Genomic DNA, 141,564 nt, shown 5'->3' with positions numbered 1-141,564 from the left:
TTTTTTATTAAATTTATTATTTATATAATTATATAATAAATATAAAATTATATAATTTAGATAAATTGTTTATTAAAGCTTTTTATTTTCAGCACTGACCCTTGCAAAAGCCTGTGTTCCAGTTTTCCCCTCCTTTCCCCCTCCCCTTCCCCTAGATGGCAAGTAGTTCCATACATGTTAAACATGGGGAAAATATACATTAAATCCAACATATGCGTACATATTTATACAGTTATCGCGCCGCCCAAGAAAAATCAAATTAAAAGGGAAAAATGAGGAAGAAAACAAAATGCAGCAAACAACAGAAAGAGTTTAAATGCTAAGTTGTGGCCCACACTCAGTCCCCACCGGCCTCCCTCTGGGTCAGATGGTTCTCATCGTCACAAGATCATTGGAACTGGCCCGGATCACCTCTCTGCTGAGGAGAGCCGCGTCATTTGGGGTTTTCTTGGTGGAGATACTGGGGCGGCTTGCCATTTCCATGTCTAGCTCATTTTACAGATGGGTAAACTGAGGTAAACAGGGTCTCATGGCTAGTGACTGACTCTAGGCACCACCTAGCCACAACAGGGGGCACTAAGGAGAGCCTTCGATGGGAAACGACAGCTACCTGAGCCTGTCTAATGCTTCGCGCCCACCCCCTCCTCCCATCAGTGAGGGGGGTGAGGAAGAGCTGGGGATCAAAGCGGAGTCATTTTCCCTGGTGATGAAACTGAGTTGTGGGCAAACGGGAGGGAGATGGGTATTAAATCGGCAAATCGGTATTAAAAAAATTGATGACAAACTTTAACTCTCCTGGCACCAAGCTTGTTCCCTTGGGCATTTCTTTCACATCTAGGGCAGTTTCACTTTTGCAGTTGTTCTGTCTAATCTCCATTTCATGTCTCTTCACTTGGGTATTTTATATTTAAGTAATCCTAGTTCACCGTTACAATTCAATACAAAAACTTTTTGAGTATAACTTTAAGAAGAGAATGGAGGCAGAGGGCTGGACCGGATGACCTTTCAAGATCCCTCAACTTCCAGGCCACTGTGCACCCTGGGATCCAGATCACCTTGGTTCTCAGGGGAAACCAGCCCTCAGTTCCATTCTCTTCAAAACAACCCAGCCTGACCTCCACGTAGTGTAAGCCTATTAGAATCACTGGGGCGCAAGCATAAAAACCAACAGAGATGGAACTTGAATGCTTAAAGGTGACTCTGGAGCTGCCGTGGTTCTAATCCGGATAGCTTTAGAGAGAAGGGAAACTGAGGCCCTCAGTGTTAATATCAAAAAAAGAGCAATTTTCAAAAAGGAAGCATTGTTAATAAGCTCTGGGAAGGAAATGTTCCAACTAAAGAGATAAAAATTAAAACAACCTGGGGTTACTACCTCACAGTCATCAAATTGCTTTAAAAAATTATTATTATTATTATTATTATAATTAAAAATAACACTCCCCCAATTTGGGAAAAAGTGTGGCAAAACAGGTCCGCTCATTCATTGCTGGTGGAATTGCAAGCCTGTAGAATTTTTATAGAGAGCAATCTGGCAGTACATAGTAAAAGCTGCCCCCAAAATCATACTCTTTGACATAATAATTTCATTGCTCAGAATATACTTAAAGTGTCTATCCATTCAAAAAATTTTATAGCATCGTTATTTGTAAATGAAAAGAACTGAAAGTAATGTCCAACCGTAGGGGAATTGTTAAATAAAATGTGGTTCGATTAATGGAATGGAACACTATCCAGGCCGTTAATATGAACAAGCGTGAGGGCCACAAAGAAATCTGGAAGTTCCTTTATGAAATCAGGAAAAGTGTAAAAAAATAATAAAAGCAAAATGAGAAAACTGGAATACACAGTAGCTGCCACCTTAGGACAGGAAAATGAAGGAGAACGAATGAACAAAGAAAGAATTCTGGGAGACACTTAGGGAGGGCGACAAAAGAGCTGTTAGGAAATTTTATGTGTTGGAATGAATTAGTTTAAATGCAAGGAAAATTGAATTAGCTGTGGTGAGCTTGAAGGTTTTTGTGATATAAGAGCCAATAAGCAACTATTAGACAAGCAGAAAATAAGCACAGAAAAAGAAGGAAGAAAGAAAAGGAAGGAAGAAAGGGAAAAGGGAAGGAGGGAGGGAAGGAAAGGAGGAAGAAAGGGAGGAAGGGAGGAAGGGAGGGAAGGAGGAAGGGAGGAAGGGAGGAAGGGAGGAAGGGAGGGAAGGAGGAAGGGAGGAAGGGAGGGAGGAAAAATCTATATAATTAGAGAAGAAAGAGAAAAAATGAAAAAAATTGATCAATATATTTAAAATCTGACTCTTTGAAAAAACTAACAATCAATAAATCTGTAGCTAATATGATCAAAAAGAAGCCAGAAGGAATAAAATTACTGAAATAAACAAAAAACAAACAAGCTAAAACAAAATTGCAAAAAAGAGAAGAAATAAAAAAGGAAAACCAGAACGCAGTATACAGTACACAACTATAGAATTGTAACGGTGAACTAGGATTACTTAAATATAAAATACCCAAGTGAAGAGACATGAAATGGAGATTAGACAGAACAACTGCAAAAGTGAAACTGCCCTAGATGTGAAAGAAATGCCCAAGGGAACAAGCTTGGTGCCAGGAGAGTTAAAGTTTGTCATCAATTTTTTTAATACCGATTATTATTTTTGTTACACAAAGTATCCTAAAAATTAAGTAAGGAATCATCTACCAATCTCTTTTTATGAGAAAAACATAATCCTAATGCTTAACTTAGGGAACAAAAAGCAAAGAAATATTACTCTAGACCAATATCACTAGTGAATAATGATGCAAGAATTTTAAGTTAAATTTTAACAACACTCTAGCTATATATCAAAAAAAAGAAAAATATTCATTATAACCAAGAGGATTTATAACAGAAACACAAGGATGGTTCTCTGTGTTAAATAAAATAAAAAATAAGCAGAAAAAGAGAAGTAAATAAATTTAAATGGCAGATAAAATGTTTTCTCTATTAGGAACATAGCTACCACAGAGGAAAGGAGAGTGAGGAATAAATAAGCACCTATTAAACATGTATATACCAGACTCCTCTATACTTCACAAATATCATCTCATTTGACCTTCACAACAACAATGCCATAATTATCCCCATCTAACAGATGAGAAAACTGAGGCAGACTGAAGTTAACTGACTTGCCCAGAGCTAGTAAGTGTTTAAGGCTGGATTTGAAGTTAGGACTTCCAGAATCCAGGCCCAGCATTCTATCCATTGTGTCAATCTAGCTGCCTCATAATTAATTATATGAATAAAAAAACCAGACAAGTTTATATCAATAGATGAAGAAATCACCATTGACAATGTCCAATATTCTTTTGTAAATACCAAGAGCCCTAAAAAGTATAGACAGAAAGGGCATTTTTTCATACGATTAAAATCATATGTCAACGACCAAGAGCTAGGATCAGCTGAAGTGGAGAATCACTAGAAGCTTTGCCAATAAATCCAGGATTAAAGCAAGAAGACCCTGTTCCCAATAATGATTTCACATAGTTTTAGAAATGTGAGTGAAAGCAGCAAGAGTATGAAATGAAAAGCACAAAAACTGGCAAAGGAGATGAAATTATCCCAATTTGCTGACAAAATTATTGCTTACTTAGAAAACCCTAGAGAATGAGCTAAGAAATGGAAATAATTAATAGCTTTAGTTAAGTAAGCAGGACACCAAATAAATCCACAAAGATCAATAAATTTCTGTAGAACAATAACAGAATCCAGGAGGAAATAACAGAAAGTGAAGTATTATTCAAAACAACTATAAAATATCTGAGACAACTTTCAAAGGCACAGTCGAGACACAGATACAGTTCGTGCACGCTCTTAAAAGAAATATCAATTAAAATATTTGGAGTAATAGGCATTAAATCAGCCAACAACAAAGTCAAGTTGAGTAGCATTTATTAGACACCTACTGTGTACCTAACATGAAATTCAAAACAATCCCTACTCTCGGGGGGTTCCCAGTTCAAATGAGGAGGCAATACTCTAAGAGCTGTGTACAAATGAGACAAATCTGAGATAATGTCAGAGGGATGATTCCAAATGAAGGAGGGCCAGGAAAGGATTTTTGTAGATAGTGAGATTTTAGCTGAAATCTGAAGAAAACCAGGAGACACGGGTGAAAAGGGAGAAGCTTTTGGGGGGGGGGGGGCATTGAAAATGCTCAGAGCCAATCGACAAATATTGATTACCTCCCTTCTAGGTAACAGGTGTCGTGCTGAGGATGCAGACAAAAGGGAAGGAAGGTGTACAGAACAGAGGGGAGGAATGGTCACTTTAGGAAGGTCACCTGGACGGGTGGGGGAAGGCGGACTGAGCAGTGGTAAAGGAGGCATATGTGAGAGATGGGATGAGAATAAAATTGACAGCTCTGGTAACGGATGGGGAGGGGAGGGGGTGAAAGAGTGAAAAGTCAAGAATAACATCAGTTCTGAGCAGGAAGGATGCTGGTGTCCTCAAGAGCAAATGGGAAGTTAGAAAAGGGAGAAGATTTGGGACAGCTGGGTGGCGCAGTGGGTAGAGCCCCAGTCCTGAAGTCAGGAGGACCCGAGTTCTTATCTGGTCTCAGATACTTAGCACATCCTGGCTGTGTGACTCCGGGCAAGTCCCTTAACCCCAACTGCCTCATCAATAACAAATAAATAAATAAACAACTGAAAAGGGGGGAGGTTTGGTGAGAGAGGAGCTCTCTTTGGGGATGTTTAGCCAGTTCGAGAACCATGGCTTCAGTTAAGACCCAGCAAAGGAGACCAAGATCCCCAAGTGAAGGTGGGAGAACAGGAGAGAGAGAGCAGTATCCACAGGCCTGGAGAGATCAGCAGGGTCAGAAAGCAGGAAAGGGGAGCAGTGGATGTGGCCAGAAGTCAGAGAAGGGGGAAGAGGGAGGGGAGCACCCTGCTGCACCTGGTGGTCTTGAGGAGCTCAGCCACTACAGGCAGGAGACAGAGGGGCCGGGACAAGCTGTCAGGGACGGGCAGAACCAAGGAGGGGGCTCTGAGCATGGGATTGCTGTGGGCAAGTTCTGGGGAGTGAGAAGCGGGCGGTAATCAAGATGGAAGGTTAATGGGAGCGTGGCGCTAACAGGGGGCACCCAGGAACAGTTAGTTATCTCGGTGACATTCTGTCCTCCCACGGAGTCACATGTGGACAAGGGGGCCTGGTCCTAGGGGCAAGAGGCACTCAGTGGGGAAGGAGAGTCCGGCAGCTGCACTTCCACTTTCGATGGCCCCGGGCGCCCGGCAGCCATTCCCGCGGCCGAGCTGTTTAAAGTGGGTGATGGCAATCTGGGCTGGCCCAGGCCCAGGACACAGAGAACACATAATGGTCAGTAGATCGGGGATAAGAGCGAGAGCTAAGTCACGCGAGGAAGGCCCGGGACAGAGGGGCGCCCGGCCCGGGGGATTTACTGCCACTGCCCTTCCCACCACGAGGCCCTTCCTCCTGGGGGCCACAGACCTGGGCCAGGAGAACCGGTCCAGTCCCACCTGGGTCTGGGCAGTCCAGGGGATGCCGGTGGTTCCAGAGGGCCTTCCACAAGTCCTGGGCAACCCCGGAGGCAGCATGGCGGAGCAAGAACAGGGGACAGACCCAGGCGGCCCTCAGGTCCTCAGCTCTGACAGGAGGGCAGGGCCGGGCCCGGGTCACGGTGGGCCTAGGGACAGAGCCGACTCAACCACACTCTCCCCCGCACCCCCCAGGCCTCTCACCTCCACAAAGCCCCTGCCCCCAGCCCCTTCTCCCACCGTTGGGATCCTCCACTGAAGAGGAGTCCAAAACAGTCAGCCATTGGACTCTGCTCCCGACCCAAGGCCTTGGGCAACAGGCCCCAGAACAGGCACCTTCCCCCCTTTTTATGGTGTCTTCCCCCATTAAAATCCAAGCTGATCAAAAGCAGGGATTCTTTCTTTTTGTTTATCCTTGTACCCTCCCCAACAGACATGGCGCCTGGCCGACAAGGGCTGATACATATAGACTTGACTCCCTCCCAGCCCTGACACCCCCTGTTCTAAGGTCTCCTCCAGCTCTGACATTCATATCGTACTATGGTAAAATAATAATAATAATAAATAAGACTCCTCTTGGAGTCAGAAAGCCTGGATCTAAGTTCTTGTTTCCAGAACTGTATTCAAGGGTTCTCCCATCCTTGGGCCTCAGTTTCCCTGCCTGACCTGCTATTGTTGGTGGTCTCCCTCCAGAATAACCTTATGTTCAGTTATGGTTATTTCTTTTTTGTGCTTTTCTTACTTGTTCTCTTTTTGTACTTTTCTTTTGTACTTGTTCTCTTTTTACCTCCAGTGCCTAGAAAAGTGCCTGGCTCACAGTTGATGCTTAATAAATGCTTGGTGATTACCAGGCAAATGAATACTTGTGCTGGCTGCCTCTCCTGAGAACTTTGGAAGCCTCCTTAGCACTGAGGAAGTCTGTCAGAGGTTCTCCCTGGCCCCCAACCACACGACCATATAAACAGGAACTGGGCCCTTCCTTGGCCAGGGAGCCGCTGGCTGCCATCCCCAAGGGACAGAGGAATTCTCTTCTATCACGGCCCCTCCCTGGAGGAGGGAGACCCTTCTGGCCAAGGGCCCCCCACTCGTCTTGCCGCAACAAACACAGCGAGTCTTGGGCTTGGAGAGCTGGAAGGGTCGCCATTTTGTCAGACCTCCAGGGAATTCCACTCTAACATCCCTGACAAGTCACTGCCTGAAGACCCAGGGGATGCCGCCCCCTCCCCAAGAAATGCACCCCTGGGCCAGCTCTCATTTTTGCCCCTCCCTCCCGTCCTCCCAATCCCCCTCCCTGGGCTTTCAGTCGTGTCCACTGTGGCCAAATGAAACTATATCCGCCCATTTGAATTCGTAAAGATAAAATGTATAACCTTGCCCTTGCCCACAAAAAACCAGTTTTAGTAGCCGGAGACACGGACGGCGTGATTCCACGGAAATTATTCTGGAAGTCATTGGAGGCCTTCTCTTTTCCGGGCTGCCCTCTGCCAGCCTCTTGCCCCCTGGCCCTCCCCGGCTGGGCTCCAGCTCACTGACGTCCAGCTCTGAACAGAGAATCCCACGGGATCGGGGCCGAGGCCAGAGCCCATCGATTATCCCGGTGGGCCTGGAGTGCCCGGGGCTTTTCTGCCACCACGGGATGGCAAGGAGGGAATCCAACCTTTTCCTCAAAGGAAGCCCTTAACCTCTTACTAACTATCGAAGGCATCTGTTCTCAGTCATTTTTATGTGGCCATTTCTACTCTCCTTTTCATAGAAAAAAATAAAAATAATAACAATGGAGAAGCCCAGTAATTTCTCTATTATCAGTCACCACCGACCCATCCATCTACTGGGGGATCTCACCAAATGTCCCTTCCTTAAGCCTACCCTTTTTCCTCCCAGTCCATCTTCAGGGAGGAATACTGTTCTTGGCTTCCCTCACCCTTCTGAACCCTGACATCCCGGAAAGTTCTTTTCCAAGACAATGGTAGACTTCCATGTTCATTTGGTGGTAAGGGCCCTTCTCAGAACCTCTACAAACAGATTCTGAAGTTGGATTGTGAGTTCACCATCCATCCACATCCTTCTGTTCCGATAAACGGCGATTCCCCCTCCTTGATGGAAATTTCCCGCTAGGTCATCAAAATTCCATCCTTGGGCAATTCACCGGAGTTTCCCGGGCCCATCTCCCTCGCAGTCATCCACACCATGGAACCCAGGCCGTCTTTTCTCTGAGATTTGCTTTCTCAAAAGCCATGGTCCATGATAGACAAAGCCCAGATGTTCTTTCCTCCATCCCAAGCCTTAGGACAGAGTGGTCACTTTCCCTCCAGTTCCAAGGTTTCCTTACATGACTGTCCATGTTTAATGTATCCCCCCCTACTCTATTTCTTTCAGAAAGGGTATAGGTCTGTCCAGAATCTAGGCTGTCTGCGGTTTCCTCCCACTAATTTTCAGTGACATTTATGAGGTCCAGTTTCTCTCATTGCTCGGGGATGTCTAGTTTCTTTGGTTTGTTACCTAAATTTTGGGTATGAATGTGTGTAGGTGCTTGAGACCACAAATTTATCATTGGATCTTTTATTCTCCCGTGATTTGGGGGCATCTCAGCCGCTGGTTTTCCTCCTGCTCATTTGGACAGTTCTCTGTGTGATCCAATTTGGGGGCCGTCCATGGGAAGCCTTTTCTTTCCTCTATCCCATTTACTTTAAAGCCCTTTTGATAAGACCTGGCAAATGCCCCTCAGCAGTCTCCGTCGGGCACGCTCCGTCTCTGGTGAGGGACCTGCTACCCTCCAGTGTGAGCTGCCGCCAGAAATCCAGACTCTCTTCTCAGACGCCGCCTTCAAAGGCAGCCGGGCACCTGTCAAACCCACTTCTCGCTTCTGCATCCGCTTTCTGCAACCGTGAGAAAAGCACAACTGGGGACCCCCAGGGCCCTCAGGATCCTCCCAACTCGTCACGACTGTTGAGTTACATTTTAGGTATGATAGAACAACGTAACTGTTGTAGAGTTAAGATGCTTCTCAGACTCCTTTTCCAAAGTAAGAAGCTCCTGTCCATTTCCATGAATGTTAGGGGGCTCTCTGCTGTCTTGGACGCCCAGCCAGGGAAGACCGCAGCTACCCCTCTTGTGACTCAGTGGACAAAGAGCAGCCTCAGAATCCTGAGCGGGGAATAGCCAAGGTCTAAGTTTCTTCGCTCCTCGCCTGCCCTTTAACGAGTGATCTGAGAGGACGTGTGCAATTCTATCCACCTGGGGAGGACAAGCAGCTACATCCCAGAGACACCCGACTTTCTGCTCTTCAGGGAGACACTCAAATATGTCTGTCCTCCAACAGAGGACACTCTCTACTACACTTACATCCAGTCTTGCCTTCCCTCCTCCATCTCCAATCTCATTTTTAACCACCCAAGTATTGTTTGTATTTCCTTTGGAACACTTTATTCTTTATCCAGAATAGAAGGGCATTATTTTTATCTCCGCATTCCCCTCTTGTAGGGATGATCAGGCGGGATAGTCCCTTTCCTCCCTCCCAGCTCTGACATGCCCTGTTCTAAGTCCCTCCCATGTTCTAAGCTCCCTTTCAGTTCTGCCATTCCTGATCTAAGCTCCCTTCCAGCTTTGACATATTCTATACTAAGGTATCTCCCAGCTCTGACACTCCGTGTTCTAAGTCCCTTCCACGTTCTAAACTGTCTCCCACTTTGACATCCTCAACAATGAGGTTCCTCCCAAAAGCTCTGACATCCTACGTGTGGCCTTCTGTCCCGTTCCCACCAGTGATGACTCCAGAGGCTCAGGGGCTTCCAGCAGGACTGGTTTCTCCATGTGCTGTTCTCCTTGGAGCTCCCCGTTTCCTTCTATTTCCAGGCTGAGCTCAAATGCCAAAAAGCCTTCAGAAAGTCTCCCCAGCCTGCTCAAACACCCCTGATTTCTCCCCCTTCTGTCTACGACCCTGATCCTCAGGCTGGATGGATTTAATTACATTCTTCTTTTCCACATCTCAGGCCTCCCGGATCGGGCCGGCCCCTCTTCTTGACGGATATCCACAAGGGCCTAGAGTTGCTTGCTTGCTTCCCTGTGTCACAACTGGGAGCTTCCACGGACCATCTTGTTAAGGACTTTTAACTTGGGGTCTCTGAGCTTTTCCCAAAAGAATCTTGATAGTGTCCTTTATTTATAATAATTATTTATTTTGTGTATTTAAAAACATGACTCTGAGAAGGGACTCATGGACTCTCGACTCATGGACTCTCACAGACCACCAAGGGGTCCGTGACAAAAAAGAGAAAAGAAGTCTCAGAGTCCAACCTGATCATTTCTCAGGAGAGGAAAAGGGGCTGCAAGTGGGGGGGAAGACTTGTTGTCTGATGCCCCATAGGCAGATGGAGGAGAACCAGAGAGGGCCCCTAACTGGGGCAGGAAAATGGCATCCCTGCCGGAGTGGTCCTCTCTACCTGTGCAAGATGGGACCCCCCCAAAAAGGCCCCTCTGTGCCAAACTCCCTCTTAGCCCAGGACTGGAAGAAAGAGCAACGGCTGTAAGGGCCAAGCCCTTCGGGTCAGGATCCTGCCTATCCAGGAGACCTCCCTGGGCCTAAAAGAACCAAGGGGCTGCAAGAGAAGGCCTCTCAGCCCCCTCCAGAACCCTCAGATCTTTCCCTGCCCTGGGCCCAGCTTGCCTTGAGCAGGCTCCCGATGGCCAGTTCACTCCTGGGTCAAAACTCTGATTCCTGAGTTGGCAAGGACACCGTGTTCTCCCTCCTCGGGCGCCTCTAACGGCCTGAGAGGCGCCAGCCGCCATGGAAGGCTTCTCTCCCAGTCTGGGTCCCCAGCCCTCCTGCCGTCCCGGGGCCCATAACTCACTCCCGGGGCCCGAACACCGTCTCCTTGACCTTTCTAGCCAAACCGTCCCCACAGAACATTTTTGATGGCAATCTTCAAGAACTCTTGGATTCCCAGGCCGGGCCCGCCTCCATGCTGGGGACCCCAAGCCCCGGGCCTGCTGAGGGTGGTTCTCCAACGTTACAATGGATGAAAAACCCACCTCCCTGCGTCCCACCTAGGCCAGTCGTCATCAGCGAGATCCTGGGGACTTTTATTCAGACATTATCCCACACGGCCCCCCAACCCCTGTGAAACAGCTGACATCCTTAACCCGATGCAGGATTCTGCTGAAAAACAATGAAAAAAACCGCAATGACTTAAGAAGCGCCAGGAGCAAGGAGGGTCTCTGGCTCAGAGCTAGACTGATAGGGAGGCCTGGAGGCTACCGGGTCCTAACTCAGCATTTCACCCAGGAGGAAGCTCCGAGAGGAGAGAGGTGAGGGGCCTTCCTCGGAGCAGCGAGGTGGCAAAGGGCAGGGCACAAAGCAGTGCATCCTGGGTCGGGGAGACCTGAGTTCCAGTACTGTCTCAAGTAATGACTATCAATTTGTGATTGGCAAGCCTCAATTTCCCTATCTGAAAAATGGGGACAATAACAGCCCCACCTCGCAGAGTCGTTGTGACCATCGAGATCATATTTATAAATCATCTTATACAACGTAAATGGGGTTAATAACAGCTGTAACTTGCAGAGTCATTGTGACCAATGAGATCATATTCGTAAATCTTTTTGTACATCTTAAACGGGGATGATAACAGCCGTACCTTGCAGAGTCACTGGGAGCATGGAGATCAGATCTGTAATCACTCTGTACATCTTAAATGGGGATAATAACAGCCGTACCTTGCAGAGTCATGGCAAGATCTTATTTGTAAATCACTCTGTACATCTTAAACGGGGTTAACAGCCGTAACTGGCCGTCACTGGGAGCATCGAGATCATATTTGTAAATCGCCCTGTACATCTTAAATGGGGGTAATAACAGCCGTAACTTGCAGAGTCATTGTGATCATCAAGATCGTATTTATAAATCGTCTTAAAGCACCCTATAACACCAGCTCCTCCTAATGCTGCCATGCTATGGTAAGATCAGAGAATCACGAATGTGGAGCCGAGAAACCCCATCATTCTGTTCAAAGGTTAACCTTTGGGGGGGGGGGCTTAAAATGCTTGGTGGGTCTCCTCAAACCCAACAACAACAACAACACTGGGGTGGTTTGATGCATATATTGATAATTGAAAAATTCTAAATTTGAGTTACAAATGAGTGAAAATAAAGATAAATTTTTCCCATTTAACTTTCTAGATCCCCCCCAAAAAATCTATCCAAGGACCCCCTGGAGTTCAAAGATGCCTACTCCAAGCCCCTTGTTTCACAGAGAAGTAAACTGAGGCCCAGTGAGGGATGAGATGTGGTTTACTATAGGTTGCCAGGTAGGTCACTGACTACCTGGGGCCTCAGTTTACTCATCTGTAAGTGAATGTGTGGGATGAGAAGTACTTTCTGGTTCCAGTTCTATGGGCTAACATGATTTTGCCCCAGGTAATCACCATAGGCAATTTTTTCTGACCAATTACAAGTCATCAACAACAAAAGAGCTGTTCCTGAGTCAGTCAACCAGTTGATGGACATTTATTAAACACCTACTATGTGTTAATATAAACCCTGGAGATAAAAAGAAAGGTAGAAAGAAGATGGTCCCTCCCCAGAAGCTCACAGTCTGACAAGGTGACATGAAAATAACTAGCGAGAGGAGGAGAAATTGGAAATAATCGGAAGAGGGAAGGGAACAGAATGAAGCGGGATGAGGAAAATGAGATTTCAGGTGGGTGGGGAGGGAGAGGGAGTTTTCTTGTTAAAAATGTTTAATTTCATAATTTTTACCAATTTAATTTTAATAAAACAACTCACTGTTTAGTTTAATATTTTAATTTAATAATTAATATATAAGATCTAATCATTTTAAATGTAATGAAAATTTAATAATTTGATATTTGATTTAATAATTTTTAATAACAATAATCAATTTTCTCATTAATACAATGAAAGGGTTAGACTAGGCGACCTCTTGGGTTCTCTCTAGATCTACTTCAATGAATCTAAGATTTGACACACAATCTATCTAAAGAAGAAAAAGGTCTTTGAAGGGAAACTGTCTGACCTTAGCCTAATGACTTGCCCCTCAAACCTCAATTTCCCCATCTGCTACATAAAGGAGTTGAACCAGAGCAATGGTTCTGGGACTTTTTTTTTTATCTCAACTCCCCTTCCTCCCCCCTCCCCGACTTAAAAGTTATTATGGCGGATCTTCCACAGAACTTGCTGTTTGTCATTGATGTTGCTCAGTCACGTCTGGCTCTGTGTGACCCCATTTGGGATTTTCTTGGCAAAGATATTAGAGTGGTGTGCCATTTCCATCTCCAATTCATTTCACAGATGAGGAAACTGAGGCAAACAGTGAAGTGACTTTCCCTGGATCACGCAGCTTCTAAGTGTCTGAGACCAGATTTGAACTCAGGTTTTCCTGCCTCCGGATCTGATGCTACCCACTATGGCCCTAGCTGCCCCCATTGATGTCTGCTGTATTAAAAATTAAAATGTTGCTCTAAATCACTGTTGATTAGAGAAATGCAAATTAAGGTGAGTTTCCGGTACCACTTCAGCCCCCTCAGACTGACTAAGATGGCAAACCAAGAGAACATTACACTCGGCAGCAACACAATTATGTGATGATCGATTCGGAGGGACGGGGCTCTTTTCAACAATGAGGGCAACTCCAAGAGACTTGGGATGGGGAGAGCCATCTGCACCCAGAGAGAGAGGACTGTGGGAGCTGAGTGTGGACCACAACAGAGCATTTTCACCTTTTTATCATTGTTGTTATCGTTGTTTGCTCTTTTTTTTTTCTTTCTCATTTTTTTTTTCATTTTTGTTCTGATTTTTTTGCACGGCCTGCCAAATCTGAAAATATGTTTAGAACATGTTTTACCTATATCAGATTGCATTGGGGGAGAGAAATTTGGAACACAAGGTTTGCAAAGGTGAATGAATGCAACTATCTTTGCATGTCTTTGCAAAAATAAAATACTATAAAGAAAGGATTAAAAATTAAAATGTCTCAGGATTAACACAAAAATGGTTTTGACCTCGAGGAATCCCAGAAACCAACCTTCAGGGTTCCTCAGACAAAACTGGTCCTAAGGGCCCATCACAGTTCTAAATTCTATGAACTTGGGATGAGTGGGGGTGGAGGGAGAGAGAAACCGGAGGAGAGAAGGCTCAGGAAGAACACACAGCTGTGCTGGACCATCCAGTGGAGGCGACTGCCCAGGGCCAGGCGATTGCCAAGGGGCCAGTCTGGGGGCCAGGAAAGGCCCCAAGGACCCTGGTCACTGGGAAGCTGGGGGACGACTCCTTCTCAGGTATGGGATGGGACGGGGTGGGAACTCTCACTCCAGGATGGGCCAATGCCCTTTGAGATCCTCCCACTGCCCTGACACTCCGAAAAAGACACCAGACGGGAACAATCAGCACATCCAATCATTGTCCAGCCTGCAGAGCAGGGCTTTTTATTTATATGTTTGTGTCCTGTCCATCACCAAACACAAACCCCCTCCCTCCCACAATGCTCCCAAGCCCCCAGCTCAGGGGTGACCCCAGCACCGTTTCCTGAGCCCAGCTGTCCCAGAGCCGGGCCTGCTCTGGCCCCAGGAACCCCACCCTGGGGCCCATTTCTGACCCCTCCATCAGACTGCCCCTCTCTGTCCCTCCCATCTGTCCTCTCCTGCCTGGCCATCCTTCCTGACCACTGCCCCCCGGCCTCTCCCACTAGTGCCAGTCTCAGCCTGTAGAAGGGCTTAGACTAACTTGCTCAATTTCCGAGTGTAAGTCCATCCCTCCTTTTGACAGAAGGGGAAACTGAGGCCGGGGAGTGGCCCGCGAGGAGGGCGCCAGGCCTCCCCCACACAGAAGGGCCTCTGTTTCGGCCACAGGCCCGGGCCCAGTTCTCCATAAACTAGGGGGCCAAAGGCTCGGCATCTCCCTGGCCCGTCTCCCTCCTACATGAAACCCGAGGAGGCGACATCATCGTCCGCTCAACGGCACCTCAGAGCTTTTCCAGAAATGCCTCCCGGCCCAGGGAAAAAAAGTGTTGTTTGGAAGGCAGGAGAAATGTGTTTTTCTTCACTAAACAAATTAGTTTACATCTGGTGGCAAGAAAATAAACAGACGGGGCCTCCTCGCAGCTTCGCCCCTCCCAGGCCGGCCCTCCCCCAGGGTCTGGAAGCCTGTTCCCCGCCCTCAGCTCCCTCTGGCCAGGGCTCGGCCTCTCACGGCACCTCGGGGGGAGCGAGGACCCCCAGAGACCCGGGGCGCTCTCCAGGGCTGAGCCAGCCTTCCCCCGGGGAGATTGCGGCCCAGTGGGGGAGAGCTGCCGTCTCAGAAGCTCAGGAAGCACCCACCCTTCTCAGCGCCCGCTCCACGATTCTCAACAATCCTGGCAGAGAGGGGGCTCCGGCCACAGCATCAGGGAGACTCCCGGCCCTGAACAACAGCTCTAGTACCCTGGGGGCTCGGGGCAGCCTATCGGGGCAAGCGGACGGAGAGCTGAGCCTGGAGTCAGGCAGGACAGGATCCACCCTGTCTGCCTCAGTCTCCTCATCTGTAAGATGGGTTGGAGAAGGAAGCGGCCCACCGTGCCAGTGTCTGTGCCCCCAAACGGGGTCACAGAGAGCAGGACGGGACTGAAAACTGAACCAGAACAATAAAGCGAACTCACACTTCGGGCCTGCTCCGTGTCGGCTGATGGGGGTCACTGCTCCCGGCTCCTCGGCCACGGCCTTCTTCCCTTTTTTTTTAACTGAAGCTTTTTATTTTCAGAACATGCGCAAGGAAAATTTTTCACCACTGACCCTGGCAAAACCTCGTGTTCCAGATTTCCCATCTCCCTCCACGCCCTGCCCTGGATGACAAGTAGTCCAATAGACGTCAAACATGGTAGAAAGCTGCGTTAAATCCAAAATAAAGCCTTCGTTCCTGACGAATCTGCTGAATTGTGAACACGTGGGCCCTGGTTCCTGACGCCCCCTCCTCATTCCCCACTAACCCCGCAAAGACTTTCCGCCAAAGCTGGGGCTGGAGTCAACCTCAGGGGGTCCCTCCCCCCCTCCCCCCACCACGTCCTGGACCCCTTGCAGGACGGCGAACACCACGGACTCCTTCAGAGTAACCGCAGGGAAGGCTCAATTTCAGGTAGAAGCAAGTGAAATGAACACTAACTTTTTTGTCCCATCTAAGATCACTGACCCCTTGAAATCTATCCAGGGACCTTTTTGGAGGGACCCGGATTATAACCTCTGACCTGCCTCCCCTCAGGACCTGATTCTCCTTCATAAGGAATTTTTTATATTTTAATTTTAAATATATTTATATATTATATAATGATTTTTATATTTTTATATTATATACATCTAAATATATATTTTCTTAAATATAAATTAATTATTTGTAGTTTACATTTTATATTCTATAATCTAAATATATATATATATATTACTAAATATAAATTCAAACAGAAGATTCATTATTTCTATTTTATATTTTTATATTATATACATCTAAATATATATTTTCCTAAATATAAATTCAAACAAGAGAGTCATTATTTGTATTTTATGTTTTATATTCTATACATCTAAATATATATTTACATTTTCCTAAATATAAATTCAAACAACAGAGTCATTATTTGTATTTTAGATTTTTATATTCTATACATCTAAATATATATATTTCCTAAATATAAATTCAAACAGGAGATTCATTATTTGTATTTTATATTTTTTATATTCTATGCATCTAAATATATATATATATATATATATATCTTTTCCTAACTGTAAATTTAAACAGAAGAGTCATTATTTGTATTTTAGATTTTTATATTCTATACATCTAAATATATATTTATATTTTCCTAAATATAAATTCAAACAAGAGCGTCATCATTTGTATTTTATATTTTATACTCTATACATCTAAATATACATTTATATTTAGCTAAATATAAATTCAAACAGGAGATTCATTATTTGTATTTTATATTTTTTATATTCTATGCATCTAAATATATATATATATCTTTCCCTAAATATAAATTCAAACAGGAGATTCATTATTTGTATTTTATATTTTTATATTCTATACATCTAAATATATACATATATATTTCCTAAATATAAATTCAAACAGAAGATTCATTATTTGTATTTTATATTTTTTTATATTCTATGCATCTATATATATATATATATATATCTTTCCCTAAATATAAATTTAAACAGGAGAGTCATTATTTGTATTTTATATTTTTATTTTCTATACATCTAAATTTATCTCAGCAGATGTGCAATCCCTCTAGCTCTTGCCCCTTTAGAATCTAGGTTGTGCTATCTATCCGTTGTGCTAGAATTCCTGTCATGGAATAAATTCTTAATAAAAGCTCATGGAATTCACTCGAATTTCCCAATTCCCCGAGTCCTTACTGCCTGCTTCTTCCTCAAATTAACCATTCGGATGAGAGATTCCTCCTTTTCCCCTTTACTCCCCAAAGCTCTTCTCACACTCACAGTTCCGACTCTCTTCGCCGCTTTTAGAAGTGCAAACAGTACTTCATTATTTAGTTTTAGAAAGTAAGTTGGAAACAGATTTTGAAGAGTCTTGGACGCCCCAATCAGAAGTTGATATTGTTTCTGTGGACAGTGGGGGACCTTTAAAGGGTTTTTTTAATAGTTCAGAGTCTGTGGGATTTCAGAACAGAAACTGTCTTTTGCCTTTCTTTGTATCCCCAACATCCACCACGGTGCTTAGCATGGATCAGGAGTTTAATAATTCCAGTTGACGGGCTGATTTTACAAAATAACAAAATTCATTTTGAAAAACAAAAGATCTAGAATATCAAGGGAAATGATGAAAAGAAATAGGGACAGAAGGGGAAGAGCACTTCCAGACCTCAAACTATATTATAAAGTAGCAGTCATTGAAACCATATGGTACTGGTTAAAAAAGAGAGAGGTAGATGGATGGGAGAAACTAGCCGACGGAGAATCAGAAATATGGACTGCACTGAGCCAATATTTGATACATTAGAAAACATAAATTATCTAGGAAAAAAACTTCCTATCTCACAAAAAGACGTGCAAAACCTGGAAAGATGTTGGCAGAAAACAGACTTAGACCAGCAACTTACACCACATTGCATCAATACATTCTAAATAAACTTTAACATTAAGGATCACACTATGGGAAAAAAATCAGAAAAGAAGGAAATTATATACTGTCATAAGTATGGGTAAGAGATGTAAATAAACTTTAATATTAAGGATCACACTATGGGGGAAAAAAACAGAAAAGAAGGAAATTATAGACTGTCCCAGGTATGGGTAGGAGATGTAAATAAATTTTAATATTAAAGATCACACTATGGAAAAAAAAAAAAACAGAAAAGAAGGAAATCATAGACTGTCCCAGGTATGGGTAGGAGATGTTCCAAAAAAGGTAGAAGACAATTTAAAAAAAGAAAATGGACAACTTGAAACTAAAAAGCTGCTGCACAAGTAAAATTAAAATACCCAGAATAAGATAGGAAGCAGTTGAATAGGAAAAATAACAAGCATGGAATAAATAGTCAATGAATTTCTGAGTCAATGAAGAGTGAATATATGATTGAATGAATCCAAGCATAATGTTTTGGAGCTATAGAAGCCAGGGATTCATCCCTGGCCAGACCATGAATCTAAGGGGCAAGAGAGAAAGTCTTGATAAGGCTACAGCCAATTATCAACCAATCAATCAGTAATTTATTAAGTTATTCCTTTTCCTTTCAAAGACTCTTGGGAAGACTTGTATGAACTGACGGAGAGTGAAGGAAGTAGCCCCCAGAGACCAGCTGATATGATAATGACAACATTGTAAGGATAAATTGCTCTGAAAGCCCAGGATTGCAAAGGCTCATGGGAAGTGATGCTAGACAGACTCGGACAGAGGCGGAGATGGGCACTCTGGGAGGCGACCAAGGTGGGACCCTGTTCTGCTTTGCCAGTCCCACTGGTTACAGGGTTTGGGGTCGTTTTCCTTTTAAAATTCAGAGACGGGGAAGGGAGGGAAAGGAATAGGTTTTCCTTTACTGGAAAATGAGAGGACAGCACAAAGATCAGGTTGGTAAGAAAACACCGAGGAGTCAAGAATGACCAACTGTCAATGGGACGTCCCTTCATCCAACCGCTTTATCCCCAGCACCCAAATATTACAGAAATATCTGCCAGACAAGGCCCATTTACAGTCCCGCCTCCCAATATGGGAATGGGCCGGTTCTTTTAGGTGGCTGCCTCCCAAAGGGCAGGGAGAGGCAGTTTTCCTGGTGGGGCAAGAGACCTGAACACAACAGGGACTAATGCTCAGATCACTCAGCAACTTTCCGCATTAAAAGGGGACAGATTGAAGAAATGATGGGCCCTTGGAAGAGATAATCAGAGCTGAGAGGGGCCTGAGAACAGGGGATGTCAGGGCTGGGAGGGGCCTGAGAACAGGGGGTGTCAGGACCAAAAAAGGCCTAAGGACTCAGGCTATCAGACAGAAGGGCCACTGGGGGGACTTCTAGCCCTGCTATCACAATTCACAGAAGCCCAGGCCCAGAGGCAATGGCTTACTCAAGATCACTGGGCCTCTGCAGCCTCTGGATCTCCAAGAACGTGACCTTCCCACCAAGCCCCTGCAGGAGCCTCTCTTCACCGGTCAAACATTAACCCCCCTAGTCCAGACAATGCCCCTGATTCTAAGCTTTGGCCACGTCCAGCCTGCAGAACGGACGGGCCCGGCCCCTCCATGTCCCCCACCTCCTTGTGACACAGTAGGCCCCGTGGGAGAAGGCCCCAGCCCAGGGAACAGCCACCGCCCAGTAGGAGAGGGAGCTCAGCTTGCAATTAAAACAAACTCTCAAACAAGCCTAAAATAACGATATTGCCTTTTAAGACGGTCATACTGTTGAATTTACTATTTGTTTACAGGGAAAATCCAGCTCTCATTGGAGATGAAAGCAAAAGGAAAACCAGATGTTCAGACAACTGTCTGACTCAGAGAACATGGGGGGGGGGGGGGGGGGGGCTGGAGGAAGAAGGGAAGAACCTCTCCCACCAAATCTGCATTTCTGGTCCGCCATTAACCAACAGCAGGACCTCGGCCCAGTCACCAAAATGATGAAGGTCCATCTAGAGTCAGTTTAAGGTTCCTTTCCTTTTGGCGTTCACATGAGACAGAATGTCCTTCTGCAAACTCGGTCTCTTTTCTCTTTCTGTAATGGAGTTTCACTGAGGCCTTTGGTGCTTCTGCATCTGTCATTTCTGAAAATGATTCCACTTGCCCAGAAAATCTGTGCTTAAGGGAACCAAAACTGCTCAGGGAAACCGCTCAATGCCGCAACTACCCGGCAGAGAAGGAGCCACTCTGCAGCTCCAAAGACAGGAAAGAGGCAAATGTCTTCTCTACCCAGGAGCCAAGAACGGTTGCTTCTATAACATTATTGCTCAGATGGTGATATTCCTTGTATTAAGCTCCCTCCCAGCTCTGACATCCCCTGTTCTAAGCTCCCTCCCAGCCCTGACATTCCCTGTTCTAAGGTTCTCTCATCTCTGATATTCATCTTTTTTTTAATGTTTTAAAATACATCTTACGGATTTATTTTGTTTTTATAGCATAATTACTTCTGGAAAATGTTAAAAAAAAATCTCCCCCCCACACTCCAGATTGAATATTCTTTTTTAACAAATCAGTGAATCCACAAGTATTTCTCAAGCAGCCCCAATGTGGGGCTCTTTCCTGGCTCTGAGAACACAAATATAAATTCCAACTCATCTCGACTCCAAAGGAAGTGACATTCTCCTGAGGATGTGGAAGGTAGATGTGAAGCATGTAGAGCATAAATGTTGCTTGTCCTTCGTTCTTGAAGAGGACCATGAGGGAAGTGGTGCTATGACATGCAAGTGAACTGGGTTGGAGGGAGGGGGGGCTGGGCGAGGTCCCCTGCCTCGCTTTCTCCCCCAGAGTCATCCGGGTCCAGCAGCCAGAGAGAGCAGGATGATCGGAAGGGGTCCCACACGCAATGGGAGGCTCTGGCCTTTTCAAGCTACTGTTTTCAATAGGTTTCAGTTGATTGAGGTAACACCCATTCAGTGATTTAGGCTACATAGCAATTGAGGGAGGGAGGGAAGGGAGGGAGGAAGGAAGGGAAGGGAAGGAAGGGAAGGAAGGGAAGGAAGGGAAGAAAGGGAAGGAAGGGAAGAAAGGGAAGGAAGGGAAGGAAGGGAAGGAAGGGAAGAAAGGGAAGGAAGGAAGGAAGCTAGCTAGCTGACAGGGGGAAGACCTCAGGGTTTCTGGCCAAAGCAGAAAGGCTTGCTATTTATATTCAGAGTCATCAGGACTTGCAGCTAAAGACATACACAGCCGGGAGCCCCATGGATGGAGCGCAAGGGCTAGAGTCAGGAACCCCTGAGGCCAAATCCCATCTCAAAACTTACTAGAGAGGCCGTTAACTGCTGCCTGCCTCAGTTTCCCCCTCTATACAGAATAATAACCCAGGGATTTCCCAGGGTGATTATGAAGGTAGCACGATATCATCTCTGTCCCTCCAAGGAGTCCCCACTCTACTTCAAGCCATAAGACAATTACAGGGGTTCGAAAGGCCCAAAGATGAAGAATTCCAATGAGAAGGGGGCCCCTGCATCCCTGCTTGGGCTGAGGGACCTCCTCTTCCAGAAGCCCTTCTGGCTTGAGCTCTTCCTCCTCCTGGATTCCCCAAGGACATTCTCACTCAGGAGCATTTTGAGATCTTGGGGGTCTTGGGGGCCCACAGAGAGCATTCGGCCAGCCCTGCCCTTCTCCAGAGAAGGAAGCCAAGGGGCCAAACAGGTGCCTGGGAGCCAGGTAAGGAAGGTCTCCTGAAGGGCTGGCAGCAGCAGGAGCTTCCGAGCAGGGAAAGCCTGAGGGCTCAGCCCTTTGTAGCATAGTGGGGGCTGGGGAGCTCTTATCTGCGATGTGGGCAGAAGAAGGAGAAAGGGGGGGTCAGAGGCTGCTCTCTGCAGTAGGGGACCCAGGCTTTTTGCCTCCGTTTCCTCATCTGTGAAATGGGGCCATTGCATTCGGCGTCCTCCAGTTGTAGGGCTGGAGTCTTGATGCTTCCCTCTGTCTCCTCTGCCACTGACCAATGAGAGACTTTGGGTGAAAGGGCCATTTCTGGGGGTCCCGTCCTTCATCTCAGGAAGGTAGGCTTACCTCTCAGCTCACTCCAGCCAGGACATTCTAGTCACAGGGAGTCACTGACATGGGCCGGGCTGGATCCAGGGCCCAGACTCCCTGGGACCCTGAGCCCCTGTCCTGATTCATCCCAGAAATCCTTTCACAAATAGCTCCCTTTCTAAGGTCAAGCTGAGATCGCTGAGTATTTATCAAGGACCTACTATGTGCCGGGTGTTGTGCTGAGAATTAGAGATCCCAAAGGAGGCAAAAGCCCCAGAGCCGGCAATAACCTCCGCATGTTCCCAACAGTCCAGCCCTAGTAGGGCTGTATCGACACTCGGGACAGAGGTTTGTAAAGCACCTATTGTGTGTCAAGCCCTGGTCCTGGGGTGGGGAGGGGCAGATGAGGAGAATTCTCAGGTGGGTCTGGGCACGGGGAGTGGGGGCAGGGCAAGGAGGCTGAAGGGGGGTGCAGGGCAGGGAGGCTAAAGTGGGGCAGGGAACTGCAGACCCATCCAGGTGGGAGGCGCCCTTCCTCCTGTGCTCCCATCCTGTTTGCACACTGACAACACTTAATAATTGGTTGTTAAACTGTGTCTAATTGGATGCAGGGACAGCAACAAGCATGTAAAATAATTAACCCAAAGAAATAATTAACTGGCCGATTCCCCAGAACCACCAGCCCCAGGCTCTGGAGGAGAGGCAGGGGCAGAGCACTCCACAGTTCCAGGCCGGGCAGAGCTTCCCGTCCGGCAGGCTTTGGGCACGTGGCAGTCGATCCCCTGAGCCCGCTGGAAAGGGTCGGGTTAGCACAAGGTGACAGGAGGGCAAGGGAGCCCGGGCTGCACCCACCGCAAGGGTGAGGGAGAGGAGCCTGGAGCCAAGGGAGAGCCACGTTCTAACCCTGCCTCGGCCGCCTGCGGGATGGGACCACAGACAGCCAGGTGAGGAGGGGGTTCGGACCCCCGGGGCCCCAACAGTCAGGAGCAGTTATAGGGGGCAAGTGCTGGGAAACAGTGAGAAGCAGCGATAACTGGCGCTTATAGAGCAGGCCGAGATTTATTGGACATTTAGCAAATATTCCTTCTGTCTTTCCTCACACAACGCCGGGGGGGGGTGTCTTCATGATCCCCACTTTATAGAGGAGGAAGTGGGGGCTCCCTGGGGTCACAAGTCCTATGTCCAGTCCTGAGGATCAGGTGTGGGGGAGGACACTGGCCAGCGGGAGTGGGCTAGGAGCCTTCCAGGGGAGCTCCCAATCTCCCCTCCCCCAGCTAACTGTCCCCCAACAAGAACCTTTCATTTATTTCCTATATTTCTATAGGTAACTATACGGCTGGGTATAACTGATGTCAGATTGTCTGCCTTCTCAAGAAGGGGGGGAGATAATGTTATAAAGTGGTTGTTAATTTTCAGATGATGAAATTGAAACTATCTGTAGTCATACAAAAAGGTCCAAATCACTATTGATCAGAGAAATGCAAATTAAGACAACTCTGAGGTCCCACTACACACCTGTCAGACTGGCTAAGATGACAGGAAAAGACAAGGAGGAATGTTGGGGGAATGTGGGAAAACTGGGACACTGATGCATTGTTGGTGGAGTTGTGAACACATCCAGCCATTCTGGAGAACAATTTGGAACTCTGACCAAAGAGCTATTAAACTGCATACCCTTTAATCCAGCGGTGCTACTACTGGGCTTGTATCCCAAAGAGATCATAAAGAAGGGAAAGGGACCTGGATGTGCATGAATGTTTGTGGCAGAAACTGGAAACTGAGGGGATGCCCATCAATTGGAGAATGGTTGGGTAAATTGTGACATATGAATATGTTATGGAATATTATTGTTCTGTAAGAAACGACCAGCAGCAGGATTTCAGAGAGGCCTGGAGAGACTGACAGGACCTGATGCTGAGGGAAATGAGCAAGACCAGGAGATCATTGCACACGAGAACAACAAGACTATACAATGATCAATTCTGATGGACGTGGCTCTTTTCAACAATGAGGTGATGAGAGCCATCTACACCGCGAGAGAGAAGCATGGGAACAGAGTGTGGATCACAACTTGGCATTCTCACTCTCTCTGTTGTTTGCTTGCTTTTTGTTTTCTTTCTTGTTTCTTTTTCCTTTTTGATCTGATCTTTCTTGTGCAGCAAGAGAACTGTATAAATACCTTTGTCTATATTGGATTTACATTTATTTTTACCATGTTTAACCTATTGGATTACTTGCCATCTAGGGGAGGGAGTGAGGGGAAGGAAGGGAAAATTTGGAACACAAGATTTTGCAAGGATCAAATTATCTTTGCATATGTCTTGAAAATAAAAATCTTCAATAAAAAATAAAATAAAATAAAAAGCTCACCTGGAATGATCACAAAACAAAACAAAAGTGACTGTTACAAATTCTTACATGTGATTGGGAAACCTTAAGGAAATAAATAAAAAGAATGCTCCACATCCACACTGTTTCTCCAGACCAAATGGAAGCTCCCTGAGGGCAGGAACTTATTCATCCTTGTCTGTGTGCCCAGGACCTTGGACAGTGCCAAGGATAAATACTAATTAATGGATGGAGAGCACAAAGGGGAAGGCAGAAGAGGAAGAGCTGGCTCCCTAGGGACACTTAGCCAGGAGAAAAGGGAGTAGGGAGGGCAGAGGCTCATGGGAGTGGTCTTCAAGCTGAACACTGGGGGAGGGGATCCAAGTGTTCTTGGCCTCAGAAGGTAAAACCAGGAGGGGAATTGAGGGTTGATGTACAGAAGAGCCATCTACAATGGAAGGAACGGCCCATGAGCAACCACTTGTCCACAATATGGCAGAAGAGGGTTTCTGGGGGGCCCCCAAGCCTCGGGGCCAGGCCGCAGAGCGGGGGGACGTCCTCGACCCCAGTACCATCTACCTTGGCTCCCGGCGGGCGCTGTCTGTCGGCAGCCAAGGTCTCCCAGCGCCACCGTGTCTGTGGGCTGGGTAGAGATCCGTCATTATCCTCCTCCCGAGTGCCCAGCCTGTATACATTCCCCCATAATGACTTGCAGCTCTCCACGCTTGTGTTTAATCAGGCTCTAATTGGCTTCCATCTCGACACACACCCTGTACCTGACATTTATGATCTGGTCACCCGGGCTGGCCTGGTGGTCAGCGGCCTCAGAGGCTGCCCTCCCGCCGTGCTCAGGCCGGGGAACGCGGGACAAGGAGGCCCTGCCCTGGAAGGGAGGGAGTCAGAGTCAAATTCTGTCCCAGAGGAAAGGAGCACAGACTTAGGGAGCACTGAGGCCAGGGGAGAGACTAAGGCCCCAGGAAGGAAAAGACACATTCCACCATCACTGAGCCAGGAGGTATCTAAGGCATAATTTGAACCCAGGCCCTCCTGATTCCAAGCTCAGCCCCCATTGGGTCCTCCATGCGGCTTCCTGAGCACTGAAGGACGACCTGAGGAAACTTCCCTGGGCCTGTTTCCTCTCCCTGTAAAGTGAAGCTTCAGCCCGGATGCCTCTAAGATCCCACCCAGCTCTAGGTCTGGAAGCTGATGGCCCTGCCTCCTGTTCTAAGTTCTCTCCCAACTTTGATACCCCCGTTCTCAGGTCCCCCAACCCTGACATCCCCTGTTCTCAGGCCCCTCCCACCTCTGACATCCCCTGCTTTAAGCTCCCTCCTACCTCTGACACCCCCTGTTCTAAGCTCCCTCCCAGCCCAGTCCCTCCCAAGGCTGATGGTCTGGCACCTCCCAGCTCTAAGGTCCATCCAGCTCGGACACCCCGAGTTCCTCCGATATCTTTCTTCTCTTTTCTGTCACTCCTGCCAGACATAACGGGACAAGCCCCCTGAGTCCATCCTGGCACCTCTACATGGCAATCATGGTCCCTTTTTGCCTTTCCAGGGGGCACATGCCCGGGGCTGTGGGCTGCCGGGCCCAGCTACTGGAAGCTAACCTAAACACAGCCAGATCACCTCGGGCTTGCCGAGCATCTTAGAGCCCAGAACGGAGCAGAAGCCAGAGGAAGCAGGGGAGGCCAATCCCCAAACACGCTGTGGGTAGCTCAGCCTTTGCAGGCTGCTCCCCGCCGGGGGCTCATCCTCCCCTCCGGCTGCTCCTAGAGGCACTGGGCTAATTGTCACCGGTCTCTGAGGGGTTCTGGCAACGCGGCCGGGGCCGCCTGCCAAGAGCACGCACCAAGAGTGGCGCGAGAGTAACACATTCTGGGACTTGTTACATTACCCATGAAAGAGGAAATGATTTAAAAATCACCGGGAGAGTGGAGTGGGCTGAGGAGGATGGGGAGGGGGAATGGAGCACCACAGAGTCCTCCCAGCAGAGCCCAAGGCAGAGGCAGCGAGAGGGTCCCAAAGGAAGGGGGCCCAGAGAGGGAGAACCGGGGTACCAAGGGCAGCAGACACGGACCGTCAGTGATAAAGCTGGGAGAGTCCTGGGAGCCAGGTCACCATAGCCAGAAGGGAAGTTTCAATGAGGAATATCAGGAGTGGGGGGGAGTCCCAGAGAGACTCCCCAGAGAGAAGGCAAGAAATGGGAGGGACCTGAGAGCAGGCAGGGTCAGAGCCAGGAAGCGGAACCTTAGAACAGGGGATGTCGGAGCTGGGAGAGGAACCTTAGAACGGGGGAAGGGGGTCAGAGCCAGAAGAGGAATCTTAGAACAGGGGATGTGAGAAACAGGAAGCACAAGATACAAAGTGTTAAAAACACAAGGGAAGTGTGGGAAAGAACTTCAGGAACGATCTAGTGCAACTCTCTGACTTTACAGATGGGGAAACTGAGGCACAGGCTCCCCAAGGTCACCACCAGTCAGAGCCAGGACCAACCACAGGTGGATGAGCACTACCATGAACTGTGACCCCGAGGGCGGGTGTCCTGGGCTGGGCTCTCCTCCTACCTGACCTACACTGCCCAGAGACCAACCAGGAGTTCTGCATACAGCAGGCACTTATTAATGCTGGCAGAAATGGATCCCTCAGAATTCTGCTCCAGGGAAATGCAGCCGGCAAAGTGGGAGAAACCGGGGGCCAGAAGAGCAAGGGCAGTGAGCAGGAGAGCACGGGGCTGGAGGCCCGGGAGAAAGCCTCCAAGGGTGGAGGTCCAGGTTCAAGTCCTCCTCCACCAGATCAAGAAAGAGAGAAAGAAAGAAAGAAAAAAGGAAGAAAGGAAGGAAGAAGGGAAGAAAAAAGAAAGAAATGCCCTATGCCTAAGATAATCCCAATTTATCCTCTATCTAGTTTTTACCTAATTGTTCGTGTTCTCTGTCTGTGAGCTCACTGAGAGTAGTTATTGTCTTTCTTGGTCTTCCTTTGCACGTGCTGTTGTTCTTAGCAGGGCGCCTGCACAAAGCAGGTGCTTGAGAAATACCGACGCCGTTACTCACTTACCAGGACGAGCCTCTGAGCTCTGACCTACGGCTGGGAAGATCGTTCCTGCCCTGGTCATCCTCGGTGGCCCGTGAAACAGACAAAAACAAGATGTAACATGCAAAAAAAATCACTTTACAATCCTTCCACACACTGGGGCCAACTAACCACAAAGTTCTTTTCCTATAAAAGAATGATGTCTCCTTGGGTAAATGGTGAGGAAATGGGACCAAGTAGCAAAGGCCCAGGACTGAAGCTCCCTTCAAGGATTGGGCTCTAACCCATCCTAACTGAGAGTCGTCCATGAGTCTCTCACCCATCTGTATGCTGGGCCCCTCCCACAGTGTCAGTCCAGTTCCAGAAACTATGGGGAAGAAAGGAGAAGACAAAGTCTCCTCCCTTAGGAGAAATGGCAGATTGAAAAGCCCTCCTGCAGATTTGCCCAAAGCCAACCCACACCGCTAACAGCCACTGACATTTATAAGGGAAGCAAAGCCCTTTACATCCAGTCATTCTCTCACAATCAATCTGACATTTTAAGCCATAATCATTTCCATTTTAAGGATGAGAACACTGTACTTCAGAGGCCACAAAACTATCGCCAAAGGAAGGATCCGAACCCCCATTTTCCTGATCTGCAGTCCGCAAGAATATGGAGGAGAAAGGCAGCGAGCCATCAAGAAAGTAAAGCCTACAGATGGAGAAACGATGACAGAGTGCCCCGAAGGCCCCGAGTTCCAGCTCTGCTGCTTAGTACTGTAGGACCGAAATCCCTCCTTGTTCTAAATCTATGACTATAATTACAGAAGAAAGATTCTTGGTTACAGATTCTAAGAAGCCCTGGATCCAGCTCTTGTCTCTGTGTGACTTTGGGGAAGAGCCAGAATTCCCTCAGCCTCGGTTTCTGCTTCTGAACAATGAGAGGATCAAACTAGAGAAGCTCCGAGGTCCCTTCCTACCGTAGGAAGAACAATGGGTGAGGAATCAAGGGGCAGTGAACTTTTAAACAAATCACTTTCCTTCCCTCAGCCTCAGTTTCCTCACCTGTACATGAGCTGGTTGGGCCAGATAACCTCTGAGGTTCTTCCCAGCTCTAGATACATGATTTGAGAGCCTGTGGCCTGGATTTTTCATTTCAGTTTTCTGACTTCCAATTGGATTCAACCCAGGAAGAACTGATTAAGTGCTTCCATATATTCCAGGCCCTGTGCTTGGTGACAAAAACAAACACGCCCCGGTCCCCTTCCTTAAAGGGCTCTCCCCTTGCTAAGAGCACCCACAAGCAAGGGCAGCCCCCCATCTGCAGCCAAGGGTCTCAGGAGCCTCTCCAAGTGGCCTGGGCTGCTCTCAGACCTTGACCGGCTTTACTAGGTGGGACAATCTTCCCCGGGCTGCCCCCCGCCCCCCACCCCCCCGGAGAGCACGCACACTGCAAGATGTGGAACGTTCCACCAGGGACATCCAGAAGGTTAGAAGCAGCTAATGGCTAACAATAAAAAATAATATTTTCCCTTTCAGCCATTAACTTGTAATATGGGGCTCTCTAATTCTTTCCTGTTCCTTCCCACGGGGCTCAGGATCAAGGAACTTGGGAAATAAATAACTCCCTGCTATTGCCTACCCTCAAACCCAGATTTCAAAGTCTATCGGAGAAATATGGTCCCCACCATTAAGGCTGAAATCTCCCTCTCTCTCTCTTTCCTTTTTTTAAGAGTTTCATGTATTAAGTTACCACTCTCCGTGAAGTATTTTTATTTTTCCCATTTGGACACCGGGTCGGCAGCATCTCAGTTCCAACTGGGAATTGTTTTAATGAATCGCTGCTATAAAAGAGAGTCTGACCCACAGGGGATAATGGGGAGGTCACTCAGGTTTGTAATCTGAGGATCTGGCCTCAAACCCCGGTTCTGGATTTCGGCCCAGACAAGTCCATTCTCTCGGTCTCGGTTTCCTCATCTGTAAAAATGAGTCTGAGATAATCTCTGCTACCCCACTTCTGAGATCTGCCCTAAAAGAAAAAGTGCCCTCTTCTAGCTCTGAAATGCTTACCTAGCACCTCATTTGGTTCTCAGCTGTGAAGTAGGTAATACTGTTGTACCCATTTTATGAGTAAGGAAATGAGGGGGAGAGAAGCTTGTCTGAGGCACAATTAGAACTCAGGCCACAAAGCCACTCTATTACCTAGCTGCTCTATCACCCAACCTTCATCACATCCCACTGGCCCCAGAGGCAGATCTGGGTAAAGAGGGTAAAAGGCATTTAGGCATGAAAAAGGAAATTCCCAATCCCGCCTTCTCTTTGTGGTCAAAATTTCAGCAGAGAACGAGGGGGTCAAAATGCTAATTAAGTAGAACCGACCACCACTCACCTTTGCTGCCCAGTTAGGCTCACCATGTCAGAGTTCAAAGGTCATCTTGTCCAACCTGGACAATTCTTCCCCCTACAATTCTGATGCTGCCCATTTACCCCCAAGAAGGTCAATGATTTAAAATCAACCTATTAAGGACATCGCTTTTGGGGATGGCAAAGAACTGGAAAGCAAGCCCATCAGCTGGGGAATGGCCAAACCATGATCCATGAATGTAAAGAACCATCATTCACACACAAAAGTAAGAATGGGCAGAATTCAAGAAATAGGGGAAGGCTTCTAGGAACTGACGCAAAAAGAAACAACCAGAGGCAGGAAAACGATGCACACGGTGATGGCGACCGCAAAACGGGCCCCAACAGCAGCAACTGAAATGGGATACATGAAATGATAACGGTTAAACTTGGGCCCAAGAAGAAAAGTCAGAAAGTGAGTGCCAAGAGGGACCCAGGGGTATAAAATACTCAATCTAATGCCCGACTCAGTGGATATTGATAGTGGGAGAGAGCAAAATGCTGAACTAATGTCTTTTGCTCTTTTTTTATTTCCTTTTTTCAAGGGAAAGGACTGGAGAAGGAATCTCTGGAATTGTAAATCAAGTCAAAAGATATCCATTTAATTTTATTTTTAAAATACTACTTATTTTTATGTATTATCTCCAATATCCTGGCTCTCAGTGACCCTTCCTGAAGTTTTTCTGGAAAAGATGCTGGAGGGGTTTACCATGTCCTTCTCCACCTCATTTTACAGATGAGGAAACTGAGGCAAATAGGATTAAGTGACTTGCCTGCAGTCACAAAACTAGGAAGATCTGAACTCAGGAAGACTAGTTTTCCTGACTCCAGGCCTGGTTCTCCACTGGCTCCTCCCTTATAATCCTTTAGATTCATTTCAGCCTCCTCTATGAGGCAGGAAGTACTTTCCTCACAACAGAAAACACTGCTCCTGTATAATGTCCCTGTTTTTTTTTTTTTTTTAATCCCTTTTCCAGGATCTTTTCTAGAGCACCGAAACTCTCTCCTCTGGACAAGCCGCGACCAGGGCCACGAGAGAAAAATCAAGGGGCTGCTTTGGGAAGGCTTCCTGCCCCAGGCCTGCCCAGCCGCACCAGACAAGACAGCAAACAAACAGAAAGATTAAAGGCCTAAAAACTCCCATCATCTTTCAGATGAACAGTAAAAAACAAAAACGCCAGCGGGTTTCTAAATCTGGCTGAGAACAAGGAAGAAAACCACATGAGCCACCTCGGGACAACTGCGGCCCCACAAAGGAAAGCCAAGGCCCTCGGACAAGCAGCGAACTCCCCCCGACTGGGAAACACTGACCCATTTATCTGACACAGCCTTCACAGGACAAGGCCGAGGGGAAGCATGTGGGTGTCGACCTCAAAGCCTAGCTTTCTTGTGATGATCACGGACAAGTCCCATGGCTTCGATCCTCAGTTTCCCCAACTGTAAAATGAGAATAAAAATGTCCATGATATAGAATTCACTCTATTGTGGTGAGTACTAAGGGATGTCATCCCCATGAAGCCTTTTGCAAAGGATAAATATCATAGGATTGTTTGTTCCTCCTTACGTCTGACCGATGGAATGAGGAGAGAGGGAAGGCAAAGGAGCTGCCATTATTCCAGATTCTCCCTCATCACTTCCTGCACACGGATCACAGAGAAGTTTTATTTTACTAAAGTTGGGAGCGGTTTTTCCTCCCTTGTCCCACCCCCACGGAGACTAGCAGGTCTCTGAGGACAGGCCCTGGGCGGCTTCACCTTTGGCTTCCACTGCATCCCAGTGACCTTTGAACAACGGCCCCCTCCTGAGTCATCTTCTCCGGCTGCCGGGAGGGTCTTGTTCCCCTCCCTAAACACCAGGGCCCAGCTCTGCTAATGAGGAACAATTGGATAAGCACGAAAACTGATTTGTCTGGGGACCGAAAGGGCAGATGAGCTTGGCTGGACTTTCCGAGCTGGCTGAAAAGTCAGAAAAAGAAGGCCGATTTCTCAACCAGTCTGTGGAAAACGCGTAGCCTGACCTCACTGGTTCCTGACCCAAGGAAGAGAGTGAGAAGCTTTCCGATACAGATTACAGGGCGGGCCCAGAGCTTAAGGATGCAATCGTTAGCATCCTGGAGCATGCCTTCATTAAGGAGAATCATCATTGTGATACTAACATTATTCTTATGGTCATTCAGGAAGAAAAGGCTATAGACTATATATGAGAAATAGCTAGAAATAAATAGAAAGATGAGGAAACGTCTTTCCTCGCCTGGAAAAGAGAGGGGGAGAGGTTGCCAAGGTCGTCTGCACTATCAGACATGATCACCGGAGGAGATGTTTTTTTTAGCCAATCTACTCTGTAACCAGGAAGGGTATTTCCAACAATGACCCTGATACAAAAACATTTTAATCAACAAAATTTGATTTAAAAAATAATAATAATAATACAATTCCCAAAAAAAATACTGACTTTGGAATTAGGGAATCAATAGCTAAATAGATAGACACAGAGAGATAAGAGATAGTGAGTGACAGAGTCAATGATAAAGAGAAAGAGAGGAAAAGAGATCAATAAATAAACGAATGAATGAAGAGATACCTCTTTTTAAAATTAAAAAAAAGAAAAAAGAGAGAGAAGAAGGGAGGAAGGGATGGCAAAATATGAAAGAAAAAAAGAGAAAATATGAACTAAGGAAAAAAGAGGGAATTTGATAGAGAGAAAATTTGAAAGAGAGAAACAGGGAGGGAGAGAATAAGAGAAAGGGAAGAAGAGTTATGAAAGAGAAAAAGGAGAGGAAAGAAGAAGACAGAGGGAGAAAGAGATGGAGGGAGACAAAGAACAGACAGAGATGAGAGAGAGAGACAAAGGAAGAGACAGAGAGAGAAGTGGAGTTAGCATTTTGGGAGATTTTAGCATTAGCCAAGTGCTAGAGCTAAGAGCACAAGCAAGCCAGACAGGACTTGCCCTCAAGAAGCTTATATTCTAATAAGGGAAGACAAGACAGAAAGGGGAGCCCAAAGAGAGGGAGACACCAGCTGGCATGGTGGGGCATCCCAGAAAGTCGCAAGGAGAAGGGGCCAGCTTAATTTCCCAATTGGACTTGGAAATCCAGACTCTGGGTTCCTCCCCGGACTCTGCTGCTCAGGATTGTATCTTCAGGCAACCCTCTTCTCTCTGGGAAAGAGGAAGATGAAAGGGTTGGAACCAGCTTGCTCATTCACCTTTCTGGGTCAGTTGCCCTCTTTGAGGAGTCTGCCTGAAGACCCCAGGGGCTCAGCCCCATCCCTGTTCTGCCTTTCTCCTGGAAAACAGAAAGAAAGGGGGCCAGGAGGAGGAGGGATTGCAAGGGAGGGGGGAATCCCCCAAATCCAAGCTATTTTATCCAAATCCCAAGGTGAATGGCGGACAGGGGGCACTTGGATTCTGCGAATGGATGCCACTCCTGTTCTCTCTGGCGGGGATTTGGGGTATCCCTCAGTGGATGCCCTCAAGAAAGCCTTTTCCCTCCTGGGGCTGTGATTTTCTTCTCCTGAAGAAGTCGATGCAATCCAACGGATCTTTATTAAACACCTACTGTATACAGAGCCTCATACCTGAAATGGTGCTAAATTTGGGAGGCAGGAAGCCCTGAATTCGAATTGGCCCCTGTTTAAGTGAACACACAGGCAGTTTTCATCCATTATTACATTTTCCAGGGATAAATAATTAAAAGATAATGTTAATTAAAATTATTAATCTAATTAATCTAATTAAAATCTAAGTAAACACTGCCTATGGACAATTTAATTACAAAAAGCCCATTATACATCACACACTGTATGTAGACCGGTAACGAGACAATGGCTTCCCACAGTAGCCTTCTCAAGGGTTCACTCTGTGAGCCGCTCCCTGATTCTTGGGGATGTTTGATGCTGACCTCCTTGTTCCAGCTCCTGGGCTCCTGGGCCATCCCATCTTCCATCAGGTTACCAGAGCTCAGGCCCCTCCCTGGATCCCAGCTTCCTAAGGCCCCTATTGTGCACACTTCAGAATATAAGCCGCCAAAGGCACAAGCTGAAAGCCTCTGCCCAGTCCTGGCTGCCTGGAAGGCGGATCAGCAGCTTCCAAAGTAATGGCTTCTGGTAACATCTATGAGATGGACCCTAAGTGCCTGAAGTTAGGGAAACTCAACTTCCTGAGTTCAAATCCAGCCCCAAACAATCCCTCGCTGTGTCATTTCACCTGTTTGCCTCAGTTTCTTGATCTGTAAAGTGAGCCAAAGAAGGAAAAGGCAAAACACTCCAACATCTCTGCCAAGACACTCCCAAAAGGGGCCAGGAAGAATTGGAAATGAGTGAAATAACCAGACAACAACAAAATATCCATGCCGGTGACCCCACAATTCCTGCTGTCCAAATGACCAGGGATGGTTTAAACTTCTCGTCCCTCATGTTGCATTTCCCAAACCCTCTGCACCTCTCCAGCTTGTTTAAAACAGCATCCCCGGCCAGCCGCAGGACTCCAGTGGGAGCGTGCTTAGGAGCGTCGGGCTCCCCGACAACAACGGCCACAGGGAGGCAGGTCACGCGCCCCGTTCCACGACAGCCTGAGAATCTAAGAGATCATTCCCTGCTTACAAATCAAAACCAACAAGAGGAGGAGGCCGACGCTGAGACGCAGGAACAGACTTAATCCCGCAGCTGCTGACGGCCTGCTCATGTAACTTCCAGCCTCAGCTTCCACATCTGTAAAAATGGGAACACTAAAAGCAGCTACCTCAGGGCCTGGTGTGAGCATCAAATGAGGTAATCCATGGGGAAATGCAAACCTTAAAGGGCTCTAGAAAGCCTAGAGATTACTGTCATCAAGAAAACAAAGCGCTCCCCATTGGAGGACCCTGATGGGGGGAGAAAATAATCACAGGGGGCCTTCTCAGTCCTCAGACTGGCAAGTGGGAGGGGCAAAGCTTGGGCCGGACCCGAGGGAGCCAGGCAGATCTCCTGCTGGCAATGAATTTTAATGAGATGACCTTTAAGGCCCTTCCTGGTGCTGCCACCCTGTTCTCGGGCCCCTCCAAGCCCTGGCACCCCCTGTTCTAAGCTCTGACATTCTAGAATTCTAGATCTATCACGTTGCAGAAAAGGGAAACCAACGGGCCCTCTCCAAGTCCCCTCCAGGACGGACCCCGGCCCCCCCGCCCCGGGACCTCAGCAACCTCCCCCTTAATCCCTCTCCAAGGCTTTTTCCCGGGTTTTAATCCCCTATTTAATCAAACACATCTTTCATATCATCTTGTTCCATCACTTCCGGGGGGTACAAGTCAAAAACAAAGGTAGGCCAAATCTTTAAACACATAACCCTGAAAAAATAAAACATTTCCGCCCAAAAGGCCCCACCAACCCTATTTCCCCTCCCCCACCCCCAAACCCCTAGCATCTGGAAACCCCCACTCTCTGGGATTCCGGACAAAACACCCCGGACCTCATCACCCAAAGGCAACCCCGGCCAAAACACATCCAATCCCCCTCTCTGGCGAAAACCCCAAAACCAAACTCTCCCGCCATTTTAAACTTTAAATTCCAAAACTTTTTTGGGGTCCCCCCCTCTGAGGAATCCAAAATTGATCCCCCTTAAATCATGCTTTAAAAAAAAAAAATTTCATTACAAAGAAAACTAGCAAACACAAAAAAAAAACTTTAAATTTTCCATTAATATTTTTTAAATTGTAAAATCACTTAAAAAATACACAGGATCATAAAGAACTTTAAAAAAGTTAAATAACTATTATAAAATTTTAATATTCAAATAAAATTTATATTTATATATAAAATAAAAATATTCTAAACATTCCCAACCCTTTTATTTAAATAAATCATCGCAAAGGGGCCACCAACCAAGAAAAACCCAACCGGGAACAAACAGGAAAAAAAACTAAAGCAACTGGAAACCAGCCCGGAAAGGCCCCCCCACCCCAAGGCCCAATCGGGGGCGGAAACAATTTTCCCTATCACACTTTAACAAGTTTTTTTCGCCCAAGGAGGGAGGAAGGAGACAATACAAAAGAAAAGGGAATTTTGAAAGGGCAGAGAACGCCAGGGACACAGACCGTAGAATGTTAAAAAGAATGCTGTCAATTAAAGGGACCTGAGAGCAGGGGATAGCACGGCTGGGGGAGGCAGTAAAACAGGGGATGTCAGAGCTGGGAAGGAGCTTAGAACGGGGGGTGTCAGAGCTGGGAGGGAGCTTAGAACGGGGGGTGTCAGAGCTGGGAGGGGGCTTAGAACAGGATGTCAGAGCTGGGAGGGGGCTTAGAACGGGGGGTGTCAGAGCTGGGAGGGAGCTTAGAACGGGGGGTGTCAGAGCTGGGAGGGGGCTTAGAAACATACTCTCCTGTGACAGGCTCCCAGGATTTGAGCCCCCTTTGAACCATTTAAATCCAAAGGGACAGAAAGCAAAAGTCCGATAAAAATAACATTTAATTCTTTAAATTCTAAAATGAAATAAAAACAGGCTCCCAAAAATGACACGGCAAACCCAGGGAAACCCTCATGTCCATAATAAACTTCTTTACCCATTAAAAAACCCTCAAAAAAAAACTCATCTCCCAAGTAGGGAGCAACAGAAAAAAGGGGAAGGACCCAAAGGGGATGGCAAGGGTGGGGATCCCCCAAAAGCAAGATTTCAAAAATGGAAACGTTAGCCTTTCCTTAAAATATCTTCCTCCTCCACACCTTTCCTACCCATTTCCTCCATGTACTAAAACTCCACCAAAATTCATTCAATAAAATTTCAAAAAACTTTTTTAACCTCCCACACACACTACACTCACACACCCTATCACTCAACTAAAACTGACATTTATTGTTTCCCCTCCCTAAAACCTCTTTCCCTCCCCACCAAACTTTGGGGGGGGGCTCTTCCCCCCAACCAGACCCCCCCCTCCCCCTTTAACATCCCCCAACCCTTATTTCTCCAAACGGGCCTCCCACCCCCCTCCCCCCTTTCACACCACCAAAACCCAACCCAACTTACAACTGCGGGCAAAAACAAACCCGGGTCCTACCAAGGCCAAGTCAACCTCCCCAACCCCTAAATTAACAAGCCTTGACCCCAACCCCCTCTGGGAAACCACTTGCTTTCCCAACCCCTCTCCCCCACGGGCCATAAACAGGGAACAAACAATCTCTGGGCCCACCTAAACCGGGGCCTCCCAACCCGAACACCTCCCTCTTTCCCCCAATCCGGATTCCCACCCCGAAGACCCCCCCTTTCTCCCCCCACTCCACCCCTACCCCTCATTACCCAACTCCCCCACCCCTCTTTGGTCCCAAAACTACCCAACATCACAACCTAACAAATCGCTTAACCACTTAAACTTGAGCCAATCACTTAACTCTTCTCAACCTCAACTACCTTTAAAAATATTTGTGGTCCTTCCCAACGGTTTAGAATCAAAAAAGCAAAAAAACCTTCCCCCTATTACCTGTTACTTTTTCCTACCATCCCGGGATCTTTTCACCCCCCGGCACCCAGCACCTGTCCAAAAACCACGGAACCCGGGCGGCCCAATCTTCCACAAACATTTTTTTTAAAATCATCCATCACAATTCCTTTTGGAAAAAACACGGTTTCCCGCCCATTCAACGCTACCCCGGTATTTTCCTCCTGTTTATTTCCTCATCTGGAAAAAATGGATTTCTCCCCTCTCCCACCAACCGAAAAATGAACCTTTCCAAAGGCACAGACCGGCACAGGGAAAAAATGCTTCCAAGCTGAAAAACCAACGGTATTTCAAAAAACCAAAACAAAACATCAGGAAAAAGCAACCAGGAAATTATAATTTAACAAACAAGAACCATTCCTGAATACCACCCCTCGCGGAATCAACCAAATCTCTCCTGGGCATTAACAACATTTCCCAAAAAAACTCTTACAAAAAATTAACCCCCCAATCCAATTTTTCCCCCCACCCTATTTCCCCAAACAATACAATTCTTTTTGCGCAAATAATTTTTATGCATTTGTTCAATTTATTTTTTAATATTTAACATCTACTGGTCACCGCCACAAGGGGGGAAAAATAAAACAAAAATTTGGCAAGTTTCTGGAAAACCCACATAATTCCCAAATCTTTAAAAAAAAAAAGGAAAAAAAAAAAAAAAAAGCTTTCCCCAACACAAAACAAAACCCTAATTTCACAAAATTCCCCTTTTAAAAATTTCACCCGCTCCCACGGGACCGGGAAAACGAACCCCTTTTCTCCCACATTCCCAACGGGGTTGGTCTCCCAAGGCCTCGGACCGAATACATCCCAGCAACAACCCCCAACCCCACAAATGCCATATCAACAAAAAGTTTTTCCAAACCACTCACCCACTCCCATCTCTCCACAGGGCAACGCCACCGTAACCATCCCTCGGGGCCAACGGACTCCCTCTCGGAAGGGTTCCCAATCCCCATCCTTAAAACGGGCTTTCCCTCAGCCCAACAAATTAAAATCACTCCCCGGCCCACCTCCACACCTAACTTTACCGAAAAAAGCACCCACGGAAACTGGAAAAACCCCTCCCGGGGCCTCCCCACAAAAACCCCAACCTACTCCTCCCCCCAAATTTCCCCGACCCCCCTCCACAAACCCCCTTTCGCCCACAACCCCACCCCCCGGGAATCCCCGTAAAACAAATCCATTTCCAGAAAAAGGAAAACCTAAAAAACCCAGGGAATTTTATAAAAAAATACAAAAGGGAAAAAAAACAACCCAACGGCAACTCTCGTTTTAAAATTTAGGCCACCCCTCAAAATTTCAAACCCCTCCCCGAAGGAAACACCGCCACCTTTCCCTAAAGCCCAGGAAAGGGACCGAGGCAAGAGGATTCCCCCCAAATTGGGGAAAAGATCCAGGATTCAGAGAATGCCAGGCCTGGAAGGAACCTGAGGAGAATGTCAGAGCCTGAGGGATTTAGAACAGGGGAGGTCAGGCTGGGAGGGGGCTGAGAACAGAGAATGTCAGGATGCTCTTTAGGGATCCCCATCTCTCCTGGGGGGGTGCCCTGAACACACCCCGGATGCGAGGCCCAGAGCACTGGGCGCGTGCCCTGAGTCTGTGGTGGGCGGTGGGTGGCAGCTAAGACCCTGGAACCCATCCCAGACCCAGGAGATCTCAGTGTCACGGCTGAGCCTCTGGTCAAGCCCAAGCTTCCTGGTTTAACTGGAAGGAAACAGGTCCAGGGGGACGTGAGCTGCCCCAGATCGCAGAGCGGCCCCATGGTTTAGAGTCCAGCCCTGCCTGGGAGACAGGGAAACTGAGGCTCAGCACTGGGATGATTTGGTCGTCAACCTCGGGGGGAACCAGTTAAATGGCGGATGGAACCATAACCTGGCAGAACCAATGGCCGGGACCTGAGGCCCAGGGCCCCTCCTCTCACACACGCCCTGGCCCATCCCTGGGCCAGGAACCAGGAGGCGAAGCCTGAACAGTAACGTGACGGTCACTAGACTTGGGGTAAAAGTCCTGGGTCCGAGCCATCTGACCTTTCCGGGGCCTTCCAGAACTGCTCTACTTAACCCAACTCGATCCGGCTCTGGGAATGGGCGCAGCCCTAAGCAGTCACACATCCCAGCTCCTCCGCCCGCCCTTCGGTCAGAGATCACCCGATGCTGGACTTGGGACTGGTCGCCTCCATCCCTCCAGCCCTGTGATTCTCTCCCTGATGGAGAGGGCCACTAGGCATTGGGGAGGGGTCCTGAGGCTCCCGGGCAGCAGAGAACGCAGGGCTCGGTCCCTACCCAACAAGCTCCTCCCCCAGGGGCTCCAGCAGAAAAGGCTGACTGGGCACCCTGGGTTCCACTGGCTTGGCCCAGCTCCCTAACTTGCTGTGTGATGCTGGGCAAGCCCCTGACCCTCTCTGGGCACCCTTGGTTCCATGGGTCCGGCCCAGCCGGGGCTCCCTGCTCCCAGCTCAGCCTGTTCCCTAACTTGCTGTGTGGCGGTGGGCGAGCCCCTGACCCTCTCTGGGCACTCCTCCGGTTACAGGCCACACGGTCTCTCACATCTGTGTTTGGGGCACAGTGTGGGCAGCTGCTTGAGATCCACGTCCTCTTCCTCTTCTCTCCCCTCTCTGTGTGTCCCCCACACATACATACATACATACACACATGTGCCCTGCAGCACACATGAACACACATGCATGTACACACAGCACACCTGCACACATACACATATGCGTGCACACACACACACACACACACGCTCACTCTCTCGGTCTGGGATCCCGCAGCTGGAGGAGACACATTGAGCTCCTCGCACGGGGAAGCTCCAGGGCCCCAGTATTCTCCCAGACGGCTCCCGGGTCCCGGCCCGTTTGATCAATCATCTTGCCTGTGAGGGGCATTCGGGCAGAATTAAAGCCAGCTGGCCAGGAAGAGAGAGAGAATGACCCCGCATCCCCCAAAACAAAACCCACCCGAACCGGCGCGGCGGCAACAACGCCCGTGCGCACCCGGCCCGGGCTTCTCAGACACCTCCCCGGGCGAATCCCAGCGACTCCCGGCCCTCCCGCACCCACCCCGACGGCCGGGACGCTTTCCCCTTCCTGCAAGTCGGCCCGGGGTGCGCCTGTCTCTGAGCGGGAGCCCGGGCCGGCCGTCCCCTCCCTCCCGGGGAAAGCTCCGGTTTCATAAGCCCAGCCCGAGACATTTGAAACGGCAGCTCATTAAAAGCTTTGCTTTCGGCGTCTGACATTCCAGAGAATTAATATTTAAACTTATTATGGGGGGAGGAAAGGAGAAAAGAATGGAGTTTGGTCTGAGCATGAAATATTTAACGGTGCCTCCAAACGGGCTGGAGACGGTCAGTGCGGTCCCCGGTCAGACCGCGCCGGGGACTCGGGCCCAGAACCGAAACCCCCCTCGGAGCCGCTGAGATCACCCCAGCTTTGAAAAAAGGCAAGCGATCGGGTTCCATGTTCACAACCCACTTCAAACCCCGTTGTCCTGTTTTCCTTCCCTGCCTGAGGCAGAGCCGGGCCAGGTCCGCATAAAGAGCTTACAGTCCGGTGAGCATCAGGCCCCTTCCCCGGACACGCTCACTTCCCGCCGGGACCGACACAGCTCAGCCGGCCTCCTCCCGCCCCGGCGCCCGTCAAGAGCGAATCCCTGAGTGATTCGGGAGAAAACCAAGTTTCCATTTCCACGGCCGAGCCTCCTGGCCCTGCCCGCACGTGCGATTTATTTACGGGGCTGGAAGCAGGCAAAATATATCATCCGCTCTTACACAAACTTCTACTAGGTATTAAATACCGAGCCCCGAGAGGCGTTTCATATGGTCCGACAGAAAGCCAAAGTAAACCCGCTCCCGGCCCCTCTGGAGCTTAAGACAACAAGCGGGACCCGCGCCGTGAAAGTCCGTTTTTACAGGTTTTCACATCGTCTGGCCAAAGCCGTATTTTCTCCCCGAGTCCTTTTTCAAAAATCAAAGCTCCCCAAAGAAATCCAAGCGAGGCTCGGAGGGATGAATGGAGACGCTCTTTGTCCCCTTCCTTCTCGCCTTTGTGGGGAGGGGGCTGAGGAGGAGAATTCTGGGGGAGCCGGGGGGAGGCTCCGAGCCGAGGCTTTTATGCATCCCCCTGCCCGTGAGAACTTTCTTTTTCAGGGACTAACACCCCGCCCCGTGCACACTGACTCCCCCAAACACAAATAGACAGTAACAAGCCCCAACTTCTCAACAGCCTGGCCACACCACCTCCATTTTCCTCAGAGTCGTTTCATACAGAGCACAGAGGGATTCGGAGGCTGGGGGTTCTTTCATCTCTTACTGTCCTTTCATCAGAAATCCCATCAACAATCCTCCCGGACTGACTCTAGGAGCTGACCGGGAGCTCCCCCGTCCCCCACCACACTCACACTCACACACACACAAACACACTCACTCACACACAAATGCAAACACACACACACACACACACACACACACACACACACACACACACACACACTCACATAAACACACACAGAAGATTGGCCCTGCAGAGAAAAGGGCCTCCTTGCGCATCCGTCTGGGAGCAAATCCCGGATTCTGCAAAGAGTCTACAGGGCGTCGTATGGGGTTTCACCCACCAGATGTGTCAGCGGAGCTGGACAAGAATTCCTCCCAAATTATTGGAAGCACAGGCTGAAAGCTGGCCTCGGTGGAGCTCACTGAGTCTGATTTTTTGCGCCTCCCTCTCTGAATTCTGAAGGCTTCCCCGGGGGGCCCCGGCCCCAGCTGGTTCTGGGGGGCTCCCTTGGGCCTTTGCAGCCTGGCTGCTGGTCCCTGTGCCGGGGTGTAAGAGAGGGGGAAACAGAATCCACTGGGGCCCCCCGTGCGCGTGGGCTCACGCCTCCGTCCGAGGACTCGGCCTCCAGAAAAGCCTCCTTCTGTTCCTTGGGGCCCTTCTCCATCCATCTGCCTCCAGCGGGGTAGGTGGGGGATGCTAAAAAAATATGGTCTCGCTCACCCAGGAGCTCCTGAGGGAATCCTTCTTTGAGTAGAACAGAGAAAACACTAAAACTTGAGAGGAAAAGCAGAGGAGCGGGGGGCCAACGGGCTGGGGGGGGGTGGCGGCAGCAGGAGGGCTGGGGGGTCTGTTTCCTTTCAGTCTCTGATGTGGGAGAGTAGAAAAGTTCCAGAAGACATACCCCAGCCCCCATTCACCCCCAGCAGCCCCCCTAAAAACCAACGCCCTCCATCCTTAAGGCGGACGGGTGCCCCCTCTAGACTCCCTCCGGCAGCTCCAGCACCGAGTCAGTGGCCAGACAGGCTACACTTTGCTGCTCCGGGCCGGTGACAGCCGTCCACTGTGCCAAGGACGGTGGCTGAAAAAGGAGCTGGGGACCCCGGGGCAGGGCCCGCGCCGGTGCCCCCCACGCTCTGCCGATGGGATTTGTCAAGGACAGATCCCAAGTTGTTTCCTTCTCTCCCTGCCCCCCCCCCCACTGAAGGGTCTTTATGTGGCCAAACTTTAAATAAAAACACTCAGATCCCGCCCCCCCCCCCATTCTGAAAACCGTCAAGTCTAAATAAGATCTTTATCCAATTTTTTGTAACCAAACAATCTGAGCCGGAGGCAAAGAGCGGATTTGAACTTGTCTCCCCAGACGGGAGCACGACATCAGCTCCATCCAGCTCCTTCCCCCGTGCCCCAAGAGGCGACTCCACGGGCAGAACCCGGCGGGGAAAGGCCTCCCCGTGGGAGATTTACAGTCGGCAGCAGACAAAACACGTGGGCCATTTCCAAACAGCCTCTTTTCTCCTTTTTCAAAATATCCTGGCCAAAAAAGGAGAGAAAGACCTGCCTGTAACTCGGAGCAAAATTCCCAGGGCAAAATCGAGGAAACCGGGAGAGCCGGGCAGGGCCCGAATACCAATTTCCCTTTTAATGATTCATTGAGACTTTAAGGCATTGTAAAAAATGAGGCTGCAGGCCCAGAAAGCTGAGGGCTGTGTGAGAGAGAGAGACATGGGTGTGTGTGTGGGAGGTGTGGGGGATTGTGCTGTGAGACTGTGACGTGTGTGTGATGTGTGTGACTGTGTGATTGTGTATTGTGACATGTGTGGCTGTGTGTGTAAGACTGATTGCGTGGCGGTGTGACATGTGTATTATGACATGTGTGACTTTATGTGTGATGTGTGAGACGTGTGATGTGTGTGTAAGACTGACTGCGTGATGTGTGTGACTATATGTGTGGTGTGTGACATGGGTAAGACTATGAGTGTGTGGCTGTGGCTGTGTGATGTGTGTGACATGTGTGATGTGTATGTAAGACTATGAGTGTGAGGCTGTGTGACGTGTGTGACGTGTGGGTGCTGGGAGACTGCTCTCTGTCAGACTGAGGCAGGACTGAGAACGCTAAAAAGCTCATTCTACAAAGAACACAAGGGGGCTGGAGGGGCCGCAGCTCTTCAGGGAAGGTGGCCTGTGCACACCGGCTACGGCAAACAGGGCCCGGCATCAAGCCACTGGCAGCGAGCCTGGGGCCGCCAAGCAGCCCCCAGGCCCAGAGGATGCCCGGCCTGTGTCGGGCGGCCCAGCCAGCGGCGTCTCCCGGCTGTCCTGTGACAGCTGGGAAGGGCCAGAGACAAAATTAAAACCACCAGAGCATTCCCGGAGAATCCCAGGGAAAAGCAGCCTGGCCGCCGGGTCCCTCCGAGAGGCTCACTGCACACAAAACAGACGTTTTGGAAACACTAAAATACACTTCTCTTTGCCCCAGGCTCACACTGGGCAGAGGAGGGTCTCTGTCTCTCTCTCCCTCTCTCTCTGATTTTCTGTCTCTTTATCTTTTTCCATCTCTGTCTTTCTCTTCCTCTCTCTCTGATTCTCTCTCCCTCTCTGTCCTTCCCTCTGTCTCTTTGTCTCTCTCCACCGCCCTGTCTCTCTCACACTCACTCCCCCTCTGTCTCTTTGTCTCTCTGATTTTCTCTCTCCAACTCTGTTTCTCTCTGTGTCTCTGTCTCTCTCATTCATTCCTTCTTTGTCTCTCTGATTTTCTATCTCTTTCTCTGTTTCTGGCTCTCCTTCTCTGTCTCTTTGTCTCTCTCTATCTCTCTCACACTCACTCCCCCTCTGTCTCTCTGTCTCTCTCTGCCTCTGTCTCCACTTTTCTCACTAAACACTAAACCTTTGGTCATTATAACTTCAGGAGCTCTTCACCATCCACACTGAGATGACAATTTCCCCCTGGTGTCACAGGACACAAAAATGACCTTTCTACCGCGTGGACGCTGGAAAGAGACCGAAGGAGAAGCTGGGTGAATGCTGGGGCCAGAGGCCCAGCCCGGTCCTCAGCCGTGAGCCTGCCACAGAAACAGCAGAGCCGGGCTGGAAGGGCTGCGGAGATGTGAATGGCGGCTCTGTTCTTTCTGAGGAAAATGACAAGGAACAGGAATGGGAGCTGGAGGACAGAGAGAATGGGGGACACCGAAGCAATCAGAGAGGAGTATGGGAAACATTCATAGCGGGCCTTTTGTCCAAGCAAAGGACCAGACGCTAAGGGGGAGGGGAGTTACCCATCAACTGGGGCCTGGCTGAACAGACTATGGTACAGCCAGGAAGCCAAGTGGGCCGCAAGAAATGGCGAGGGGAAGAGCAGTCGAGGAAGATCCACCGGGCAGAGTGGAGGAAGCAGAACCAGAAGGAACTTTAAACAACATGGATGTGTATGGGGGGGGGAGGAGGGGCGGGGTGTAAGACTGGGACCTGTGACGTGAATGGCCTTCAAAAGTCCGAGGAGCTCTAACCGAAGCAACCAGCGGCCCCGGCCCAGGGGCTCAGGAGGGGAGACTGCTTCGTCCTGAGGAAGAGCCGTCGGTCTCAGTGCACGAGGAGACTTCCGTGCTGGGGCCCGGCCTGTGCGAGAATCTGTTTTGTTTGTTTGACTCGGCAAGTTTGTTATGGGGGTGTCGGCTTTTCTTTTTTTCTTCAGTGGGGACGGGGAGAGTGGGAAGGAGAGAAAACAGAATTTTGCTCATTAAGAAAAAAGACTTTTAGGTTTTTTAAGGGAGGAGGGAACAGGCAACCAGATACAGCTGCCGGCAGCCCCACGGGTCACCCCAACTAAGCCCTTGCCCCACAGCCCAACTGCGTTTCAAGGCTCAGGAGAAGCTGAGCTAACGCCTGCTGGTTCCACTTGTTTGAGTTTTGTTGAGAGGAAAACAATCACCTGAGGGGATGTCTTACATTTATATCTTCAAATGGAACACAGATTTAAAGGCAGAAAGATCCTTAGAAGGGGATGTTCTAGGTGGGAGGGAATCTTAGAACAGAGAATGTTGAAATTGGGAGGGGCCTGAGAACAGAGAATGTCCCAGCCCCAGTCTCAGGGCTGGGAGGGGGGTTAGAACAGGGGATGTCAGGGCTGGGAGGGGGCTTAGAACAGAGAATGTCAGAGCTGGGAGGGGGCTTAGAACAGGGGATGTCAGGGCTGGGAGGGGGCTTAGAACAGAGAATGTCAGGGCTGGGAGGGAGCTTAGAACAGGGGATGTCAGGGCTGGGAGGGGGCTGAGAACAGGGATCCTCAAATCATGGAAGGTTAGTGCTAGAAAGGCCTTTTAAGAACACTAGTTCAAGTTTCACAGAGCAGGAACCTGAGGAAGAAGGGTCCTGAACAGCTGGTTTGACATTTCTTCAATCTCATCAGAGACATTTTTACTCTTAAACTAATCTGACTTCCAAGCCTCAGTTTCCCCATCTGTAAACCGTAGCGGCTGGTGGAGAGCAGAGATCAAAGGCCTAACCCTCCCGACTTCACAACGCAACTAAAAACGTGATAAGGCTCCAGGCCATGCCTAGTGGGGACTCACTTTGCTCTCTCTCTGAGCCACCTGCTCCACCAGACATCTCTCTATCAAAGCAGAGGGTAAGTTATGGGAAAGAGTGAGACAAACCCAAATCTCCCACACACCCAGTGGCTACTTCCCCTTAGGAGCGCTCCAGGGCCTTAACCGTAAGCCCATGGGATGTCGGGGCAGAAAAGGTCTTGGGGACACAGAATTTTAGAGCATCAAACGTTCAAGCCACACGGGCCCTCAGAGATCACCATCTGCTCCTGCATTACAAGAGAAAACAGATGTATCCGGGAGAAGTAATGCGCCCAAATAATGTGATCAAAAAGCAGTTCAATAAGTGCTGACCATGTGGCAGGTACTGTGCTAAACCCTGGAGAAACCAAGGAAAGAGGAAAGGAAACAAACATCTATTAAGCTCCTACTATATACCAAGCACTTTTACAAATATTATCTCACAACTTCCCTTCAAGGTAAATGTATTATTCTCATTTTACAGCTGAGGAAACTGAGACAGACACAGGTTAAGTGACTTCCTCAAAGAACTGGAAGCTGAGTGGGCGCCCATCAGCTGGGGAATGGCTGGGGCCATGGAATAAGAATGAAATGGAATTTTATGGTTCTGTAAGAAATGCTGAGCGGGATGATTTCAGAAAATCCTGGGGAGACTTCCATGAACGGATGCTGAGGGAAGTGGGCAGAACCAGGGGAACATTGTACACGGAAACAACAAGACTATACGATGATCAATTCTGATGGACGTGAACGTGGCTCTATCCAACAATGAGATGATCCAGGACAGTTCCAATGGACTTGTAATGGGCAGAGCCACCTGTATCCGGAGAGGGGACGCTGGGGACTGAAGGTGGATTACAACAGTATTTTCACCTTTTTTTTTTTTTTTTGCTTTCCTTTTTCTTGTGATTTTTCCCTTTTTGATTCATCTTTGTAATGTGACAAATGTGGAAATCTGTTTAAAGTGATTGTACGTATAGGTTCTACGTGAATACCTATGTCAGATTGCTTGCTATCTCAGGGAGGGGGGAGGTGAGAGAGGGAGAAAGAGAAACATTAGGAACACAAAGTCTTACAAAAATGAATGCTGAAAATTATCTGTACTAGCGAGGGAAAATAAAGGAAAAATAAAGTACTACTGAAATCAAAAACAATAAGGAAGTGACTTGTCCAGGGTCACAGAGCTAGGAAGTGTCTGAGGTCTTATGTGAACTCAGATCATCCTCATACCACTGCATCAAGGGCCAAGGAAACAAGGAAGAAGAAAGAGAAGAGGGAAGGAAAGAAGGAAGGGAGGGAAGGAGAGAGGGAGGAAGGAAAGGAGAGAGGGAAGAAGGGAAGGAGGGAGGAAGGGAGGAAGGGAGGAAGGGAGGAAGGAGGAAGGAGGAAGGAAGGAAGGAAGGGAGGAGGGAGGGAGGGGGAAGGAAGGAGGGAGGGAGGAAAGAAGGAAGGGAGGGAGGAAGGAAGGAAGGAAGGGAGGAAGGAAGGAAGGGAGGGAGGGAGGGAGGGAGGGAGGGAAGGAGGGAGGGAGGAAAGAAGGAAGGAGGGAGGAAGGAAGGAAGGAAGGAGGAAGGAAGGAAGAAAGGAAGGAAGGAAGGAAGGAAGGAAGGAAGGAAGGAAGGAAGGAAGGAAGGAAGGAAGGAAGGAAGGAAGGAAGGAAAATCCTTGTCCTCAAGGAGGTTACATTCTAGTTGGAAAGATAACATGTAAATAATGAGACATGGAAGCTTGTGGCAGAAGTGGCCCTAGGCCTGGGCTCTCCTCCGAGTTGCTCCCCACTGCCCCACAGGGCCTCTAGAAAGAGAACCAAGAAATCGTTTACTGTAAACACTAAATGGTTATTAGTGTTAACAGTGATACTATCACTGCAGCTTTCCTGGCTCTTGCCACCCCATTTGGAAACCCATCTGACCACAATGTTTACAGACCCACTCTCCACTCCATCTGCGAGGCCCTTGATCCCAGCCCCCTATGGGTCTGGATCTGAGGCCAGGCCGATCATCTGTAATCTAACCCGGCCCAAGGAATAATGTGTTCTGGACTCGTCCTGAAGTTCTGCGGCTGCCAACGTTGGGCCCAAGGCTCTCCCACTTTCTTATTCTAAAAAGACCACCCCCTTCAGACCCCAGTGATCTTATACCAAGAAATGGCAGTGTTAGCAGAGCCTTTGGGGCAGAACGTCAGAACCCAACTTAGGATACAGAACGTCAAAGCTGGGAGGGCCTCAGAACACGGGATGGCAGAGCATTCAGAGCAGATTGTTCCAACTGGGAGGGGCTTTGGGGAAGGGAATGGCAGCGCTGGGAGGACCCTGGGAAGGCCAGGCTGGGAGGGGCCTGGAGCCCCTTGTTTCAGATGGGGAAGGCAGGCCACAAGCACCGCGGGGGACGCAGAGAAAGGCAAAAACCCTGACTTCCCTTCTGGAGCCGCCAGTCACACGGATGAGGCGCAGGGAACCTGGAGGCGATACCGGAGGTGCTGAGATGCCCTCACTGCCCAGGAGACCTGGGGTCCTCACTCTTGGTCCCGGGCCTTCCCTCCTGGGCCCAATCTCCCATCTGGGGGAGGACAGCGCCTGCCAGGCCTCTCAGCATCAGAGGAGGATGAAGGGAACAGTGGAGATTAAAGGGGCTTCTCCCTTCTTCACCCACAGCTTCACAGGGAAGCCCACAGACTGCTCGGTGCTAAGGGACCTAAGGCCCCATCCAGGAGATAGGCACTCCAAGAGGGAAGTCATTTATTCCAAGGTCACACAGAGGGTCAGCGGCAGAGGGCCCCAGTCTGGCCCGACCAGCGCTCTGGTCCCTAACAACTTCTCCCTCCTGGAAAATCCTATTTCAGAGATTTCAGTCTGGGGCACAAACCCAGGGGCTTTCCAGCCACAACCTAGAACTAAAGCAAAGTCTGGGAACACAGCGGCGACTGAGACCAGGAAAGGCCTCGGCCTACAAACGTCCCACAGAGCCGCTCCGACACTTCCTCCAGAGAAGTGGGGTGATTTAGAGACGGACCGCCTGGCTCTGCTTCTCCTGCTGGCCACTGCTGTTTGGCCACATCATTGTCTTTAGGTCTCAGTTTCCTCAAAAATCAAATAATGGGCCAGGCCACCTGATCCCTAAGACTCCTTCCAGCTCTGACATCTAGTGTTCCGAGGTTCCAATCCTCTCTGAGCTTCTAGGTTCTAAGGTGCCTCCCAACTCTTATAGGCTATGTTCTAAGGCAGGGAACCTTAACAAGAGTCCCTGTAACTTAGGTTAAATTTTATTTTTAAATCCAATACCTCTATCTCAACATAAGGGAGTTCCTTTAAAATCCTATGTGTTTTATTTTATGTATTTATAAACATAGTTCTGAGGGAAAAAGTCCCTCAGGTTCGTCAAAATGCCACAGAAGTCTCAAAATGATTAAGAACTACTGTTCTCAGCTCCCTCCCAGCCCTGACAACCCCTGTTCCCTGACAACCTCTGCTCAGTCAGTCTTCTAAGGTTCCTCCAACCCCAAATCCCAAAAATCCCGGAATTAACCCTTTGGTAACCGGCAGGAAGTTTATTTTTGGAGGTGCTGGGGGGAAGGTTTGGGTGTGGTTTTTGGTGGGGGGCGGGAAAGCCCTTTAAAAATTCTCCAGAACGGGCCCCAAGAGGGCCCGACCCCAAGGGAAAGCCCCGGAGACGGGGTTTGAGGGCAGGGGGGGTTTTATTGGGAGTGTTCTTTTGGATTTTGGTTGGGTTGTTTTTTTTGGTTCCCCCAAAGCCAACCTGCTACATTCCATCAGCTTCTAAGTTGGGGCCCCCTTCCCCCCAAAGAACAGGGGCCGGGATTACCCTAACTTCCCGGGTACCGAGGGCCCATCCCCCCCACCGCTTCCCCCCCTAAAACCTTGGAAAGGGAGTCTCCCCCTTGAAGCCAAAAAGGGGTTGAGGCCCTGAGTTTAAACCAGGGAGCCCCAAATCCCGCTAAAGAAAAGGGTCTTTAAAATTTACCCAAGCAAAAATTTTCCTCTTTTCGAGAGTTGCCCCCTTTTCCCCGCTCTTTGTTTATCAAGGGGTCCCCCCTTCCCGGGGGGGAATGGGGGCAAGGGAAATGAGCGCCTCCCAAAAGCCGTTTGGGAAGTGGGGGGGGTGGGACCCCCGGGGTGCCCGGGGTTGGGGAGAAGGGCCCCTCAAAACCCCCCCCTTTCCCCAAAAGAACCCCGGGGCCCTCCGCGGCCAAGGGGGGTTCGCGCGCCGCTGGCCTTCCGGTCCCCCCCCCTTCGGGTTGGCCCGGGGGTTTGGCCCGGGGGTCGCCCTTTTGGGGGGGGTGGGGTGCCCCCGGCTTTGGGTTTTGCCCGGGGGGCGGGGGGCCTCGGGGCCGCCCCCCCCGGGGCGGGGGCGGGGGCGCCGGGGCGGGCGGGCGGGGGCGGGCGGGGGGGGCGCGGGGGGGGGGGGGCTGGCGGGGCGCGGGCTGGCGGGGGCGGCTGGCGGGGCCGGGCTGGCGGGGGCGCGGGCTGGCGGGGGCGGGCTGGCGGGGGCCCCGGGGCCCCAGGGGCGGGCGGCGGGGCCCGGGGGGCGGGGGGCGGCGGGGGGCGGCTCGGGGCGGCGGCGGGGGGCGCGGGGGGCGGGGGGCGGGCTGGCGGGGCGCGGGCGGCGGGGGCCGGCCCGGGGGGGCGCGGGCGGCGGGGGGCGCGGGCTGGCGGGGCGCGGGCGGGGGGGCGGGCTCGGCCGGGCCCCCCTCTGGGTCCCGGGCCCCCTGCGGGGGCCGGGGGCTCTTGGGGGGCCGGGGCGGCTCCGGCGGGGCCCCGCGCGGCGGGCCCGGGCGGGGCTGCGGGTGCCGGGCCCGCCCCCCCGCCCCCGCCGGCGCTCAGGGACTTAAGGCCGGGGTTGAGGAAGGCGGCGGCGCGCCCCCGGGCCGGGGCGGGCCGGGGGGCCGGGGCGGGGCGGGCCGGCCCGGGCGCCCCGCGGGCCCGGCCCCCGCTGCCAGGCACCTCGTGAAACGCGCCGGCGTCTGCGGGCTCCCACCCGCAGGCATGGTCCGCGCGTGGGGGGCGCGCACAGGCTCACGCCGGGGCTCCTCCTGCGGGACGGAGAAGAGCGCGGGGCTCCGCCGGGCCGGGGAGCCCCACCCGCCCATCCCCCGGCGCCCGCCCGCGCCGCCCTGGCCAGGGGAAGGGGCCGCGGAGCGGGGCGCGCTCAGAGACCGCCGCGCCCCCTCCTGCCGGGGAAGGTGGGGGACGCTGCGTGTCGGAGGTCAGGGGTCAGGCCCTGCACTCCCATCCGAGCCCCCTCCCCCACCAGGGGGGAGGGCGCCCCCGACGCCGCCCGAGGCCAAGGTCAGGGGCAGAACCCCGAGCGAGCCCCGGGCCGGGCCGGGCGACTCTCCCCAGCCCATCTCGGAGTCTTTCCCCTTTGGGGGTGGGCTCCTCCCCTACTTTGTTTCACCTTAGCCCCCGTCCCAAGGCGGCGGTTTCTGGGCGCCCGGCCCCTCTGTCGGCCCCTCCGCGGCAGCCACCCGGCCCGGGACCCCCGGCCCTGGCGCCCGCCCCGGCTCCTCACCTCGCAGGCGGTCCGGGGCCCCGGCCTTTCGGGGCGACCTTCGGGGCGCATGGGGGGCTGCCGGCGCGGCTCGGCTGGGCCTGGCTCCGCGCGCCCTGCCCTTGCCCGGCCCTCCCGGCCACCTCGCCCTCCCGCCTGGGGCGCAGCGGGCCCCGGGGCCCCCCAGCGAGCCGAGCCGCGGGACCGGGGGCGGGCCGGGGGCGGGGCTCTCCGCCCGGCAGGGGGCCCTCGGGCCAATCCCCGCGCGGGGCGGGGCCTGCCCGCTCCGGCCCGAGTCCGGGGGGCGGGGGGCGGGGGAGGGGCGTGTCCGCCAGCCGGACCCGCGGCGGTGAGGAGCGTGCCGGGGCGGGCCTGGGAGCGGGGAGCGCCCGCCGTGGGGGGCACACGCCGGCGTTCGAACCCAGAGCCCTCCCCTTCGGGCCGGAATCCTGGCCCCGGCCCCGGCCCCGCGGCGGCCCGAGACCCCCGGGGGGAGGGGCCACCAGGGCCGGGGAGTGCGGGGCCGAGGGCTCCCCCCGGCTCCCCTCCCCCAGCGCCTTCCTGCCCGCCCCGCCCCGCGGCGTGGGCTCAGCCCGGCCCCGAGTCCTTGCCCCGGGGGAGGGGCCTGGCGGGACTAACCCTTATTGAGCACCTGCTGTATGCCCGGTACTATCCCGGCTGCGGGGCTCCCGGGACACAGCTCGGCTAAGAGCTCGTGGGCAGGGGCGAGTCGTCAACACAAGCGGGAAACGGACGTGTCTGCGAGGCAGATTCCGCCCAGATGCCCTCGGCCAGGCTTCCTCGGGGAAGGGGCGGCGGGGGGCGGCGGGGGCCCATCTCCCCGGACCGGCGCCTTGTACCCATTTTACTTGAGCGCCGGGGACAGACGGTCTGCTCTGGCTCGGCCGGCCCTGATGCGGATTTGGGCAGGACGCCCCTGAGCCGGGGCCGGGCCTCAGTCCCTCCCCTCCCCCACCCTCCCCAAGGCCTTCGGGCCTCAGTCCCTCCCCTCCCCCACCCTCCCCAAGGCCTTCTCCCCTTCCCTCTCGAGCCCCAGCGGTCCCCGGGGCTGCCCCCAGAACTTCCCTGGGTGGTGGCTCGTGACGGGGCTTAGGGCAGGGAAGCCAAAAGCCCGGAGGATGTCTGCTCCTGCCCTTTCAGAGAGGAGGCTGAGGCCGGGCCTGCCCGCACGCAGGCCCAGACCACTGGGAGCCGCGCCGGCCCTGAGCTGTGTGTCCCCCTTGGAACGAGGCTTCCGAGGATGAGATGCAGGGGACGCGGGAGGCAACAACGCATTGCAGGGCTCTGAAGAGGCTGACGCCCGTTAACCGACTGATTAAATGACTTCTGGGGAAGAAATGTTTCTAGAGGAACAACAAGCAACGATCCGTGGCTGCCTCATCCCAGCGCGTGCACACACACACACACACACGCACACACACCCCCCGCCCCGGGAACACGCTGGAACGAGCGGATCCTCCTTCTCCAGGCCCAACTGCAAACCCCTCCACAGTTTTGGGGGCCCAAAGGTCAAGGGACCGTCCCCGAATCACCAGGCGTGGGCAAAGGCCAAAAATCGCTGGGGACCCGGCCGTCTCCGCCTCCCAAGGGGGCCATGTGCTGGCCCAGCCCCCAAGAGGCCCCGCTCTTAAAGGTTTATTTGAAAATTTAAAAATCGATTTTATACATGGGTAACACCCCCCCCCCGTTATAGAGCGCGCTCAGGTTTTACACAAGCCAGACTTGGGGGCCCGGGGCCCGAGCAATCGGCCCGTCCCATGCCAGGTGTTCCTTTAGAGACTGCCTGGGAGCCCTCGGCCACTTGTGGTCATGGTTTATTTGGGCTGTGCAAAAACAGAGTCAGGGCTAATGTAAGACTCCCAGCAGGCTGCCTGCCGAAGACTGCGGGAAGAGGGGATGGATAAAAGCAACCGGGAGGGGCACACGGCCTACTGGAACCTGCCCGTAAACTTAATTCATTTTATAAAACGCAGGGGAAAAGGTGTGTTTCCCTTTGGTGTGTGAGGTGAGCGTGTTGGGGGGGGTGTGGAGTCTTGTTAAATTGGGTGGGTGTGTGTGTGTGTTCTGAGGAGTGGTGTGTTCTGAGTGAGTGTGAGTGTGTGAGTCTGTGTATCTGAGTGAGTGTGTATGTATCTGAGTGTGAGTCTGTGTGTATGAGTGTGTGAGTGTGTCTGTGTGTATCTGAGTGAGTGTGAGTGTGTGTGTGAGTCTGTGTGTATCTGAGTGAGTGTGAGTGTGTGTGTGTCTGTGCATGATTGTGTGTGTGCTTGAGTGTGTCTGTGTGTATCTGAGTGAGTGTGAGTGTGTGTGTGTGTGTGTATCCGAATGTGTGTGTCTGTGCGTGATTGTGTGTGTGTGTGAGTGTGTGTGTATGTGTGTAAGCTATTCCCAAGACTTAACAGAACCCGGTGCCCCGGCCATCCGGTCCAAGCCCTGCCTGAAGTACAGATGCCCCCATTATCCAACCGAGGCCAGCCTCCCCTTCACCCAAAGCCAGGAGGCCCGGGGGAGCATCAGAAGCCGCACAAGTCCAGGCCCAGGGAGCGTTAGTCCAGATCAAGGCTCTCCCGTGTGACCTTGGACAGGCCCTGGGTCTCTTACCCCTTCAATGCCCAAGAAGAAGCCGGACGAGCGTGTTCCCACTGTGCAGGATCCGTAGTTTGTCGCGCCTGCCACTTACTTGGGCAGGGCAGCGCTCCTCAGGCTCCTCCTCGGGGAAAGCCTCTGGCTGGTCCAGGTGAAGGCTAAGGCCCCTTCTCACTTGAATCCTACAAGAGAGCTACTTGGAAAAAATAAAAAAAAATTAAAGTTAAAAAAAAGAGCTATTTGGGGTTCAAAGGGAGCCAGACTTCTGGGATCCCATGCGGCGTGGGTGCCGTTAACCGGGCGGTCAGGAGGCCTTCGGCGAGCTCCCTCTGTGCCGGGCAACGGGGATAAAAACACAGGTAATCAATCCCCCAAGTAGTTGTTAAGGACCCACTGCCCACCGCCCACCCACCCTCAGGAACACACAGACAAGCTTCATTAGCAGAGTACTGGGTACAGAGAGAGAGCACCGAGCCTGGAATCCCCCAAACTCGTCTTCCGGCGTGCAAACCCGGCCTCAGACATTTCCTCGCTGGGTGACCCTGGGCAAGTCACTTCTGTTTCCGCGTCTGCAAAATGAGCTGGAGAAGGAAATGGTAACCCACGCCAGTGTCTGTGCCCAAAACAAACAAACAAAAAACTCCAAATGGAGTCACAAAGAGTCAAAATGACTGAACAACCTCAAATAAAAGAAAATCTGAGTAAGATTCATGTCACTGAAGGACTCCTCCACAAACGTATAAATCACCTACTATGCGGCAGGTTCTGTGTGTGGAGAAGTAAAACACACACACAAACATGCAGACAGACAGACAGATCAATGGAAGGATGGATGGACAGATAGATGGATGGTTGGGTAGATGAATGGATGAAGGGAAAGACAGACAGACAGGTAGATGTAGATAGAAAGATAGATGATAGAGACATGCAGGCAGGCAGGTAGATAAATAAGATGGTTCCTGCTCTCAAGGAGCTCACAATCCGATAGATTCTCGCTATAATTCCCTAGCAATCTCTGACCAGAAGCATTCGCCGATACATTTAAGCAGAGCCCGGAGACTGGGGGATTTCGAGCACAGTCATTTCCATTTCACAGATGAGAAAACTGAGGTTCAAGGAGGTTTAAAAGAATCTTGTCTCTCCAATAGAATTCCTTCTGCTCCGTGGTCCTGTCAGAACTGAGCAACACCCCCGGCTGCCAAACCTGCACAGTCCTAGGAATAGAACGGCACCTCGCCAAAGGAACAAACCGCCTCTCCTCTGGGTGGCCAAAGCCCTGGGGGACGGCACATAGTAGGCATTTAAATCCTTGCCATTGCTTGGTTGGTCCTTGTGAGCATCAAGGACCCTCCCCTTCCTGCAAGCTAAGCTGTCAATAACAAGGGCAGGGACCCCGTGCCCATCCTCAGCCTGGCACCGGCTCCCAGCCAATCCTGCGCTCTTACTAAAGGGCCAATCTAAGAGAAATCGCGCGGTACCCCCCCCCTCCCCCGCTGCATCCCACCCCCTGGGACTTAGCTTGCTCAGTGAGAGCTTCCAAATGGAGCAGGCTGGAAGAGGGCGTGAGGAGAGGGTCTCCCGGGGGATGGCGTAAAGGGGACTCCATCTTCAAGGGGGATGGGAGCTTGAAGCCCCTCTGGCGCCCTCTGGTCCCCAACGCTACGGCTCTAGCTTACTCTGGCTCCGCTACCAAGCTTTTTAAAAGGCTTGAGACGATCCCGATGAGGATCAAGGAGGGGAGGGAAGCCCACAATTCAGAAGGCCAGAAAAATGGGCAACTTGGGTTATTTCAAGGCTCAAGAACTGCCCGTCCTCTGGCGGCAGCCCCCCAAACGCTAAGCCTTTCTTCCTGTTGTTCCATGACCTCCTGAGTGAGAACAGGAGGATCAAACTGACCAATTGCTCTCTGGTATTAAGCCCAGCTGGCCTCTCGTAACTCACTAGTTTTTATGGAAAATCCTTCGTGATTCATTTTAAAACGAGAATAAAAACTTTTTCAAGTCCCTTTGAATCAGGGAGAACCTTTCCCCCACAATTCCAATGGCCCACCACGTCCACCTCTCTCCAGGGCCTCGCTGGGGGCCAAAACGGCCGGCCGGCCATCCCGAAGGCCCCCCCACCCCGGGAGAGCTCCCGACAGAACCTGGGCCTTTGGCCTGGGAGGCTACTAACGTCCCGTCCTCATCCTGGGGGAGAGTCTGAGACGGAGCCGGTCTCTAGCTTCGGGGACACCCCCCAAAAGATCACAGAACTGGGCCCTGGAGACTAACGGGTTCCACTTCCGGGACCACCCCGACCGGAGGCTTTGAACAAGACCCTTCCCCTCCTTTGGGGATAAAAAAGGGGGGCTGGAGGATTTCTAAGGTCGATCCTGACCTTTCTGGCGTGAGCCGCCTTCCTCCTCGGCCGTTCTCTGCCACCGCCACTGGGCGGGTCCTGTGTGCCCCTGGCCTCGGTTTACCTCCCTTCCAGGCCGGGGGCTTCCCTGGGACCGTCTCCGGTCTATCCCGGCTCCCGGGCCTGGGGACCCCGCTGCCCTCGGGACTGCGAGCTCCCGAGTCTAAGGGAGGTGCTGCCTCAGCCCCCGGCTGTGGGAGCTTCCAGGGCGGGTGATGCTGAGCCCCCTCCCTCCCAGCTTTTCCTGACTTCCCCATGGCCCAGAAGCGCCCTCCCATGGCGCGGGTGCTCCAGGACTGGGGAAGTGCTCGCCAACATCATCTCGTTTGCTGGGAGCGGCCCCAGCCTTGTTCTTCTTCCCCTTTTCCAGGCCGAGAACCCGAGGCTTGCCCAGTGCCCGAGGCGGGACTTGAACCCAGGGCCTCAGGGCCCAGCTGCAGCCTGCGTTGGCCAGTTCTGCGCTGGGTTCTGCGACAGCCTAGAACGCGGAGCGCCATGTGCCTCCCCCCGATCCCCCCCCAGCTCGCCAGTTTGAGGCCTCCCACGGCCTCCGAGCTGAGCTTCCCTTCAACAACTTTGAGAGGGTGACCCCTGCTGGCCGCCGCGAGCGCGGCACGCCCCCGGTCGCCCTGGCCACAGAGCCGGGACCCCTGACTGGGCAGGGGGGCGGCCTCGGGGCTGGGGCTCCGCGCGTCGCGGGGCGGGGGGGGCAGCGACACTGAAAGCCGCCCTTCCCATTGCTCCTGCGCCCAGCCCGGCTCCCGTTTCTAAAGCCTCATAAGCCACACAAAGACCCCAAGGGAAAAGCCGGGGCCACCAGGAGTCCAGCTTCCGGGGAAGCCCCGTTTTCCAGGGCGAGGGTCCCACACAGCAGGAGGGCGCCCGGGAGGCTCCCGGGGAGTGCCAGCTGCAGGCCCCCGGCGGGCCCCCGGCGGGGAAGGCGCCCACCCGGCCCCCACAGGCTTTTATCTGCGCGGCACGCCTTTCTGCAAGGCCCTTTTAGGGCGCCCGGCACAGCCCCTCGTGTGGGACACCTCGCTTAATGCCTGGGGAGCGGGTGCGGTGATTGTGCCCATCTTACACTTGGGGAAACCGAGTCAGGCAGAGGGTGGCTTGCCCGGGACCACAAGGTGCCTGATTCCCATCATAGGACCGGGAGCCCCCGGGCTAGTCCCCTCGGAGCTGGCCCCTCGGGACCCAGATTCAGATAGAGGCTGAGGCGAAGGCCTTGGCGGTCCCTCCCCTGCCCCTCCCCAGGCTGCGGCCGTCCCGTGCCCTCCGACCCTATCTGGTTCTGGGACCGATGTCCCCTGGGACCCTATTAAGCGCCTGCTCTGGGCCAGCCCTCACCCTCCCGGGGCCTGCCTGCTCCCGGGTGCTCAGGGAGGGGCCCCTGCAGACAGAGCACAAGCACTTAGCCGATATCCTCCTGGCTGATGTGCGGAGGGGCTCCCTGGCCCACAGCTGGTCACCAGGGCCCCTTGGGGCGCCAGCCATTCTCAAGGGCACAAAAGGCTACAATCTGCACCAGTGAAAGTCTTCTGCCCTAAGGGAAACCTTGGTGGGTCCTCCATACAGCTGAAGTTCATGACACACAAACCCAAGTGAGATGGGCTGTGGTGGACCGGCCTAAAGACTCGGGGTCCATATGCCCCCCACACATCCCAAGCTCCCTCAGTCAGGACCCATTTCTGTCCTCAGTGCCCGGCACACAGTAGGTACTTAACCAATGCTTGTCAACTGTCTTGGGGACTGTTTAAAATCAATATTTAATAATAATAATAATAAATATCAAATGTGTATTGCCACCAGCTACATGATCATGGCTCCAGACCCTTGAGCAGCTTCCTCAAGTTCTACAGATTTAGTTGGCTAAGCTGCATCCATGGCTGGAGTTCCATACTGGGAGTCAGTCGGTCCATAAGCACTTATTAAACACCTGCTGTTTGCTTGGCACTGTGCTAAGCCCTGGGAGGGGGTGTGGAGGCAGAAGACCACCCCAGCTCTGGAGAGATTCCGGTCCCACGGAGCTCCATAAGCTTATGGGATCCCCAGTCTGGACCAGGCCCCCCAGCAGGCGCACAGAACACAAGTGCGCACAGGCCTGTGGGAAACGTGGCACCCAGGTCCCTCCGGGACAGTTCACCCGCTAACAGTGGCGGTCACTAGGCAGGGCAAGTTTGTGGGATTGCAGAACTGTGGGGCCACCGTGTGTCCCGGCGGTGTCCTTTCTCCTCCCAGGGGCAGCCGGACAGAGCCAGTTCTCCAGACCAGTCACCAGGTCTCAAGGCCCACAAGCCCCTGAGCCTCCCCCTGCTCTGGGCTAACTGCCCCCCCCCCCCCCCCCGTCACACAGGCCCCCAACGTGGAGGGTCAGCCCAAAGGGGGGGGGGCTCATCAATCTCATCTGAACGAAGGCAACACCAACTCGGCAAGTCGCCCGTCCTGGGGGAAAAGGATCTATTTACAAATACTCTTTGGCAAGAAAATGGGCCCGAGAGCGAGGGGGCAGGGAGGGGAGGCGAGGAGGCAGCTTTCAGCACCTCAAACTTAGCTCGGCCCCAAAGAAGAATGTTCAAGAAGATGGAGGGAGACATGGAGAATGCAGGCTGCTTAACATTACAATCGGGGCCAGATCATTGGGCAGCCAAATTGGGTAAAATCCCAAGAAAGAGGGTCTGGCCCTGACTAGTACCAGGAGTAACGGGGTCTCCTCACCTTAAGCAAGAAAACCAAGAAGGGCCACAAGGGAGAGATGTCACCGGGTCCGGCCCTGGGGGACAAAGCTCCCCTCTTGACAGAGCACGCCCCCTTCCACAGGAGAGGGAGCCGCCGAGGGTGGTGGGCTTGCCCCACGTCTTCCTGCCAGACACACATCCCGCTGGAGGCAGAGCCGGGTTACTCTCCACTCCTGAGCTAATCCCAATTCCCACAGCAGCAGGACTGAACCCAGAGTCCTTCACTAGAGCCGGCTTCCCTCGTTATCCTGGGGATTTTATCCTGGGGATTTTACAAGATTCCAGGAAGGTGCAGCATCCTGCGCCACTGGGAACCCCTGCCCATTCTGCCCTCCTCACCAACTAACAAAGGAACAGACAACCAAGATCCAGCCTTTTCGAGCCACACGCTTTAATTAACCATTTAAAATTTCCACATTGTTTTCCAACCTCGAGCTGCTTGGCATACAAAAGGTTATCAAAAAAAAAATTTTTTTCAAGAGCGATAAATACAGCAAAATGCACAAAAATCACAACTAAGAGGCCACCTCTGTGGAGTCACAAACGGGTGCCCAGCATGGCCACTGGAGGGGCTAACAGTTGGGGCTGCCCACTCCTGTCGGGTGGTCTGGGGCATTTGGGCCTGTTGTCAGGGTCAAGCCAGCCCCACGGGGGCTCCAGGCGGATGAGCAGACGCCTGGGAGGTGCAGCAGGAGCGCCTTGCAGATGTGAGGAGCCCCCATTAAAGACCACCACCGCCCACGCCCTCTTGTCCATTGCCAGCACTTCCTTTCCACTGGCCCGGGGGAGCATGGGAGGGTGGGGAGCCTTCAGCATAAGGCCTGGTGGTGAGAGGTGCCCCGGGGGTGAGCTGTTTCCCCCAGACCATCTGGTCAGGGGCAAGATTGTGTTCTCGGTCAGCAGCTTGAATCCAATTCCAAAGCTTACATCGCCCCGCATTCAGGCCCAGGGCAGCAAGAGGTTAAATAGCACCGGCCCTGCTTAAGGGGATCACCCGGAATGCTGCTCACGGGAAGGGAACCTAAGCCGCTCGATGCTCCTCGCTCCTTGGACCACAAGACACAGCCCGACCATTGTCTTTTGGTGAGCCGGGGCGTGCGTTTGGGTCCAGGCAAAGAGGTGATGATATTCAAAACTCAACTTTCACATTAACAACAAAAAACGATCCATCCCACATTAGGAATTCAACAGAGAAAGCGGGGAGCGCGCCCGACAGGCCGAAACTTGGGGCCTTGCTCACAAAGGGAAACTTGAAAGGCCAGCAGGATTCACTTAACCTCCCGGTTTGGTATGTGCTGGCTGAAGAGGGCCTTGGGGCAGAAGCGGCCCATCTTAAAGTGATTGACAGCCGGCAATTGGACATGCTGTGCAGGATGCTGCGCTCCAAGCTGGGGGCTGGGGCCCGGCTGACAGAAGGGGTGCGCAAACTCATGCACAACACTCACCCCTGAGATCCCCAGCCTCCATCCCCGGAAGCCAGGAAGGGCCCCCAGCCCCGTGGACAAGAGGCACACAGTTTCTTGGTCAATATATTTTAATTAAACAGCCAACACGGCAAAGGCCGTTCCCTCTCTGAGGTCCCCGAGCTTTGCAAAGCAACCTGACAGAACGAAATCTGGCTTCCAAGAACATCCCAAGAAAAAAGTCGTCCACGTTTTCCCTTTGCAAAACTTTCCTCTTGTTTTTAAAAAACCCTACCGCTGTATCAAGTTCCATTTTGGAAAAAGCAAGCACATTCATTCAGAGTCCAAAAAACAAATATTCATACGCTGCTTATTTACCAGCAAATCACTAAGTTCGATTCACAGATTTTGGTCGATTGTTTTTCATAAAAATGAATGTTTATGTTTAATCTTGTAACTTAAGAAGTGAAATTTTCCACATTCCTGAATGTCAAGTCGGCATCTGTAAGCGGAGAAGGCTCTTTTGGATAATCACGCAAATTTAATCTCTCCCCATAAACAAAAACACAACCTGACAGATTAACAAAACATGCCCTTCCCCATAGGCTCTGTCTTTCTCCAGCAGCCTGCCACCTCCTCACTGCAGTGGTGCTTCTTTGTAAAAAAAAACAAACAAACAAAAAAACAAAAACAAAAAAAACACCCAGGTACCTTTGGGCACCGATCATTCACTTCCTCAAAAGGAAAAGCTCAAACTTTCCAAGTTCTATGAACAAGAGACAAATCCGCTGTCAAGGGATGCTCACGGAGAGGAATAAAGACTTTATTATCCCCCTCTCTAGCCAAAAAAAAAAAAAAAAAAAAAAAAAAAAAGTGATCAGTACAAAAAAGCAGTTTTCTGTTATTCGGCTGAGAATTTCTTTCCATGATTTCTCCCATTAAAGTATAGTTTTCAAAGCAACCACCACGACAAAGGAAGCGTCTAATTAGTCCGTTTTCTTCTGATCCAAGAATGCTGAACATTTACTGTCCCATCTGCAGCAGTATCAGCAGGGTAATGAACACAGTTTCTATTACTTAACTACTCTTTGAACTCCAAGAACTGCTGAAGTCTTTTCTGATGCTCAGCAGATGCCTGCACCGCGCTGAATGAAACACAAATTCAAAGCATAAGCTTATTTTACGTGAAGCATATTAAGTGAACTACAGAACACGAAGCTAGTATTGCCCCGAACAATTCAGCAGGGACCAAGCTCTCCGCCAGGTCCGAGGCTCTGCTCAGAAATGGAGGAGCAGGGGGAGAAGCTGGGAGCCCCGGCCAACGCACCCCGAGAGCGCTCACCGGACGGGACCGTCTGCTGCGGAACCTGCCTCGGACTCGGGACTCCGGGCCTGGCAGTGAATTTTCTGGATTTTATTATTTGATTTGAACCAGACCCCCGCATTATCTTGGAGCTGTGGGTTTTCTGGATTGCCTTTCATGTAAGATCCCTTAAACCAAACTGCTTCGTTACAACACAATGGCCCACAGGAAGAGTTTTCAAAGGTAACAGCTTAGGGATTCAAAGTTCCCTTCGCTTTGAACCCAAGGATGGCTAACTTGAGGGTTTTTTCATTCTCCCCAAATCTAGCACCGTCCTGACACTTAAGGCAAATCTTCCTAGACGCCATGAGGTGACCTTTTTGGCTTCTGAGGAAAACAATACCCAGCAGGCAAGGTTTTGGTTCAGAACGCACCGGCAGTACGGATTGGCAGAAGAGACCTGGCTTTGGACCCAGCTCTACCACTCCCCACCATGGGACACTGGGCCCACCCCTTCCCTGCCCCGGATCTCATCTTCCCCTTCTGTGAAGTGGGCCAGGAAAAGGTCCCTTGGGGCTGCTCTCAATAAGCTGAAATATCACCCATGGGGCTGTCAAGGGGAAACCTTGCCGATGTTGCAGGGCCTCCAGCTCTCCGAGCCCCTTCCAGCTCTCTCTCTGGCCTGACCCCCTGAAGCCTCTTTTAAGAGCTAAGCTGCCTTCTTTACTCAAAACTGACCCAAGGATAGAGCGCTGCCCCTTTATCTTCCATAAGAAAGGGAACTGAGGCTTTTCTGAACAATTCAGGGTCATGGTAATGAACGAGGAGCCGAAACAAGCACCTGGAGGAGGAGCTTGGCTCTGGGTTCTAATTCTGCTGCACTGTACTCCCCGCCAAGTCATGTCCCTCCTGTGAGGTTCAAGCTACCAGCTACTGCTCTCCTTGCAATCAAGAGAGAGGGGAGGTAGCCAGGTGACCCTCAGCCATCAGAAGTAGCCCAGGATGACCTTGGCCAGTCCCACACTCCCTAGGCTGACCTTTGGAGAAGCAGTCTCTGTCCGTGGTTCTTCGGGGTCTCCCCCCAACCTCCCCTGGGCTTACAATTTTGATGTGTGTGGGCTAGGACACATGGACCCAGTCACAACCAGGCTAAATAAGAGTGAGTGGTCCTGAGGGAGCCCCCTCTGGGCTGGCCCAGGGAGGCCTGGCTGCAACAGCGTTATCTGGGGGCCTGTTCTGACAATCTGGCTTCTTCCAGGGTGGGATGTGGGCAGACAACCTTTCCCAGTCACTCTTTAAAGCTTGCTGGACAACCTTTTGCCACTCTTCCCGGAAGCCAGAGACCCCCTCCCCTGCTCCAACTATTCATGGCTCTTGTCTCTCAGTTAGTTCCAGTCCTAGGGGGCCGGGGCCTGGGTGCTACTTCTCTTGTGTTCCCCTTCATTATCGGGACACTCCTGTCATGATAGTCTCTCAAAGCATGGGAGCCAGAAGGGGACCAAGGACTCTCAGCGTCCCCCAAGCCAAACTTTGCTCTGCCTAGTAAGGAGGAATGCTCTCCTTACTGGGGAGGAGGAGGGTAAGATCTTAAAAAGGACTCAGCGAGGGGGGACTTTCAGCTGAGGAAGACACAAATATTAGGGGAGGGCAGACAAAAGGGAAGAAGGAAAGAACAAAGTGGTTTTTTTATTATAAGGATTTTAACAACCTCAATCAATCTAAAGAGGTCTGTTTTCAGTGCTATCAATTCACCCTTGTTTACTCAGGGATGAAGGGGTAGCCTCCCTGAAGCTCAGAGTGGGGCAAGTTACTCACAAGATCAAATAGGATCTTTGTTAAGCATCTCGTACGATACCCAACATATAGTACGTGTCTAATAAGCATCTGCTCCCTTTTCCAAGGTCACACAGGAAGAAACAAGATTAGAACTATGGGCTACTGGTTTCCAGTCTAATAAGCATAAATAAATTAGGTTCCCTGAGAAGTGATAGGACAAGTTATACTCTCAACTCAAAAAAACCCAAAAAACCCCAAAAAAGAAACACCTTCTAGTATTTTGGTTGGTAACGTAGCGAATCTCTACAATCCTCTGGGTATACTTTCTTTTTTGCCAGGTTGACTCGATTTATCCATGGCCAGTGAATGTCCCAAGGAGGTCTATCTTCTTTTTCTTATCAATAGTTTGACATTTGCTTGTATAATTATCATCTATGTTTAAAATACTAAAATAAAATTTAGTTTAAAAAACTAAAATAGTTTAAAATACTATTTAACTAAGTTAAAATACTTAATCATTTCTATTGAAAACGTTTCTCGTCGTGTTTTCTTGTATAATTGGTAGCACAGGAGTCTGAAAAATCTATGGATTTCTCTATACTGACAACTTGATGAACTCAACGTCTCCATTTTCTGTTGAGATTATTGTATTTTTTAGACATCTTATGCAGACGTCTACAGGGAATCGATCCCCTTCTTTTTCTGTTCTCTTTCTCTGGTATTATTAGATTTGGGAATATAGTGGTTAAAGGACCAGCCTCAAAAGCAGAAAACCAGTCCCACTGTTGAGCTCTCCTGGCCACAGAACTAGGTGAGCCCTAGTGGCAGTTAAGGCAAGGGTACAGAGGAGTCAACCTGCACTAGATGAAGGCCTTTCCTCACCAGAAGGTTCCTCACACAAATGAAGGCCCAGATCCAGTCTGTCTCCCCAGATTATCACCGACTACAACATTTCTAATACCATTTCCACACTACAATGGAAAGAAGGCAAACCCTGAAGCTCCCAGGCCCGCTGAGTTTTGAATCCTGCTTCTGTCACTTTCTTGAAAACGGTTTGTGGGAAAGGCATGGAGCCTGTTTCCCCATATGTAAACTGGGATGCTCTCTCAAGCAAAACTGTGTGAGCAAAGTGGTCTGCAAACCTGAAAAGGAGCTCTAGAAAGGTCATCATCCCCCACTGAGAAGATGAAAGTGACTAACGGTGATGGGTGGGCTTCCGCTCTTACCCAGAAGAGAAGGGGTATAGAAAGGATGTTATTTTTCTCACGGGGGTAAAGACCCTCCATGCCTTTCTTTTATGACTTCCATCAAAAGCACTGCTATTAACAAAGACACGGATGCGTGAAGCCCCCTGCAGGCTGGGTGCGGGCTGGGCCCGGGTAGGGCTCTGAGAAGGAGTCTGTCTGAACAGGAGAGGTCTGAGCCCCAAAGGGTCCTGAAGGGGGTTGAGGGGCAGGGAATGGGCGACCAGCCTGGACCACCCAGAGGCCTGGCCCAGCAGAGACCAGAGTGGTGAGCCTCAGCTCCACACCCCTGGAAAACTCCACCTTTCATGAGTCCCCTTGTTCTGATAGATCCTTTGTGTTTCTAATTGTGATGACTGCTTTCCTTCTCCTTTTTCAGATTAAGTTTCCCATGCTTTGTCAGCTCTTGCTTTTATCTATTAACTATTTTCTTATTCTTACATATCTGCTTTGGAGGAGAAAGCATGAGATCACGGCAAAGAAACAGACCTGAATCTGGCCTACTCTCCCACTGATGGGGACCTTCAGCCCACCCTGCCTCTCTGGGCACCTACCTGCATGGATAAGAAGGGAGTGGGACTTCAAAGTCCCCCTGACTGCAAAAGTGCAGAAGGTCCAAGGAAGCCCGAGACCCTCAGGGCCTCCTGCCAGTCCTTCTCCCTTGGCAGAACAGCAGGCCCCAGCAAGGAGGGCCTGGGAAGCTCTAGGTCTCTGGCTGTTTCCAAGGACACCTGCCCTGGTCTGGGGACTGACTGGGGACAGGTATTAAGCACCTTCCCAAAGGGCCGGTTCTCCTCCAAGTCAGGGTGCATCAGTGCTTAGTCTGTTGGGGGCTCCTTCCTTTGTGGCCCGCGGCTCTTAGTCGGGCGCCCATTCCCGGGGCCACTTTCCCCACTAACGTGGGCTTCTCACCCCCCATGGCCCCCCCTTAAACGAGCCAACCCCACTTGTTGGTGCTGGGCCTAAATTATGAGAGAAAAGGCTCCTGGACAGGGCCTATCCTTTGCACATTAAGGACTTTAGCTCAATCCAACCCAGATTGGACGTCAGACTGGGGCCTTCCTCTGGGTTCCAAGTGGGGTTATCTTGACTTGGAAAAGTCCCCAAGGAGCCCTGACTACCTGTGAACCCTCAAAATTCTCAAATGGGCTCAAGGACTCCAGGAAAGTCCCAGACCTTAGGCGGTGGCTGAAAGGTTCCCACCCAGACAAACTTACTTGAGATGCTCCCCAAAAGTGGTCGTTATCCTGTATATGGCAGTTTTCAGGGACGCTCGGAGCGCAAACCTCAGGGTCTTATAGGAAGTGTCCACGAGGCTGCCTGAGATCCTGGGTGGTCTGCTGGACACATGAGGCAGCTTGAAGTGTTTGTCAACCGCCTAAGGGACAAGAAGGCAGCCGGCTCAGAGCTGGCTAACGCGGCCCAGTCCATGGGACCCAATGCCACGCGGGCCCCGGGGGCTCAGAGTCAGCGGTGGGATGACAGGACACCTTTGGCTGAAGAAGAGCAGCCCATTCCTCTGGGCTGTCACCTCCGTCCTAGCCGCAGCCTCAGAGGAGGTGTGGGGGCTCCACCACCTACCCCAGCCCTGGAGCGGCTTCCCCTTCCACCCAAAGGCTCCAGCCTCGGCTCGTCACCCAAGCAACCCCAGGCTGGTCACGGTCCTGCAGAACCTCCCCCAGCACCATTTAAAGCACCTGCAAGCACTAGGGTGCGAGGCAGGGTCTGATGTACAGCCCCAAGGTAGCGGCAGGCCGGCAGGCGCACAAATGGGCCAGCACCGAGCGAGGCCGGAGGATTTTCCTAAGCTTCCTGCAAAGTCCCTCATTAGAACATTCGGCAAAGGCAAGCTTGCGACACCGCAAGGACTGGGACTCAGTCTTCTCATCTGTAACTGGGGGCAAGGATCCCCAGGGCCCTTCCTTCTCTAACAGGTGCCCATGTGGGCACGGTGCTGACTGCCAGCCTCCCTCAACCGGGACAGCAAGCTCAGAAGCAGAAGCCCCTCCAAGAGGGACCAAGCCCAGACAGCTTCTTCCCTCGGCTGGGGAGGGAGGGCAGCAGTGCCCAGGGTACCTAGCTAAGGAGAGCTGAGCCCAGATTTCGCCCTGCTCCTTCCCTCCACAACAGTGCTGGGTACCTACCCACTCCCCGGGCCTGCACCTGGCTCCTTCCACCGTGGACCTCCCGCGCCCAGCTTCCTTTCCGAACTTATCACTTTTCCCCCTCGGCCGTCACTCCCTCCTAGCTTCCCTCTCGTGTACAGCTCACACCCCAGGAGTCACCCTTGACTCTCCCTTCTCTGACCCCCAGGAGCCCATCTATTGCCAAGGCCTGTCGATGTCACCTTGTCATTATCTCCCTAATAGCCCCCCTTCTGTCCTCTGATGCTGACCCTACCCTGGCACAGGCCCTCACCCTTCACTCCTGGGCCCGGCAGTAGCCACTCCCCCCCCCGCTCCCCCCCCCCCCCCCCCCCCACCCCGCCACAAAGTCCAGTGTCTCCCAATGACCTTCACAGTCTTTCCTGAACTGGCTCCTCTTCCCTGACCTGTGCAGTCTGACCCAGACACCAGCCTCTGGGCTGTTTGACCCTCCGGCTCGTGGCTCTGGGCCTTCTCTCTGGCTCTCCCCAACCCCAGGTCTGGAACACTCTCCCTCCTCCACTCCAAGTCCTGACCTCCCGGCTCCCCCCTCCCCCCAGGAAGCCTTCCCCACCCCCTCATTGTCTGTACCCACCGGTTTGCAGGTTCCGGGAGGACAGGACCCCCCGCACTCAGCAGAGTGCCTGGCCCAGAGCAGGGGCTTAAGGAATGCTCGCTGACTGGCAGCCATACCAACAGTCACCCCCGAGGGGCAGCAGTGGGACAGAGAGGCCGTGCCGGCCAGGGGCTAAGCCGGCGCTGCTTGGGTGGGCTCAGGGCTCCAGACCCAATAAAACACCCGGCCCCAATCCCTCTCTATGACCCATGGAGCCAAACTGTTCTGAAGACCCCAGAGTTAAGGCCCGGCCGGGGGCCAAGCCCAGGTATGGCGTGACCACAATCCTTCGCGCTCAGGATGCTCTCCCAACTGTGGGGGAGGTCCGGGGTTGTCTGGTTCCTTAAAGAAGGGCGGCCATGCTCTCCACTCCTCGGCCAAGCCCACAGCCAGGGGCTCAATAAAGTGACCCATTTCCCAGTTAGAGACGCACAAAGAGTGGCCAGAGACAGAGGACAGAGACGGTCTGGACAAAAGGGGCCCCGGCCCTCCCCCGCGCAGTGATAAGTCCTCACAGGAAATGAGGGCAGGAGGGCAAGGAGGCTCCAGCTCCCCCAGAGCTGCCCTTTCCAGCTGGGTGATGTTGAGGAGGTCCTGCCCTTCTCGGAGGCCCCCCGGGGCTCAGCCTGCGTGCCTTACCTCTTGCAGCGTCAGCAGCGTGCTCAGAATGGTGGGGAGTGTGGTCTGGACAACTCCAAATCTGTCTTCGGTGAAGGATGCTGCCACCAGGTGGGACAGACCTCAAAGCAGGGACAGACAAGCCACAGGTTCTGATGAAGGCGGATGGCCATGGCACTGTCTCCCTTGGGGCCCCAGGGGACAAGGCCAGAGGCTCTCGGCTGCGATCTCGGAGCCCTCCCTTCCCGCCGAGCACAGAAGGCAGGCACGGGGACCCCGGGGCCAGACGTTCAACGTCTCCCTCCTGACCTGGGAGGGAAAACGCCCTCCCCCAGTACAGAAAGAACTGGTGGGCTCTGAATGGGGACCACACTCGACTGGTTTTAAACTCTATTTCTGGGGTTTTTGGTCTGCTTTTGTTCCCAATGTGACTATCACAGAAATAACTTTTGTACGACTGAACACGCGTAAGTCGCATCAAGTCCCCTGCCTCCACATGGGGCTGGGGAGGGAAGGAGAGTAGAAGGGAAACTCAAAATCGTAAAAGACAAAGTGAAAACGGTTTTCACCCGTGTTCGGGGGAACAAAAGAGAAGCCCTTACCTTCCAGTGCCCAGATGTGCATCTGAGCATCTGAAAAAACCGCCTGGATGGAGGCCTCCGGATGCTAGAGACAAGGAGAAGCAAGTTCACCTCTAGGCTGTCACAGAGGCCGCATCTCCCGCGCAGCGGCCCCGGCCGGGCTCTCAGGGGCACCGAGGCCCAGCGACAGCCCTGGCACCGACCCCTGCCCGGCTGCAGGCTCTCGGGGCAATCCCTTCCCATCGGAGAGTCTAAAGTCTCACTGAGGCGGAAGAGTTAATGCGAGGATGGCCTTTTTTCTACACTGACGTTTTTAAAAAGCACCCGCCAGGCAATGTGGCGGCCCCCGCAGGAGGAGCAGGAGCCACACCACCACGAGGCCTGTGCCCAGAGAGCTCAGGGAAAGAGGGAAAGGACCCATGTGTGCAAAACTTTAAGCAGCTGTTTTTTAAAATGAATTTTTTTCTAATAAAAACCCATTTTCCCTCCCCTCAATCCCTCCCCAAAGACAAAAAGAAAAAGGAAACCCTTTAACTGAATAATGTGCTTTCTCCCCAGTGCGCAGCACATTTCATCACGTCTGCCCTCTGGAACCGTGGCCCCAACACCTTTAGAATGGGGTCATTTTAACAGAAATGCTCCCAGTTCTGCTCCCCTTAACCTGCTGGGGAACCCCTGAGACCTCTGTCCCAGAGGGCACGCGCTGAGACAAACCTCACACTGCAGCCCACGTTTCCCAAGCCTCCTCCCACCTTCTGACCCCGAGCCCCAGTAGCAGCTTGTTGGAGGATTAATGAACGAAGCAGCTGGAGCCCAGGAATGACTCCCTGTCTGGAATTCTGAGGCCCATGATGCCCTTTCTAACCCGAGCATCCTGGACTTCCCTGCATGGCCAAGAGACACCCCAGGAGGCCGACAGCCAGCCGTGGCCCTGCTCTCTGAGTGTGCTACGGGGGGATGCTGGGGCCAGGAGAGCCTGGGCACCCCGGGCAGCCCTTCTCCAAAATGTTTTTAAATTGGAACGGCCTTCAAAATAACAAGGAAAAAGCCACCAGCCTAGGCTAGACAGAGCCACGACCGAGCCTGGATGGATGGGCCCCTGCAGGTGGCCCCGGAGCAGCCTCTCGGCCAGGCCATCCGTCCCGCCTCCCCCCTTCTCCGATCCCACCCCGGCACTGGGTCCTCACCTTGCTGAAAAAGTACACAATCAGCACCCGTTTGGCCAGGAAGCTCTTCACCTGTGCAAAGAAACACGCTGAGGGCCGGGCCATAGGGCGGCACCTTTGATCAGGACTCCTTGTCACCCTCCCCCCATGACCAAGGCCGCCCCCCAAGGAGCTCACCACGCCAGCGCCCCTGTGCCCACTCCCTTCAGATACCAGTCCCGGGCACAGCACCCCCCCCCCGACAATCAGCCACCACCCAGAGCCCAAATGACCCTCAGAGAAAGCGCCTCCATCTCACAGAGGAACAAACTGCAACCCCAGGGAGCAGCAGGCCTCATCCAGGGCCACAGGGACCTCGTGGCAGAGACAGGATTGGCACCCAGGACACACGGAGCCGGCGCTCCTCCTCCTGCGCCCTGGGTGCGCTTCAACCAACCCGGACCTGATGCTCAAGCCACTCAGGCCATTGTGTGACTCTGGGAACCAGGAAGAGTGCCCGTGCTGATGGGAAGCGATCCGAGGGCGCGGCCGGGGCCTGGCGCACACATGGGGCGTCCCCGCTCCTGCTGCTCTCGGGACCCCCTTCCAGGAGACCCGTTCCCCCATCTCTCCAAGGCTCCTGTGCCTCCATGCCCACCCAGAGCCACGGTCCTCAGGACACAGCCAGCCCTTTCCGGAAGAGCCTCCTCCTGGGGCCCAGTGCTCCCATGCACCTGCTCTTGTTTGTTCTGCAGCCACAGGCACAGCTTCCAGGGCGGGCCTCTGCCTTTATGTTGGGCCTCACGACGAATTGGGGGGGGAGAGGCATGGGGGCTCCGGGGCCCATTGCTCTGTGGGTCTGGGGAGAGAAAGGGGGGACGGGGCAGTTGGTTTAAGTTTGCTTCATGGTAACAAAAGCATAATCACTCAGGGCTCTCCCTGAGCTCCAGGCCAGGCCAGCCAGCTCCGGCGGGGGTCCCCGGTAGAGTGGAAGTTCCTGGGGGGTGGGGCCTGTCCTCACCTGTGAGGGAAGTCCACAGTCGGGGGCCTCTCCTGGTCAGCTGGGGGCTCTGGAGACTTTGGGGTCCCTCGTGCCGAGGAGATTTGATGTCCACTATCCCCACGGCCCGATTGCTCACGCTGTCCCCGTAAGGAGAACAGACCGGGTTCAGGGTGTCAGGAGAAGCAAACTTGGGGGAGAAGAGGGAGGCTTTCACCAGGGATGGCATCAGAGCCTTCGGCATCAGACTGGCCTTGGGAGTCTGAAAGGCGGTTTCTTCTGCCAAAAAAGCCCCAAAGGGTTAGCAAGTTTTCCTCTGCTCTGAGAAGCACCCCAGAGCATTCCCAGAAATGCAGGGAGACTTCCCAGCCCGGGCAGAGGGAGGCGAACAGAAGCAGCACAACGAGGCTCCGGGGTGGGACCGTGCCAGGCTGCCCAACAGGGCTTAGCTCACCACCGGACCTGGCACCCGGCACCATGGACACGCTGTTCGAGCTCTCCTAGCCTCAGTTTCTCTCTCCGTAAAAGGAGGCTCATCGGCACACTGGGGAATGTGGGGAGAGCTCTCTAGGACGGGGAGCTGGGAGCCACTTGTTACCCTCACACTCGGAGACAGGAAGGGGGACAGTGAGACAGCCAAGGGGGGATGGAGAGGGGCTCGTGGGGACTGGGGAGATGTCAAGAGGGGAGGAAGGCAGCAGTGGAGAGGAGAGGAGAGCAAGGTGGTCCATGCTCATTAGGGGACACAGCAAGACAGCTCATGGCAGGATTTTGGGGGACAGCAAGGCAGCCTACCATAGTGAGACTGGGGAGACAGTGAGGCGGCCAATACTGGGGGGCAGCAAAGGGGTCTGTGGCAGAATTATGGGGGTATTGGGAGGCAGTCCATAGTGAAATTATGGGGGACTGGGAGGCAGCCCTTGGTGTACCCCAAGTTACCTTCCATCACAATGGGCTTCTTGGGCTCCACAGGGCTGGACGGGGGCTTCACTCGCCCATTGGTGGCGGCAGCTTCCTGGTACATCACAAGCCTCTGAGTTAAGTCGTTTAGCAGAGCCAAACACTCGCGAGATATGGCCACCCAGTTGTGGGGGTGCCCGCCTGGGGATCAGAGAACAGCCTGAAAAACGCAGCCAAAACTCTAACAGACTTGTGATGGAGAGAGCCATCCGCATCCATGGAGAGAACTAGGGAGATTTAAGGGGAATCACAGCACAGTGTTTTCCCCTTTTTCTTGTCGTTTGTTTGCTATTTTTTTTCCTCCCATTTTTCCCCTTTTTTGATCTATGTGGAAATCTGTTTAGAAGAATTGCACATGTTTAATGTGTACTGGGTTGTTTTCTGTCTTGGGGAGGAGGGGGAGGGATAAAAATTTGGAACACAAGGTTTTCCAACTATCTTTGCCCGTCTTTGGAAAAATAAAATACTATTGAATAAAAAAAAACAAACTTCAAAACAAAACAAAAACGTAGCCAACATGGCCATCATGACATGACAGCACACCGAGTCAAAAGAACCCGAGATCTCAGCCAGCTGCCATGGGAAGTCTGTGGGCAGCCCAAACAAGGCGGGAGAGGCCCATGCCCCTTCCTCTTCGTTCTTTCTGCTGGGAGCAAGTCACGGGGAAAAAGAATTTTGAAGCAAGTGTCTCTTTTTCTCAAACATAGTGAGAACCGAGTCAAATGTATAAAGAATAAGACCCATTCCCCAATTGATAAATAATCAAAAGATATGGTCTATGCCTAAATGGCTATAAATCACACATACCCTTTGACTGAACAATACCACTAGGAGGCACACATCCCAAAAGAACTGTTTTTAAAAAGGAAAAGGACCTCTGTACAAAAAGATTTCCAGCAGCTCTTTTCTCAGGGCAGAGAATTAGACATTGAGGGGAAGTTCCCATCAAGTGGGGGAATGGCCGAACAAACTGTGGTATACGATCATGGTGGAACACTAGTTTTCTAAGAGAAACGATGAGTGGGACGCTCTCAGAAAAACCTCCGAGAACCCAAGCGAAAGGAAAGGTTCTTGTCCAAAGTAGTACTGGGATGGCCAGCTGTGAATGACTTGGCTGTTCTCAGCAGTACAACCGATCCATGACTACTATGGGATGAAAAATCCCATCCACAAAGAAACAATTGATTGTGTTCGAATAGACTGAAGCTTACTTTTTTTGGCGAGGGAGGGAGACAGATGGAGAAATCTGTTTTCTTTTGCAATGTAACATTTACAGAATGTTTACACACTTCACAAATGCCTTCTCAGTGGGGGGAGGGGGGAAGGAAAGGAGAGAATCTGGAACTCAGTTTTAAAAACAAAAGTAAAAAATTTGTTTCCCGTGCAACTGGGGAAATTATTGATTTACATATACATAAAAGAGAAGAAAAAAGAACACAAGCTCCCCAAGGGCAAGAGCTGACTTTCTTTTTGCCTCCATGTGTCCCTAGCCCTTAGCTTGGTGTCTGGTACACAGTAAATGCTTGCTAGCTTCCTTCCTTAAAGCAGTCCCAGCTTCCCTCGGGGGCCCACGGTTGCCCTCACTGGAAGGTCTAGGAGCTTGGCTGGCTTGCTTTCTCCCTGCTAAGGGGACTCCCACCTCCATCCCTGTGCTAAGAAGCTGATTTTGACAAGCCAGGCCTGAAAGGGTCTGCAGGGGGAACCTGGTTCCCAGAAGCTGTCGCCCAGTGCAGAGCCCCACATTCACATGAGGCTCCAAGTTTTTTCTGGACAGGAAAGAGAGTGTCAGAGAAAAAGCACATAAATGTTGAATTCTAGTCTTCAATTCGGCCCTGCCCTTCATCAGCTGCGTTGAGCTTGGGTGAGTCATTTCTGGGAACCTTAGTTTCCTTACCTGTCAAAATGAGATTTCTCAAAGGTCCCTTTCAGCTTTAAAATTCTACAACGCCTTTGTCTTTTTCCCCACAACTGCCTACTTATGTCCTTGAGGAGAGGCAAAACGAAGAACAGAGGAGAAAATACAACATTCTCATTTAAAATCCTTTTCCTGACGAGTTCAGTGCTGCTACCCCCAGAGCTGCCATGAGCCATTCACCCGAAGTCATCAGGTCAGGGACCGTGGCCTTCCCTTGGACAATGGCTTCTCTTGGGAATCTCTCTCACAGATTGTCCTTTTTAGTACTATTTTTCCTGTTTGTTTTCTCTTCTGAACCTGTCCCTCTTGAGAGCCTGCCCTTTATGTACTAAAGACTTAAAAGAAGGGGAAAAACCTGCTGAGTCCAAGTATCCCCACACTGCTCAAGGCCAACAGCCAGGGCCAAGCTCTCACCCCCACAACCCCTCCCCAACCCCCCCACCCTGCCCGAGTCAGGGGCAGGAGCCTGAGATACCTGGCTGGCTGAGGCTGAACACTTCTTGTCGCCTGGAAGGAGAGTACTGAGACAGCAGCATGAGATCCTGCAGGGCCAGATACTGGGGGGACAGACAGATGCATGCCGGTCAGGGTTGGACAGCCCCCAAATGCACTAAATGGCGCCCTGATAATGGAGGGTGGTGCCTGGGAAAGTGGCAACCCAGAGACTCCCTTTCTCTTGCTCACAGAAGAATCAAGAGGGCCCCTAAAAACTAAGAGAGCAGGATCCTTTAACAACGGCCAATTAAGTAAGCCTGGTCTCTAACGGCCTCCCCCCTAACCCCCCCGTCCAGAGGCGGTCCCCGCTAGGGGCCCCAGCACACTCCTGCCACCAGCCCAGAGGGCCCCCAGACAGTCACAAGGCCTGACCGGCCTGCGCTTCCAGCTCTCGTCCTCTTGAGACCCTGCATATGCCCAGGCTATTCTCACATTCAAGTAGACCCAGCCCAGCTGTATTCTTTAGTGCTTCCCAGCAGGGAACGAATATGGCAAACACTGATATACGTAAAATCTGGGCTGAGAAACCCTAGTAATTACTCCCACAAAACAGACTGGAGTCATGGAAGCTGTAAAGTCGCTCCTCTGCCACCTGCTCACTCAGAACGTGGCTGCCCAAGTCCCCTCCCCAGGCGTGCTCCTCAGCCACCCACAGGGGCCCCTGGGAGCCATCACTGGCTCTCTGGAGCCGGGGGTCAGTCTGGAGGCAGCCCCCTCTCACATCTCCGGGAGCCCATCACGGCCACAGCAGGGGAGACGGCTCGTGCACTGGCCCATCACAAATGGGCCTGGACAAACGGGGGCTGACCCAAAGGGCCTGTGTGCGGAGCCCTGCTTGTCCTGGACCGTCCCCTGTCCGGAAGGCCCAGAGACCAAAGGCCCCATTACCCAGTGACTGACTGGGGCTAAGAAGGCACCACCAGCCTGTGTCCGCTCTTAAACAACATCTCTCGGGAGGACTGTGGGAGCTGAGTGGGGATCACAACCCAGCATTCACTTCTTTTATTGCTGTTTGCATTTTATTTTCTTTCTCATTTTTCTTCCTTTTTGATCTGATCTTTCTCGTGCAGCAGGAGAATTGTATAAATACATATGCCTATATTGGATCTACGTGTATTTTGCCACATTTAACATACGTTGGATTATTTGCCATCTAAGGGAGGGGGTGGAGGAGAAATTGGAACTCAAGGTTTTGCAAGGGTCGATGGTGAAAAGTTATCCTTGCATGTTTTGAAAATAAAAAGCTTTAATAATAAAACATATAACAAAGTAAAAAGGAAAGAAAAACCCCTCTCTCTAAAGCGGCTCAATTACTCTTCTCATCCTCCACGGTCACTCAATGAACAGAGGTCTCTTAGGGCTCTGCTGAAGGTGACAAGCCAGGAGGGAGCACAAGTGCCCCAGACCCCCTACCCCGAGGCTCTGCCTCTGCCTGCAGGGGAGAAGGGAGCTAGAGCAGTACAGAATGGCCCAGGCCATGAGAAACAGGGGCGAGGGAGGAGCAAGAGCACACCAGAGCCCGGTTCTAGCCCTGCCTCAGCCCCTAGCCCCCAGGAGGCTCCCCTGGCTGCCCTCATCGCCCTGGGCCCCTCCAGCTCACACCATGAGCCTCACAGACAGGAGTGCCCAGAGGCTTCATGGAGGGGCCACAGCGGCTCATTGGGGCGCACAGAGCCTTAATCAAAGACGAAGCTGGAGAAATCTCGACCTCCCCAGCAGAAAAGATCAGCTGAGGGAGAAGTGAGCCCAGCTCCTTCCTGCAAAAGCTAAGGCAGCACCAGCGCAATCAGACAGTGGGAGAGGCCCCAGGAGGGGGCTCAGGAGAGGCTGGCTGGGGGCGAGGGGCAGCGGGTACCTTTATGATGAGGGGAGTGTTGTCGTTTAGGACTCTGGGTAAGCATTCCTCCACATCTCCTGTAAACATGGGCTGAACGGGGAAGGCGTGAGCCTGAAATCAGAAAGACGGGTTAGGAGAATGAGACCCTCGTGCCCATGGAGCTCACCTCTGGCCTACAACAGTTGGGAAAAAAGGGGTCCTGGCCCCAATTCCTCTGAAGGAGAGTGTGAGGTCAGAGCTGGCTCCTGCAGCTCTCCCAAGGCAACCCCCCAAAGCCACCCTGCCCCCTCCATCTACAAGGATGGCCACAGGCACGTTTAGTGAGAAGTCACCTCAGAGCCCTCCCCTCCGGCCGACATCCAACCCCATCCCCAGCAACATAGCGGCCCAGCCGGCCCCTGGGAGCGAGCCCCCCGAACACCCATTTCCTTACACCTGAGTGCTCTCTGTTATATGCATAAATGTCATTGGGAAGCCAAGCCCTGGGTCCTGGGGGGCCAGGGGAGGACAGAGGCAACAAAGGCAGAGTCTGAGGGGGGAACAGCCTCACAAGCACTCAGTGCGTCCCAAAGGATGTCAAGGCTACTCTGGGACCCCTGGGGCCAGGGCCAGCTCTGCCTTCAGTTTCCAACCCTGCCGGCAGGCGGGCCCCTCGACACTGACCTCTGTGGCGTAGATCCTGAAGAGCACCCAAGTGGTGTACCAGGTCACCAGAAGAAAGACCCCACAGAGCCAGACGTGGTAGAGCAAGGAGAGGTCAAAGAGTCCACTCAGGCTGTCCAGGGGAGGTTGCTTCCTGCCAAAGACGAGGCTCCCTGAGTGCCCATCATTGGCAGCAGGGATCCCAATGGTGAGTGTCCGGCACTCGGGGCCACACCCCTTGGGCTCTGGCAACTCAGGCCAAAGTGGGCCGCTGCTGAGGCAGACCCCGAGGGCACGGGCTCTTTCTGATCCAGCCTCTGAGGGTCCAACACTCCTCGTGTTTCCTGGGAAGAACACGCCAGGCCAGGAGACCCCGACGTCCCATCTGATCTCCCAGATAAACTCAAGGGCCCAGGCTAGTTTCCCTTCTCCAGGAGCTTCCTCCTTGTGCTCACGGGCATCTTCCCACTTTTATTAAACCATTCTGGCCAGTTTGAGTGAGTCAATGAAGAGGAAATCACTGAGTAGCGCACGCAGGAGCGCTGCTGTCGGAGCTGTGCCGGCCACGGCTTCCAAGAGGGCCCAAAGTGGAGACCCCTCCCCAGCTGCACTCCCCCAAAATAGCCGAACCTCTGTCAGAGAGGGAAGACCCGCCAAGCTCGCTCTCTCGCTGAATGCCCTGAAGAGGGCAACTAATAAACAAGTTTTACGAGAGTTGTAAAAACTCCTCAGTGAGGGGGTGTCTGCACCGGGGGGTCGCTGGATGCCCTTCCACTACAGTCTGAGCGCCCACACTGAGCCCTGCCACGGCAGGCGTGCTAAGCTGTGCCAGCTGCCACCTACCAGGTCCCCCAGGCCGCCATCTTGACTCGCCCCTTTCATCCCACCCAGGTCTGGGCTACTGCCAGCAGTGACAGGGAAGGCAGGAACCCGCTCTCTGGGTGCTCAGGGACCTCACAAATGCCATGGGGGATGGGTGCTGTTACGGACAAGGGCACTGAGGCAGTAACAACCAGATGCCTTGGGCGGGTCCCCAGATGCCAAGAATCTCAGGCCGGAAAACAAGGAGGCAGCAAAGGGGAGCCGGGGTCCCTGCTGGCCCAGACCCAGGGCTGTTAGCCAGGAACGGGCAAAACTCACCAATTGCTCCCTACCCTCTGCTAAGTAAGCAGCTCCTCACCTCGCTGCCCCAGCCCCACTGGGCCCAGCTGCAGCCCACTCGGCCTGGCTTCCGGTCATGCTCCCTGCAGGCACACGCCCCACCTCCACACCTCTCCCAGAGCGTTCTCCCAACCCCTAAAGCCCCCTGCAGAGTCTTCCCCCAAGGCCACCGTCCCAGGGCCTCCTGGGCCAGGCAGGCTAACAGAGCCTGGCAGGCCTCTCGTGTCCAACACTCCTCTCCCACGGTCCTGCCATCACCGGATGCCGACAATTCTGTGTTACACAGCCCGGGAAAGGGGGGAGGAGGGAGGGGAGAGCGGTCACTCACTCGTCTTTCTGGAGGTCCATCGCGGTGCTGACCCACGCTTTGGGGATATAGCCTGGGGGAAACACAGCAAACCAACTGTCAATGGGGGCAAAGCCCCGAGCCCCTGGAATGCAACACAAGGCTGCCTCACAGCACACAGAACTCCCAGGGAGCCTCCGTGGTGCCCGCAGGGGGCAACTAGACCCTGAAGGAGACGCTCCTCTCCCAGGCTCCTGGGCTCAGAGACAGAAATTAGTCTAACTGCAAGACGGCACCTGCTGAGAGGCTTCCTCTGGGGAGAGGCTCTCTCTGCAGCGCCCCAACATCACCCACCACTCACTAGGGGTAAAGGGCACTAGGAGCAGGAGTCGCTCAGGGCCAGGCAGCCGGGGGGGGGGGGGGGGGGGGGGGGAGGGGAGAACTGCCCATCAGGAGTGACCTGAGACGATGGCAGAGGCCCCCCGCAGGGGGAGGAGGCCCGAGCATACAGAAGGAGCTTAAAACAAATGCTGTGGAGTAACTGGCTTGTGTCCTGGCTCCCTAACTCCTAAGATGGAAATAGGTGAGAGCTATGCCCACAAACCTGCTGGGCACACACGGCAAATCAGACAACACGTGGGACGTGCCGAGGTCCCTGTGGGTCACCCACAGAACAATACACAGGGGCCCCTGTCTCCCCAATATCCCGACTCAGCTGCCCACTCTCCCTGCTCACCAAGCTAAAATCAGGGAGGGCACAAAGGATTCCAAGGCCCCTGCCCCCACCTACTGGCATGAGGGGCCTTCTGGGAGCAGTGGGCAGGAGAGGCCGGGGGTTGGAGCCCCCAGCAGCAGCGGCCTCTCCCGGGGATCAGAGCCCATCTCACCCTTACTCACTGGATGACACTGGCAAAGACACTCAGCTAGGAAGATGGCACCACATCAGCCCCACGAGGGGAAGAAGCCAGCCTGGGTAACAGCCCAGTGGGGCGCTCACAGCTACAGGCTGCCCCAGAAGGTACCCGCCCTGTCTCCCTCTGTCCCAGCTGCAGGATGTTAAGCCAAGAATCTCAAGATCGCCCCAGGCAGAGCTGGGAAAGCTCTCCACAGTCCCTTCCAGCTCTGACCTCCGGAATGCATCTGAAGCACCTGGTGCCAGAAGCCAGCCCAGAACCAGGACCGCCCAGAACCAAGACGGCCCAGAACCAGGACACCAGGGCCACTGGGGGGCCTAAGCCCCAAGGATGTGCCTCCCCAGACACCCTGGGGCCATGCAGAGGGGCTCTGGTCATCCCAGGCCAGGCCCGGGGCAATTGCCCGCCATAACAGGGGCAGCAGCTTGACCTCCAGGCCCCCCAGGACCAGGACGACAGAGGGAGCAGGTGAGGGGCCCCGGGAGGTGCAGATCCTCACCCAGAAAGTAGTAGAGGAAGCAGAAGTTCCTGAGCAGGTAGAGGGATTCCACAGCGCTGTGCCTAAGGAGCAGGGGCAGAGCTCTCCGGAAGCGCAGGAACTTGTATTGCTGGAGGAACAAGACCAGAGGCGCAGAGCGCCCACCTCAGCCTGGGGGCAGCCCGGGAGCCCCCTTTTGTCCCACAAAGGACGAGACGAATGCACAGTGGGGCCCCGTATGATGCCCCAGAACAGAAGCTTCTCGGTGCAGGCCTGCTTCACCACCAGGGCCTGGCGCACAGTAGGCGCTCAGCCAATGCTGTGCTGACCGCCTGGACGGCCTCTCCTAGAGACATTTCACGGCCAAGGTGAGGAAAGGGGGTGGGGGAGGGGGCGTTGCCCCCCTCAGGGGCTGGAGCGGAGGCCCACGGACCTCCACGGGGCCGGCCCTCCCTGTTCCAGGCCCAGGTGGGAGCCCCTGGGACGGGGAGCTTGGGCTTCTCACCTGGATGATGGGGAAGGGCAGGTAGTTCATGTTGTTCACAAAGTAGAGGAGACTGTAGCTGTAGCCCATGAAGGCTCCGGCCAGCAGCAGGAAGAGGTGATGCTCGTTCAGGCAGGCGCGGGCGGCCTTGCTCTCCAGGCTGGAAGGATGTGGGCAGTGAGACAGGTGGGGGGGCCCCGGGAAACAGGGAGGGGGGCCTGTGAGCAGCCCCAGGCGGGGCACAGTGAGCGTCTCCCCGGGCCCCATCCTCGGAGCAGAGGGCCCGGCCCCTAGTCCCCGACTCCCCCATCAGCCCCGCCCCAGGTGCGAGCGGGCACTGCTGCCCTCTTCTGGGCGCTCAGGGCCTGGCCAGCCCCAGGCTCTGGGAGGGCGTGAGGAGCCGCAACCTGGGGCTCCCGCTCCCCTCCTCTGCGGCCAAGAGCTTCAGGGCCTTGAAGGCCAACAGCAGGCGCCCAGGATGGCCGAGTCTCCGGGAAGCGTCTGCCTGAGAAGCGGCGATGTGATTCAGCCCCGGACAGGGGCCCGTCCCCGCCGCTGGCTCCAAGAGCGGCTGCAGCTCCGGAACCTGCCCTGCTCCCACGGGCTCTCTCCCTGGCCGGAGGCACACAAGCCACTCACGGCCCCCCCCCCCCCCCAAGCTGCCAGAGCCTCCAAGAAAGCAGAGGCCCCCCCGGGGCACGAGAGAGTATCGGAAGGGGAAGGTGGGAGAGGGAGGGGCAGGAGGGATCAGCAAATCAGAGACCCCCAAGGTCGGCCAGTCCGTGCCACTGTTTCCAAACACTTTCTACCTCCTCTCAGGCTCAGTTTTCTCATCCACAGAATGGGGACAAACACATTTCCCTGGCTGCTCTCATGGGGCTAATGGGGATCCAAGAAGGTAACTGGGGTGAGAAGCTGGGAGAGCCAGAGCAGCCACACGCCCACTTAAGCTAAGAGGACGCTTCCTAATGGCTTTTCCCACCAAGGAGGCAGGAAGCCCCTCCCCAGGGGGCCTGGCCCCTTGCCCCAGTGACAAATATCCCAGCAGCCCCCTCAGAGCGCCCTCCTTCCCAACTGATGCCCGGCTCTCAGCCCCAAGACAACACGAAGCTACTTGGAGGGGATCAAGAATCACTGGGAAAACTCACTCCCCAGAGACCCCCTGCTTCCAGAGGGCCCCGGGACATGTCCCCGGCCACAGCTAATGGTGTTTCTGACTCCCAGGGGACTCCTGCTCCCCAGTCCCCGCCCCTGCGTCTCACTGCCCCTCAGCCTCTCCCGAGGGAAAGCTTCTTGCGCTCTCCCGAACTTCCTGCAGTCACGCGTCCAGAGCGGCACTGACCGAGCTGGGGAGCCAGACCAGAGAGGGGCTGGGCCCCGCCTGTGGTCAGTGACAGAGCAGGATCACCCCCGTCCCAAGCCCCGGAGCCCCCGGGGGAGGGGAAGCACCACCCACGGCCCCGTGGTTACCTGTCCGCGTCGGTGCAGGGCACGGCCAGCACGTGGTACCGGTCCTTGGTCATCACGGCCGCGCACCACGCCATCAGCATGCCCATGGCAGAGTGCACCAGCGAGTGCATCACCTGCTGGGGGTGCACGATCTTCCCGATCAGGGCCAGGCGGGAGCAGGGGATGGAGGGCACCACTGCGGGGAGAGCCCGGCCCCCAGGCCGGGGCAGGGTCTGAGACCACGGGGCTTACGGGCGGGAGCCGAGGGTCAGCGCAGCAGGAGTGGGGGGAGGGGCCCGGAGGCAGCCCCAGCTCCGGCTTCACGCAGCGCGGAGAGATGCTGAGCGGCTAAAGCGCACGGTCCAGGGACCACACGTCCTTCCTGCAGAACGCGGCCCCGAGGGAAGCCTCTGCAGAGGGCCCGGCCTGACACCGAGGGCGGAGAAGGGACAGAGGGGGGAAACTGACCCAGCGCCGGAAGGGGAGACAAGCTCGGGACACAGGCTCCAATGCTGAGGATGGGGGCATGGGTGGGGGGCGCTGGGCAGGGCAGAGGTGCTCGGGGCCCCCCTGGGCCGCTGAGCCTGAGGGCCGGACTCCAGGGCACGTGAGGATGGGCGAGGAGCCTGGCCCAGGAGCAAGCGGCCTCCAGGCCCCCCCCCCTGGCCGCCATGGCGGCCGCCCTCACCTGTGTAGAACTCGATGTTGAAGACGCTGATGACGATGACCAGCGCCGAGAGCAGCAGCAGGGAGGAGAGGACGCAGGAGCCGTACAGGTCGTGGAGAGCGTCTGAAACGGGAGGGGGGGGCCGTGAGCACCGGGACCCCCACCGGAGCCGGCCACAGGACGCGTACGGACAGAAGGGCAGCCTTCTGTGGGGCCTCCAATGCCCACCAGCTGTGGGACCCTGGACAAGCCCCGGCCCTGCCTGCCTCGGCCTCCCCACTGTAAAGAGGAGGGCGCGAGAGCCTGCCCGGGCTGTGGGCTCAGGGGCAGTGAGTGCCCCGTGCTCGGCGCAGCTCCCGACAGCGGGGGCGACTTCAGGCCGGGATCTCAGGGACACGGTGCAAGGGAGAGAGCCCGAAAGGGCCCGGGGCAAGGCAAGGCACGAGACTCTCTACCGGACCCTGGAGGTGACGGGGAGGGGGGGCAGCGGCCGGCAGGGGCCGCCCCGGGCCCTGGAGCACTCCCAGCCCAGATGCAGTGACCGTCCTCCCGCTCCTCCTTAGAACCACAGTCACGATGGGCAAGGTCTCACTGCCCCCCAGCCCCCCCACTGTTCCCCCGGGGAGAGAAGGGGCGTGGCCGGGGCTGGGAAGAGGACAAGGGCCGGCGCCCCCTCCCCCCCTTACCCAGCGGGCCCCCCCAGCGGCCCCGAGGGCGACACGGCTTCTGTCCGGTGTCCCCAGGCTGTCGCAGGGCAGAGAGAGGCCCGAGGGCCCTGAGCTGCCCTCCCCAGAGCCCCTGCCCTCCCCCCAGCCCAGCCGCACCACGGCCCAGAGGCTCCCACAGCCCAGCTGCCCCCGGGCCGGCGGTGTTCCCAGCAGGGGGCGCCTCCCGCCCCGGGGGCACCAGCCCGTCCCACCCCCTTGTCAGAGCTTCCTCTCTCCGGGCTTAGCCTGGGAACTGCGCCCGACCGCCCCCTTCCGGGACCAGAGAAGCCCCCGGGAAGCGCCCCTCTCCCACTGGGCCCGGGGCCCTTGGAAGGAGAACAGCTGCAAGGTGGCACCAGGGGGACGAGCCCGGGAGCAGGGGCCCCGGGGAGCAGGGGCCTTGGAGCAGGGGCCCCATGGAGCAGGGTCCCCGAGAAGCAGGGGCCCCGAGAAGCAGGGGCCCCGAGGAGCAGGGGCCCCGGGGAGCAGGGGCCCGGGAGCAGGGGCCCCGTGGAGCAGGGGCCCCGGAGCAGGAGCCCGGGAGCAGGGGCCCGGGAGCAGGGGCCCCGTGGAGCAGGGGCCCGGGAGCAGGGGCCCCGTGGAGCAGGGGCCTTGGAGCAGGGGCCCCATGGAGCAGGGTCCCCGAGAAGCAGGGTCCCCGGGGAGCAGGGTCCCCGGGGAGCAGGGGCCCCGGGGAGCAGGAGCCCGGGGGCAGGGGCCCGGGAGCAGGGGCCCCGAGGAGCAGGAGCCTGGGAGCAGGGCCCGGGGGAGCAGGGGCCCCAGGGCCGGCCCGAGCGCTCCCACAGACCGGGGCTTCCCCTCTCCGACGGGGGCTCCCCGCGACAACACCCTCCCCCGCTCCCCGGCAGCGACCCCCGGCCCGCTCAGCGGCCACTGACCCGAGACCCACTGCACCGGGTGCAGGACGTCGAGGCTGCTGAAGAAGACGAAGGCCCCGGTGCAGACGGGCAGAAGCAGCACGGACCAGACCACGCTGGTGGCGATTCTCCAGCCCAGCACCTAGGGCGGGAAGCAGAGGCCCCGTCGGTGGGAGCGCGCCGGGCCCGGCCCCCCCCCCCCCAGCCGGGAGGGACCCCGGCCCCCCCCCCCCCCCCAGCCAGGAGGGACCCCGGCCCCCCCTCCCCCAGCCGGGAGCGAGCCCCGCCCCCCCCCTCCCCCAGCCCCCCTGCCCCCAGCCGGGAGGGAGCCGGGCCAAGAATAGGCCCGCGGCCGGGGGACCGTGACCGGCAGGTGCACAGGCCGGGCCCGGAGAGAACCTGGCAAAAATAGAACGGGGAGCGCGGGGGAGCAGGCGGCGGGCAGGGGGGCAAACCCGCCCGTTCTGAGATCGGCTCCTCGCTGGCCGGTGAGATGCCGCCTGTGCCCCCCCAGGGAGCGCGCCCCAGGACCGCTCCGCAGAGGGGGAGGGGCTGCGGGGGGAGGGGGCCCGGGGAAGGCCGCAGAATGGAGCGCGGGGCGGCCGGGGACGAGGGGCTGCAGCGTCCGGGCTGGGACGGGAAGCTCCCTGCGGGCAGGGCCCGTCTCTGGCCCCAGAGCTTCCCCAGCTCAGTCCGCACACAGGAGGCGCCTCCTAAGCCTGTGCCGGATGAGTGGGCCACGAGGAGGGGGAGGGGAGGGCCCGAGGGTCTGGGGCCCAAAGAGAAGCTGGGGGGGGGGGGGGGGGGGGGGGGGGGGGGGGGGGGGGGGGGGGGGGGGGGGGGGGGGGGGGGGGGGGGGGGGGGGGGGGGGGGGGGGGGGGGGGGGGGGGGGGGGGGGGGGGGGGGGGGGGGGGGGGGGGGGGGGGGGGGGGGGGGGGGGGGGGGGGGGGGGGGGGGGGGGGGGGGGGGGGGGTGAGGGGGCAGGGAGCACAGTGGGAAGAGGAGGGAGGAGGCAGAGGCCGCAGGGATGAGGGGGCGGAGGGAGCACGGAGGCTTCGGGAGCCGGACCCCCGGGCGCCCCAGGGAGGTGTCAGGGCCGGGGGACGGGGAGGCGGACGGACTTTGGGGAAGTGTGCCGGCGCCCCGGGGTCCTCCCCGCCGCCTCCCGCCCCACGTGCCCCCGCCCGCGGCTCACCCGCCAGAGCCTGTCGCGCTCCAGGCTGGCCGGGGAGCGGGCGTTCCCGGGGCCCGGCAGCGAGGGCAGCGAGGGCGGCGGGGGCGGCGGGGGCGCCGGGGCGCCGGCGGCGGCCGAGGCCGAGGCCATGGTGCCGGCAGGAGCAGCAGCAGCAGCCGCGGCGGGAGCCGGGTTACCCGCCCGCCACAGCCGTTCAAAGGAGGCCGGGCCGCGCGAGGACCCCGACGTGGACGGGGCTGCCCGCGGCGCCGCCTGACTGGAGCCGCCTCGGGGGCGGGGCCCCCGGGAGCGGCCTGTCGGGAGCTGTAGTCGGCGCCGCCGCGCAGTGCCTGACGGGACTTGGAGTCCCTGGCCGCGGAGAAGCGAGGCGGAAAGCTGGGAGGGAGAGGGCGGTCGGAGCGCTACCCGCTCGCCCACGCGCTCAGTGCATCCGGGACTCGGCGCTTTCCCGAAGGGACGCGAAGCAGCAGCTGCCACGCTGGAAAAGCGAGGAGGGGGACGGGAAAGGCGTCGCCACACCCCCATCCAGCTCGCCCGCGCAATGCATGACGGGACTTGGAGTTTCCCCGAGGGATCGCGCTGCACGCCGGGACTTGGAGTCCCTGGCCGCGGAGAAGCGAGGCGGAAAGCTGGGAGGGAGAGGGCGGTCGGAGCGCTCCCCGCTCGCCCCCGCGCTCAGTGCATCCGGGACTCGGCGCTTTCCCGAAGGGACGCGAAGCAGCAGCTGCCACGCTGGAAAAGCGAGGAGGGGGACGGGAAAGGCGTCGCCACACCCCCCATCCAGCTCGCCCGCGCAATGCATGACGGGACTTGGAGTTTCCCCGAGGGATCGCGCTGCACGCCGGGACTTGGAGTCCTTGGCCAGACTAAGGTCCGACGGAGGAGCCGCTGGAGAGAAGGGGCAAGTCGGAGACCGAGGCCGATCTGTGCTTGCACTGCACGCTGGGGATGTGCAGCCCCCACCCCTGCTCCTGCCCAGGACAGGCAGCCTACGCTTCCCCTTCCCCCCCTCGGCCTTCCAGGCTGGCCGCTGCCTTGGCCCGGACCCCTGACTGCTTGTTGGAGATGCTCCCCAGCCCCTGAGTTGTGGAAGCGCCGGGGCCTCGGCTTCCAAGCCCCTGCAAACCCCCTGCCGTCTGTCCGACGGTCTGTCAGTCACCGGTAGACTGCAGAGCATCCGGAGGAGCGCGATCGGAATCAGTCATTCAATGAGCATTTATTGAGCGCCTGCTGTATGTAACGCTCTGGGAATGCGAAGCCAAAAGCCGCGGCCTTTGCCCTGGGCCGGCTTCCGTTCCCGGAGAGGAAACACGGCGGCGGCCCTGGCGCTGCCTTGCAGGGAGCCTCCTGGATCGTCCCCTCGCAGGAAGCTCCGGGCCAGAATGGGCCCCAGGAGCCCCAGGTACTGAGGGCAAAGGCCCGGATGTGTCAGCAAGGCCGGAGTTGGGACCCTGCCAGGGACCCGAGGCGTGACTTCAGGCTCGGTTCCCGGCACTTCCCAGGGCTGCTGTGGGCCCAGAAGCAAAGTCCCGGGGACGTGTGTGAAGAACGTTATGCGGGCTCCCCTCCTGGGCCAAGGGTGCCTCCGGCTTCCCCGCCTGCGGTCCTCCCTCCCACCCTTCCCATGATGCTCTCCGGTTCCCTCAGTGCCTCCCCCTCCAGGAAGCCGGCCTGCTTGCCCAGTGACCCCCGACCTCCCGGGGCCCACCAGCAGGCAGGAGTTGAGTTCCTAGTCCTTGCCAAGCCCTGCCCCAGGCCCCGGGCCTACACGAGCAAAGACAAGTGACCGGGGTGGGGGGCTCTGCCCGACTCTGGGCCGGTCCCCTGGGGCGCTCCCCTGTGCCAGGCTTCCTTGGCCCCTTTCACTGTGAGGGTGGCAGAAGGGGAGCCGGGAAGGGACCGTCCCGGGGCCCCGGCTCCCTGACCTGCACGCCCACCCAGCACACCGTGCCCTCCGACGGCGGACTCTTAACTGCGTCCCACCCCCGTGACCAGGGATGGGCCCAGAAGGGCCCGAGGGATCCGGGCCGGGGCAGAGAGAGAAGAGCCCGAGAGGCGCCCAGCCAGGCTGCAGGACGTCCGGCCCTCGGGCCTCAGCCACGCTCACCGCCCACTCCCATCCCGTGCTGGGCTTTCCTGAAACACGAGCGCAGGGAGCCGGGGCCTCGTGTGAGGTACTTATTGCACCAGCGAGTGAGTCAGCGGGCTGCCCAAGACCCCAAGCCCAGCCCCACCAGAGCCAGACCCTCAGGGAGCCCGGCCGCCCCCCCAGCCTGGAGACGTAGGCGGAAGAGCCGCCCACCTGCCGGAAGCAGGATCCATAACTCAGGGGCTGGGGAGCATCTCCAACAAGCAGTCAGGGGCCCGGGCCAAGGCAGCGGCCAGCCTGGAAGGCCGAGGGGGGGAAGGGGAAGCGGAGGCTGCCTGTCCTGGGCAGGAGCAGGGGTGGGGGCTGCACAGTATTTATCTGGGAGCTGGCTGGTCTCCGGTCTCCCATCTCCAGCACAGTCTCATCCAGAAGCCGGGGCCGGAGGATCTGCCCCTGCCTCGTCTTCCATTACTCCTTAATCCAGGAAGCAAGACCAGAAGGCTCGCCGGAATCCCGCCCCACCCCGCATCCTCTCTGGGGTCCTAGAACCCAGTTTTCCTCCGGTTCCCCAATAGACCTCTCACTCCCATCTGCTGGGCGTCGCGCGAGCTGGGTGGCCTGGGACGAGTCAAGCTCCCGTCTCCCCACGATCACCTCGGCTTCTCCCCTGACGTGACCTGGGCTCCGTGGCCCATCCTGCCGGACCCCAGCACAAACACCCCCTTGGCTGCCATCTTCCTCTTCCCCAGCAAGAGAAGGAGCACCCCCTGCCGGGCTCTTTGCCATTGCGGATTTGTGGTTCGTGTCCCTGCTCCTTCCAAATAAATCCCACCCCACTGCCCTCTCCTGCTGAGCAGCCAGCTGATAACAAAGGGAAAAAACCAACCGTCACCTCAGTGTATCCACAGCCTCCGTGAAGGAGAGAGGCGAGTTTTCTCTCCGGGGACAAGTTTGATCTTGACAATTTAATGGCACCTAATGGTGATTTCCATTTAAATTGTTATTCTTTCCCTGGTTCGGTTCTGCCTTGTTCCGAGTCAGTTTGGGGAACACTTTCCCTGCTCCTGGAATGCTCCAGAGCCGTCTTGTCTCAGGGCCCAGCCGTACTCCCAGTGTGGACCCACAAGAGCTGGTCCCACACCCCAAGGTGGGCGCCTGCTTTACTCCCAGGTGGTGCTGCCTGGGCCACTGCAGGCGATTCGGTCTCTCCTCCAGGAACCTCTCCTTGCACGTTAGGAAGGAATGTTTTCATTGCTCTCTTTTGTTTTCATCTGATTCAAATTCTTTCTAAGCCTCCCCCCAATCCCACCCTGAGAGACGTCCTTTACGACACAGAATTTCTTTTAAAAAATCAAAATAGTCTCTACTGGGCCTGGATCCTAAAGGAGGTTAAAGACCCAAGTGTGCAAAAGTGTTTGTGGCAGCCCTTTTTGTAGTGGCAGAAACTGGAAACTGAGGGGATGCCCATCAGTCGGAGAATGGCTGAATAAGCTGTGGTATGTGAATGTCATGGAATATTATTGTTCTGCAAGAAATGACCAGCAGGATGAAGACAGAGAGGCTTGGAGAGACTTACATGAACTGATGCTAAGGGAAGTGAGCAGGACCAGGAGGTCATTGAACACAGACAAGATTATGTGATGACCAGTTCTGATGGACGTGGTTCTCGTCCACAATGAGGTGATTCAGGCCATTTCCAGTGATCTTGTGATGGAGAGAGCCATCTGTACCCAGAGAGGACTGTGGGGACTGAGGGTAGTTCACAATACAGCATTTTTGCCCTTTTGTGGTCTGCTTTTTTTTTTTTTTTTTGTGCAGCAAAATAATTATGGAAATACGTATAGAAGAACTGCATGTTTAACCTGTACTGGATGACCAGCCATTAAGGGGTGGGGATGGAGGGGAGAGAAATTTGGAACACAAGATTTTGCAAGGACGAGTGTTGAAAACTAGGCATATATTTTGAAAATAAAAAGCTATTTTTTAAAAAGTCAAAATAAAAAGAGGAAGTGAAAAACAATTCACAAAAACCAGTGAAGATTGGTTAATTATGTGTAATATTCCCCAGCTGTGGCCTCTGACCTCCACAGGAGTGGGGGGCGGTTCATTCCTTTTTAGAAGTTTTCCCAACCATCCATTTTATTATTTGAGGGGCTGTTGGTTCTATCAACATCGTGACAATCACCGTGTATATAATATATTGTTCTCCTAGTTCTATTGACTTCACTTGGCGTCAGCTGGGCAGCTAGACAACATAATGCAGGAAGATCCGAGTTCCCATCGTCACTCAGATACTTCCCAGCTGTGGGGCCCTAAGTAGGTCACTCCCCCTCCTCAGCCTCACTTTTCTCATCTCCAAAATGGGGATAATAGCACCCACTTCCCAGGGTTGTCTAGAAGAAGAATTCCACAAAGGTTCCAGCCGCTTAATAATTGGGCTCTGTTCCCGGTGTCTGTTCCCATTATTCTCTGCATCCATCTTCCACATCTCTTTTTATGGCACAGTAACATGCTGCCACATTGCGTCCCACCATTCCCCTTCAACAAGGGGGGCTGAGGGGGAGCCCGACTGCACAAGTCACAGCTCGGGGAGCAAAGGGATTGGCCAGCACACCCGAGAAATGATGGGGGGGGGCTTCAGAGGCACCCGGGGAGATCCACCCGCACAGAGGCTGAGCCGAGGGAGCGGGACCCAGGGCAGCACAAGCCACCACAAAGCCCGCCAAGGCCACAGCTAGGAAAGGGACATGGGAACTGGTGCACTGGGGCCAGCCATGGCCAGAAAAAGGAGGAAAATCAGCGGACCCTGCTCCATGGACAAGTGGGAAAAGCACCCCCGGGGAGGGGGAGGGGGGCAGTGCTTGCAGACATTTTTACTGTATCTCACTTATGCCCTTTTCATTTTTTTTTCCCTGATTTTTTTTGTCTTAAAAAAATGTTATTTAGGGCAGCTAGGGGCACAGTGGATAGAATACCTGCCCTGAAGTCAGGAGGACCCAAGTTCTTATCTGGCTCAGACACTTAACACTCCCTGGCTGTGTGATCCTGGGTAAGTCACTTAATCCCAAGTGCCTCAGAAAAAAAAGAAAAAAGAAAAAAGATACTTGTACATGAGAACCCATTGAGAAAGAAAAAGGGAGGAAATTACAATGATGTTAAAAAAGACAACCAAAAAAACTAGTGAATTTTCTTTACACTGATCGCCCACCCCAAGGCCCCGCCAGCTCCCAGGGACTCAGGATGAGAGAGAGGCTCCTGCTGGGGGAGGGGCCAAATGTCACAAGAGCTTTCGTTGTCGCTTTTTGTCCAGGGTTCTGGGAAGTGAGAGGGAGAGGACATTTCCATTAATTGGGGGGAAAAAAAAAACGTGGTTTCTTAATTTTCAATTTTAAAACAATTGTAAAACAAATGTAAAAAAAATTGTTTTGAATGTAACCGGGAAATATTAACCAAAAGGGGGAAAAGAAATGCATCTTGATGTGAGTTTTTTCAGTGTCTGGGTTTTATTGGTGCTGCTGTCGTCTGCTTTGAGGTTCAGAATCCAGGGTTCTAGGTGTGAGCCTGGCTCTGCCGCCCGGGCAGCCCTGAGCCACTCCCTGCACCAGCCTGGGCCCAAGCCCCTTGATCTCTAAGAGGAGGAGGTGGAGCGCACAGCCTTTCAGCCCTGGCTGGTTTGGGCCAACGGCTTCCAGGGAGAAGCCCAGAACCCGGGGCCCTGGCGGCCCTCTGATGTCCGTGGCGAGGGTGATCTTGGTGAGCAGAGGGGTCAGGAACACTTATTCCTCCCCAGCAGCCTGGGGAGCACGACAGCTCCTGTTCCTGCCCAAGGAGACGGACACCTCCGCCACAGCGGCACCGGGGGAGGCATCCATCACTCTGATCGGAGGAGCAGACGCTCAAGCAGAAATCCTGCTCCCCAGTGGACAGGGCCTGGCGGGGCAGCCGTGCCCAGGACAGCGCTGAGATCCCGAAGTTTGAGGCAAAAAGGGAAGCCGGCCCCAGTGAAGCTGCCCTGGCAGGCTAACAGACGGGACTCGAAAGGCGCCAATGCCAAGCGATTTCTGGTTTGAGAATATAAACAAAAGTCGCCATCTCTAGTCTCCATACCCCATCCCTCCCCTCATCTGCTCAACATATTCCCATCTGAAAAGATGAGACATTATTCATCTCCTCTGAGAGCTCAGGGGACTCTGGGTTCCTTGGGGCCCACAAGCTGTGTGGATTACTCAGACACCCCGAAGAACAGTAGCGGCACTTACAGTCCTTGTCCCCAGGTGCACCCTCAGTGCCCGGCACTGACCACTCTGGTTGTGTACTGGTGAGTAGGAGCAGGGGTGATGGTGGAAGGATAATCCAGCTCAGGAGCATCAAAGAAGTAGGCCTATGTTAATAATCAAATTAACAAAAACCATATGATCGTCTCAATAGATGCAGAAAAAGCATTTGATAAAATCCAACATTCATTCCTATTAAAAACACTTGAGAGGATAAGAATAAATGGACTTTTCCTTAAAATAGTCAGGAGCATCTACTTAAAACCATCAGTAAGCATCATATGCAATGGGGAAAAACTGGAACCTTTCCCAGTAAGATCAGGAGTGAAACAAGGTTGCCCACTATCACCATTTTTATTCAATATTGTATTAGAAACACTAGCCTCGGCAGTAAGAGTCAAGAAAGAGATTAAAGGAATTAGAGTAGGCAATGAGGAAACCAAACTATCACTCTTTGCAGATGATATGATGGTATACTTAGAGAACCCCAGAGATTCTACTAAAAAGCTATTAGAAATAATGCATAACTTTAGCAAAGTTGCAGGTTATAAAATAAATCCCCATAAATCCTCAGCATTTTTATACATCACCAACAAAATCCAACAGCAAGAGATACAAAGAGATATTCCATATAAAGTAACTACTGACAGTATAAAATATTTGGGAATCTTTCTGCCAAGGGAAAGTCAGGAACTATATGAGCAAAATTACAAAAAACTTTCCACACAAATAAAGTCAGATCTAAACAACTGGAAAAATATTAAATGCTCTTGGATTGGCTGAGCGAATATAATAAAGATGACAATACTACCTAAAATAATCTATTTGTTTAGCGCTATACCAATCAGACTCCCAAAAAACTATTTTAATGACCTACAAAAAATAACAACAAAGTTCATATGGAAAAACAAAAGGGCAAGAATTTCAAGGGAATTAATGAAAAAAAAAAAATCAAATGAAGGTGGAAAGAAGTAGGCCTGCAGAAAGGGAGACCCTCAATGGGGTGTGAGGGAGGAAGTTCTACAAAGGTCACAGAGTGGCACCCCCCCCATCGCCACCCACTGGGATGCCCGGCCAGTTCTGCTGTCCATGCCTCTGGGTTAGCCAGCACTTTATCCTCAGGAGGACCCCCCCCTGGATGCTCAGGCTCCTGCCTGGCCATGGAGGAGGTCACAGAGCAGTGCCAGGCTCTAAATGCCCATGGCCACGCCCACCATCTTCCACTCTGGCCCAGCCTCCAAACCCCCATCTCCAGAGAGCGCTACAAGAGCACATTTGCAGCTGGCTCTTCCCCTTCAAGGGGGGAAGGGGTCCTGCAGAGTGGAGGGAGGGGCTGCCCACAGACATGCCTTTGATCCTCTAAGTCCCAGGGCTTTTTCCCTGGCAGTGCCCAGCACCAAACCTCTCCCTGGGAACGTTCCAAAGGAACTAGGGATGCCCAACTGGGATGCCAGAGCTGGGGGACCTCTGAGCCCGAGATCCTCCTCAGCCAGCAGGGGAAGCAGAGGACTGCCCGGGGGCCCAAGGCTCAGACCTCAGGCTCTGCTGCCCAACCCCCACCTTTGACCCTGGGCTCCTGTACACTTCAGGTCACCAATGCCTGAGCTCTTAGAAAGCTCTTAGAAAGGGGGAGAGGGGGAGCCCAGACAGTGGGCTGCCACTCCCCAGCCTTGTGAGCCAGCAGGGGGCACCAGGAGAGCACAGGGAAGGGGAGGCCCAGCTGTAGAGGGCCCTCGGGCCTGAATCTGAATCCCACCAGCCCTATGCTGAGTAAGGGATACCAGCAGCATCCCCTTCCCAGGCTTGGGGTCCCACCCCCTTTCTCCTTATTGGCTGCTCCTGCAGGCCTGGAACCCCATTCTTCCTGGGCTGGGGCCTCTCCTGTGCTTACCCCTCACCCAATCAGACCCTTAAGTAAACCTGGGCAAGACACAGGCCACGGGTAGTGCCTCCTGGAGGCCCCCTGGGCCTGTACCAAGGTAAAAAGTCACCTGACCAAAGAGGCAGCCTCCTGACTTTGTCTTAAATACAGGGGGAAGGGGCCCTGCACCACACAACTTTCTCTCCCTCCCCCCCCCCCCCCCCCCCCCCCCCCCCCCCCCGGGACAAGGCAAGCCCTCTGTCTATGTGCTCTGGGGAGGAATGGAGCACCACTGGGGCCCTTGCCACTGTCACCTTCCAGGAGTCCCTGGCACTCATGCCCCAGGTGGAACCTGGAAACCACAAAGGGGCAGGGCCTAGACCTTACCAAGCAGCCCACAGACAGCAGCGTGTGAAGCAGGATGATGGTCACCATGGTGGCAATGGCAATCCTCCGATTGTCGTCCCGGACGGCGGGCCAGAAGGTCATCACCAGCACGGAGCCTGACAGGCCCAGGGCAACCATGACCAAGATCCAGCGCACGGCCTTCTGGGGGATGATCCACAGGATCTGGAGGCAGAAAGGAGAAACCTTCAGGGGGAGCTGAGGGTGGCCCTTGGGATCCCAGGAAGTCCCACCTGAGATCTCATCACTGGTCCAAACTCACTGAGGTCAGTGATACTGAAACTGGGGTACCATTGACCACCTAAAGGGGGAAAAAGCCTGGCCTGTGGAGCTTCCCCAGCCCTGCTCCTGGGCCTTCCCGCCCCGTGCCCAGCACTCTCCTGGGGCCCCACTCACCGCCGTGGGGATGTAGATGAAGAGCGAGTAGCCGTAGACGCACACGATCTCCAGGAACGAGTAGGAGACGATGCTCATCACTTTGCCATTCCTCCACAGAAGGAAGCCCCAGAGGCCCAGGGGGACCAGCCAGGCATAGGCGTAGATGGCTGTAGCCGCGATGGACACTGGGAAGACACCGCGACCATCTGAGCGCCTGCCCAAGTCCCAGCCCCAGCCACGGCTGCCTGCGGGCCGGGCCCTGCCCCCAGGAAAGGCCGAAAGCAGCCAGGGATGCGGGGCCAGGGACGTGGGCAGGCACTCGACCGAGAAGGGCACCAACAGTCCCCATGGCAGCCGCTCCCTCGCCCACAGGGCAGCCAGAGCAGGCCGCGATGGCTCAAACAAGTCATGGCAGTGCCCAGGCTGCCAAGGGGCCTTCTCACCAGCTCACAGAACAGTGTCTGAGCTCAGGGTGAACAACTCCTGAGAGAGGGTCCTCCAGAGCTTGAGCCTCCTCCCCTTCCTAAAGCCCCAGAGGGCCAGGGAGGGATGCTCACTCCCTCATTCTGTGTCCCTCCCTTGCCCTCTCCCCTCTATTGTCTCTCTCTCTTTGTCTCTCTCTCCCTGTCTCTAATTCTCTCTTGTCTCTCCCTCTCTCCCCCTGCCCCTGTTCCTCCCCTCTCTTGAGGAGCACAAGGCTGAAATGACCCCAACACAAGTCCTTCCTACTTTCAGTGTCCAATCAGAGCTGGGACTAGGAGCCGGCAAAGCAGACAATTGCCCAGGAGGCACCTCAGGAGGCGGGAGGAAAGGTGGTTTTTAATATGGCTATTTACAAATGCATGTGTTTTTTTTTGTTGTTGTTGTTTGTTTGTTTGTTTTTACTGAGGCAATTGGGTTAAGTGACTTGCCCAGGGTCACACAGCCAGGAAGTGTTAAGTATCTGAGGCCAAATTTGAACTCAGGCCCTCCTGACTGCAGGGCTGGTGCTCACTCCACTGCGCCCCGCCAGCTGCCCCCTATGTATGAATGTCGAGGATGTGAGTAAGTGTTCTATGTCAAGCAGAGGATTTGGGGTCAGACCCTCCATACAAGAGGGAGTCAGAAGAGTTCACTGAGCAGGAGAGGAGCCCCCTGACAAGGTCACTCTCATGGTGAGCCTGAAAGGCTCCGTCTCCTATTTCCCTTTGTACCCTCAGCTCCTAGTACCAGACCCAACACAGAGTAGTTGCTTAAGAAATAAATGCTTGGGAGCCAGAGCCAAGATGGCGGAGGAAAGGCAGGAACTCACCCCCCTCTCCCCCAAACTGCTCCAAACTCCCTTAAACTCTAACCAGGGGTCCTCAAACTTTTTAAACAGGGGGCCAGTTCACTGTCCCTCAGACTGTTGGAGGCCGGACTAAAGTAAAAACAAAACCTTTGTTTTGTGGGCCTTTAAATAAAGAAACTTCCTAGTCCTGGGTGAGGGGGATAATCGTCCTCAGCTGTGCCGCATCTGGCCCGTGGGCCGTAGTTTGAGGACCCTTGCAAACAAACTTGAGAGCACAGAACGCCCCAAAAGACGGAGCAGATGCTGTCCAGCCCGAGGCAGCTACAGAGGTCGGCAGAATAGGTCTGTGAGCCTGGGGGGGAGGGAGGGGGTCTAGTGTGCAATCCCAGGTCAGGCCATGTGGGTGCAGCCCCGGCCCCAGCTGAAGCAGCACAAGAAATAAAACACTGGTTCTCTCTGCCTTTGTGCTTGAGAAATGATTACTGACTGAAATCCTACTGACTGGGTGAAGGCCCAAAGCCTCCACAGGCAAACAGCCGGCCCTATGACCCCTGGACCGAGCCCTGTGACCGCCGGACTGGGCCCTGTGACCGCCGGACTGGGCCCTGTGACCGCCAGACCAAGCCCTGTGACTGCCGGACCAGGCCCTATGACTGCCGGACTGGGCCCTGTGACTGCTGGACCAGGCCTGGCCCCCGTCCAGGCTTTGGACCGGCGCTACCGACAGGGGTCTCTAGTAATCTGGTGGGAGAACCGCTCGGGCTGGCCCAGGCGAAGCTCCCTCGAGGCCCCTCTGCCCCATGCCCCCAACAGTCACGAGGACTCCCTGACCTTTCCGGAACTCTGGGACATAATGGAAAGTCTTGTCCCCCAAGTGGATGAAGAAGTTGGAGAGGTTCCCACTGATGGCGATGGCAAAGACCAGGGTGGCACAGATCCAGAAGGGCCCTGTGGGGGAGGCAGAGCATGAGGAGCACACACGGACACAGACACACACTCACACACAGAGTCAGCACCAGTCTTGGACCGGGACCAGCCCAGAATTCAGACAAAACCGACACTCACTTGAGGTTCTCATCTCTTTGGGGCCAGAGCCTGATCTGGAGCCAGGCCCAGAGTCCCCACGAGAGGGAAGGGGTCCCCCAGGATCTGGTGCCTGAGATGGGCCTTGAAGGGGAGGGGGGAGGGAGACCCCCACAAGGGCTGAGGAGACCAGCAGTGGGAGGGCTGACAGGGCGTGGCCCCTGCAGGGCCCTAGTCCAGGCCTCTGGGGCCGGGCCCAGCCAGGGCCATCCCCTGCACGGATGCCCACTTGGCAGCTGAGGGAAGCAGCCAGACTCAGGGCGCCCGGGGCTGATCTGGGCTCTGCTCGGCCCCAGAACCAGAACTGGAACAGCCGAAGAAGCTGCAAAGAGCTCGGGGCCAGGATGGGAGCTGTCTCAGCAGGGAATGAGCTCCCCCTCCCTCAAGGTCTCCCAACAAAGGATGCTGGGAGGGCCTCCCCGCAGGCTGGGCTAGAGGCCGCCAGTCCTTCAGGCTCTCAGTTCTCCCTTCCGGCTCCAACGTGCCCAGGAAGGCCCCGATGCCCTCGGCTCTGTGGAGACTCAGCCCCGATGTCGCCTCCTGCGGGAGCCCTTTCTCAGTGTCCTCACTGCTAAGCCCTTCTCTCTCAGATTGTGAGCTCAGTGTAACCTGCCTGGGATTTCCATGCCCAAGGACAGGAAAGGCTCTTCTGCCCTTCTTTGTGTCCCCAAGGTCTAAGCCCTGCCCTGGCACACAGTAAGCACTTAATAACTGCTGCGCCTGGTTCCTGTCCTTGGGCATGGAAATCCCATGACCATTGTCTGTGCCTCCCAGCTCACACAATGTGCCAGGGAGGAATGCCCAGAAATCCCAGCCTCGGGCCTGCTTAGTGCCTGGGGTTGGGGCTGCAGGCGACAGAGCCCACATGTGAACCAGGTGCCCTGCGCCCGCCCCATCCCACCCTGCCGCCCACCCCATCCTTGTGGTCTGCTCCACACTGAAGCACCCTGCCCTCCCTGAAACGGGGTCACGGGCAGACCTTGGAGAACCCCGGTCCTACTCCCCCTTCCCCAAGGAAAGACTGAGACCCCGAAGTCTGGCGGCTTGCCTGAGGCCTGGCCACCCCCTGTCCACACCTAACGGGGTCTCCCTCCAGGACTGACTGCACAGGACGGCTCCGGGAGGCCCCATCCACCGAGGTCCTCCCGGGGCCAGGGCACTGCCTCCAGACCCCCCAAGAGAAGCCGCCCCCCCCCATAACCCCGCCCACAGAAGAGAACGCACCATAAAGATCTGGGTTGCTTCGGATGTACAGTCGGACAAAGTTCCTCCCGGGGACGGGCAGAACGGAGCCTTTGATCCTGTCAAAGACCTAAAAGCAGCGGACAGGGTTGGGGTGAGAGGAGGAACCGGCCTCTGGGGGCACCTAGAGGCGGGGGCCTGACCTGACCCTCCCCTTACCCCCAGGGCCTCACACAGGGCCGCACACACAGGAGTTTTAAAAAGGCATCAGACTGACTGAGGACAGTGGGAAAAAGCTTCGGCCGAGTCCGAAAGCTGGGGCCCAAGATGCGTGAGCTTGGGGGGCCACTTGCCCCCCTGGGCTGTGACCCCTATGCTGTTCAAGGGGTGAGGATGAGGCGTTGCCATGACCCACTGGGACCCCTGAGAGGCAGGTGCACTTAGGAGCCCCCTCCGTAGATGGGGCCTGGGGGAGGGGCTAAGGCCTTGGCAGCTAGAGCAGGTCTGGGGCAGGGGGCGAGCTCAGGTGTGTGTGTATGGGGGGGGGGGTTGGGTCTGAACCCCGGGCCGCCATTCACTCCTGGGAAGCAGGGCCTCTGGGCCCCAGGGGCCTCGCACTGCCTGGGGTTTCATCTCTCTGTCCTGGGGAGCCCCAGACGTGAAGTGCCCCGAGGGGCAGACCCTGAGTGGCCCAAAGCAACGAGGAGGCCAGAACCCCCGCACACGGAGCCCAGGCCACCCACGCGTCCGGAGGCACCGAGAGGCAAAGCCCCAAAGCCGAGGGGGGGCAATGGAACCTGGGGGGGGGTGGGGGCTGCGGGCGTGCTTGGGCAGTCAGGTCTACGCCAGGGCCCCTGGACCTACCCCCACCCCCCGGGGCCTGGGAAGTCAGATGGGACAAAACCGGGCCTTTATAGCCCTAACTTGTAAGGGACAGCAGCGGACTTCACCCATTGGGAAACGGGCAAAAACAGGAAAACGGGCTCCAGCATCCTGAGGGCCGCCCCCCCCAGCTACCCACGGCTGCCCTTCCTCCGTTCAGCCAAGGGCGCCCAAGGCCCGAGGCCGCCGCCCTGCGCCCTCCCAGACGCCCGCTCTCCGGGGTACTGGGCACACAGCACACCCATCACACACACTCCCCCCACTAGAGGGCAGCCTGTGCACCCACCTGGCAGGTGTCCACATCGAAGAAGGTCTGGTAGTACTCAAACGTCCAGAAGGGGGAGCTTCTCTTCTGTGCGGCCAGGAGCTGCAGGAGGAGGGGCCAGGCACTGGGTGAATGCCCCCGGGGACCGGCCCCCTTTCCTGTGGGGCTGCTGAATCATGACCCGTCCATGTCCTGGGGGCCGGCCCTCTCTGGGCAGAACTCTCCTGCGTTAGCCAAGGTCTGTCCCTGCCCCCCCAGTGCCACCCCCATGGCCCAGCTTTTGGGGACGCTCCCTCCCGAGCCTCAGGGGCCCGGACCCCTCCCGTCACGTGAGCCAGGCCCAGAGGAGCCCAAATCAGAAAGGACCCAGAGGACGGGCTGCACTCGCCAGCCTCCAAGTCTGCGCCAGTGTCCTGAGCCCGATTTAACGCCAGCCTGGGACACTCAGGAAGCTCCCGGGGAAGCTCTGCGGCCATTGCTGCCACAGCAGAGCCCCGGGCCGGCCTCCTCACCTCCGTTTTATCCGAGTCACTGTTACCCAGGAGTTCCTCGTCCTCCTCCCTCCTCAGGCCTCTCGGGAGGCCCCTCGGGGCCGGTGGATTCAGGCTGGGCTCCTCGATGGTCACGGCGATGTCATCCTGGGAGGCCGGCAGCAGGTTGGCCGAGTCGCCAAATTCTGCAAACGAGAACCCCACGGAGAGAGGAATAGACTACACCTGAAGGACTCTGGGGAGGGGGCGACCTTGCACAGGGGCCTGCCTCGGAGCATGGCAAGGGCCTCCAGGAGGGGGGCCTGGTCATTCTGCCCTCATCCCCAAAGCTAGCCTACCTCCCGGGAAGCAGCTGTATACAGCAGGCGCTCACTAAGAGCTGCCCAAGAAAAAAATGCTACTAAGTGTACAGGGACTGCTTGTGGACGGGCACATGGCTTTCCAGGTCGGGGTCCTGCAGGTGTGGACGGAAGGTCATTACCTTCAAATTTTAAGTCATCAACAGCTGCCATTCATCCAGTAGGTTCCTGTCCAGTTACCAAAAGGAATGGTTTCAGGGAGGCCTAAAAGAAAAGAAAAATTGGTTGTAAATGGTCCAAAAAATTCAAGAATGGGGTGATCTTAAAAGCCAGCAGTTGGGAAGCCCTTCAAAGTATATACAATGCCTTGACCACAATCACCTTGGAAGGAGCTGTTATTTATTCCCTAGGGAGGAAACTGAGGCCCAGTGACATCAATCAATTCATCAATCGCCTAGCATGTTCTTAGCTTGCAATAGGGCCCGCTCTATACCAAGCCCTCCTGAGTTGAGGGACTAGTGCTCAAGGGACACTTAACACTTCCTGGCTGTGTGACCCTGGGAAAGTCACTTAACCCCAATTGCTTCAGCAAAAAAAGAAAAAGAAAAACAAGAGAAAAAAAAGAGGTAAAACTATCAAGTGTTGTCAATCTGTCACCGTCACATTATCTATGGAGAAACAGCGCCGGAGGCCCCCCCACTACCAACAGCCAAACATCTGGTCTATCACTTGGTGTTCTTCCTATTTCTGACCAGAGTCTCAGAGCCCCACGTATGACCACCCGAAGCGCAGCACACGGAAACAGCAAGCTCAGCCCTGCTCCGCCCTGCGGCGACCTAAGGCAGTTCTAACAGATCCGGGACGGAGAACGCCAGGCTGATCTAGCGAGGGAACGGTGGAGACGGAGCGTGGATCGGAGCTCAGCACTTTCGTCTCGGTTCCTGGTTTGCTTTTTCTTTCTTGTGTTTTTTCCCTTCTGACTTTTCTTTCACAAAATGACTGATTTGGAAAATACAGTTACGCAATCTATATCAGATGGGGGAGGGGGAAGGGAAGGGAGCAAGGGAGGAAAAATCTGGGACTCAAAATCTCACCAAAATGAGTGGTGAAAACGATCTTTACAAGTGATTGGAAAAATAAATTACGGTTGAGAAAAAAATAAAAAATAAAACGGGGATTAGCTCTCCCATGTGCCCCGGGCCCTCTCCCTCCAAAGCCTACCAAAAAGGCCCCGGAGGGAAGGAGGCCGAACGAACCAATGAGCGTTATCCCTCACTTCCGACTCCGAGACCCCATCTGGGGTTTTCTTGGCAGAGATCGGGGGAGACGGGATTTGCCATTTCCTTCTCCGGCTCATTTGGCAGATGAGGAAACTGAGGCAAACAGGGCGACTGAGGCAAACAGGAAGCTAGGAAGTGTCTGAGGCTGGGTTTGAATTAATTCTGCAAGGGAGGCCCCTTAAAAGAAGCCTAGTGCTCTGCGCACTCTAGGGCCCCCTAGCGGCCTCCTGGGGCGCAAAGACAAAAGCCATCAGGAGGTTCTGTTCTAAGGGAGAGATGACACGGCCCGTCCAGGAACAGCGACTAAGCCTGGATCCCAGCCCCAGAAATAACCGGGGCAAGACCGGGGGTGGCCAGGCTTTCCAGGAGAGAAGGGAGGGCGGGCTGAGGGTGCCCCCCACCCCCCTCAATGCCCGGGGGCCAAATGGCCCGCAAGCTCCCCCCAGCTCGGGCTGTCTGTTCCCTTACAACTGGTTTCCTTTGTAATCCTACTGGTTTTGCCTGATGCACAGAGGGGGCTCCCTTCCAAAGGGGGCCCCCCCACACAGAGACCATGGCCCTGAGGGAAGCCATGGTCGGTAGGGGCTGCTGGGGGAACAACCCGCTGGGTTTGAGTTTCAAGTCTGCACCGAATGCCCCTGGGTAGGTCACTTTATCAGTCTCGGTGGAGTTTCCTCTGTAAAATGAAGGGAATGGACCAGATGAAAAAAATAAAAAAAGGGTCCCCTGACCCCCGGCTCGGGCTTCCCCCGCTCTGGGGACAGTCTTTTTGCTCTGACGTTCTATGCTCTGAGGCCCCTCTGTAAGCCGGCTCCTCACAAGACCAGACTCTCCTGTTGGAGGGGACCCCGGACCACAAGCGGCAGACCTGGGCAGACCCCAGGAAGCTGCCCCCCCCCGCCTCCCCCAATCATCATTTCCCTGGATGGGAGAGGGGGTTTCTCCTCATTCCCACAGCTAATGACACCCCCAGCCCAATGTACAAAGACCCCGGCCCATCCCGTCTCTGGCTCTTCCTCATGTCCCAGGAACCTCAGAGGCAGAGCCCTGATTGTCTGAGTTTTGCCTTCAGCAATCCACTTTTTATATAACATGAGACGGTATCTGGAAAGCACCTAGCCCAGTGCCTAGCACACAGCAGGTGCTTAATAAATGCCCTTGCCTCCTCTCGGTCACCCTAAGCCGTCCTTCCAATTCAGAAGTACAAAGCCACGACCCAGTCCCACTGGTGAAGGTACACAGGGGATGAGGGAACGGGAGTTGGGGGCAGGGAAGGGGCTACGGCTGGGGGCCACAGAGCTTTCCAGTCTCTTTCTTCTTAGTCTCCCTCAAGCTCTGGGATCTAACTCTTGCCCCAAGAAAGCATCACCCCCGGAGGGCACGGCATGCCTGGGCCTCTTCTGCTAAAGGCACCCACGGAATTTCCAAAGGGGACGTGCCCACTTGTCAGGACAGCTAGAGGTGGAGGGGCTTTTAGCTGGGGGAAGGGAGGGAGAGCTTGTGCCTTCCTCTATCTTAAGTCAAATTTCTTAATATGTTAAAAATCAATGTTATGAAATGTTACAAAATAGGGGAGGAAGGTGGATTGGAGCAGGGTTTTTTGACTTTCCATATGTCAGTTAACAAGCATCTATTAAGCACTTACTGTATGCCAAGTAACTGTGTCCTGTTCTTAATATGTTAAAAATAATGTTATAAAATAGGGGAGGAAGGTGGATTGGAGCAGGGGTTTTTGACTTTCTATATGTCAGTTAACAAGCATCTATTAAGCACTTACTGTATGCCAAGTAACTGTGTCCTGTTCTTAATATGTTAAAAATAATGTTATAAAATAGGGGAGGAAGGTGGATTGGAGCAGGGTTTTTTGACTTTCCATATGTCAGTTAACAAGCATCTATTAAGCACTTACTGTATGCCAAGTAACTGTGTCCTGTTCTTAATATGTTAAAAATAATGTTATAAAATAGGGGAGGAAGGTGGATTGGAGCAGGGGTTTTTGACTTTCTATATATATGTCAATCAACAAGCATCCATTAAGCACTTACTGGGCCAGGTAACTGCGTCCTGGACCCTCCAGAGCAATGTGATGAACCCTATGGCGCCCTTCCTGAGGAGTCAGGACTCGAGATGTCAGTGTCTAAATCTCCCTCTGTCCCCGACACTCCCTAACGGTTCCACCTCTCCTGCAACCTTCCGTGGCTTCCCCTGGCTCAGAGGGAGCCCTCAGCATCCTCCCTGGGATGCCAGAGCGATTTTCCTAAGCTCTCACCTCCCTTAATAGTCAGTGGCTCCCTAGTACTTCCAGAATCAGACTTAGGCCCCAGATCTCTGGTAATGAAGCCATTGGGGCTGCTCCCCTCCCCCCCAGCCTCACCTCCCCCGGCCTCCTGGGGGTCTCAGCTCTGCAGCCCCCTCGGAGGGCACGATCCCCAACAGCCCGGACGCCCTCTGAACGCCCCCCTTCTAAGGCCTGTGGGCAGGCCCGGGCCCCCTGGGGGAGCTCCAGGAGGGAGGCCCCAGTGCCTGTTAAGCCTCTGTAATTATCGCGGGAGATTAAGCCCTAATAAGTCAGGCAGGAGAAAGAGCTGATACAAAGTAGCCACAAAGTATCTTCTGGCGTGAGATCCCCCACTGAGGAGGAGGGGACATCCCGGAAGGCCTCGGAGATGATGGGGGGAGGTCTCCGAAGGCCTGGGAGGTGATTGGGGGGGGGGGGGTCTGAGAAGGTCTCGGAGGAGGTGATGGGAGGGGGGCGGGTCTGAGAAAACCTCGAAAATGGGGGCGGGGTTTGTGAAGGCCTGGGAGGAGATGATTGGGGGGGGGGCGGATCCCAGAAGGCCTATGAGGAGGTGATGGGGGGGGGGGGGAAGGGCCTTGGAGGAAACTCAAGGGGAGGGGAGGGGAGGGACTGGGGCAGGGAAGGAGGTAAGCAAGGGGAGGGGGGGATCCAGAAAGGGGAAAGGGAGAGCAGCGCAGACATGGAGGCGGAAGGGGGGCAACAGGTGCAAAAGGGGAGGGCCTAAAAGGCAAGGTCGTCTCCCACGATCCTGAGCCTCAGTCTTCTCGTCTCTGAGACGGGGATCACGCCCTCCCAGCCCAATGAGCCAGCCGGGAGGGGGGTGTCCATAAGGTCACAGATCCGCTCACAGGTGGGGAGGGTGAGGCACAGGGGGCCCATCCTCGGACCCCGCCTCCGGACTGGGTGGGCTAGAGACCCCTGCCCCCACCCTCTGGCGGAACCTCACGGACCCCATCAGTGAGAGCCAGAACGGACGGCACCAGGTCCCGGCACTCAGAGCCCCGTAGCCGAGGGGTCGGGGGAGGAGCGGGGGCTCCGTCCCTCTGCCTCCCCCGCGGGGGGGGGAGGGGGGGGCTCAAACGCTTACCTGCCGCGCCTCGGGTTCCGGCGGAACTGGACAGGGCGGGGGGCGGGGGCCGCGGGGCGGGGGAGCCTCGGCTTCGGGTCGCTCTGGCTCCGCCTCCGCCTCCGCCTCCGCCTCGCGCTGCGTGGCGCGGGGCGGGGCAAGGGCGGGGCGCGGTTTCCCTTCTCTCCTCCCCCGCCCTCACTGCGCTCTTAGAGACAGGTCTCCACGGCGCAGGCCCGGAAAAGTAAGGCCAAGCCCCTCCCCCCCGCTTCCCCCTCGCCGTCCCCGGTCTTCCGGAGGCCCGGCCTATTAAGGAAGCCACGCCTCGGCGGGGCCTGAGGATTGGCCAGAGGGAGGCGCCCCGCCCCCTGGGAGACCCGCGCTCCGGAGTCCGGAACGCTAGAGGGAGGCGGCCTACCCCTCTCGCCCCGCCCCCGAGACAGCCGGGGCCCCGCCCCCGCAAGCAATGACGCATCCCAGATAACGAAAGCGCAGCCGCGAGATGATTCTTCCTGTCCCTCCCTTCTTAAAAAGATAGCGCCCTCCTCCTCCCCCCAGAGGGCGCTCTCCGCCTCGGAATCCCCAGGCCCCGCCCAGGACTGAAAGGGACCCTGAGGGCGGAGAAAAAAGGCTTTGGGAGCCTGGGTTCCCAACGCGGCCTCCTCCTGGGGGCTGGCGCTCTCAGAGAGCCCCGAGCCCCAGGCCTTAATTTTGGCCAAGGAGAAAGTGAGGCTCAGGGCGGTCCCACGGCTTCCCCACAACCGCAGCCACATCGGCCTCGCATCCAGGCCCCGACCTCGAATCCACCAAGTGCTGCCATCGTGACCTTGAGCGAGCCTCGACCCTCCCTGGGCCTGCGGCACGTGGTTACCCCGGAGAGAGGAGAGAATTTCCCACAGAAGTGAACGTCAGAAACCCTCTGCTTGTATTGTGGGAGACCAAAAACTATCGGAAGCATAATTAAACAAATAACACCAAAAACTGTCCGACCGATAATTAAAGAAATAACACCAAAAACTATCCGACAGATAATTAAAGAAATAACACCAAAAACTGTCCGACAGATAATTAAAGAAATAACACCAAAAACTGTCCGACAGATAATTAAAGAAATAACACCAAAAACTGTCCGACAGATAATTAAAGAAATAACACCAAAAACTGTCCGACAGATAATTAAACAAATAACACCAAAAACTGTCCGACAGATAATTAAAGAAATAACACCAAAAACTGTCCGACAGATAATTAAAGAAATAACACCAAAAACTGTCCGACAGATAATTAAAGAAATAACACCAAAAACTGTCCGACAGATAATTAAAGAAATAACACCAAAAACTGTCCGACAGATAATTAAAGAAATAACACCAAAAACTGTCCGACAGATAATTAAAGAAATAACACCAAAAACTGTCCGACAGATAATTAAAGAAATAACACCAAAAACTGTCCGACAGATAATTAAAGAAATAACACCAAAAACTGTCCGACAGATAATTAAAGAAATAACACCAAAAACTGTCCGACAGATAATTAAAGAAATAACACCAAAAACTGTCCGACAGATAATTAAAGAAATAACACCAAAAACTGTCCGACAGATAATTAAAGAAATAACACCAAAAACTGTCCGACAGATAATTAAAGAAATAACACCAAAAACTGTCCGACAGATAATTAAACAAATAACACCAAAAACTGTCCGACAGATAATTAAAGAAATAACACCAAAAACTGTCCGACAGATAATTAAAGAAATAACACCAAAAACTGTCCGACAGATAATTAAAGAAATAACACCAAAAACTATCCGACAGATAATTAAACAAATAACACCAAAAACTGTCCGACAGATAATTAAAGAAATAACACCAAAAACTATCCGACAGATAATTAAAGAAATAACACCAAAAACTATCCGACAGATAATAATTAAACAAATAACACCAAAAACTGTCCGACAGATAATTAAAGAAATAACACCAAAAACTATCCGACAGATAATTAAAGAAATAACACCAAAAACTGTCCGACAGATAATTAAACAAATAACACCAAAAACTGTCCGACAGATAATAATTAAACAAATAACACCAAAAACTGTCCGACAGATAATTAAAGAAATAACACCAAAAACTGTCCGACAGATAATTAAAGAAATAACACCAAAAACTGTCCGACAGATAATTAAAGAAATAACACCAAAAACTGTCCGACAGATAATTAAAGAAATAACACCAAAAACTGTCCGACAGATAATTAAAGAAATAACACCAAAAACTATCCGACAGATAATTAAAGAAATAACACCAAAAACTGTCCGACAGATAATTAAAGAAATAACACCAAAAACTGTCCGACAGATAATTAAAGAAATAACACCAAAAACTATCCGACAGATAATTAAACAAATAACACCAAAAACTATCCGACAGATAATTAAACAAATAACACCAAAAACTATCCGACAAATAATAATTAAACAAATAACACCAAAAACTATCCGACAAATAATAATTAAACAAATAACACCAAAAACCATCCGACAGATAATTAAACAAATAACACCAAAAACTATCCGACAGATAATTAAAGAAATAACACCAAAAACTGTCCGACAGATAATTAAACAAATAACATCAAAATCCCACCTTTTCAGTGCCGCAGGCAGAGTCCCGAGAAATTCTTTTACAGATCCCGAAAAATAAGCGAGTTTGTCTGGAAGAGCAAAAAGTCAAGAATTTCAAGGGAATTAATGAAAAAAATGCAAGCAAAGGTCTAGCTGTATCAGGCCTGACACTAACTATATTCCAAAGCAGCGATTGTCAGAACTGATCGGTATGGCCAAGGGATAGAGAAGCTGATCGGCGGAGTAGCTTAGGTTCAAAGGACAAAATAATCACTAACGATAGCGATCCAGTGTCTGACAAACCCAAAGCCCCAACTTTTGGAATAAGGATTCACTATTTGACAAAAACTACTGGGAAAATTGGAAACCGGTGTGACAGAAACCAGGCATTGCCTCCCCCTTAACACTGGCCACCAAGATAAGGTCAAAATGGGATCATGATTTAGATATAAAGAGTGATATTATAAGCTTATTAGAAGAACAGGATAGTCATCTGGGGGAGGGGGTGGGGGGGGGTAAGAGGTGAAAAATTGGAATAAGAGGTTTGGCAATTGTTAATGCTGTAAAGTTACCCATGCATATAACCTGTAAATAAAAGGCTATTAAATTAAAAGAAGAAGAAGAAGAAGAAGAAGAAGAAGAAGAAGAAGAAGAAGAAGAAGAAGAAGAAGAAGAAGAAGAAGAAGAAGAAGAAGAAGAAGAAGAAGAAGAAGAAGAAGAAGAAGAAGAAGAAGAAGAAGAAGAAGAAGAAGAAGAAGAAGAAGAAGAAGAAGAAGAAGAAGAAGAAGGAAGAAGAAGAAGAAGAAGAAAAAGAAGAAGAAGAAGAAGAAGAAGAAGAAGAACAGGATAGTTTACCTCTCAGATCTGTGGAGAAGGAAGGAATTTGTGACCAAAAAAGAACTGGAAGTCATTAATGAACACACACAAAAAGATGATTTTGTTTATATTAAAAGTCAAGTTAAAATGCAGACAAGATTAGAAGGGAAGCAATAAACTGGGAAAACATTTTTTAGTTAAAGGTTCTGAAAAGGCCTCATTTCTAAAATATATAGAGAATTTTGTAGTGGCTAGAAACTGGAAACTGAATGGATGTCCATCAGTTGGAGAATGGCTGAATAAATTGTGGTATATGAATATTATGGAATATTATTGTTCTGTAAGAAATGACCAACAGGATGATTTCAGAAAGGCCTGGAGAGACTTACACGAACTGATGCTGAGTGAAATGAGCAGGACCAGGAGATCATTATATACTTCAACAACAATACTCTATGATGACCAGTTCTGATGGACCTGGCCATCCTCAGCAACGAGATCAACCAAATCATTTCCAATGGAGCAGTAATGAACTGAACCAGCTATACCCAGGGTAAGAACTCTGGGAGATGACTAAAAACCATTACATTGAATTCCCAATCCCTATATTTATGCCCACCTGCATTTTTGATTTCCTTCACAAGCTAATTGCACAATATTTCAGAGTCTGATTGTTTTTGTACAGCAAAATAACGGTTTGGTCATGTAGACTTATTGTGTATCTAATTTATATTTTAATGTATTTAACATGTACTGATCATCCTGCCATCTAGGGGAGGGGGTGGGGGGGTAAGAGGTGAAAAATTGGAACAAGAGGTTTGGCAATTGTTAATGCTGTAAAGTTACCCATGCATATAACCTGTAAATAAAAGGCTATTAAAAAAAAGTATGTAGAGAATTGACTCAAATTCAAGTCATTCTCCAATTGATAAATGGTCAAAGGATGTGAACAGATAATTTTCAGACAAAATTAAAACTATTTCTAGTCATATGAACAGGTGCGCTGAAGCACTATTGATCACAGAAATGCAAATTAAAACAACTCTGAGATACCACTACAGACCTCTCAGACTGGTCAAGATGACAGGAAATGATGATAAATGCTGGAGGGGTTGTGAGAAAACTGGGACATTGATACATTGTTAGTAGAATTGTGCACGATCCAACCATTCTGGAGAACAATTTGGAACTATGTCCAAAGGCCTATCAAACAGTACATCCCATTTGATCCAGCAGTGTTTGTACTGGGCTTGTGTCCCAAAGAGATCTTAAAGGAGGGAAAGGAACCCACATATGCAAAAATGTTTGTGGCAGCCCTGTTTGTAGTGGCCAGAAACTGGAACCTGAGTGGCTGCCCATTACCTGGGGAATGGTTGGGTAAATTGTGGTTTATGAATGTTATAGAATATTATTGTTCAGTAAGAAATGACCAGCAGGAAGATTTCAGAGAGGCCTGGAGAGACTGACAGGAACTGATGCTGAGGGAAGTGAGCAGAACCGGGAGAACATTGTACACAGCAACAACAAGATTATATGATGATAAGTTCTGATGGACCTGGCTCTTTACAACAATGAGATCAATTCCAATTCTTCAGTGATGAAGAGAGCCATCCACACCCAGAGAGAGATCAGTGGGAACTAACAGTGGATCACAACACAGCATTTTCACTCTTTTTGTTGTTTTTTGTTTGTGTTTTATTTTCTTTTTCATTTTCTTTTCCTTTTTAATCTGATTTTTCTTGTAAAGCAAGATAATTGTATAAATATATATGCCTGTATTGGACTTAACATATACTTTTACCATGTTTAACATATATTGGATTACTTGCCATCTAGGGAAGTGAGTGGGAGAAAGGGAGGGAAAATTGGAACACAAGGTTTTGCAAGAGTGTTGAAAATTTATCCATTCATGTGTTTTGAGAATAAAAACTTTAATTAAAAAAAACAAAAAACAAAAAAACCTGTGGTTACCTTTCAATCTCTCACCTCCAAGCCTTTGTCCAGGCCAAGGAAAGAGGGATGGAAGGAGGCAGCCCCATCTCCTTTGCCCGTCTGCCCAGCAGGGGGCCAAGGAAAGAGGGCTAGGGGAGGCATCCCCATCCCAGGCCTTTCCCATCTCCCCCTGCCCTCCTCCCGTGCCCTCGCCTTGGAGCACCCCTCTGTGATGGCCACATTGCCACCACTCCTGCCAACCCGCCCTGCCCACCTTTACCCCGTGCCCAGTGTGGGCCTGTATTGGCTCCAGGCTGGCCCTGCCATCCTGGGCAATCGTTCCTTCAGGGTTTGGCTCCTACTTCTCCTGGCTCCAAGGCCATGCTGTGACCTCCCCAAGAGCAGAGACCTTAGCTGGGCTCAGCTTTTATCACATTTCCCTACAAACAGCAGACTCTGGGTAAGTGCTTGTTGACTCTGAAATCCCTGCCAGTGGGGGCCAGGGCCGGGGTCAGGGCAGAAGTCCCCAGGCTGGGCGCCTGGGGCTGGGCAGAGGGAAGGAGTGGTCAGGGTCCAGCCTGGGCCTCTTCTCCTCGGGGCTAGGCCTGGGTCCGCCCCATCTGGGCTCGTGGGGCAGCTTGACTCGCCTTTCCAGTTCTACTAACTACCAGTTCCTTCTTCTGGACCTCCAGGCTCTGGGCAGCCCCAACATTGACTCAGGAACACGCCCAGGGAAGGTGGCATCCGAAAGGCATCTGCAAATGTTTGGAGAGACCTGGGGCTCCTCCATGCCCCTGTGATCCGGATCTCACCAGCACTGAGGGCGAATCCTGCCAGCCCCCTCCCCCTGTTTTTGGAAGCTGATTTCAGTTAGATAAGGGCCCTAGCAGGGCAACAGTGACCCACAGTTGGCTGGTTCTCCTGGGAAAACATCTGCAGCTTAGGTCCTCAGAAGGTCCAGGAGCTCACGCAGAGCAGAGGGCCCATCCAGTCATTAGGAGCAAGTAAGCCAGGCCTTTCCTGAGGTTCTGTCTGGTTCCAAAAGTCTGGGTCCCAAAAAACAAAAACTCCCTCCTGTCCCCTCCCCGGAATGGGAGGCAGATGAACAACGGCCGGCCCCTGCCAGTCAGGAGGGCCCAACCCACATCCTCCTTTCATTAGGAGACTGGGAAGGGGGGGGAGGCAGAATTGGGGAAAGTCCTCAGCAGAAGGGAAGGAAAGGCATTAATGCGACCTTGGGCTACTGGGAGACGGGGCATCTAGAACTAGAGGGGCCCCTCTGTCCTGAGGACTGGGCACCCCACATTAGCAGAAGCCTGGAGAGGAGCAGACTGGGGACCTCACCATGTAGGGCAAGAGAGGTTCTTATGCAGGGCCGGGGCCTGAGGAGGTGGGGATGGGAGGAAGGGGCCCAGAACCAGGAGCAAGAGGGGGCAAGTTGAAGCAGGTGATCCGGCTGAGGAGGCGAGTCCTTGTTCCTGCTCCGGTGCCATGATCACAGCAGGCATTTCTAGAACACCTACTGTGTGTCAGGCTCCACACCTGAGAGGCAGCTGCTGCTATTATCCCTCTCTAGGTGAGGTGAGGAAACGGAGACAGGCTGGGGTAATTGAGTTATCCAGGGTCAGCTGTTTAGGGTCTAAGGCTTCATTTGAACTCAGGTCTTCCTAACTCCAGGTCCAGCTCTAACCATTGAATCACCCAGCTGTCTTATCCCTTAAAGCAATTGCTTAAACCTCTATGGACCTCAGGTTCCGTATTTGCTTAATAAAGGGATGGTGTGCAGGACTTCTGAGGTCCCTTCCAGCCCTAGATCCAGGGGTTTCTAGAATGAAGGGAGATTGCAACAGAAAATTAACAACCAGAACTTCCTAAAAGTGGAGGTAGTGAGCTCCTCCTCACTGAGGGACCTCAAATGAGGCTGAATTATCTATCTACAGCTCTGGCTGTAGAGGAAATTCTTCTGCAGCCTCCCTCCACTTCTAAAATCCGATGCCTTGGATAAGTTTGAAGGCCACTCAGACCTCCAGATCTTTTCACATAATTTCCTTTCTGGCCACGCTGCCCCATCTGGCACTTAGGAAGTCAACCCTGAACCCCTTGTAAGACTCCACATCAAACCCCCTTACATGTTATGATTCACCATGATCCAACGTTCCAGATAGCTGAGATTCATTTGAATATCGACTATATCAGCCGATGTGTTTGCTGTGTCTCAGAATTGCTTTTCTGCCCATTTGATGGGCTTGGATTCTATATCTTCTTTCAAGTCTTAATAAAAAAAACGTTCAATAGCACGGGCACTCCCCTGAAAACATCCTGACCGACTGGCATTGAATCACTGAAGACTATATTTTAAATTTAGTTTATTTATTTAATAGGTGAGTTTGTATTTACTTATTAGATTAATTTATTTAAAACTTAAACATATACAAATAAAGAAAAAATTGCCGTGTGCACAGCAGAACATGAGAGAATTCAAAATAGGAGAAAATAAATGTCCATTTCAAGAAAACCTATATGATAAATATTACACATCGTGTTCAGAGCTGTTCATCTTTTATTTGCTTTTCTTATAGGATTTCTTTTGTTCCTTGTGTCCTCTGCTGTGTACTTTTTTTAAAATTTATTTTTCTTCTTTCTTTCCCCTTCCCTCAAAAAGGCCACCATTAAGCATGGATACATTTATTATATATATTATATATATATATATAAAATCATACACGTGGAGAATATTCTGAATTCACCTAACTATACCATCAGCTAGCTCTCAGCTCTCCGTCTTGTACACAAGAATAGCAAAAGAGTTTTTTTTTTTTTTCTCCTTGCTAAAAATCTACATAAACTATGTCTGTGGCAGATTCCCTAATCCACCAATTTAGGAACTATCAACAAAAGTTAGTGAAGTTAATTTGACTGAAGCTCTTCTTGAGGAAACCATGTTTACTCTTTGTAATTACTGTTTCTCTTTCTAAATGGTGACTAAGCATCCATTTAATAATATGTTCTCTTAAATTCAAATTAAAACAGGGATCCTTAAACCATAAGGATCTCTGTGAGTGCCTATTGGAGTAGAAAATCACATCCTAACATTATCAACATTTTATTATATTTTCATTTATTTTGTTAAATATTTCCCAATTACATTATTGAATTTTTATTTTTTTAATATTTTCATTATTTTGTCCCATTTACATTATTATATTTTTATTTTTTTATATTTTCATTTATTTTGTTAAATATTTCCCAATTACATTGATGCATTGTTGGTGGAGTTGTGAACGAATCCAACCATTTTGGAGACTAGTTTGGAACGATGCTCAAAAAGTTATCAAACTGTGCATACCCTTTGATCCAGCAGTGTTACTACTGGGATTAAATCCCAAAGAGATTATAAAGAAGGGAAAGAGACCTGTATGTGCACGAATGTTTGTGGCAGCCCTTTTTGTAGTGGCTAGAAACTGGAAACTGAATGGATGCCCATCAGTTGGAGAATGGCTGAATAAATTGTGGTATATGAATATTATGGAATATTACTGTTCTGTAAGAAATGACCAACAGGATGATTTCAGAAAGGCCTGGAGAGACTTACACGAACTGATGCTGAGTGAAATGAGCAGGACCAGGAGATCATTATATACTTCAACAACAATACTATATGATGACCAGTTCTGATGGACCTGGCCATCCTCAGCAAGGAGATCAACCAAATCATTTCCAATGGAGCAGTAATGAACTGAACCAGCTACACCCAGAGAAAGAACTCTGGGAGATGACTATGAAGCACTACATAGAATTCCCAATCCCTCTATTTTTGTCCACCTGCATTTTTGATTTCCTTCACAGGCTAATTGTACACTACTTCAAAGTCCGACTCTTTTTATACAGCAAAATAACTGTTAGGACATGTTTACATATATTGTATTTAACTTATATTTTAACATATTTAACATGTATTGGTCAATCTGCCATCTGGGGGAGAGGTAGGGAGAAGGAAGGGAAAAATTGGAACAAAAAGTTTGGCAATTGTCAATGCTGTAAAATTACCCATGCATATATCTTATAAATAAAAAGCTATAATAAAAAAATGAAAAAAAAAAAGATACAAGCCAGGCGTGTCGAAATAGACCTAGGAGAAAACATTTAGTCCAATTGGAATAGGTGTGTGCCTTATACTGTAGAGCTCTTGTAAACAATTTAATTTTTATTATGTAGGAATCATTGTTGACAGAAAGAGCATTGATTTGAGTCCTGGGTGCAGGGACTCTGCTTTCTATTTATTTCCTGGATGATCCTGGGCAAAGTACATCAACTCCTGAGCCTTATTTTCCTTATGTGTCAAATGAGGGAGTTGGACAAGTCATGGATAATTCAAACCTTTCTACCTCATGGATCCCTAGGACAGTCTAACAAAGCATATGAACTTCTCAGAAGGATGTTTTTTTAAGTCATTGAAGGACTACTTAATTTCAATTAGACTTTCATGAAATTAAAGATGTGATTTTTCCCAAATTGAATAAATTGGTCCATGGACCCCTAAAATCTATCCCCACAGGGGCCTGAGAATCACACGTTAAGACATGGACAAGCTCGTTTCTGGGGTCCTCCAACACCACATCTGCAATCACCTAATGACCCGGACAATATACTTGGTTATGAAATTAACAGTTTCATTCCTGAGCTAAGAATTCCCCTGTAGCCTATAACCTGATGGTCTCCATTAAGTATTTCTCTCTCTAAGGCAAACCTGTGCAGTTCTTTTATTAGACTGGTTTACTAGTAGCGACCAAGACCAAGACCAAAAGACTCCAGAGGTCCTGATAGATTAGAGGTCCAATAGTCCCAGCAGGGGTGGAAGTTGAGAGGTTGCCCCTGGTTCAGCAGGTTTATGAGCTATCATTGTTTTACATCTTTTTTTTTCCCCTGAGGCAATTGGGGTTAAGTGATTTGCCCAAGGTCACACAACCAGGCAGTGTTAAGTGTCTGAGGTCAAATTTGAACTCAGGTTCCTTCTGACATCAGGGCTGGTGCTCTATCCACTGTGCTACCTAGCTGCCCTCCATGATTTTATATCTGGAAGAGACAGCACAAGGTATCTAGTTCCAGCCCCAGATCCAGAGAGATTCAATACCTTGTCCACTCAGCAGAGTCAAGAAAACAATATGGAAAACAACCATGGAATTGGAAAGAACAAGCCACAAATTAAAAATTATCAAAATTTATAAATATAGAATAGAAAAATTAGATATATAGAAATCTAAAAAGTATAGAAAAATTTAAAGATTAAGGGGAACTCAAATGAGACATGGGAGAACACTCTGAGTTCACTCCTTCATGCACGTTTTTGGTCTTTTTCAATATAGTGGGCAGTAGTGCTCTCTGTATGGAGTCCAAAATTGTCCACTCTGTAATAACAGAAACTGAGTCAATAGCACTTTTCAAAGGTTCTGACAAAGGCCTCATTTCCAAAATATATAGAGAATTGACTCTTAATTTATAAGAAATCAAGCCATTCTCCAATTGATAAATGGTCAAAGAATATGAACAGACAATTCTCAGACGAAGAAATTGAAACTATTTCTAGCCAATATGAAAAGATGTTCCCAGTCATTACTAATCAGAGAAATGCAAATTAAGACAACTCTGAGATACCGCTACACATCTGTCAGATTGGCTAAGATGACAGGAAAAGATAATGCTGAATGTTGGAGGGGATGTGGGAAAACTGGGATACCGATGCATTGTTGGTGGAGTTGTGAATACATCCAGCCATTCTGGAGAGCTATCCAAAGAAAGATTAGTTTTTCTAATGATAGCTTCAATCTAGGTGCACAGCACAGTCCCCTCTGAGTGATGCAGAATCGGAGCAGGGAATCCACTCCCAAAGAGCGAGGAGACCCAAAATCCATTGCTGTAAATCTTCCAGTAATATGCTGTAATACCATGTCGTCGATCCATCTTATCTTGGGGCTCATACAGCCGGCTAGTTTCTGAAACACCACCAGATGGAGTCTACTGGAGATGACCTCTGTAGATTTTCTCTTCTTAGAATGAGTGGGGCTCCAGAGCCACTTCAGGTGCATTTGCTTCTCTGGATTTTCTACTCAAATCTCTTGTGGGATAAGTCAATATAATTCAAGTTTGCTAAGATAATATAACCAGAACAGATAGAAAAAATAGACCAGAGAACTTATGTTTTTAGATTAACAAATTCAAGTGACAACTGAAAAATTAGAAAACGCTGAACCCAATTTTAAAAAAATATAACTGTCTACTCACCAACTCACTCCCACCTTAGGAGGATGAGATTCTGCTGAGGAACAATAACAAAAATGAAAAAATTTTAAAGTTGTCAAATGATAGCAAAAGCTTCTGGGATAGATTACATTGAGTCTTCTATTTCAAAAGAGTAGCTATCAAATAAATTATTTATAACAAAACATGTTTGTTTTTTCAAAACATGCTCAATATCTAGATGGTAAAAATAAACCTAAGTAAAATTGTTTTTTCCCAATTAGATACTACAAGACATTCCCTAAATGACTTTCCTCTAAGGAACTCGATTGCACTAATTTTTTTTTTTCTTTTTCGCTGAGGCAATTGGGGTTAAGTGACTTGCCCAGGGTCACACAGCTAAGAAGTGTTAGGTGTCTGAGACCAGATTTGAACTCAGATCCTTCTGACTTCAGGGGTACTGCTCTATCCACTGTACCACCTAGCTGCCCCTAAAATTCTTTTCTTTGGACAAAACCTGAAGATGTTTCTGTTTTAGGCTTAATAATTTATAGAAAAAACAGCTTGGTCCTAAAAACTATTCCATCAATACCTAATTATTCTCACATTAATTTTAGAAAGGACTAAAATTCTAGGCTAAAGAGCTCAAATCTTGTATTTATATCTTATTATAGTAGTTCAGATGTGCTCCAATGTTAGCCCATAAGATAAAAGATTTAATATTGCGTTCATACTGGTTACCTGCCATGAATATTTTCAGCAATGAGATGAACCAAATCAGTTCCAATGGAGCAGGAATGAACTGAACCAGCTACACCCAGTGAAAGAACTCTGGGAGATGACTATGAACCACTACATAGAATTCCCAATCCCTCTATTTTTGTCCGCCTGCATTTTTGATTTCCTTCACAGGCTAATTGCTCACTATTTCAAAGTCTGATTCTTTTTGTGCAGCAAAATAACTGTTAGGACAGGTATACTTATATTGTATCTAATTTATACTTTAACATACTTAACATGTATTGGTCAACCTGCCATCTGGGGGAAGGGGTGGGGAAAGGGAGGGGGAAAATCAGAACAAAAGGTTTGGCAATTGTCGATGCTGTAAAATTATCCATGCATATGTCTTGTAAATAAAAAGCTATTAAAAAAGAAAAGAAAAGAAAAGAAATTTGTCATAGAAAGAAAAAGGACATAGCTATAGTAAGGAAGGATACTTCCCTAACTTAATGTCAATTCAAAGTAAGAGTCATATAGATAACTCAATTGTACTAACAAAGTGATACAACTAACCCCAGAATTTTATCCAGGTGGAGAAATTTTTCATTCAAGAAGAAATGATACACTAAGGAAATCAGGCCAGGATTATCCTACCTCACCCCAGACTAAAAGTGACTATCCTCCCCTTTCCTTGAGATAAAACACCATCTGAAGTAGTTTGCAGAGGTCATTCCTGTTGCCTGCTGATCTTGTTGATCCATGGCCCAATTGCTTTTCTTGATAATCCTACCTAGAATCAGACTATATCAATTATAGTCCCACAAAGTCTAACATCAAGTTCCAATAATCATAGTTTGGGGTCAGTTAATAAGAATCACATACACATCTTTGTTGTAGATGAAAAAAAGTTTAAAAGTCCTTACCTTAGTCTTTCCAAGAAAACTGGGACACTGATGCATTATTGGTGGAGTTGTGCCAACTATTTTGGAGAGCAATTTGGAACTATACTTAAAACGTTATCAAACTGTGCATACCCTTTGATCCAACCATGTTACTATTGGGTTTATATCTCAAAGAAATCTTAAAGAAGGGAAAGGGACCTGTATGTGCCAAAATGTTTGGTTGGGTAAATTGTGGTATATGAATATTATGGAATATTATTGTTCTGTAAGAAATGACCAGCAGGATGAATACAGAGAGGCCTGGAGAGACTTATGGGAACTGATGCTGAGGGAAATGAGCAGAACCAGGAGATCATTATATACATCAGCAATGATACTGTATGAGGATGTATTCTGATGGAAGTGGATTTCTTCGACAAAGAGAAGATCTAACAGTTTCAATTGATCAATGATGGACAGAAGCAGCTACACCCAGAGAAGGAACACTGGGAAACGAATGTGGACTACTTGCATTTTATTTTTTTTCCCAGGTTATTTTTACCTTCTGAATCTGATTGTTCTTGTGCAAGAAGAGAACTGTTCGGTTCTGCACACATATATTGTATCTAAGATATACTATAACATATTTAACATGGATAAGACTGCCTGCCATCTAGGGGAGGGGGTGGAGGGAGGGAAGGGAAAAGTCAGAACAGAAGTGAGTTCAAGGGACAATGTTGAAAAATTACCCAGGCATATGTTCTACAATAAAAAGCTATAATTAAAAAAAAAAAAAAGAACTCTCTCTTTGGTCATCCTCTGCTAGGCAGGGAGTCCACCCCAGTCCCAGGTTACCAAACACTTGCCCAGTGGGGATCCTGTAGGAATATTTATGCCTGACCCCATAACTCCTATGAGCATCTCCAACCAAGAACCGCTCACTAATGTGGAGGGAATCTCTAAGACCCAATATTTATGGTTGCTATTGTTCAGTTGTTTCAGTCACGTACGGCTTCTTGGCGGAGATACTGGAGTGGTTTGCCATTTCCTTCCCCAGTTCATTTTACACACGAGGAAGCTATGGTAAACAGGGTGAAGTGACTTCAGGGTCACACAGCTAGTGTCTGAGGCCACATTTAAACTCATTAAGATGAATCTTCCTGACTCCAGCTCTGGTGTTTTATCCACTGAGGCACCTATCCCCCCCTTAAGCACATAGTGGGTACTTAATAATGTTTATTGTCTGAGATAGAATCCTTATCCCAGTGATTTCTAAAACCAGAATATCTTTGAAGCCTTGTGTTCAGATAATTCACTTTTTTGAAAACACATTCCTTCAGCAAATATTATTTATGCTTAGTCAATCCCCTGGAATGAACACGTGTCCCAGAATTTTGGTGCTGTTCCAACCTCACCTTTGTATAACCTTGGCTTTATAAGGCCGCCCACTTTCAAGTTTTTTGGACCTTTTCTCTGAATTTGCCAACTATAGACATTGATTTTGGGAAACAGAAAGAAAACATGGGAAAGGGGGAGACAAAAAACTATTGTTATCCAAAGAAATCCAATTCTTATTTTCTCGGAGCCTTTTGAAATCTGCTTTTCTGTAATCCAGTCTGCTTTCCTTTCTTCTATCACTATTTCCAAGAGGAAGGGCTCTCCTCACTAGCTTCCCATTTTTTCCACTCCATCATCCAGCCCCATTCTGTTTCCCAGAATCATATCTAGAAATAACATTTTTATCGATGATTCCTACACCTTTCAAAAGAGAAAATTATCATTAAGAAATTATTGTTTGGTGATTGTTTTTTGGCTGAGAAATCTCTGTTCTTTGTTCCCTTTTCACTGATTCTTTTTCTTTTAAATGGGGTGTGTGCCCTTCCAAATCACACATTTGAGAGCACTGAAGGATCAACTCTTCAGATATCAGAAAAAAATTAGAAACAGTCACAGATGTTAATACTACGCCCCAAAAAAGATGATGGAGAAAAAAGCACAAAGTACCAACTCATACACCTACTTATCCATATAGGCAAAATCTCTGTGATAATTATCTTTACCCACATAAGTAGTAGAGACACAAGTAGGTCCCCCAGACAAAACTATCTCAGGTTCAAGATTGTCTATGGGTTTGCATCTATTGCAACCCCCCCCCCTGCTATATTTCTCTTTACTAGTCAGACAGAGGACTTTGAAATAACACAGCAACAAGAGTAGCGAGAGAATAAATCTGAGCTTCATTATCCCACAAATACATGTCAAGAGTGATTGGCCACTGAGTCTACTCCCGTATGTGCAGAGTGCTTAGCTTCATGCTGGTTTGGGGGAGAAAGACTTACTCCCATTAAGCATCCAGCATCCAGGGAAAAGTGAAGATATTTAGGGAGCCAGAGTGACTGGGGCGTACTCATGGTCAGGCTGTTTATACCTCAGAAGCTATGGGGCTCTGAATTTCTACTCTATTACTGTTGTCCTTTAACTGGTTCCAAAGAATTGCTATTCACAAATACCCTACTGTTTTCTGTGGGTCATGGCCAGATACTGATCCACACATCCTTCAGACATGATCTAACTAGAGAGGACAACAGTATTATTCCTATTTTAATTCAGTCTAAAATCACACAGGGAAAAGTGGCACATTTAAGTTCAATGTAAAGACAAATGTCCCAGCAGTGAGAGGGTTAGAGCAGATGGTTCCATGGCCTATGAGGATTCTGGTGTCAGATGGATCAGGTCAAAATACTTTGCTCTACCTCCCCAGGGCTCTTTTAAGTCAGTACTTAAATTTTTAAGAGTTAACCTACTATGCCCAGAGAAAGAACTCTGGGAGATGACTGAAAACCATTACATTGAATTCCCAATCCCTATATTTATGCCCACCTGCATTTTTGATTTCCTTCACAAGCTAATTGTACAATTACACATCTTTTGGACACAGATGGCCTCTGATGCCCTTGCAGCCGATCTTATGTGTGACTTGGGGGAAAACCTCTTCAGATAAACTGGGATAAAGCCTAGAGGTTCGTGGTTCCTTTTGAACTCTGTCTATGCCTTGGTTATTGAGCAAGTCGATCTAATAATTTGGATGGTCTAAGAACTCTGTCTTCATCACTGCAGAAAGAGAAGGAAGTCATATGGTGAGGTCATATTCCTGTTTTGAGATCTCTTTGGTCAAAGTACTCACCAGTGAATGACCAGACTATTGGTGAGGACTCTCTTTTCTCTCGGCTGGTTCCTAAAAAGCAAGCTCAGTCAATTGCCAGGATCGTGAACCTAGAATCCTTCCATTGTGGGGCACCTGCCCGATCCTGGGCTCTGCTGGCCAGGCTTTCCAGAACCTGGGGTATATGAACCCTCAGAGAAGAGAGGACTTTTTTTTTGGAGGATCTTTGCTGAATTGTTCAATTGGATGTTTTCAAAAAGATCCAAAGAATCCCTTCCCAGGCAGTATTTTTCTAGGAGGCAAGGGGTATGTTAGCTCCTGGCATGGTTAGGGGAGGAGTAAACCTTGAGATAATGTGGCCTTGGAGGCAGGGGAGATAGTGGAATGAAAGGTTATTTTTTTTACTACATGGCATTGGTTTCAGCTGACATTCTTTTTTCCACAGAATAATATTTCTAAGAGCAAAACAGAAAAAAGGGTGGGGCAATATTCCTAGAAAGAGAGATTGCTTAGATGAGGGATCTTAATTTGATTCTTGGATTCATAGGTTCATAAGTTCAAGCTGTAAAGAAATCAAAGTCCAACATCTAGTCCAAGTCCAACAGGGAAGGAAATCAAGACTCTGGAAGGTTAAGTAAGATTCTGAACTAACCACTTAATTAAGTGAGGAAAAAGACCGGACAATGGGTCATAGAGGGGAATAGATAAAAGAAATAAAGGAAGACAAAATAATAATTTAAGAAAAGCTCGTAAGCTTTCCTAGGGAAAGGGCAGACAGAGAGGAGGGAAAAAGGAGGAATCTCTAGAAATAGATGAATGTGAAAGTAGGTTAACTCTTTTTTTTTTAATAGCCTTTTATTTACAGATTATATGCATGGGTAACTTTACAACGTTAACAATTGCCAAACCTCTTGTTCCAATTTTTCACCTCTTACCCCCCCACCCCCTCCCCTAGATGGCAGGATGACCAGTAGATGTTAAATACATTAAAATATAAATCAGATACACAATAAGTATGTATACATGACCAAAACGTTATTTTGCTGTACAAAAAGAATCAGACTCTGAAATATTGTACAATTAGCTTGTGAAGGAAATCAAAAATGCAGGTGGGCATAAATATAGGGATTGGGAATTCAATGTAATGGTTTTTAGTCATCTCCCAGAGTTCTTTCTCTGGGCGTAGTAGGTTAACTCTTAAAAATTTAAGTACTGACTTAAAAGACAAAGAGGACTTTTTAAAAGCAATATTAAAAAACACAAATGGAGGGAATCAAGTCTAATACTTGACTTTAAATGGGTATGGACTAAAAAATCCAATAGAAGGAAAGAAAATGGCAGAAGGAACAAAACAACTAAGCCCAACAATCTGCTGAGAATAAGAAACACACTTCAAAATAAAAGACACAGAGGGAATAAGTACTAAGACTGCAAAAAACCGGACCAAATGAGCAGGAGTTGCTGTCACAGTCTCAGAGTTGGTGTCAGGAAGACCTGGGTTCATGTACCATCTCAGAGGGGAATTAACTATGTGACTCTGGTCAACCTCCCTGTGCCTCAGTTTCCTTCTCTTGAAATTGGCACTGTGCTGTTTTTCCTCTTCATATTTACAGTTGTTTTTTATGGCATAATTTCTAAGAAAGTCATTCTCAAATGTCTAAGCCTGGCCTTTCCCAGAAGCTTCATTTCCTCACCACCAACTGGACTTCCCTGTGGCTTCTCAAACTTAACGTGGCCAAAACACAATTCAAGATCTCCCCATTTCAACCCCAGCCCTCTTTGCTCAGATCACTGCCATTCTGGTCACCCAAACTGCTCATCTGAGTCACCCTTGACACCCCCCTCCCCTGCTCCTTACTCCCACATCAAATTATGGAATCATAGAATTTGGGCTATAAAAGCCCGTGAGGTTATTCAGTCTTGCATTGAGAGTTGTAAGGGCCCTTAATGGCCACCAAGGTGTCCCACTAAAACAGAGCAGACAAGTGAGCATCTAGTTTTTGTTTGACAACCTCCATGAGGGGAAGTCCTCCAGTTTTTCCATTAGTAGCTTGAGCCTAAATTGACTTCTTTTCAACCTTTATCTCCACTTCACTTGCTCTCACTTCTGCTCTTGGGGACCAAACAACAATCCTCAATGAACAGGCAGTTTTCAGATGAAGAAATCAAAACTATCAATAGTCACATAAAAATGTTTTACATCACTACTGATTAGAGCAATATAAATTAAAACAGCTCTCAGGTACTACCTCACCCTTGCTAGATTGGCTAACATGACCAAAAAGGAAAATAACAAAGCTGGAGAGGAGATGGAAAGAAGGAACATTGGTGCATTGTTGGCAGAGTTTGGGAGAACAATTTGGAACTGTGCCCAAAGGGCAAACTGTGCATACCCTTTGCTCCAGTAATTCTACTACTAGGTCTGTATCCCAAAAAGACATCCAAAAAAGCTGTTTGTATGAAAATATTTCTAGCATCTCTTTGTGGTGGCAAAGAATTGGAAATTGAGGGAATGCCTATGAGTCAGGAAATAGCTAAAAAAATTGTGCGTTGAAATCCAGCTCCAGGAGTGAAATAGGAGTGTGTTATGCAGGGGCCAGGCGGAGAGAATTCGATATGAACTCTTCGGGTTTTATTGATCAGAGAGACAAATATATATACTTCCAATGCTTATAGGCTCGGTACAAAATACATTCTTTGATATTCCTATATCCTTTCCAGCAAGCACAATCTGCTGAGATGCAAATGATTAAGCCTGGATGTTGGCTACTTTAACAGAGATGTAAACAGTTGAGATACACATCAGAGTAAAATTATCATACAAATATCCTTTCTCCCAAATGCCTTTAGTCTCCATTGTGGGCTGCTTTTCCTGTCCTAACTTCTAAGATATGTCTTGGATCATTATATAGCTGAGTTGCATTTTGCTTCAGTTGCCAGATTTCTTATCAACATATTAATAAGTATGTCTCTGCTCTTGTATATAGAAAAGGGAAGTTGGTGAGCAACTGTATCAGCTACTGTAAGTATCAAAACCTGAAATGGATTCTTACCTCCTGGCCAGTTGTGATATATGATTTTGATGGAATATTATCGTGATATAGGAAATGATGAACAGGATGCTTTCAGAAATACCTGAACTGTTGCAAATTGAAGCGAACAGAACCAAGAGAACACCGTACACAGCAATAGCAACATTGTAGGATAGTCAACTGTGAATGACTTGGCTGCTCTTAATACAATGATCCAAGACAATTCCAAAGAATCTATGAAGAAAAATGCTCTCCACCTCCGGAGAGAGAGGAACAGATAAATTCTGAGTGCAGATTGAACCGTCCCTTTGAAATTTTCTTTATTTTTCTTGGTTTTGTGTGTGTGTGTATGTTTTCTTTTGCACTGACTTATATGGAACTATATTTTGCATGGCATTGTTTGCCTTCTCAAAGGGTGAGTGAGAGAAGAAGACAAAGAAAAAATTTGGAACTCAAAATTTATTTTTAAAAAATTTTATACTTAAAAATATGAAAATAAAATCATGTTGGTGTCTTTTTTTTTTTGGTTAAGGATAGTTTGAGGTCACACTCAGTGTGTGGGACATTACTGGGTCCCACATTATTTTTAAGGACAATTCTGGACTGGACATTTACCCCCAGAGATGTTTTTACATGCCCATGGGTGGCCATAATTGTCTTTTGTTTTCCGAGTTTAGCACAGTGCTTAGGACATAGTAGATGCTTAATTAATGCTTGTTTATTGGAATATTTACACAGACTGATACAAAGTGAAATGAGCAGAGCCAGGAGAACGTTGTATACAGTAATAGCAAGATTGTGGTTTTTGTTTGTTTGTTTTTGCTGAGGCAATTGGGATTAAGTGGCTTGCCCAGGGTCACACAGCCAGGAAAAGTTAAATGTTCCAGACCAGATTTGAACTTAGGTCCTCCTGACTTCAGAGCTGGTGCGCTTGCTCTACCCACTGTACCACCTAGCTACCCCAGTAACGGCAATATTCTAAGGATAACTGTGAATGACTTAGCTATTCTCAGCAATATAAGACAATTCCGAAGGATGAATTATCCTTCAGATGAAAAATGCTATCCGTCCCCAGAGAAAGAACTGATAGAGTTGAATATAGATCAAAACATACTTTTTTAAACTTTATTTTTCTTGGATTTTTTTTATCTGTTTTTTTCACAACATGACTAGAATGGAAATATGTTTTACAGGACTGTACAGGTTTAACCTTTATCAAATCACTCGCCTTTCTCAGTAAGGGGGGAAGAGAGAAGGAGAATTTGGAACTCAAAATTTAAAAAGTAAATGTTTCTCCATGACAATGGGGAAGAAATAAAATTCTAAATAAATAATTTAAACAAAACACTTGCTTATTGATTGATTGATCCCCTAAAACAAATCCAGGACTCACACTTTCCTAAGGATATCTCTGCCCTCACTTGGAACTACGGACATGTGGCATTTTACCCCACCCACTCCAAACAGGCACATGGTTGGGCTTCGTGCCTTTCTGGCAAGCAACCCTGGACTTTACACCCCATGGGATGGCTTTGCCAGCTAGATGTGATCTCACCTGCTTTTGAGCTTTTCTTCCTGTCTCTTCTTAATCTGTTTGCAGCCTCCTTGCAGCCAGCCAGTTGGAGCTCCATCTCCATCATGGCTGGGCTGCTGCTCTGGGGCAGGCGGCTCTGGGTCTTGCTGCAGGTGGCCTGGCATGTTGCAGTAGGGAAGGTGCAGAAGATCTTGTTCCCAGAAAGGATGAAGAGGAATCTCCTGAGCCAGAGAATTAACATTAATCAGAACCCTGCATTTGAGTATAAGGACTGGGGCCCGACATTCTTCAGCATCCAGTACTTCTTCTTTGTCCTGAAGGTCCGATGGCAGCACCTGGAGGACCAGGCGCTACAGGGGGGACTGGCACCCAACTCTCCTGTGGTCACCCTCAGCGGGGAGAGCCGTCGCATCTGGGACTTCATGAATGGTCAGTGAATTGTTCTTTTTCTGGGGGAATAGGCAAGATGGTCCTGGGCATAGGTCAAGAAGTAGCAGTGTCAGATGTCACAAGCCACATGTGACAGGCAGATCATGGGGCCAATCTGGACTTCAGTTTCCTGAAATTCAGATTAGAGAAGCTGTTAAGATTGTGTATTTTAAGATCAGCACGAGACAGGAATTCAGGTTAGGGGAAAATCGTCAGTCTTTATTCTCAGTGAAGAAGGATCGGAGGTGGAAGAGAATCGGCGATAGCAATGTGTGCAGCTGAGTCAAGAAGCTAGCTAGACCAGCAGCCACACAACCAGCAGCTCGGAGTCTCGAACTCAGCCCAATCTCTCCCCACTTGTCTTGCTCCCTCTCTCTCTGCCTCCACCCACCAAAATCGTCCTTTCCTATACAACACATCAGGACTTGCAAGGAGAGTGGGCAGGGACCATTCTTAATCCAATCATGTATATTAATAGAGTATAGCCCAATTACTATCTAGCCTCATGTACTTGGGACCTCAGTGCATCAGCTCAAACCTCAGCCCATTACAAGAAGCTGCCTCTGCCGTCCAAACATTCCTATGAGTGAATGTATATGAAGATATCCAGGAAGCTGTAAAATGGTTGGCAAACTTCTTTTTCTTTTTCTTTGAAACTTGCCACAAAGAAACTGCCACACAGTAGGCTCTTACTAAATACATGCTTAATTAAATTGAATTGTGACTGTTCTCTGGCTTGGGTGCAATTCTAGCCTCTCCTTGGAGTCTTATTAAATGATTGAATCCAATTCTATCCCTGATAGTCCTAGTGGCAAAGGAACTGACCGTTCATAGCCCAGTTTACGAGTGGCAGAGCCCAGCCTCAAAACCAGCCTTCTGGCTTCAAAGTCAAGAGTTCTTTCTGGTCCACCAGGTGGCAGGGGTTGAGCTGAGGAACAACTGAAGATTGAAGAGCTGTAGGATTTCTCAGAACTAAACTTGACCAGACATTTTTGATTGAATCCTGGTGAAAATATCACTATTGCTTCTTTGAGTAAAGACTTCTCCCTGAACAAGATGGGGAGATATAATGGAACAAACTAGATCACATGAAGAGGCACAAAAGACCTATTACAATAGAGGAAAAGAAGGGAGGGGGGTGAATATTGTCAGTTTTGGCTCAGAGAAGGAATAACTGAATCATTCAGCTGGGTATAGAAATTTATTTTACCCTATAGAGAAGTAAGAGGAGAAAGGGGAAAGAAAAGGGTGGGGCTGGATAGAAGGGAAGATAGAAACTCTAGGAGAAAGGAGTAAAAGAAGAGAAAAGGGGTAATAATAGAAGGGAGGGCAGGTACAGGTCAGGGTACATCAGAAACAAAATACTACTGAAGAAGGATAGGATAGAAAGACTTCTCCCTTAATACTGTGATTTGCTCTTCAGGAACTATCAGGGACCTCGTCTTTGCTCTGTCCTCACATTGCCCCTGGTCTCTCCTTGGGGTCAGGACATGCATTTTCTATTTTGCTTATATGTCTCTAGCTCCCTAGCACCAAGCCTCTAGCACAGCCCCTAGACCACTCACCTAGCACATGAGTCTTCCTGACTCCAGACTCAGCACTTTATTCACTTCTCCACCCAGCTGTTCTGATAACTGCCTAATCCCATCCCCCAATTTTTGCCAGACATGCACATTTTATAGAATAGAGAACACTTTAATTACAGCTGTGTTACAAACTGATGATTCCCCGCTCTTCTCTGAGCCTCAGTTTCCCCATCTAAAATACAAGGAAGTTGGAAAATATGATTAAGGTTACTTTCTATTCTGACATTCAATTTTGTATGTTCTAGCACTCCTTTCTATAGTCCTTCCCAAACTAGCATTCCCTCACAAAACTACAATTTTTTCTCATGGTTCCCTCGAGTTTTGACATTCTGTGTCCCTACCAATCTAAGGCCCTTCCAGTTCTGACATTCCCTGTTCTAGACCCTCCCCCAGCTCTGACATTCCATATTCTAAGATCCCTCTCAGCATTGCCATCCCCAGTTCTAAGATCTCTCCCAGCTCTGTCATTCTTCTAGATTCCCCAGTTCTGATATTCTCTGTTCTAGACCTCCCCCAGCTCTGACATTCCCTCATTTAGATAACCCACCTCTGACATTCCATCTTCTCAAGTCTCTCCCAGCTCTGACATTCCCTGTTCTAAGGTCTCTCCCAGCTCTGACATTCTCATTTCTAAGACCCTCCCTATCCAAAGCAGTGAACATCATCTGTAGCAGGCCAGGGAGCCTTCTCACTCTCTAGATTCTGTGTCACTGGGCACCAGTGTTTTCACTATCATATTTTTTGTTGCAGACAACAGGCCTTTGGTGCTGAATTTTGGAAGCTGCACCTGACCCTCATTTATGTTCAAATTTGGCCAGTTCCAGAAACTCATTGAAGACTTCAGCTCAATAGCAGATTTCCTGATCATCTACATTGAGGAGGCTCATGCTGCAGGTACAAAGTCCTGGGTCCTGAATGGGTGACCTCCATGATTGTTAACAAAGCCTAGAGGACCACTGGGTCCTCCAGAGTTCTCTCCAGAACTCCAGAGTTCTGTCCTTGGTGACAGGTGGTGCAGTGATTACAACAAAGGACCTGGGTCAGGAAAACCAGGATTCACATCTAACATTAGGTGCTTATAGGTGTGTGATCCTGGGCAAGTCCCGTAGTCTCTGTTTGTCACAATTCCCTCAGCAGTAAACAGGAATAACAACAGCACCTATTTCCCGGAGTTTTGTAAGGATCAAACGAGATAATATTTGTAAAGTATTTCTCACAGTGCCTGGCATATGATAGACACTATATAAATACTTATTGCCTTTCCCTTAATTCTCCTTCCTCTTTTTGTCAGGCTTCCAAACATCTTGCAAGATCTCAGAGATATATGGGTCCCCAGGGAGCATCTTTTCCAAAAAGGTTTAATTGATAAAACTTTAATTTAAAAAACTAAAAATATATGTCACAATCACCATCCTTTGTTACAAAGAAAAATTGTCAAGTAAAACAATTCAGCGTGTTCAATGGCATTTACAATGCTCAGCCTCTACTGTCTACTTGACAAAGTAGAGGGAAGTAGCTTTTATCGTCACGCTAAGCTGAATCCTGTTGTCTTTTTAGGATCCTTTTCCAGTATGTAGTTGTATTCATAATATACATTATTCCCATGCCCCTGATTTCTTTGAGAGCCTTTCTTGTTCCGGGTCAGTTCATACAATCAGAGTTTCTTTGAATTCTCACTTTCTTTCATGGCATAATAATATCCCTTTCCAGTCATATACCACGGATTGCTGAGTCAGCCCTTACTTGATGGGTACCTATCTTGTGTTCAGTTGTTTGTTACCAAAAAAACCCCTGTTGCTGTGAATATTTTGGTATATGTTGGCCCTTTCCTCTCTCGGTGTTGTTGGGAGACAACTCAACAACTGTTGTTGAGTCCACTAGATGGATCTCCAGACCAAAGAACACGAACGACACTGCCATTTTCCACACACTATTCTAACGGTGGGAGTACGTCCCTCCAACATTAACCATTTCCTTCTTTCACCACCTCCAAATCCAGCCACTGGGGCCCAGAGTGCTGCCCAAACCAGATTAAAATGTAATTGGAAAAAATTTTGCAAACAAATAAAAATATCACATCAATGATGTAAATTTGTAGTTTTCTAAGTCCTGCATGGCAGGCCAGGATCTAGCTGAGTTTGCTTTATGACACAGCCAACAAGTGGTCATTTGGCTGTTTTTAAAGATCTCACTGAATATTGGGAAGCCTCTCCTTGAGCCAAATGAAATCTACCTTTCTGCGACTTTCCCCCTTACTCCCATGCAAGCTTTGGGGGCCACAGAATGAAGCATTTCCATCTCCTGGAGGATAGCCCTTCAGACATTCAAAGGCTGCTCCCGAGCCCATCACCAAGCCAAGGCCTTTCTTCTCCAAGTCACATTGTGGCTGCCTAGTTGTGTCCAACATTTCACGATGCCCTTCGGGGTTTTCTTGGTAAAGGTACTGACATGGTTTGGCAATTCCTTACCAGATCACTTCACAGATAAGGAAACCGAGACAAACAGGGTGAAGTGACTTGCCCGGGATCACACTGTCTGAGGCCAGATTCTACCGGTGGACTTGCCAATGCCAGGGCTACACCACCGCCCACCTCCCCCAAATACACGCTAGCTTCAGCGTTTCATTCATGTCAGGTCACACCATTGCTGGCTCACTTCTATGGCCGTTTAGCAATTCTCTCTCATCTTTGCCTGAACTCTTAGAAATCTGCTCTCACAATGTCCCCTGGACCCCTCAGACAGCATCCAGCTCATCCTGCACTAAAACAATAGCTCCTTGGTGGGGTGGGGAGTGGTCTGTTTTTTCACTTTGCCTTTGTATCCCAGAGCCTAGAATAGTTGTTTGTTCTTTGTTCTCTGAGAGGACCATGACATCAGAGAGGTGACGCCATGACACACAGGTGGATTGGAGGAAGGGTGGGCTGGGCAAGGTCCCCTAACTCACATCCCCTCCAGAGCCATCTGGGTCCGGTGGCCAAAGAGAGAGCAGGGCTACGGGAGATCGTCCTGGGAGATCTCAGCCTTTTTCAGCTAAGATCTTCTACAGGTCTCAGTTTGGCTGAGGCAACACCCATTCAGTGCTTAAGGCTAAGTAGCAAATGCATCTTGGATTCGATTGGATTAGTCTCTACTACAAATTCTCACATGGAGTTTCCTGCTAAAGTTGAAACAGTTTTTACCTTGGCAACTAATTCCTTCTCATTGATCACAATAAGCGCAGAAGAATGGTTCCCTCTGCTGCCTGAATAATGAAACGATCATTTATTCAGTGGAATCAAGAATTTCCTGACTGGTCATTTTGGCAGCGAGAGGCTGATTTTGGTGTGTTCCTCACAGATGCCATCTCTGGGTCAAGCCCGAGACTTATTTCCCAAACCTCTCATCTAGTTCCTCTTCCTGCCAAGGTGGTCTGTAGTGTAATCCCACTAGGATATCACTCCCCAATAACCCTGAGAGTGAAGAAGCCTTCCTCCAGGACTCTCCCCTTCTCCTCTCAGAAAGAAACCAATCTGTACCACACAGAACTCTTCCCCGGCACAGGCAGGACCACAGACCCAACACCCTCCCCACAAGACTCTGAAAATAAAGACTGCTGGGACTGAGATCCAATTTCGTTTCCCCTGGTGTCCTTTGTGACCAATGGAAACTGCCCATTGTCACTGGTAACTGTGTTTGCCATAATCATTCATGGAACCGAGGTCCTTGTTATGAATTACTAACCTTCAACGGGAAGATGAGAGGACAAAATAGGAGGTAACTGTAGAATGGATTCCCCCTAGTCCTTCTCTGCAATAGGTTTCCAAACAGCTCTAGAAAATGCACCAGACCAAAAGCTAATGGGGAGACCCAAGAAAAAGTTACTGTTAGTACTTTTTCCAACCCAGGGTGACATGGGGATGCAGAGAAGTCTGCAGACATTGGGGCTGAGTTTTGGTCAGGATCCTTCTTAAGGAGTATTCCAGCACAGGAAGAGGCCCTGCACCCCAATAAGTACAAGTCAAGAGAAATGGGTGACAGCTGGCCCCTTTGTAGCTCACTAGTCAGATCTGAGTTACAGACTCAGGGAGGATGAAGGAAGGGACCGATAAATCTCATCCCCTCCCCAGCACAGGCCAGGGGGTGAAAGAGTGGGTTCAAAGGCAGGCAGCAGTGACGTGGCTCAGCTCTCAGGAGCAGAGCAGGGTCTCAGTGGTAGCCCCTAGCCTGCAGAGGAGCAACTAAGGCAGGGATGCCAGACTTAGGGAAGCTATGATTGGGCTGACTGATGGAAGCGAAGCCCAGCAACAACTTATTACTTTGTTCAGAACCAGATCCAGGTCAGGCCCTTGCAGGAAGGCAGTGATCGGATTTTACCCTGTCTCACTTTGGATGGGAAGGTCCTGCCTGAGCTGTCCCCGAGATCCTGGAACAATGCCCAGTTCCCCAGGAAAGCAGAAGAGGACCAGTCCCGACCTTTCCTCCCAAGGTGCAGAGCCTGCCCACTGAGCCATCCAGGACAAAGTCAGGGCATGTGCTGGAAGAAGGAGAGAACAAAAAAGGAATTCCACCAGGAAAGGCTGTTACGGTGAAGAGCTGGTAAAGAAAAAAGTGGGAATGAGAGCTACAGAAAGAATTAGAAAAGAAATCACCATTGGGGCAGAAGAGGCAAGGACCTTGTCCAAGCCACAAAGTCCCAGAGAATTCCAATGGACTGAATAGAAACCCCAGTTCCTCGGTTCCTCTGAGGCAGATGCACAAAGTCGGCCTTGCTCTGGTCCAGAGTCACTGCTGTCCAGAGGCAGGACGGAGGCAAGAAGACTGCTGATGACTCGGGATGCAGGGGATGGCCGCGGTGTCTGACCAAACTCTAAGCGCTTCACAGCACCTGCTTCAGTCTCCTTTGTGGACCTTGGAACAGTCAGCTGCCCATTCCACTGGGGAAGTCTTTGCTTGCAGGGGCAGACATGCCCCTAACTCACTCATAGGTTCCCCTCCACCTGGTTTAGCCCGTCTGCTGAAAGGGTTTACTGACACGTGGCTGTGCCTCCTACAGCTTCTTGGAGCCCCAGGTGAGTTAGAGCAAAGGTGGACAAGCAGCCCTCGCCCCAGAGGTACCAGTCTTCCCTGAACACATCCTACACCCGAATCCACAGTATAAATAAGTGCATATGTGTGTGTGACACACATACACACATACTCATACTCACATACACACACACTCACACTCATACACACACACACACACACAGGCTTGGAGTTCAAATTTAGCCTCAGACACTGACTAACTGTGTGACTCTGGGAAAGTCACTTCACCCTGTTTGCCTCAGTTTCCTCATCTGTAAAATGTTCTGGAAAAGCCAACAGCAAACCCTTCCAATATCTCTGCCAAGAGAACTCAAAAGGGATCATAGAGAGTTGGACATGACTGAAAACGACTCAAGAATGAATCTGAACATCACCTATATAGAAATTTCTTTGGTTTTGCTTGCCTATACATATTTATAACCGGGATTTGTTTTGCTTTTATTCCTAATAAGGGGGAATGAGAGGAGAGAGGGAGGGAGAAAAGGTGGATTTTCACTGACTGAAAAAAAATGAAATATAAGTTGAAACAAATAAACATTAGCTCCTGTACCTCCCTTTGATCGGCAATTAGCACATTCCCACCCAGCCCTGAATGGAAACCACTTTCAGGGCCCTCTCTGGGTCTACTTCAGGTTTGAAACTGCTGCTTTGAATGGGAAGTTCCCTGGATTTGTAATCAAAGGACCTACGTCTCAGCTTCAGGTGCTATTTATTGCTAGTAAATTTACTAGTTAACTTCCTTCCCATCTTGGAGCAGCAACTGGAGTACAGGGAAGATTCTTACCTTTTTGTGTGTCAGGGACTGCCCCTTCTCACCCCTGGGCACTGAGCTGTCCCCGAGATCCTGGAACAATGCCCAGTACCCCAGGAAAGCAGAACAGGACCAGTCCCGACCTTTCCTCCCAAGGTGCAGAGCCTGCCCACTGAGCCATCCAGGACAAAGTCAGGGCACTTGCTGGAAGAAGGAGAGAACAAAAAAGGAATTCCACCAGGAAAGGCTGTTACGGTGAAGAGCTGGTAAAGAAAAAAGTGGGAATGAGAGCTTCAGAAAGAATTAGAAAAGAAATCACCATTGGGGCAGAAGAGGCAAGGACCTTGTCCAAGCCACAAAGTCCCAGAGAATTCTACTGACACCTTCGTAGAATCATATTTTTAAAGGGATAAAATCCCTAAGATTACCAATGAATCAATTACATTGAAATAGAGCCATGAAAATATTTTTTAAATCCACAGACTCTAGATTAAGAACCTTTGATAGAAGATCTCTTAATTTCCTTTAATCTGAGCAATCAGTTTACCAATACAGCTTTATATAACCAGGGCTCCTCAAACTTTTTAAATAGGGGCCAGTTCCCTGTCCCTCAGACTGTTGGAGGGCCAGATTAGAGTAAAAACAAAAACTTTGTTTTGTGGGCCTTTAAATAAAGAAACTTCATAGCCCTGGGGGAGGGGAATAAACGTCCTCAGCTGCTGCATCTGGCCCACAGGCCGGGCCGTAGTTTGAGGACCCTGGTATAAACCTTATTCCCTATCTCTTCTCAAGATTCCTGACAATAAACTTCAGTTCCCACTTTGCTGTCTCGCTGTCTGCTTGTCACCATCTCCATCTGTCTGTCTCTCTCTGTATTTTCATACAAATAAATATTTGTATAAATATAAATGTATTTGTATGAATGAAGTATTTGTGTGTTTTAGCATTTCAGGTATATAAAGATACATTCCTTCCCTTCAGAAGCTAGGGAACCAGCTGCCTCCTGAGGCCGGCTTCCCATTCCATATTTGCTGAGCCTTAATCTTCCCATTTCTGCTTTTTGCTGGTACCCCTCTTCTGCCATAACTTTTCACATCCCTAAGGGCAGCTGTTACGATCCTCTGAATGGGGGCAGCTAGTGGCGCAGTGAATGGAGCACCAGCCCTTAAGTCAGGAGGACCTGAGTTCAAATCTGATCTCAAACACTTAACACTTCCTAGCTGTGTTACCCTGGGCAAGTCACTTAGCTCCAATTGCCTCAGGACAACAGACAAACAAAATCAATCCTGGAATCAACCACCTCATTCAAAGACATCTCTGCTCTTCCCCTTCCTGTGGCCCACTAGGGCCTCCTCTAGGCAGCCTCAGAAGCTGACTGGGTGGGGGACTGATTTCTCTGTGGTTCAGTTTCCTCATCTGGGCAGGATACGAGCTCTTGGAGGGCAAGGTTGTTGAAGGCTCAGGAGGTGCTCCAGAAAGGCTTCTTGCCCTCCTTTCTCCAGATCCCCCCCGCGTCTGGGGTCTGTGCCCAGCTGTGTGCAGGTTGTGTTCTCCATTACAGCTCATCGAGGGTGGGGACGGGGCTTAGTGCCCAATACTTAGCCGAACGCCGGGCCCAGAACCCGGATCAGTTCTGGCTGACCCGCTCCTTCTCCACCAGACGGCTGGGCTTTTGCAAACAATATCGAGATCAGACAGCATCGCACCCTTCGTGAGCGCATGGAAGCTTCCTGGCGGCTGAGGGACAAGAAGCCCATGTGTCCCGTTGTTTTAGACACCATGGACAACCTGACCAGCAGGAGCTATGCCGCCCTCCCAGAACGCTTCTATGTTCTTCTGGAAGGCAGGATCCTCTTCAAGGTACGAATGGCTTTGGGTGGGCCTTTTGAAAAAGCTTTGGGGTTCTCAGGGAGCCACAAGCTCGGGGTGAGTAAACAACATGGGGGGCTTTCTAGAATGTTACTATAATCTTGGGAATCTAGACTAAGGGGGTCCCTCCTCAGTGGTTCCCGCTCTCACACGTCACACAGTCATGAGTCTCCTCTGTGGATCCGGGTACAACACAGCAAGTCCCAAGCAGATTCAGTTCACATAAGCTGAAAAGAGGACGTGTTCTCCAAGTGTGTTTTGCTCATGGAATGGCCTCCCAAAGGGAAAGTGAGCAGTCGGGATCAGATCCCCAGTTTGGGGGACAGGGAGCTCAGATCCCCCCTCTGGCATTCACCCCATGTGGATTCAGAGAAATCCCCGCACTTTTCCAGACTTCAGTTTGTTCATCAGTAAAATGAAGGAGCAGGACTCCCTCCTACTCTGGACGGCTGCCCTTCATTCTGTATTTACTGTTTTTTCCATCCAGAACACAGGGGGCTGCAGCTTCTGTCAAGCCCCCAATGTTGAACCCATGCAGCTCAAGGCTATAGGGGTGGAAAGGAGCAAGAAACCCCCCAGATTGTGAGCCACATGGTGCTGATGTTTGGGGGGCAAGAGGGAGGCTATCCTGGAGAGAGCCAAGGGCAAAACCTATAGCGGCAGATTTTGGTTTGGGGGATCGCTAACTAAAAGAGCTATCCAGCAGTGAGAGAGTTGGGATAAACACAGAGCACTAAGAAAACCTGACCTCAAATCCAGCCTTGGATACTTAGTAGCATGGGACCCTGGGCACTTTTAGTTCTGCCTGCCTCAGTTTCCTCACCTGTAAAACGGGAATCATTATAGCACCTTTCTCGAAGAATTGTGAGAACAAAAGGAGATAAAAGTACTTTATAGACCTTAAGATGCTACATAAATGTTAGTTGGAATTGTATTAACCTGTCTTGCTATGTTGTGAATCATTGAGCAAATAGGGGAAGTTTTTTTTTTGGTTTTATTTTATTTTTAATAGCCAGCAGGGGAGAAGATTCTGGGAAGATTGTGGATTAAGTCAGAAAATCCCAGTCTCTCCAGATCCCCTATCCCCCACCCCAAACAAGACAAAATTGTGCCATGGGGAAAATGTTGGTTGGTTAATGTGTAGGATGTAGAAGACCCTTACCCAAAATGACCACTCAGAGACCACTCAATAGAAAGGTTGTTTATTAAACCTCCAGAGGATGAGCCGTCCCATCACGAGATAAGGGAAAGAGGAAGCTCATGGTAGGAGGCTAAAGAAGTAGTAAAAATACAAGAGATGACATCATAAGTAAGAGAGCATTGAGAAGGGGAGGGGGAGGCATCTAATCGGTTGTTGCTATCCGGAGAGATTGGAATGGAAGGTTTCTGTTTCCCCAAAATCTCCTGATTTCTAGGAAACAGAAAATCAGGCCTTCAGGCTTAATCAAGCAGACAGTGGTCCAGCTAATAGACTAAATATTGATAAATGTCAAATACTGAAAAATGGCATCAGCTCAGGTTAAGTAAATATGTTTCTAGCTGGCCAAGGCTCAAGTAAATGTGGGCCTGCACATATTATACAGGTCATAGGGGAAACACAGAAATAATGAAAATTAAATACAGAAAAAGAATTCACATATTCCTGTAAGTTCTTCACCTTATCTCACTATTCCACATAGTTAAAAACAAATATGAGTTGGGGCAGAACAGCGGTCTTTCTAAGACAAATGGAGAAGGTCCAAATAAAGATTCTGGGCTGGAGGTTTGGCTCACATGAAATATAAACACCTCCAGGCTAGTTGTTTAAACAGCAAGCAGCTTGAGGTAAGATGACTTGGGAGGCAGACTCTGCCCAAGCTGGGGGACCAAACCTTCCTGGTTCTGAATCCAGAAAGAATGAGGGAACCTCTGCTCATAAGGAACACCAGGCTCAGCTGCACTGCTGAGACCGGGCCCTGGACAAGAAGGAATCTGAGCATCTGGTAAGTGCAGAAGCAGTGGGGCAGGATGCCGCTGGCTGTGGGGACTTGCAGGAAGGGGGGGGGAGCGTAACCTTGGCTTGGTGTTCCAGACTAGAAGGGAGAACTGAAGGAAGACCTGAAACCAGAGGCAGTTATCCCCCAATAGAGGTGGTTACAATAACAAGCTTTGTTTGTTTAAAAAAAGAAAAAAAGCAGGTAAGGGAGAAAGAATAGAAAGATGCTATGGGAATAGGGGAAGATTGGGGTTCATCTTCAGAGAAGGATATTGAAATAAAAAAGCCTTTACTACCCCAAAGAGTAATGTTAAATGGCCACCTGTCCAAAAAGAATTCAGAGAACTCAAAAAAGACTTAAAAATAAAATGAGAGATATTGAGGAAAAGCTAAAAAAAGAGCAATCTGAAAAAACAAGATTATGAAAAGAAAATCAACCAATTAGAAAAGGAGATCCAGAATCTTAAGGAAGAAAATGAAACCTTGAAAATTAGAATTGTGTAAAAGGAAGCCAGTAAAGTTATGAGATCATATATACCATAATATAATACATAATATTACATAAAATCATATAATAAAACAAAATGTAAAGAATGAAAAATAGAAGAGAATGTGACACGTCTCATAAGAAAAACAACAGATTTGAAGAAAAAAGAAGAGAAAAGAAGAATAATTGGAATATCTGAAAGTTACAACCAAAAAAAGAATCTTGCTATAATAATACAAGAAATAATTAAAGAAAATTGTCCCAAAGTATTAGATCAAGAAGGGAAAGTAGAAATAGAAAAAAATATATACCAATTATCATTTGAAAGAGATCCTACAAGGAAATACTACAGGAACATCATAACAAATCCTGAAAAGCCCAGATCAAGGTGAAAATATTATGAGTAACAAGAAAAAAACAAAACCAATTCAAATAGGAGGGTGTCACAGTTAGATTCACACAAGACTTAGCAGTGGCTTTATTAAATGACCATAGATCTTGGAACACTATATACTGAAAAGCAAAAGAACTAGAGTTGTAGCTGAAAGTATCATGTCCATCAAAGTTAGGCATTATCCTGAATGGAAAAAAAATGGACATTCAATGAATTGTCAGACTTTCAGGATTTTGGGGGGCAGAAAATTTTACATATAAGATCCAAGAGAAAGCTCAGGTAAATATCAATGATTAATTTCAAGGGACTCAATAAGAATAAATTGTTTAAGTTTTAGGAGATGTAAACCATACTTCTAAGACTGTCATTGGTAGGTAGGTAGTTTGAAAGATTGGGGTAGAACTGAGGATGATGTGATTCTAAAAAATAAAATTGTGTAGGAAAAGGTTAAAAGAGTAATTATACGAATGAAGTGTTAGAGTAATAACTGACACAGAGGAATTAGATGGGGGGGGAGGGCTGGTAGTTCTGGAATCCTACTCACAGCAGAAATGGGTTAAAGAGGAAATGATACATCTATCTCTCTATCTATGTAGAAGAAGTTTTAAATTTAAAGAGAAATAAGAGAGGAGGAATAGGATAAGGGGAATATAACAAGGTGAGTAAATTAATGAGAATGGGATAAAATGGCAGCGAAAGGAAAGGATAGGACAGAGGAAAAGGAAGGGATCCTTGAAGAGGAGGTAGGTTAAATAATAACAAAGCAAAGTAGATATAAAATAGAGGAGTTAGAAGGGATAGGAAACAAGAGATACAAACATAATAATAATGATCAGGAGTAGGATTTATTAGAAAAAAGAGAGTGCTAATTATTAATCTCTAAAAAAAGTTAAAGTTAAAATAGATTCAACCAAAAGAGAAAAATAGGGAAACTGTACCATATGTCAGCCATTATTGATCAATATTATTTTATATTATTTAAAACAGTTCAATAGTATAAGTTTGGAATTTTGTTGTGATGTAGAAAATGGATTTAGGAAAGTATGGAAGGACTTGGTCCTAAGAAGGATAATGTTCTCCACCTTCAGAGAAAGAGAGTTCAAACAAGCATAGTATAATCTTACATAGATGTATATGTGCATAAATGTATGTGATTATAGATATTTACGTAAATGTGTGTGTGTATGTGTGTGTGTGTATGTGGGAGAGCAGTTTGGTTTGGAGTTGGACATTTGCACAGAATTCTCTTTAAAGCAAAGCTTTATTTGTATATATATATTTGTATGTGTGTATATGTGTAAATATAAATATAGCTGTACTTAACTAGAGTCTGTTTAGGGAGAGTGAGGGGGAGGAAAGGGGAAAAAAGAATAAAGTAAAAAGTGCACAGCAAAGAACAAAAGAAAACCTATAAAAAACTAAAAGGGACATTTCCGAATACAATGGGTACTATTTACTATTTTTAATAACAATATGTTAATATATAATATAATAAATATATAAAAATATATTTATATTTACTATTTATTTAATAACAAACTTTTCTAACGGGCTTAAGGTCTTGCAAACTGTTTTATGTCCATTATCTGCACCGTAAGTCCCTGCAGTTATAATTATTTTCATCTTACACATGGAGGAAATTAACTGGTTGGCTTGGGGTCCCACAATAAATGGCGACTACTCCATGGAGACTTGCCACCAAGGGCTTCCCATTCAGTGCTCTCCCTGGAGGTCCCATGATCGGGACGTGCAGTTCGGGAGCGTGGATGAGGATGGCTGGCTTGAGATCATGCTGTCCCCGAGCCTTGTCTGGCTTTGAAACCCAGTGAGCCCCTGGTCCTGAGCAGCCGGGAGGCACCACACATGCCAATGCCTCCTTCAGAATTAACATGGGGGATTATCCTCCATGGGCAGCTGTAGCTCACCGCCTAAAGTCCTGCAGACTGGACAAGATCTCGGCAGCGGAGAGCCCCACGTGCGGTTGGCTTTGCCCCCGATCTCTCATGGGCCTTTAGGCCTGTTGATTCTACCGTGTCTTGTTTGCTCACCTGGGACAAGAAGGGGCTGCCCGATGGCACTCCAGAGGTCCCCTCCACTTCCAAGTATGCGTCTTTTGTAGGGACGGAGAATCGATGCCCATCAGAGATGATTTTTGTTCTTTTTCAGGGTGGCCCAGGCCCGTGGCATTACGATCCGGAAGAGGTCCGCAAGGTCCTGGAAAAGCTAAGCCGATAAAGCTCAGGAAAGTCTGGCTGGCCGGTGGTGGAGGAGATGAAGGCTTCTCGCTTCTTCAAGGCACCAGATCACTCCCACTGGGGCTGGGAGCCGCTAGGCCTGTGGGCTCCAAATGGTCTCATCTGCCTCAGTTCCGCTTCTTGTTCAGTTACACCCAAGTTCATTTCAGAAAATCGGCTTTTCAGATGTCTTTGAAAGTCTCCTAATCATCCCATGCAGTGATGCCGGCCAGCCAAGGCAGGATCCATTAGGCAGGTTCCTATGTGTCTCAATCCTGCTTCTCCAAATATTTATTTGTGACAGTCACAGCCTAAAGCTCAGGCCAGCTGGGACTTGATGTGGAAAAACGTTTGTGAGAGGCAGGGAATACACATGGAAGTGATTAAAAAGTAGCTAATGATCCCCCAGTCTTTTCTTTTTTTTTTCACAGATGATGAATGAGAGAATGAGTGAATGAATGATTGACTGATAGGGAAAGAAAGCATTTATTAAGCACTTAATATGTTCCAGACACTGTACTAAGCATTGAGGGTATAAATGAAAGAGTGAGATAGTCTCTGCCCTCTGAGAGCTTACATTCTGACAGGGGCACTTAGTATATACAAGAGAACGGTGGATACAGAAAGGTGCTTTGGAACGGGAAGTCAGTCACAGGAATAGTGGGTAGTACAACTGTGCAAATTATCAGCACAGATAAAATATATATATAACATAGATATAATATATATCAGCACAAATATACAGAAATAATAGTGGTGATGGTGCCAGTAATAAAGGGACCCATTGGAGATATTGGGTTCTCAGCCTTTGGGTCAGCCAGGAAAAGAATTCTGAGGTGAGTGACTTCATTTCCCCAAGGTGTGATCTCAGTCCCCCAGCCTGGTCTCTCCATCTTTAGTTTCCACTCTCACCAATCCCTCCTTCACTCAAGCCTCAAAAGCTTCTTAATGCATTGGTCGCACCCCATTACTGCTCTGCTCAAACGCCTCAGGTGGCTCCCCATGGCCCACAAGATAATAAAAGAACGACCTGCGGTTCCGGCCTTCTTTCACTCTGTTTTCCTTCGTGTATGTCCCAGCCAAACCAGACAGCTAGTCAGCATTTAGCTCGCCTCATGCAGAATCCTCTTGCCATTGGTCACTTCTCTGCTCACTGAAAAGCTCCTCTTCCTTCAAGGTCCCGTCCAGGTGCCATCTTCTTTCTGACATTTTCCTCCCCACCCCAACAATAGTGAGCTCTCTGCCTTAGAAATCATTTCCCCTGACAATCCATCTTTTATCTAGTTGACTTGCATGTCTCTTACAGGATGATAAGCTCTGAGATCAGAGATTGTCAGGTTTTTTCTGTTCCCCAGACCCCTTGTAGGGTCCTGCAAAGGGGAGACACTTAAAGGTTTATGAAACTTAAACTGAATGAAGATAAAGCATCAGGACTTTGTGACATCCTCCCAGGGATCTGGAGAGCGCACCGGGGTGAAGATGCGGAAGTTCTGAGTAAGGGTTATGCTTTTGGGTGATTCACTTGAGCTAACTGGGCTGCGACTAACCAGGGTTAGGGGAGGGATTATCTTTTCAAACCTAGTTCCAAAGAGCATTTCTGAGCTCCTTGGGTTGTAACACCTGAACAGAGTGCTGGGTCAGGAGTTATGAAAACCTAAGTTCAAATCCAGCCTCTGACACTTACTATGTGACTCCAGGGAAATCACTTCTCTTCTGGCCGCCTGCAGACGTTGTCAATGAACATTCTCATCTCAAGGGGCTCCGAGCATGAGGGGAGGCCCAGGGAGGGCCCAAGTAGCAACAGCAGATATGGCAGCTCCTCTCA

At 51.0% G+C, this 141,564-nt stretch overlaps 3 protein-coding genes across 7 annotated transcripts; 1 reads left to right on the top strand and 2 right to left on the bottom strand.

The window, feature by feature from the left end:
* Window positions 1-59,358: 59,358 nt before the first annotated feature.
* Window positions 59,359-85,655, bottom strand: NDC1 (NDC1 transmembrane nucleoporin). Of its 2 annotated transcripts, none has more exons than XM_031969082.1 (18): window positions 84,883-85,655; window positions 83,709-83,829; window positions 82,124-82,225; window positions 81,457-81,631; window positions 80,008-80,146; window positions 79,524-79,632; window positions 78,153-78,204; window positions 76,685-76,817; window positions 76,040-76,132; window positions 74,165-74,246; window positions 71,754-71,915; window positions 70,836-71,090; window positions 70,549-70,673; window positions 69,857-69,907; window positions 68,691-68,754; window positions 68,110-68,210; window positions 65,928-66,088; window positions 59,359-61,532 (listed from the first exon to the last, which is right to left on the bottom strand). In XM_031969082.1, exons 1-18 carry the CDS (start codon window positions 85,405-85,407, stop codon window positions 61,469-61,471), a joined length of 2,514 nt encoding a protein of 837 aa, XP_031824942.1. In that variant the 5' UTR covers window positions 85,408-85,655; the 3' UTR covers window positions 59,359-61,468. The 2 variants fall into 2 exon arrangements, with proteins under 2 accessions (XP_031824942.1, XP_031824941.1); XM_031969081.1 differs by having other exon boundaries at window positions 70,836-71,093; window positions 84,883-85,483.
* A 4,796-nt stretch (window positions 85,656-90,451) lies between these two features.
* Window positions 90,452-104,208, bottom strand: YIPF1 (Yip1 domain family member 1). Of its 4 annotated transcripts, XM_031969080.1 has the most exons (11): window positions 103,891-104,019; window positions 102,687-102,748; window positions 99,544-99,625; window positions 99,084-99,247; window positions 98,593-98,673; window positions 97,467-97,554; window positions 95,991-96,107; window positions 93,908-94,074; window positions 93,494-93,676; window positions 91,231-91,352; window positions 90,452-91,032 (listed from the first exon to the last, which is right to left on the bottom strand). In XM_031969080.1, exons 3-10 carry the CDS (start codon window positions 99,572-99,574, stop codon window positions 91,254-91,256), a joined length of 930 nt encoding a protein of 309 aa, XP_031824940.1. In that variant the 5' UTR covers window positions 99,575-99,625; window positions 102,687-102,748; window positions 103,891-104,019; the 3' UTR covers window positions 90,452-91,032; window positions 91,231-91,253. The 4 variants fall into 4 exon arrangements, with proteins under 4 accessions (XP_031824940.1, XP_031824937.1, XP_031824938.1 ...); XM_031969077.1 differs by lacking the exons at window positions 102,687-102,748; window positions 103,891-104,019 and adding an exon at window positions 104,028-104,208; XM_031969078.1 differs by lacking the exon at window positions 102,687-102,748.
* A 20,589-nt stretch (window positions 104,209-124,797) lies between these two features.
* DIO1 (iodothyronine deiodinase 1) lies at window positions 124,798-140,140 on the top strand. Its single transcript, XM_023503867.2, has 4 exons — window positions 124,798-125,379; window positions 127,716-127,859; window positions 134,441-134,640; window positions 139,672-140,140. The coding sequence occupies exons 1-4, from the start codon at window positions 124,938-124,940 to the stop codon at window positions 139,738-139,740; spliced, it is 855 nt and encodes a 284-aa protein (XP_023359635.2). The 5' UTR covers window positions 124,798-124,937; the 3' UTR covers window positions 139,741-140,140.
* The last annotated feature ends 1,424 nt before the right edge of the window (window positions 140,141-141,564 follow it).

Source organism: Sarcophilus harrisii, chromosome 4, assembly GCF_902635505.1.
Source record: "Sarcophilus harrisii chromosome 4, mSarHar1.11, whole genome shotgun sequence".
Taxonomy (NCBI): domain Eukaryota; kingdom Metazoa; phylum Chordata; class Mammalia; order Dasyuromorphia; family Dasyuridae; genus Sarcophilus; species Sarcophilus harrisii.
Note: the sequence above shows the minus strand (reverse complement) of the source record. Positions and strands in the feature narration are given on the sequence as shown.

What these genes read in the sequence shown, in the direction of transcription:
- NDC1 (XM_031969081.1), bottom strand. Translation starts at nt 85,407, where the DNA reads ATGGGGGTGTGGCGACGCCTTTCCCGTCCCCCTCCTCGCTTTTCCAGC. An exon ending in CCCTGCACCGACGCGGACAG is followed by an intron (nt 80,147 to 81,456) that starts GTAACCACGGGG and finishes ACATCCTTCCAG; the next exon opens with CCTGGAGAGCAAGGCCGCCC. An exon ending in ACTGTGGACTTCCCTCACAG is followed by an intron (nt 70,674 to 70,835) that starts GTGAGGACAGGC and finishes TTCTCTCCCCAG; the next exon opens with ACCCACAGAGCAATGGGCCC.
- YIPF1 (XM_031969077.1), bottom strand. Translation starts at nt 99,574, where the DNA reads ATGGCAGCTGTTGATGACTTAAAATTTGAAG. An exon ending in TGATGACTTAAAATTTGAAG is followed by an intron (nt 99,248 to 99,543) that starts GTAATGACCTTC and finishes TCTCGTTTGCAG; the next exon opens with AATTTGGCGACTCGGCCAAC. An exon ending in TGTCCCAGAGTTCCGGAAAG is followed by an intron (nt 94,075 to 95,990) that starts GTCAGGGAGTCC and finishes GTGTCTTCCCAG; the next exon opens with TGTCCATCGCGGCTACAGCC.